General features: G+C 42.2%; 2 protein-coding genes and 1 non-coding gene across 5 annotated transcripts; all 3 read left to right on the forward strand.

Annotated features, from left to right (window-relative positions):
- Positions 1–13,264: 13,264 nt before the first annotated feature.
- On the forward strand, positions 13,265–90,530 carry LOC132829080 (scaffold attachment factor B2-like). Of its 3 annotated transcripts, XM_060846384.1 has the most exons (24): positions 13,265–13,473; positions 17,160–17,247; positions 17,504–17,565; positions 40,493–40,750; positions 42,374–42,451; positions 43,784–43,811; positions 45,307–45,805; positions 46,295–46,344; positions 46,864–46,979; positions 48,231–48,380; positions 49,591–49,715; positions 55,164–55,315; positions 55,576–55,664; positions 57,228–57,370; positions 59,702–59,858; positions 60,137–60,258; positions 60,347–60,502; positions 62,054–62,326; positions 69,523–69,556; positions 71,232–71,383; positions 73,009–73,124; positions 87,670–87,736; positions 89,015–89,078; positions 90,139–90,225. In XM_060846384.1, the coding sequence occupies exons 1-23, from the start codon at positions 13,312–13,314 to the stop codon at positions 89,052–89,054; spliced, it is 3,117 nt and encodes a 1,038-aa protein (XP_060702367.1). In that variant the 5' UTR covers positions 13,265–13,311; the 3' UTR covers positions 89,055–89,078; positions 90,139–90,225. The 3 variants fall into 3 exon arrangements, with proteins under 3 accessions (XP_060702367.1, XP_060702366.1, XP_060702368.1); XM_060846383.1 differs by lacking the exon at positions 89,015–89,078 and having other exon boundaries at positions 90,139–90,530; XM_060846385.1 differs by lacking the exons at positions 40,493–40,750; positions 89,015–89,078 and having other exon boundaries at positions 90,139–90,530.
- Positions 85,266–85,401, forward strand: LOC132829259 (small nucleolar RNA SNORA42/SNORA80 family). The gene has a single exon (XR_009646231.1). It is a non-coding gene; the product is annotated as a small nucleolar RNA SNORA42/SNORA80 family (small nucleolar RNA).
- A 14,403-nt stretch (positions 90,531–104,933) lies between the features above and the next one.
- LOC132829043 (E3 ubiquitin/ISG15 ligase TRIM25-like) lies at positions 104,934–133,399 on the forward strand. Its single transcript, XM_060846330.1, has 6 exons — positions 104,934–105,497; positions 119,217–119,312; positions 124,628–124,858; positions 125,097–125,119; positions 129,530–129,657; positions 132,849–133,399. The coding sequence occupies exons 1-6, from the start codon at positions 104,934–104,936 to the stop codon at positions 133,397–133,399; spliced, it is 1,593 nt and encodes a 530-aa protein (XP_060702313.1).
- The last annotated feature ends 10,780 nt before the right edge of the window (positions 133,400–144,179 follow it).

Below are 144,179 nucleotides of genomic sequence, written 5' to 3' on the forward strand. Positions count from 1 at the left end.
TGGCTAGCTGTGTTCTTCCAGACTCCTGCCTCTCTATCATAAACTGAACTGGACCAACTATATTAATACTTTTGACCAAGAAGAGGTCAAAGGCTAGAAGGTTTATGATGGTTACCTCACCTCCTGACTCCCTAAAGCCTGGCAACTATCTACAAGTCACAAGTCAGCAGTGTGATGGAATATTTCTACTTGTCTGAATGAGTAGCTCTAAGAACATTCAAGAAACTCAACATTCAAGACAATGCAGCTGCTTAATTGGCACTCCATCCACCACCTTTAATGTTCATTCCCTTCATCACAGATGCACAGTGAAATAATATGTACCAACTACAAGATGCTCTGCAGAAATTCACCAATGCTTTTCCAAACCTACAAACTCTACTAATTAGATGGACAAGGGCAGCAGATGCATGCAAACACCACCACCTGCAAGTTCCCCATCTGACTTAAATGTACATTCAAGGATCGGGAAATATGCTTTCATTGTTACTAGATTAAATTCTCCCCTTACATCCGAAACGTCGACTTCTCTATCTCCTGATACTGCCTGACTTGCTGTGTTCTTCAGTCTCCTGTCTGTCTATTTTGGATTCCAGCAGCTGCAGTTTTTTTTGTCTCTAACCAGTTTGGTTTATGGTCAGACATAACCCAGGATGTTGATAATGAGGGATTCAGTGCTGATAATGCCATCGAATGTCAAGAGATAATTATTTCCTGTTGGATATGGTAATTGTTTAGCAAGGGTGGCACGGTGGCTCAGTGGTTAGCACTGCTGCCTCACAGCGCCAGTTCATTTCCAGCCTTGGGCAATTATGTGGAATTTGTACATTTTCCCCGTGCCTGCATGGGTTTCCTCCATGTGCTCCAGTTTACTCCCACAGTCCAAAGATGTGTTAAGTGGATTGACCATGCTAAATTGCACAGTGTCCAGTGATATGCAGACTAGGTGGATTAGCCATGGGAAATGTGGGGTTATGGGGATGGAGTAGGACGATTGGTCTGGGTGAGATGCTATTCAGAGAGTTGGTGTTGACTCAGTTGGCCAAATGGCCTGCTTCCACACTGTAGGTATTCTATGATTCACTTGTGTTGTGAAAGTTACTTTTTAACTTACATTTTATGTGCTGGACATACCTGCGGAATTTTCCACATTATTAGGTAGATGCCTAATAAGTGGCTGAGGATCCTGGGATTGTATTCATTGGAGTTTAGAAGATTAAGGGGAGATCTAATAGAAGCTTACAAGATAATATATGGCTTGGAAAGGGTGGACGCTAGGAAATTGTTTCTGTTAGCGAGGAGACTAGGACCCGTGGACACAGCCTTAGAATTAGAGGGGGTCAATTCAGAACAGAAATGCAGAGACATTTCTTCAGCCAGAGAGTGGTGGGCCTGTGGAATTCATTGCCACAGAGTGCAGTGGAGGCCGGGATGCTAAATGTCTTCAAGGCAGAGATTGATAGATTCTTGTTGTCTCGAGGAATTAAGGGCTACGGGGAGAACGCTGTTAAGTGGAGTTGAAATGCCCATCAGCCTTGATTGAATGGCGGAGTGGACTCGATGGGCCGAATGGCCTTACTTCCACTCCTATGTCTTATGGTCTTATGCCAGTGTTGTTACTGTTGTGGAACAGTTTACACTGGGTTGTGACTAGTCGTGGAGCACAAGCCTTTAGTATTGTTGCTGGAAAATAGTTGGGGCCCAAAGCCTCTGCAGTATCCAACATAGTTATCTGTTTTTTGATATTACTGTACATGAGATAAATTGAATTGATTGAAAACTGGTATTCATGATCTTGGGAAGCTGAGCAGGAGGCTGAGATGGATCATTCACTCAATAGCTCTGGCTGAATATGGATGTAAATACTGTGGCCTTATCTCTTACACCTATGTGCTACCTCCACCATCATTCTGTCTTTTATGACTTGGCTAGCTTGGTTAGTCATGGTGCTACCAAATCAATCTTGGTGATGAACATTGAAGTCCCTGAAGTACCTTCTGTACTCTTGCCACTCATTGCTTCCTTCACGTGGTGTCAAAACAAGTTGGAGTATTGATTCATCAGTGGCCAAACCTATTAGTCAGAGAATTACACTTAATAGAAAATGTCAGGTTATTGTATGACCACATGTTGTAATGAGAAATCTATAGGTTGACAGAGTTGTTTTATTTAATTCACTCATTAAAGTAGGAGTTGTTGACTGGGCCAGCGTTTGTTGTCCATCCCTAGTTGCCCTTGAGAAGGTAATGGTGAGCTATCATTTTAAATTGCTGCAGTCTATTTGGTTTAGTTATATACACAATTCCCTTCAGGTTTGCAGTTCCAGGAGTTTTGACCCATCAAAAGTGAAGAAACAGCATTATACTTCCAAGTCAGCAATTTGGATGGGAACTTGCAGGTGGTGGTGTTCCCATGTACCTGCTGCCCTTGTCCTTATGGATGGTAGTTCATCATGGGTTTGATAGGTCCTGCCTAAAGAGCTTTGATGAAGATCCGCATCTCGTAGATGTTACACACTACTGCTGCTAAGAGGGACTGAATGTTTGTGGATGTGTTGCCATTCAAATGAGGCTGCTTTGTCCTGGATGGGTGTCAAGCTCTTGAGTATTGTTGAAGCTGCATTCATTCAGGAAAATGGAGAGCATTCACTCAGACTTCTGATTTGTGCTATGCAAATGATGGATAGACCTTGGTTAGTCATTGCCAAACTTATAAAACTTTACCACTTCAATTTCTGGTCATTAGTAAACTTCAGGATGTTGATGATGAGGAACTCAATGATGGTGATGCCATTGAATGTCAAAGATGGATTGTTGGATTGTTTTTTGTTGAAGATGGTCATTACTTGGAACGTATGTAGCATGAATATATTTATGACTTGTCAGCCCAAACCAAAGGTCTTGCTGCAATGTACATGGATTGCTTCAGTCTTTGAGGAGTCATGACTGGCTGCTGAATATTGTGCAGTGATCAATGAATACCACCATTTCAGCTGTGATGTCAAGGGCAATCACTCGTGCCTCACCTCTGGAATTCAGCAGTTTGACCATGTCTAAACCAAGGCTGTCAATGAAGTAAGAAGCTGAGTTGCCCTAGCTGGGAAACATTTATTGCCCACCCCTAGCCGCCTTTGCAAAGGTGGTCATGAGCTGCCGTCTTGAACCACTGCAATTCATGTGCAACAAATAAACCCTACAAGTTAGGTAGGGAGTTACATGAGTGTAACTTGGTGACACTGAAGGAATAGCGGTATATTTCCAGGTCAGGCTGGTGAGTGGTTTGAAGGGGAATTTGCTGGTGTTCCCATGCTGTCATTGTTCTTCTAGATGGAAGTGGTTGTGGGTTTGGAAGGTGCTATCTATGGAGCTTTGGTAAATTTCATCTGAATTGTTAAATTCATTGAAAGTATTCTGGAGATGTTGCACTGAAATGATTTTTTATGATTCAAGTTAAAGAACTACTGTTCATTTGAATACCTGTACTTGTAATTTTTCAAAAAGGATCACTTAAAGGATTTTGACACTTTTTTTGGTGAATACTTGAAAGTCAGATAGCTTCAACTAATTGCTTAGACTTGTTTACTGGAAATTATGTGCCAACTTGGATGATGCCTAGACCAATATCTCACCTGTCTTGGGAAACAGGGATGCTGGTAAAATTGTTATCTTTGATGCAGGTTCATCCTGCATTTGTCAGACATCATAGTGCAATGGCCCATAATTGGTCCTAGATATTTATCAATTGATTGCCTAACTCCTTGGGATGGATGGTCTCCCAGCTGTTGGTAAAGTGGCAGGATGACAAGTGTGAGGTGCTGCACTTTGGGAGATCAAATGTTAAGGAAACATATACTGTTAATGACAGGACCCTGAACAGAGTGGGTGTACAGAGCGATCTTGGACTTCAAGTCTATAGCTCCCTGAAAGTGGCCACCCAGTAGGGTGGTAAATAGGGTGCCTTTATTGGTTGGGCATTGAGTACAAGAATCAGGATGTCATGCCACAATTTTATAAGATTTTGATTAGGCCTTACTTACAGTTTATGTTCAGTTCTGGTCACTACATTACAGGAAAGTTGTGGCGGCTTTGGCGAGAGTGCAGAAGAGGTTTAGCAGAATGCTGCCTCAATTGGAGAGTATGAACTATAAGGAGAGGCTAGAAAAAAACAGTTGTTTTCTCTGGAGTGGTGGAGATTGAGGGAATACTTGATAAAAGTCTATAAAGTTATGAGGGTTGACAGAATCTCCCCAGAGGTGAAATGCCTAATACTAAGGGATATGCTTTTGAGGTGGGGTGTAGTTTAAAGGAGATGTAAGGGCCAAGTTTTTACACAGAAAATGGTAGGTGTCTGAAACATGTTGCCAGACAGTGGAGACAGATACGATAGGGGCATTTAAGGGCCTTTCAGATAATCACATGTCTGCAAGGAATGAAGTTATGGACCAAGGGCAGGCAGGAAAGATTAGTTTAATTTGGTGTCATGTTCGGCACAACATCATGGGCTGAAGGGCCTGTTCCTGTGCTGTTCTGTTCTGTTACGTTTACTAAGACCAATCTTTTACTCCAAAAGTTTTTTTTTAAACTGAATTGAAGTTCTTTAACTGCCACAATGGATTTCTGCAGAATCAAAGCTACAGAGTGCAATTCCACAGAGATTGCCAAAATGTTGTTACTGGTGGGAACATTTTTACAACACAGTCAGCTGACCTGAAAATTTATCTACTTTTAAGTCTGCCACAGCACTCAGAACTTCTCTGGCTATGCTAATTTATTTAAGTATATTACAGTCCTCCCTGATTTCTATACCCATATCTCTCTCAGTAGTGAACATTGATACAATGTATTTATTTAGAACCCTACCTATGTCCTCTTGCTCCACACTATTACCTCTGTGGTCTTTAATGGACTCTACTCTTTCCCTTGTTTTCTTTTTGTCATTAAAATATTTATAAAATAACGTAGGATTTTCCTTTATTGTACCTCCATTTCATGCTCTCTTTGTTTGCTCTCCTAGTTTCCTTTTTAAGTTTTTCCTTGCACATTTCTGTACTCCTGTTGGACATTTGCTGTTTTGCACCCTCAGAATCTGCTAGAACATGAAGGGCATGGATAGAGTATGATTTGGAGATGCTGGTGTTGGACTGGGGTGTACAAAATTAAAAATCACACAACACCAGGTTATAGTCCAACATGTTTAATTGGAAGCACACTAGCTTTTGGAGCGCCGCTTCTTCATCAGGTGATAGTGGAGGGCTCAATTCTAAGGCACAATAGACAAGGTCTTTTCCCTGGGGTGTGGGTGTCCAGAACTAGAGAGCATAGGTTTAGGGTGAGAGGGGAAAGACTTAAGAGGGTGGCAACTTATTCACACACAGGATGTCAGAGGGAATGGTGGAGGCTGGTACAACTACAACATTTAAAAAGCACCTGGATGGGTATATGAATAGGAGGGATTGGGATGGATTTGGGCCAAGTGCTGGCAAATGGGATTAGATTAGTTTAGGATATTTGGTCGGCATGGACGAGTTGGACTCAAGAGTCTGTTTCTGTGCTGTACATCTCTATGTCTCTATGACAGCAGAATTCCCTCTCTGAAGGACATTAGTGAACCAAACAGGTTTTTATAGCAATTGATAATAGTTATATCATAACCGTTACTAAGACTACCTGTATATTCTCAATGTATTAATTGAATTTAAATTCCATCAAACGGGATTGAACCTGTGGCCTCAAAGTATTAACCTAGGACTGGATTAGGAGGAGAAAGTGAGGACTGCAGAAGGCCAGTTACATTGACACTATGCTGCTGCTTCCCCATTTGTCTTTCAATATTAATTTTCATATGCAATTAATTTTTTTTTCAGCTTAATAAAGCACAGATTTTTTTTCCCTGAAAACGATAACAAAATCTGTCAGTCACAAAAGCTCACATAGAAGCAAATAAATGTAATTCAATCAACAAAACAAGAGCTGATTTATTTTCTTTTTTCCATGCTAAATATAAGTTGGAACACCACTGGGGTGTTTTCCAATCTCTTGCTATAACTATGTTAGCGATTGTTCAGCCCTGGGTTACGGCTGACTTTTGTCTGTGGTACAGATAGGAGTTTGAGAAAACTCTTAAATCTAGAACATTTGTATTAATCAAGACCTTTGCTTTTCTTTTGTTGGATCAACTAAGTTTAAAGCTCTTGAAATGGTGGTAAGTGGCTAACAGGCAAACAACCGAAAATGTTCAGAGTGTTACAAGGGGACATAAATTTAAGGTGAAGGGTGGAAGGTATAGCGGGGATGTCAGGGGTAGGTTCTTTACCCAGAGAGTGGTGGGGGCATGGAATGTGCTACCTGTGGGAGTGGCAGAGTCAGAATCATTGGTGACCTTTAAGCGGCAATTGGATAGGTACGTGGATAGGTGCTTAAGCTAGGACAAATGTTTGGCACAACATCGTGGGCCGAAGGGCCTGTTCTGTGCTGTATTGTTCTATGTTCTATAAACCTCCCTTTTTCTTTATTCAATCCTGTATATCTCTCTCAAACAGAAACACATCATATGTGGTCTCATAGCATATTGGAGAGAAAGCAGATTTAACATTTTGAGCCCAATGACCCATCTCAAAAAGATCTCGTCCGCAAGGGAGCATCATTGGCACAGAGAACACTGAGTTTCACCACATGCAAGGGATTTCCGCAGGTGCACAGCATCATGACTGCATCTTTCTAGACACCGAGGCACTGAGCTTTGAAGCAGCGAGAATCATCAACGTTCACTCCCTTGACATCTGCGACCACAAAAGCTTCCTTTACCTTGAGTGATCTCTTTCCTGTAGAATCTAACTGCAGTTTGGGTGCCATGATTCCTCTTCAGCAGTTGAGGTAACTGTAGCACCCAAACGCTGCGGTTAGATTCTACAGGATATGGAACGTCTATTGAAGGCATGACTGTGACTCATTCCACTTTAGAAGCACCAGACAGAGCCACAAAGACAATACAAGTGAAGCCATCTTCTCATAAGGATAACCAGATCATTGTGCATCTGAAAATGCAATTCCAGTACCTGAAGGAATCAGGTAGAGCCTGAGAGGTATGCTCATGTGATGGTTTGCTACAATCTCATAAACATAACCCTCCAAAGTTATGGACCCTAAACAGGGTGGTATCCTGGAATGACTTAAATGATCACAGAAAAAGGAGTGGAAGATGAGAGATGAGGTAGCAGAGGAAGATGGAGCACAGCAAGGTGCCTCAGCTGCATTAGGAGGTGACCAGATTCAAGGGTCTCTTCTTTCTGCCATAAACATCGAGAATCATTTGGCTGAACAGTTGTGTTTCCAACTCATGGCCACACACACTGCTTCAGGGATGAATTTACGAGGTCCTCATGCATGAATAACAAAAACTTAGTGTCTAAGTTCAGCCAGTAATTAGGAAGGCAGATGGAATTTTGGCCTTTATTTCAAATCCTGAACAGCTCATGGGGTCCAATACAAAGTGTTCCCAATATCGTGTGATCCCAATTTTAATTCTGGAGGACAGCTAATGTAGTACCATTATTCAAGTAGTGCGGATGTGCTAATTTTTAGATAAATTCCCCCAGATTAGATTTGGTGCTCGGCAACGAGCCAGGCCACTGTCAGATCTCTTGGTGTGACAGCACTTCGGTGACAGTGACCAAAACTGCCTCACTTTTACCATAGCCATGGAGAGGGATAGCAACAGACAGCATGGGAAGATACTTTATTGGGGAGGGGAAATTATACTGCTATTAGACGGGAGCTGTGGAGTATAAATTGAGAACAATTGTTCTATGGGAAATGCGCAACAGAAATGCAGAGGCTGTTCATGAAGCACTTGTTGCAAGTGCTGGATAACTTTGTCCCACTGAGACAGGCAAGGAATGGAAAGATGAAGGAGCCTTGGATGACAAGGAGCTTCTTATCAAGAGAGAGACGGGAGCTTATTTACGGTTGAGGAAGCAAGGATCTGGCACAGCTTTAGAGGATTACAGGGTAGCTAGGAAAGAACTCAAAAATGGACTGAGGAGAGCTAGGAGAGGGCACGAAAAAGCCTTGGAGGGAAGGATTGGGGAGAACGCAAAGGCATTCTATGCTTACATGAGGAATAAGATAATGATCAGTTAAAGGGTAAGGCTGATCAGGGATAGTGAGGGAACTTGTGCCTGAAGTCTGAAGAGGTAGGGGAGAGCCTAAGTGAGTTTTTTCTTTAGTATTCACTGGAGAGAGGGATCTTGTCGATAGCGAGAACACTGTGGACCAGGTTAATAGGTCTGAAAAGATTGACGTTAAGAAAGTGGATGTGCTGGAAACGCTGGGAAACGTCAAGATAGGTAAGTCCCCAGGAACGGACCAGGAATATCCAAGGTTACTACAAAAAGTGAGAAATGAGATTGCTGCACTTCTGGCGATGATCTTTGCATTCTCACTCTTCACAGGGGTAATACCAGAAGACTGGAGGGAGGTGAATGTTGTTCCTCTGTTCAAGAAAGGGAACAGGGAAATCCACAGGAATTACAAACTAGTCAGTCTTACATCTGTGGTAAGCAAGGTACTGAAAAGGATTCTGGGAGATACAATTTATGACTATTTGGAAAAACATAATTTGGTTCAAGATAGTCAGCATGGCTTTGTGAGGGGCAGGTCATGCCTTACAAGCCTTATTGAGGCCTTTGAGGATGTGACAAGACAAAGGTTGAGCAGTGGATATGTGTATGGATTTCAGTAAGGCATTTGATAAGGTTCCCCATGGTAGGTTCATTCAGAAAGCTAGGAGTTATGGTATACAGGGAAGTTGGCCGTCTGCATACAGAATTGGATGGCCGAAAGATGACAGTGAGTGGTAGTGAATGAAAAGTATTCCACCTGGAGGTCAGTGACCAGTGGTGTCCCACAGGGATCTGTTCTTGGGCTCTGCTCTTTGTAGTTTTTACAAATGACTTGGATAATGAAGTGGATTAGTAAGTTTGCCGATGACACAAAGATGAGTGGTGTTGTAGATAGTGACCAGGGCAGTTGCAGGCTACAACATGATGCAGAGCTGGGATGAGAAGCAGCAAATGGAGTTCAACCTGCATAAATGTGAAGTGATTCATTTTGGAAGGTCGAATTTGAATGCTGAATAAAGGATTAAAGACAGGATTCTTTGCAGTGTGGAGGAACAGCATGATCTTAGGGCCCACATACATGGATCCCTCAAAGTTGCCACCCAAGTTGTTAAAAAGGTGTATGGTGTTTTGGCTTTCAACAACAGGGGTATTGAGTTTACAAGCCACGAAGGCAGTCTATAAAACATGCAGCTCCATAAAACTCTGGTTAGACCACATTTGGAATATTGTGTTCAGTTCTGGTCGCCTCATTATAAGAAGGATGTAGATACTTTAGAGAAGGTGCAGAGGAGATTTACCAGGATGCTGCTGCCTGGATTGGAGGGCATGTCTTATGAAGAGAGGTTGAGTAAGCTAGGGCTTTTCACACTGGAGAGAAGAAGGAACAGAGGTGACTTGATAGAGGTGTGGCATGGATAGATTAGATAGCCAGAGACTTTTCCACAGAGCAGAAATGGCTGTAACAAGGGGTCTTAATTTTAAGGTGATTGGAGGAAGGTATAGGGGAGATGTCAGAGGTAGGTTCTTTACACAGAGAGTGGTGGGTGCATGGAATACACTTCCAGTGGTAATAGTAGAGTCAGAGACATTAGGGACACCGAAGGAACTGCTGGACAAGCACATGGATGGCAGTAAATTGAGAGATGTGTAGGTTAGGTTGATCTTAGATTAAGAAGCAGCATCTGTAAAGAGAAAAACGTTTTGGGCCCAGTGACCCTTCAGTGAGTTGGGGGAGGGGCAAATTACTATCTGTGTGGGGAGGAGGAGACAATCTTCAGAGTTTTGTAGAGATCTTAATTGGAGCCGACAAAACATTTTGCGACTACACTTTTGTGTTTAGTCAGGAATGTCAATGTACATGTTTATGGACACAATATGTCATCATGTAGATGAACACGCGATTCTGAACTGGAGTTCAAAGGCAGGGGGAGTGGCCATTGGTCAGGCAGAGGGAAATTCCCCAGAGTGGAAATGATAACAGCCTAAGAGGCCCTCTTCTCCCATCTCCCCTCTTCCACACTCACCTTCCCACCCTTGATTTTCTGTTGGGTCCCAATCACCCCCTACCTCTCTTCACCTTCTCAAGCCCTCCTAATCTCTCCTCCTCCCTGACCCCCTCTCTCCATCCTCTACTCCCTCCCATCCTCTCTCCTCCCCCTCACCTCTTTCCATTTCTTCTCATTCCCTCCACTCAAACCTGCCATAGATTCACCTCCCCATCCCCTTTCCACCTTCCCTCACCCCTGCCCGCAAACCATCCACCTCTCCTCACCCATCCCATCCCCACCCTTCTTCCTTCCCCCCCCCGCCCTCGTCCATACCCTTCTCCCATTCCCTCTCCTTTACCATCCCTCCCCGCCTTCTGTCCCCTCATCTCTAACCCCTTGCCGAAGTATACTCATGTGCAGGTTGGAGTCCATTTCCTTGGCAGACCTAAAATGTTACCGTATCAAACTGTAGCAGGAGAAAACAAATTTCTTGCTAGAAATGTGTTAAGATAGATGCAGCCATTTGGTGTTCCTGCAGAATCACTACTTGTCTGTCATCAAGCAATTCCTTAGTCAGTCTGATTTTTGGGAGTTAATTCATTTTGGTCTTGTCAAAAAACCTGAGGATCTGGGTGAGATGCTCAGTGGAGGGTCATGCATTTGATGGGCCGAATGGCCTCCATCTTGTAAGGATTCTATAATTTTACTGTTGTCTGATTTTTTTTAGATACCTGCCAAATCGATTGAGTCTGACTCACTTGTTTTAGTCAAGGTAATAATTAATTCTCATTTCACGATCACCACACCTGATACCAGAACTCAGCAATCTCACTTGGCTTTTGAAAACAGGAGAAAAGTTGGACAAGAATCATTTAGTTTGGACAGTTATTGAAATTCTAACTACCTTTCAGTGCATCCAGAGAGCTGACCTACATGATTTAAATATTCTTCCCGATTTATAAAATAAAATTCTGGGGTCCAGGTTTCTCACTATTTTGGCACTTTTAACATACTTAACTCTGTGGCTCTCTTTTCTTTCTCTTCCTTTCAGTAAGGTGGTAGAGATGAGGGGACGGAAGGCATGGTAAGGGGGAGGGTACAGATTGGGAAGGGGGGGAAGAGGGGAGGAGGGAAGGAAGAAGGGTGGGGATGGAAGGGTAAAGGGGAAAGGGAGGGGAGGAGGCTGGTTTGAGGGTAGGAGTGGTGCATAGTGCTATGCATTGGTATAAGCAAACACAGCCTATTTTTAAATCAATCTGTTCAGGCATGTTATGACACCTCCAAACAAGGCTTGAATCCAGACTTTTTGACCCAGAGTTAAGGACACTACCACTGTGCCACAAGGCCATGGTGGCTGGAACCTACAAGAGCACACAAAATAATATTTGCTTATAAAACACTTGAAAATCACAGATTTTCAAATCCCCAATTGGCATGACTTCTCATTCCCTCTGTCATCTCCTCCAATCCCACAACCCTCTGAGATACCTTTGTTTGTCTAATTTAGGTCTCTTGTGCATTGCTAATTCTAACTGAAAAGCAGAAATGCAGATGCTGGAAACCAAATTGAAAACAGATACTGCTATAAATAGTCATCAAATTAGGCCGCATCTGTAGAAAGAGAAACAAAGTTAATATTTTAGGTCTAGGAGAAAGTGAGGACTGCTGGTGCTAGAGATCAGAGTTGAAAAGTGTGGCGCTTGGAAAGCACAGAACGTCATGCAGCAACCGAGGAGCAGGAGAATTAACATTTCGGGCATAAGCTCTTCAACAGGAATGTTTCAGGTCTGTTTATTTAATCAAAATCATGATTATAATTTTCCACCAATGACTACCAATGGCTTCAACTGGCAAGCCTCTCAATTCCCTTCTTAAACCTTGCTGCCTCTCTATTTTGCTTTCTTCCTTTTGGATACTCTTTAAAAAAGTGCTGCTTAAATGAGAGGTGATGTCCTCATGATATTATCACTAGACTATTAATCCATAGACCTTGGTAATGGTCTGGGGACCCAGGTTGAAATACGACCGTGGTAGATGGAAATCTGGAATTAAGAGTCTAATGTTTCCATCTGGTTCACTCATGTCTTTGAGGGAAAGATCCTTATCTGTTCCGATGTACATATTGACCCAGACCCACAGCAAAGTGGTTGACTCTTTAACTGTCCTCTGAAATGGGCAATATATGCTGGGTTAGCCAGCGAAGACCTCATCCTGTGAATGATTTCTTTTAACAATCTACCTCTTTAATCAAGATTTTGATCATTTGACCTAATATCTCATAATATGGCATTGTCATTTTTTGTTTCATAATGCTTTGATTATATGCCCCAGGACATTTCATTATATTAAAGCTGTTGTATAAATATATTTTGCAACAGTTCATATCAACAAGGCAGCCTTGGAGTGGGGAGAGAGTTGCCGTGGTAACCTATGGACAAATAAAGCAGCGATCCACCCTAATGCTATGGGGACTGTTCTGAGATCTAAACAGGAGTCACGACAGTCTCGAAACAAAAAAACTGTTTTTCTCTCTCCACAGAAGCTGCCAACGATTTATAACATTTTCTATTTTTGTTAATTTTCTGGGAGCAGGGGTTCAATTACCAACACTGGTGAAATTTCAATTCAATAATCCTGAAGTACGAAGCTGGTCTCAGTGATGTCCATCATGAACTTTTCATTAATTATTAGAGAGGTCCACCTGGTGTCCCTTAGTGAAGACAATCTGCCTCCCTAACCCAGCCTGGTCTACATGTGACCCCAGATCCACAGCAATGCGCTTAAAGCGTGTCCATATTCCGAAATTGCACAGAAAAATTATTCAGCTGAAGGGTTATTGGGATATGTGATTAATGCTGATCTCCGTGTCATTGAGGCGAATATTTGTAAAAGTTAAATTTAAATGTAACTGTGCTGCTTCCATTGGGATTTGCTGAAAACCACCGTGTGTGCACACGCGCAGTATCAGCACCCAGCGCCTGCGCACCCTCCACGATGCCGGCACCCAGCGCCTGCGCACCCTCCGCGATGCCGGCACCCAGCGCCTGCGCACCCCCCGCGATGCCGGCATCCAGCGCCTGCGCGTCCCCGCGCATGCGTTTTCCCGTTGCTGGGTGATGCTTCCCCCCCCCACCCCCGATTCCTGCAGCTCGCGCTGCGCGGCGCCATTTTGTCCAGTTGCTGTGTGGCGGTCAGATCGTAGTTATGGCGGCGGAGAGCGCGGCCGTGGCGCAGGTGGCGTCTGCCGCCGACGAGGAGCTGCGCAAGATCACCGACCTGCGGGTCGTGGATCTGAAAGCCGAGCTCAAGAAGAGAAATCTCGACACGAGCGGCAACAAGAGCGTGCTGGTGGATCGACTCCGGAAGGTGAGGGGGTGGGGGGCATCGATCCCGCCGCCTTTCCAACGGCCAGGGCTTCAGGCTGAGCCCGCCTTGCAGGCCTCATGAGGGCCTACTGATCATCCTCTTATCTAGGCCGCACATCCCCGGCACTCCGTTTGTGGCTGTTCGCGGGCTCGCTTTAACCCGCAAATTCCTGATTAACTTTCTTGTTCGGAGTCCCCTTCTTCTGAAGCTTTTGTTTTTTATCCGTTTGTAAAAGACTGACGATAGGCGCTATCACAGTGCGGTCTCAAACTTGTGGGAATATCCATCCATTCGTTGCTGTCTGCAGTCGTCCTCAGCTGCAGTTCTTCATAACGTTAAAGGCTTGCTCAATTTTGGCCATAAAACCCAGCAGATTTTGTCCCTATTAATGCCATTTTTTTGGGGTCGTAGTTGTACTCCACCTCTTGATCTGAAAGACTGTAGATTCTCTCCTGGAGTTTAATGAAGTATAATTTGGTTGAGAGACCAACAAGCAGGACCTGAATTACATGACATTTGTGATCAATGTATGAATTCGTTGGTGGCTAGTATCAACATGATGCTTAAAGTGATTGCTTACGTTAAGAAAATTGTGAACAACGGTTGTCCGATTATAAACTATTTGGATTAACTAACCAAACTGGATGTTCTTTCTAATTTCCACAGCATGACTTGCAAACTAGAAGGAATAGAGGTGGTAGTGCCGCATACTCGTGCAGAAGTCAAATTGGTGGCTCCAGCAAAGTACCAGGAATACATCAATATTTGGGATTAAAATTAGATCAGGGACTTGTACTGTTAACAGTTCTAGTGCTTCTCACATGATTGAAATTTCACATGTGAAAAATAAGTTTTTGTGAACTAAAAATAATCGATGTAAATGTAAATCAATCCAAGACTGGAATACAAATAAACATCAGTTGTGGTAATGAAAACAATAAATGCTGGGGATCTCAGCAATTCAGACAGAATCCAGGGAGCAAAAGCAAGTAAATGGTAGCTTGCTCTCTTTATGGATGCTTTTTGACTCATTGTGAAGTCCTGCATTTCTTTTCAGTGCAGATTTCAGCATCTGCAGCAATTTGCTCCAACAGTTCTGAAAGCTGCTGTTTAGTCCATTATGTGATTATTGCTATTTTTTTTCGATTGTTGGATTCATAGTCATTCTCCTCATTGGGAATTATTTTCCTTAAGTTGCTGGTTTGGGGACCATGCAAAGGTAATTTTCCATGGTGAAGTTGGGAGGGGGTTGGAGGAAGAGATTTTATCTAACTAATGTGCTAATGTAAAGCAGGTTTTACAAACTAAATGCTAAATTTGCACCTGTGTAGAAATTACACTGTGTAACTCATCTAAAGGTGCCTTACAAAAAGTTTGGTAAATTTCAGCAATGGTAGAATGTTTGGGGAAGTAGTGAGTGCATGGTAATACTTAGATCATAGAGATGTACAGCACAGAAACAGACCCTTTGGTCCAACTTGTCCATGCTGACCAGATATACCAACCCAATCTAGACCCACCTGCCAGCACCTGGCCCATATCCCACCAATCGCTTCGCATTCATATACTCATTCAGATGTCATTTAAGTGTTGTAATTGTACCAGCCTTCACCATTTCCTCTGGCAGCTAATTCCATGCATGTATCACCCTCTGCATGAAAAAAATGCCCCTTAAGTCTCTTTTATATCTTTCCTCTCTCACTCTAAACCTATGTCCTCTAGTCCCGGACTTCCCCACCCCAGCGAAAAGACAACAGCCCTAGCCTATTCAACCTCTCCCTATAGCTCAAATCCTCCGATCCTTGTAAATCTTTTCTGCACCCTTTCATGTTTCACAACATCTTTCCGATAGGAAGGAGACCAGAATTGCACACAATATTCCAACAGTGGCCTAACCAATGTCCTGTACAGCTGCAACATGACCTCCCAACTCCTGTACTCAATACTCTGACCAATAAAGTAAAGCATACCAAATGCCGCCTTCACTATCCTATCTACCTGCAACACCACTTTCAAGGAGCTATGCACCTGCACTCGAAGGTCTCTTTGTTCAGCAACATTCCCTCTGACCTTACCATTAAGTGTATAAATCCTGCTAATATTTGCTTTCCCAAAATGCAGCACCTCGCATTTATCTGAATTAAACTCCATCTGCCACTCCTCAGCCCATTGGTCCATCTGATGAAAATCCCGTTCCTCAGCCCATTGGTCCATCTGATGAAAATCCCGTTGTAATATGAGGTAACTTTCGCTGTCTACCACACCTCCAATTTTGGTGTCATCTGTAAACTTAATAACTGTACCTCTTATGTTCATATCCAAATCATTTATATAAATGACAAAAAGTAGAGCACCCAGCACCAATCCTTGTGGCACTCCACTGGTCACAGGCCTCCAGTCTGAAAACAGTCCTCCACCACCACTCTCTGTCTTCTACCTTTGAACCAGTTCTGTATCCACATGGCTAGTTCTCCCTATATTCCATGAGATCTAACCTTGCTAATCAGTCTCCCATGGGGAACCTTGTCGAATGCCTTACTGAAGTCCATATAGATCATGTCTGCCACCTTGCGCTCATCAATCCTCTTTGGTACTTCTCCAAGAAACTCAATCAGGTTTGTGAGATATGATTTCCCATACACAAAACCATGTTGACACTCCCTAATCAGTCCTTGCCTTTCCAAATACATGTGCATCCTCTCCCTCAGGATTCCCTCCAACAACTTGCCCACCGCTGACATCAGGTTCACTGGACTATAGTTCCATGGCACCACATTAGCCAACCTCCAGTCTTCCGGCACCTCACTTATGACTGTCGCTGATATAATTGGGCTCTATGACTAAATATCCCGGCAAGAAGCCCAGCAATCGCTTCCCACAGAGTTCTAGGGTACACCTGATCAGGTCACGGGGATTTATCCACTTTTATACATGGACATTTTTGAAGATGTCACCATCTATTTCCCTGCATTCTATACCTTCAATGTCCATTTCCACAGGAAATACTGATGCAAAATGCAAAGAATCTTCCCCCATCTGCTGCGGTTCCACACAAAGGCCACCTTGCTGATCCTCGAGGGGCCCTATTCTCTCCCTAGTTACCCTTTGGTCCTTAATGTATTTGTAAATACCCTTTGGATTCACCTTAACTGTATTTGCCAAAGTTATCTCATGTCCTCCTTTTGCCTCCTGATTTTCCTCTTAAGTATACTCCCACTGCCTTTATACTCTTCTAAGGATTCAATCAATCTATTTTGTCTATACCTGACATAAGCTTCCTTCTTTTTCTTAACCAAACTCTTAATTTCTTTAGTCATCCAGCATTCCCTATACCTACCAGTCTTTCCCTACTTAGGGAGTCTTCTGAAGGTGGGGTGATCAATTGGAATGCAGCAAGAAAGTTGATGAGTGTGGTCATTAAAGCTCTGCCACTAATGGAATAGAGATTATGTTAACTTGCAAACAGACTTTCGTAGTCCACATTATCATCCTGTTCCTCCATTTTACCATTTGGTTAATATGTTTAAATAAAATTTCTCTAATTGCAATTTCAGTAAACTCCTTGAACCGTTTAATTATTGAAACTCAACATAGAGATGTTTAATCTTTTTAAGTATCATAGTTATAAAATTATTGTTGTAAATTTTCTTTCCTTTATTTTTAATAATTGCGGTCTTTGCCTTCAGGCAATAGAAGATGAAGGTGGGAATCCTGATGAAATTCCAATTGCAGCTGATACTCCAGGACGGAAAGTACCAAAGCGAACAGGAAAAGGTAGTTTGTGTAGAAAATGCATATAGGGTTTAGCAAGTGGAAAACTCAAAACTCTTCATGAGCATTTCTTTGTCTTACCTACTGACTTGGCCATGAGCCAAAATTAAGCATCTCGGGTTATTTCTGCACATTTTATCATGTTCCTAAACCAATCAACTGGTTCACCATGAGTAATTTTAAAGAAGACCAGTCCTGTGTGTACTATATCTCTTTGTACAATGCATATCTTGAAGCTCATTTATACTCTTTTGGGTAGGTCGAAGAGCAGAGGATGATGGAACTGATGATGGTCTGGAGGAAGATTCTGGAGATGGACAGGTTGGTAACTGGGCAAGATTGACTGCTCTATTTTAAAGCTCCATCCTAAATTCATTCTCTTGAAGATAAAGATACTAATAGTTGAATGCGCAAGCAAAGATATGATTACTCTTACACAATTACAACAAAATTTGGCTGGTCTTCATCATTATGATGTTTTCAGAGCAATCTTGACGAGAGTCCATTATCGTGCATTTGTCCACAAATGCACATTAGGTACAACTAAACTACAGGTCAAAAATTATATAGATTGCATTAATTTCTTTATATGAAGAGGATGTATTGTAATTTGGTACGCTTGTTTTTATGGGCACTTATTCCTTTAAGTCCAGAATTTTTTAAAAAAAAACCTTAATTTAGTTAATATGGCAAAACACATTTTGGAATAATGACACTCCATTGTTTAATCAAAGTCACAATCTGTTTTGTAGTGTGGTTCTCAAAGTTAATTTTTGTATGCAGCAGGTATGAGGAAAATAAGGTTTAAAACAGATATATCTGTGAAATACTGTTGGTCTGGTATATTAGAAGTACACTTTGATCTGTTTTGATAAAAGTTTAACAAATATTTCTTCCAAGTTACATATAAATATTCACCAGGGTCAACAATAGCTGTGGACTTCCTCTCAACTTTGTGCACTTAACGAAGTCATTTTTCTTCTGCCCTGATTCTGTGTATTGCCCCTGATTAAGTCAGTGTTTGTTTTTGAAATGCTCCAAATCAATTACTGTTTTCTTTGTTGCATTTGACCCTCTGGATGACATTGTTGCTTTTCTCCATTACATAATTTCTTGCTGTCAGCTTCTCTTGACTTGACCACAGTGATATTCTTCTGAAATCTTTAAAATCTGAAGAATTTCATGCAAACTTAATGTACATAAATATTCAATTGGCATCCTGACCCATCGAAATCTGAAATGTTTCGGTCTATTAGAAATAACTGAGTTGCTGTAGATGTGTGCCAATAACCCCAATGTTTTTCAGATGAGAATTAGATTTTATTGTCATGTGTACTCAAGTACATAAGTACAGTGAAAATTGTAGAATATCACCTTTCCTAGTGCCACCTTGGGTACAAAGGTACCTTAGTACGAAATTATAGCTACAAAGCAGAAAAATAAGGCAACAAAGTTAAATATTACAGCCCTCCTTCGTATAAAGTAGAATAATAAGGAAATAAAAGTTGTAAGTTCAAAAGTCTTCGAGAACCAAAGTTGCAGAGAGCTCGCAATCTGCAAGGACTTGATCTCCTTTTCTTTGGCCCGCTGTTTGGGAGACCTCTGGGTCAAAGTCCCAATCCAGGCCTCCAGCTGCTACCATGCCATGGAAACAATGAAGCTGCAGATGCCAGGAAACTGGGGCTGCCTTCTCCACTGCAGATACTAGGGAGCCTCTTGTTGCCAAGTTGGGTTCAGTTTCCCACGCAGTGGGCTTGCTCTCCTCCATGCTGCCCAACTTGCTGTCCAAAGAAAATAAGTAGGTTGATGTAAAAGAAAATTGAAAGAAGAGGGGAAAAAGTACTCTATTGCCATCTTGCAATCTTTATTTACACGTCTTAATATTAGCAGCAAACTATTAAATTTTAGTTTAGTTATTGAACATATCTCCCATCATACAGAAAGTACAGATGTAAATCATTTGTGTGGATCAAAAACAAGTGCATTGATTGGCTTTTTGTTCTATCAGGAGTAGTGACTTGTAATCACTTTAGAAATGGAGGGAATCTTGAATCCCATTTGCCATTGGCCAGGATTGTCATAGAATGTAAACACTGTGGAAGTTATTTGACCCATTGAGTCTGCTGCACTATTAGATGAGATCATGGATCAACTTGAATGTACTGATGAACCTCATCTCTACAGACTTCTATTAACAAGAATTATGCAGATTCATTACCCTTTGAGAGAAGAAATGCCTCTTCAGTCTTGACTGGGTGGCCCACTTCACTCAGATCATTCCCTCTAGTTTTAGACTCTTCCACAAAGGAAAAGTACCCCCAGCATCTGCTCTGTCAAATCCGCTGAGAATCTTTGTTTACTAGCCCAACCTACTTGACCTCTCCTCACCAGAAGAAACTTCCTGTAGTCCTGGGATTGATCTCTGTATTATTTCTAGTGTCATGTGCTAGTGAGCCCTGAAATAGAAGATTAAAGCAGATGAATGCATAAGTCTAGTTAGAATAGGAGAGAGGGTTTTAGATTCCTGGATCACTTTAACCATTTCTGGGGAAGGTGGGATCTCTACAAGCAAGATGATCTGCACCTGAACCAGAATGGGACTAACATACTTATGGGAGGGTTTGCTAGTGATTTTGGGAGGTTTAAGCTAGTTCTGCAGGAGCATGGTCACAGTCCATTGGTTCAGTAGTGACTTGGCATAACTTAGAAACGAGTTGAAGTAGAGTGAGTTGAGCTGTGAGCTACTGGAGAGAAAGGCAAATTTGGATGGCTTCTACTTTGATGCTCAGAATATTCTAGATAAGGCAGATTCTGATGTTCCTATCACGAGACATATTTGAGGGAGGGACAGCTGACAACTTTCTAGGGTATAGGATCTTAAAGCAGGGCAGGGAATGTGCAAATGTTAGAGGCGTCACATTATTAGTTCAGGCTGTAAGGAGGGATGTTATCTTGAAGGGTGGTCAAATGAGGCTTTGCAGTTAGAGCTTAGGAAAAGGGGCAGTCACACTGTTGAGAGTGTATTCTTGACTCCCAGGCAGTCAGTGGGCAATTAAGTCAGTTCAGAGGTGCGTAAAAATGGTATTTATATTGGGATAATCATAGTATAGACTGTTTAGAGATTTCTTGAAATGTGTATATAGGAGAACTTTGTAAATGTTCGGTGAAGTGCTGGACCTAATTCTGGAGAATGAAGCTTATCAGGTGTTCGAGGTGATAGAATTTTACAGTACAGAAGGATGCCGTTGAACCCATTGTGCCCATACTGGCTCTCAAAAGAGCTACCTAATTATAGTCCTATTCTACAGCCTTATCTTCATATCCTTATAAATTTATCACTTTCATATGTGTATCTTGCTCTCTTTTGAATCAAATGGAATCCCTCTCCTCTTCTTGCTCCTAGCTCTCTCGCTGACAGTCTTGAAATTGTGAGATCTAATTATGGACATACTAACTAGAAGAAACAGAATATCCTTTATAATGTCAAAATTGTTCACAATTTTGAACATCTCAGTAAGTGACATCTTAATCTTGTCTTCCTCAAGGAGAATAGTCTAACCCTCTAATTTTACCTTGCATCATAAATTCCTCATTCCTGGTAATTCTAGTAAATCTCCATTGCACTCTACAGAGGTTTAATATCCTTCATTAAATAAGGTACGCAGAACTGAACTTCATACTCCAAATGTGGTCTGACCAATGATTCGTAGAGGTGACAGGTCACTTTCTGCTTTTATATTCTGTGCCTGTATTTATAAACACAGGAATTCTATAAGCTGCCCTAACTGTTTCAGCTTTCCTGGCTACCTTCAGAGAATAATGCACTTGGTCCTGTACTCCCCTCAAAGTTGTACCATTGCATCTGTGTTGTCTCTCCATGTTTCTTCTAAAATGCATTATCTCTCTCACTTCTCTGTATTGAAATTTATCTGCAAGATCTGCCCATTTGGCCAACTTGCCAATGTTTTATGTCCTTGGAGAAGGACATGAAGGATAGTGAGATTAGCATGGGTCATGCTAATATGCTACATTTTGAGAGCAAGAAAGTAGTCGTGTTGGGTCTTTTGAAGACCCATGAGGTGGATATCTCTCCACTGCCCAATAACTCCAGGTTATTGAGGAGAGATTACTGGAGCCTTGACCAAGATCTTTTTATCCTCTCTAACCACTAGAGGTTTCTGAGGACTGGCTAATTTTGTTCCTCCTTTCAAAAAGGGAAATAGGAATAAATCCAGGAAATTATAGACTGGGGAGTGTCCCATTAGTGGTTGGAACCTAATGGAGAGGATTCTTAGGGGTATGATTTACATACTTTTGGAATAGTATTGCCTAATTAGGGACAGTCAGCATGGCGTTGAGCCAGGCAGATCATGTCTTACTAGATTTGGAGGGGGAGGATGAGGCTAGGGCAGTGGATGTTGTATGCATGGATTTTAGTAAGATTTTCAACTTTGTTCTTCATGGTAGGCTCATCAAGAAGATGAAGATGCATGAGATCTGCAGGGTCTTAGCATTTTGGATTCAGAATTGGCTTGCCTGTAAGACAGGGCAATAGTAGAAGTGTTTTTCTGGCTGGACGCCTGTGACTGGTGATATTCCGCAGGGACCTGTACTGGGCCCTCTGTGATTTATGTACTTAGATGGGAGGGTCAGTCCTTGTCCATAGCTTCCTGAATATGGCCACTCAGCTTCCTGAGTGGGCGGCACGGTGGCACAGTGGTTAGCACTGCTGCCTCACAGCGCCTGTAGACCCCGGTTCAATTCCCGACTCAGGCGACTGACTGTGTGGAGTTTGCACGTTCTCCCCGTGTCTGCGTGGGTTTCCTCCGGGTGCTCCGGTTTCCTCCCACAGTCACAAAGATGTGCGGGTCAGGTGAATTGGCCATGCTAAATTGCCCATAGTGTTAGGTAAGGGGTAATGTAGGGGTATGGGTGGGTTGCACTTCGGCGGGTCGGTGTGGACTTGTTGGGCCGAAGGGCCTGTTTCCACACTGTAAGTCTAATCTAAAAAAAAGTAGGTGGTGCTGATGGCATATGCATGATTGCCTTCAGGGGAAGGGCATTGGGTCCAAGAGTCAGGAAGTGAGATTGCAGCTTTATATAGCTTCATTTAGGCAGCACTTCCAGTATTGCATTCAATTCTGGTTGCCACATTAAGGATGTAGAGGCTTTGGAGAGAGTGCAGAAGAGGTTTACCAGGATACTGCTGAGATTGCAGTCTTTGAGCTGTACAGTGAAGCTGGTCAAACTAGAGTTGATTTCTCTGGAGTGGCAGAGGCTGAGGGGAGACCTGATGGAAATATGTAAAATTGAGAAGCATAGATATGGTTGGTCGTCAGAATCTTTTTCCCACAGTTAAAATGTCGAATAGTAGAGGGCATGCATTTAAAATGAGGGGGAGATAAGTTAAAAGGAGGTGTGAGGAGCCTCAAGTTTCTTTTTTATATATGTGTTAGGTGCTGAAAACACACTGTAAAGATAGTGGTGAAGGCAAATACAATAGGCGCATTTAAAAGGCTTTTAGATAGGTACAAGAATAAGCATGGAATGGAGGGATTTGGACCAAGAATAAGCAGAAGGGATTCATTTAATTTGGCATTGTGTTCGGTACAACGTCACGGGCTGAAGGGTCTGTTTCTGAGATGTTCTGTGTCCCTCTAAAGTCATTCGGCACCATCCTCGCAGTCCCTAGCTGCTTATAATCAACAGATTGAGATATTGCCCTTAGCATTCATCTCCAAATTATTTATTTGCATCAGAAAAAGCAAGGGTCCCAGCATCAATCCCTGGACAAAACTACTTGCGACTCCAATCTGAAAAATGCCCACCAATACCTACTTTTTGATTTCCTATATTTTAATTCACTTCTAATCCATGCTGCTAAGGTCCCATCAATTCTAAACGTTTCTAATTTGCTTACCAATCTGCCATGTGGCTGTGTTTCAAATGCTTTCTGAAAGTCCAAAAATACAGAATTCACAGTAATGTTTTCATTTACTACCTGTCACCTTGTCAGAGAACTGATATTTGTCAAATGTGATCTGCCTTTGACTAAACCATGTTTAGGGCGGCACGGTGGCACAGTGGTTAGCACTGCTGCCTCACAGCGCCAGGGACCTGGGTTCAATTCCCGCCTCAGGCGACTGACTGTGTGGAGTTTGCCCATTCTCCCCGTGTCTGCGTGGGTTTCCTCCGGGTGCTCCGGTTTCCTCCCACAGTCACAAAGATGTGTGGGTCAGGTGAATTGGCCATGCTAAATTGCCCGTAGTGTTAGGTAAGGGGTAAATGTAGGGGTATGGGTGGGTTGCGCTTCGGCGGGTCGGTGTGGACTTGTTGGGCCGGAGGGCCTGTTTCCATACTGTAAGTAATCTAATATTATGGGCGGCACGGTGGCACAGTGGTTAGCACTGCTGCCTCACAGCGCCTGTAGACCCGGGTTCAATTCCCGACTCAGGCGACTGACTGTGTGGAGTTTGCACGTTCTCCCCGTGTCTGCGTGGGTTTCCTCCGGGTGCTCCGGTTTCCTCCCACAGTCACAAAGATGTGCGGGTCAGGTGAATTGGCCAAGCTAAATTGCCCGTAGTGTTAGGTAAGGGGTAAATGTAGGGGTATGGGTGGGTTGCGCTTCGGCGGGTCGGTGTGGACTTGTTGGGCCGAAGGGCCTGTTTCCACACTGTAAGTCTAGTCTAAAAACTCTCAAGTGTTAAATTCATTTTTCTCTTCAGTGTGTATTTACCTTATTGTAAAATGGCCTCCATCAGATTTCCCATTATCGATGTCAAGCTGACAGGTCTGTAGTTTCCTGAGTTATCCTTTGCTTCTTTCTTGAACATTGGCATCATAATTTCGGTCCTCCCATCTCAAGGTGTTGTGTTCTGAGCCCTGGAAAATTTGTCACTGATTCTACAATTTGCTCCTTTACTCCCGTCAATCTAGGAAGCACTTCACCGGTCCTGGTGACTTCTCTACTTATAGTGCTTTTTAAGCATCTTTTTATCAACCACTTAGTTTGCTCAACACCCACATTTTCAACAGGACCATTGTCACCATTTTCTAATTTAGTAAAGATAGAAGCAGAGTCCTAGTTTAGGATCTCTGCTAATACCATTTGTTTCAGTGAGCAGCTTATCATGCTTGTTCTTTACGGGCATCATTTTATACCTTACTAATCATCTACTATTAATATATTTGAAACACATCTTTTTGCTTTAGCGCAGCCTGCCATTCTTTCCTCGTGCTTCCCCTTACCTTTCCTTAGTCCAGCCTTTACCTCTCTTGCATTTGAGGTACTCTTCCTGATTTCTATTGCTATTTTTATTCTGGGATGCATCATGCACCTCCTTTTTCTTATTTTTCTCATTAATATCCTCAGTCATCTAGGATGCTCTACCTTTGGATACCTGTATTTATTTCTTATGCGTATGTGTCTACCTTGCAGCTTATTCATATTTCAAAACTCCTATTTTTCATTTATTGTTATTCACTGAAATAATCAACCTGCACCATTTCAACTTTATAGTTGACTGATTTTTATCTTTTTCTAAATTAATGTTAAACGTTATTGTAATGATCACTATTTACCAAATGCTGCCCGATTCTGGAATGCTCCACTTGGCTTGCTTCATTTCCTGGGACCGGGTCCAACACAGGTGCCTCCCTGGTAGGACTGGAAATGTATTATTCTAGAAAGTTCTCCCCTTCCACTCTACGTTTCTCAGAGTCTGCTCTGGGGTAATTGAAATAACCATCTGTCGCAGCCCTACCTGTTGTAGATTTCTACCTACAAATGCTCATTCTCCCCAATATTTTCGAGGTCTATAATAAATACCCAACAAGATCACTGCTTCCTCCTGTCGTTCACCTCCAACCATGTAGATTCTAATTCAGTAACTGCATCTTGTTCGAGGCCTATAATATTGTGTTTGACCAAGACTGCTGCACCATCTCATTTTACCCATCCTTTATCTACTAAACATTTTATAACCCTGGATGTTAAGTGTCTAGTCCTCCTTAGCCACATTTCTGTCGTTGCTGCTAGAGAGCAACCTTGATTATCCAAATTTCGGATTATTTGAACAAGATCACAAAGTCCCGATGCTTGGCTAAACTGTTATCTGGCATTCGATTACCAGAACACTCAATTATCCAAACAAAACACTCCCTGCCCATGTCGTTTGGATAATCGAGCACTTCCAGCTTGCAGTTCCCCAGTTTTTTTCAGTGTATTCCTTCCACGTGTGCATGTCCAATATACCCATATCTCTCTCTTGCCCATTGCAAGATGAACATTTCTTTGTTCACTGTCATCATTTAAGCATCCCCTCATTTCCTTTTTCTCGTTTTCACATCATCTCCCTTTTGCCCTAAGTGGTACTTCCAAAATTAGGCCCATCTGTCAAACTACCTCCCCATTTCTAGTTTATAATCAATTACGCTATTTACTCTCCACTATTAAGCCCATTTCTTTTTGAACTAATTTATTTTTTCCGAACACTCCACATATCTAAACCTTCCCTTCTACACCATCCCTCAAGCCGTGCAGTTACCTCCCTGATCTACCTTTGCCTAAATGGTGTAGCTTGTGGCGTAAGTAGTATTACTGAAAGTCCAAAATTCAAGACGATTTTGTGAAAGTAGTGGTTGAGTGGAGGATATGCAGGGCAATGAGGCTATGGGTTATGTTGAGTCTTGAGTTGCTAGATGTATTCAAAACCTGTACCATTTAGCACAGTGACAGTGCCACACAACTATTGAAGATTATTCTCAATGTGAAGTCTGGACAAGGACTGCAGTGGTCTCTCTTACCGATACCACCCTGGACAGATGTATCTATAGCTGACAGGTTGTAAGAGTGAGGTCAACTTTATTTTTTCCTCTTGTTGGTTAATCACTACAGCTCTGTTGTTATGGTTCTATTCGCCGAGCTGGGAATTTGTGTTGCAGACGTTTCGTCCCCTGTCTCGGTGACCTCCTCAGTGCTTGGGAGCCTCCTATGAAGCACTTTTGTGATCTTTCCTCCGGCATTTGTAGTGGTTTGAATCTGCCGCTTCTGGTTGTCAGTTCCAGCTGTCCGCTGCAGTGGTTGGTATATTGGGTCCAGGTCAATTGATTGAATCTGTGGATGAGTGCCACGCCTCTAGGAATTCCCTGGCTGTTCTCTATTTGGCTTGTCCTATAATAGTAGTGTTATCCCAGTCGAATTCATGTTGCTTGTCATCTGCGTGTGTGGCTACTAAGGATAGCTGGTCGTGTCGTTTCGTGGCTAGATGGTGTTCATGGATGCGGGGTGTTAGCTGTCTTCCTGTTTGTCCTATGTAGTGTTTTGTGCAGTCCTTGCATGGGATTTTGTACACTACATTGGTTTGCTCATGGAGCGTATTGGGTCCTTCGTTCTGGTGAGTTGTTGTCTGAGAGTGGCTGTTGGTTTGTGTGCTGTTATGAGTCCTAGTGGTCGCAGTAGTCTGACTGTCAGTTCGGAAATGCTTTGAACACCACAAACTTTGAACACCAAAGCTATGTCCTTTAAGACCTGACCAGCTCGATCAATTGTACTGCTGTCAAGTTTTTTTTGTGGTGAACAGTGAAATTACCCACCCAGAATACATTTGTGCCCTTAGTGTTTCTCCTAGGTGTTGCTCAGCATGGATGGAGAGAGAGGCATAGAAGTTCAATAGTTACATGGGTCCATTTGTAAGGGATGTAGCTCTGTGTGTTTCTGTGGCTGCAAGCAAGAGTCCAGGATGGTGTGGTAGGGTCCCAGATGTCTGAGTGGTTGTAGGATATTCTGGAGGGGGGCGGGTGAATAGGGAGTGGTCATAGTACATGTGGTACGACATGGGATGAGGTTCTAAAAGCAGAAAAGAGAGAACTAGGAAGAAATTGGAATATTGGATTTCAAATGTGGTAATCCCAGGATTACTACCAGTGCCACAAGCTAGTCAGTAGAAATAACAGGGATGAGGGATAAACACTTATCCAGCTTTGCCTGGAGGCCCACTGAAGATGTTACCTAGTAGAGTGATGAAACGTCTGGAAATGAACTTTCCAGCTCAGCAAGCAAACCTACATCCAGAACCTCAACCTGAGCTGCAAATCTTCTCAAGACTCACTATGAACACTTATCTGAAAAGATGGTTTCGGGGGGTTTCAGATTTGTGGGGTATTATGACTGGTTCTGAGGGTGATAGGACCTGTACAGACTGGACGGGTTACACTTGGGCAGGAATGGGATTGGTTCCTTGGCAGGGAGAACCTGGCAGAGTGTTTGGGGAGGGTTTAAATTAGTGGGGTGTGGGAACCAGAGGTGTAGGGTAGTCAATGCAGAAATTGAGGGAAAGGTAGAAACCAAGACAAACAATAAGAACAAGAACAGGCAAGGAAATGCTACTGAAAAGACTGATGGGAGTGGCCTGGAATGCATGTGTTTCAATGCCATATGTATAATAGGCCAAGTAGATGAACTTCAAGCTTTGGTTAGTATCTGGAACTGTGACATTATTGTGATAACAGAGACTTGGCTGAAAGAGGGATAGGATTGGCGGTTGAATATAGATGTTCCAGGTGTGATTGGGACATAAATGGAGTGAGGGAGCTGCATTACTGGTAAAGGAGTATTCACAGCTGTACTGAGGGAGGATACGTTAGAGGACTCGTGCAGTGAGGCAATATAGGTAGAACTCGGGAATAGGAAAGGTGAAGTCAATGCTGGGTGTATACTACTGGCCTCCTCACAGCCAACGGGAGATAGAGGAGACAATATGTAGACAGATTTTGAAATGACTTACAATCAGCAGGGTTGCTGTGGTGGGTGATTTCAACTTTCCCTGTATGGCTGGGACTCCTTACGTGCTAGGGGCTCAGATCGGGCAAAATTTGTAAGCACTATTCAGGAGAGCTTCTTGACACAACATATAAACAGTCAACCAGGGAAAGGGGTTATACTGGACCTGGTTTTGGGAAATGAGTTCAGCCGGGTGAGAGAGAGGTTTCAGTGGGGGGATAACTTCATGAGTAGTGACCATAATACAAGTTTTACGGTACTCATGGATGAGGATAACAGCAGTCCTTGGGTGAGGGTGTTAAATGGGGGAAGATGAGCTCCAACACTGAGGCAGGAACTGGAGAATTTTGATTGGAGGTGGCTGTTTGAGGGAAAATGTACATTGGATTATATGGGAGTATTTCAGATGGTATTAAGAGTTCAGGAGCGGCATGTTCTTGCGAGAGTGAAGCAAAGGTATGGCTAGTTACATGAGCCTTGGCCAACCAGGAATGTTATGGTCTTTGTCAGAAAGAAAAACGATACAAACATTAGGTGTATTAGGATGGGAACTGATGAACCCCTTGAAGTATATAAGGAAAGAACTTAAACAAGAAATTAGGGCTAAAAGGGTAATTAAAAAATTGTTAGCAGGCAGGATTAAAGAGAATCCTAAGGCTATTTGTACACAAAAAAAAAACACAAGTGGTAGCCATTGAGAGGGTTTGCCCGCTAAATGACGAGAAGGAATCTGTGTGTAGAGGCAGAAGAGGTAAGAAAGATCTTAAACGAACTCATGTTGGTATTCACCAAAGCAAAGGACTTGGTGGAGGATGATCTCAGGGAAGGGATTGTTAAGTTTCCAAGCCAAATTGCTATTAAAAAGGAAGAGGTTTTGTGCCTTAAAAATTAAGGTAGATACGTCCCTTGGTCATACTGGGATCTATCCCAGAAAATTGAGGGAGGCAAGAGACCAAATTGTTAGACCATTGACAAACCTCTTTATATCCTGTTTGGCCTGGTGAGGTCCCAGAGGACTGGAGAATATTCAGTGTTCTCCCACTGTTTAAGAAGGCTAACAAGGATAATCCTGGAAATTACAGATCTGAGATTCGCACAGTGGTAGGGAAATTATTAGAAAAGATTGTCAGGGACAAAATCTGTACGCGTTTAGAGGCAAATAGACTTGTTAGCAACAGACAGCATGGTTTGGTGCTGGGGCGATCATGCCTCACTAATTTGGTTGAGTTTGTTTTTTGAGGTGACAAAGTTGATTGAGAGGAAAGCAGTTGATATTGTCTACATGGACTTCAGTAAAGCCTTTGACAAGGTTCCTCACGGCAGATTCATACAAAAGTTTAAGTAGCATGGTTTCAGGGGTGAACTGGCAAGATGAATACAAAACTGGCTAAGTCATAGGCAACGGGTAGCAGTGGAAGGATGCTTTTTTGAATGCAGGGCTGTGACTAGTGGTGTTCTGCAAGGATCAGTGTTGGGACCTTTGCTGTTCATGATGTTTTGGAGGAAAATGTGGTTGTTCTAATTAGTAAGTTGGTGGATGATACAAAGGTTGGTGGAGTTGCAGATAGTGAGGATTGTCAGAGGATACAGCAGAATATCGATCAGTTGGGGGCATGGCCAGTAGAATGGCAGATGAAGTTTAATCCAAACAAATGTGAGGTGATGCAATATGAAAGGTCAAGTACGGATGGAAGTTATGCAGCGACTGGCAGAACTCTCACTGAAAGTGGCAGCTTGGATAATTTTTTTTTAAAAAGGTACATGGCATGTGTGCCTTCTTTGGAAGGGGCATCAAGTATAAGGATATACAAGTTATGCGGTAGTTTTATAGAACTTGTGTTATGCCACGCTTAGAATATTGCTTGCATTTCTGGACACCACACTTCCAGGATTCCTTGCCCATGTTGAACTTGAGATCATGCAACTTCATGAGGTCCAGACTTGATATTGAGGACTCTCAGGGAAAGACTCCTGAGTGCATGCCGTAGGACGGGACATACCCAGGGATAATGATGGTGGTGTCTAGGACATTGTCTGTAAGGTATGATTATTAGGCTGTTGCTTGACTAGTATGTGAGAGTGTTGTCCTGATTTTGGCACTAGCCCCCAGATGTTTGTAAGGAGGCCATTGCAAGTTCATTGTTGTCTTTTCCGATGCCTGGGTCAATGTCAGATGATTTGTCTGGTATGTCATTTCATTGAGACTTCGTTGCAGTTGGTAAAACTAAATGTCTTGCTAGGCCATTTCAAAAGACAGTTGAGAACCAACTATATTGTTGAGTGTCTGGACCCATATGTAGGTCAAACCAGGTGAGGATGGCAGATTTCCTTCTCTGAAAGAAATTAATGAACCAGATGGGTTTTTCTGACAATCGATAATGGTTTTGTGGTCATCGATAAATTCTTAATTGCAGATTATTTTTATTGAATTCAAATTCCACCATCTGCCATGGTAAGATTTAAACCCGAGATCCCAGGACATTAGCTGAGTTTCAGGATTAATATTCCAGCTGTAATACTACTACTTCTACTAATACAATACTACTTCTCAAGGGTAACTAGGCACCAGCAATAAATGCTGGCCAACCAGCAACGCCCACATCCTAGAAATGAATTTTTTTATCGAGTGGGCAGCCATCTTTGGGATAGTGACCACAGTTCAGTTAGATTTGTATTATTATGGAAAAGGGCAAAGATAAATCAAAAGTAAAATGTTTAAACTGGGAGATGGCAAATTTTACAAAACTGAGAAGTGATTTGGCTAATGTGAACTGGACACAACTGCTTAAGGATAAATCATTGGTAAACCAATGGGAGACACTAAACAGTGAGATCCTTAGGTCACAAAGCAGACATGTCCCCTCCAAAAATAAGGGGACATGAGGTAGCTTTGGCATATAGGGATAAGAAGAATCCAAAGGGATTTTACAAATACATTAAGGACAAAAAGGTAACTAGCGAGAGAATGACATAGCAAGGCAACCTATGTGTGACGCCACAGGTCATGGCAGAAGGTACTAAATGAGTATTTTGTATCAATGTTTATTTGGAGAAGGATATGGGAGATAGAGAATGTGGGGAAATAAAAAATGACGTCTTGAAAAATGTCCAAATTATAGTGGTGATGGTGCTGTGGATGTATTACAATGCATAAAGGTGGGTAAATCCCTGGGACCTGATCAGGTGTAACCTGAAACTCTGGGAAGCTAGGGAAGAGATTGTTGTGCTTCTTGCTGAGATATTTGTATCATCAATAGCCATAGGTGAGGTGCAGGAAGGCTGGAGGTTGGCTAATGTGCCACTGTTTAAGAAAGGTGGTAAGAAAAAGCCAGGGAACTATAGACCAATGAGCTTGACACCTATGATGGGCAAGTTGTTGCAGACAGGATTTACATGTGTTTGGAAAGGCCAGTGCTGATTAGCAATAGTCATCATGGCTTTGAGTGTGGGAAATTGTGTCTCAATAACTTGAGTTTTTTAAAGAAATAAAGGATTAATGAGGGCAGAGGGGTGAATATGATCCAAGTGGACTTCAGCAAGGTTCCTCGTGGTAGACTGGTTAGCAAGGTTAGATCACAAAGATTAGAGGGAGAACTAACTAATGAGGATGCCGACTTGGTTCAGAGGTAGAAGGCAGGCTGATTGTGGAGAGTTGCTTTTCAGTCTGAAGGCCGGTATCTCAAACGAATTGGTGCTGGGTCCACTGCTTTTGTTATTTGTATAAATGATTTGAATATGAACGTAGGAGGTATGGTTAATAAATTTGCAGATTACACCAAAACTGGAGGTGTAGTGGGCAGCAAAGAAGATTACCTCAGTGCAATGTGTTCTTGATCAAATGGACCATTGAGTAGAAGAGTGGTAAATCGAGTTCAGATAAATGTGAGGTGCTGCATTTTGGAAAGGCAAATCAGGGCCGAGCTTGTGCACTTTATAGTGAGGTTCTGGGGAGTGTTGTTGGGCAAAGAGACCTTGGAGTGCAGGTTCATAGTTCCTTGAAGATATAATCGCAAGTAGGCAGAATAGTGACGGCAGGATAGGCATTTGATTTGCTTTGAGTATAGGGAGTTGGGAGGTCACATTGCGGCTGTATAGGACATTGGTCAGGCCACTTTTGAAATACTGTGTGCCGTTCTGGTTTCCCTGCCATAGAAACAATGTTGTGAATCTTGAAAGGGTTCAGAAAAGATTTACAAGGTTGTTGCCAGAGTTGTTGGATTTGAGCCAAAGGAAGAGGCCACATAGACTAGGGCTGGAGTGTCTGAGGCTTGAGGGATGACTTTCTGGATGTTTATAGAATCATGAGGGGCATGGGTAGGGTGAATAGACAACGGTAGGGTAGTCCAACACCAGAGGGCATAGGTTTAGGGTGAGAGGGGAAAGATTTGAGAGACCTAAGGGCCAACCATTTCATTGCAGCTAGTGATGCATGTATGGCTGAACTGCCAGAGGAAGTTGGTACAATTAGACTATTTAAAAGGCAACTGGGTGTGTATATGAATAAGAGGGGTTTAGAGGGATATGGGCCAAATGCTGGCAAATGGTACTCGGTTTATTTAGGATATCTGGTCAACGTGAATGAGTTGGGCTAAAGGGTTTATTTCTGTGCTGTATATATCCGTGACTATGCAGAGGATATGGGAGCAAATTTAAAGGAAATTTTTTGTCTCTGTTTGCAAAGTGAAGGAATGATGTAGACATGATTGTTTTCCAATTTTCACTGAACACAGGTGAGGTTCCAGTGGACTGAAGGAATGCAGATATAGTTCAGTTGTTTAAAAAGTATACAAAGGAAATAGAAAATATAGTTTATAGGCTTGTTAAGTCTGTCTTCGCTATTGTAGACCTCTGGAGCAGCTATTACTTGAGCATGGGCCTTCTGGCTCAGGAGTAGGGGTGGTACCACTGCACCACAAGACCACCACCACCAACCCCCCCACAATTCTTCAGGGTAGTAACCTCAGTTGAGCAGTCCTTACCTTCAAGACCTTCCAAGCAACATAAGATCAAAATCACAATGTTTGCTCATTGCACAGCAGTCAGCACCATTCATTGCTCCATAAACTGAAGCAGTCCTTGTCCTTATGCAGCAAGACCTGGGCTGTGTTCTGTTTGGACTGCTAAGTGGCAACTAACAAATTCACTCCTACAAAGCTTGGGTCATAACTTGATTAGGGAGACACAACTCTGAAAACACGTGCACCCCATTGACACTAAGTTTTCACTCTCTACCATTTACCACTGACTGTACACTGGCAGTATTGTGTACCATCGATATGATGCGCTGCTGTGGTGGTTCACTGGTTAGCATTGCTGCTGCGCAGTGCCAGGGACCCAAGTTCAATTCCGACATTGGATGACTCTCTGTGGAGTTTGCATGTTCTCACTGTGTCTGTGTGGGCTTCTTCTGGCTGCTGTGGTTTCCTCTCTCAGTCCAAAGATGTGCATGTTAGGTGAGTTGGCCATGCTAAATTTCCCATAGTGTTCATGAATGTGGAGGTTAAGTGTTCTAGCCATGGGAAATGCTGGGTTGAGGGATGAGTCTGGATGAGATGCTGTTCTGGTGGGTGGGATGTTTTGTTCCCAAACTGTAGGAATTCTAATAAAACCTCATCTACCGTCCTTTGACATTGTCTTCCACCCGCAACATGATTCCGCCCTAAGAGGGCAGGTGAATAGAACACCATGAGCTGCAAGTTTTCCACGAATTTTAGAATTAGAATAGCCTTTGTTGTCAGTAAGGAGAAGGTAAAAGAACGGGTAAGGAAAGGATCTCCAGCTGAAGCATGTTACTCTGCTGCCATCTTTAGTTTCTCTAGATTGCACGCCACCAGACTTGCAATATTGTAACTGTCAAAATCCTGGAACTTCCTCCCTAACACACATGGACTGCAGAAGTTAAAGCAGGCGGCTCAGAACCACCTTGTCTGACAATTGGGGATCTGCAAAAACAATTCTGGCCTCGTCAACTTCGCCAAGCTGTTCTATCATAAAGGATCAATGATCATGGATTCCTAGATTCCATGACAACTAGCACAGTGTCAGTCTTACAAGAGATCAGGGCTGGACGAGGAAAGAAGTCTTGCAGTAGTTGTACAGTGCCTCAAGATCTACATCTGGAATAGTGTATGCCGTTTTGGTCTCTTTGTCCAAAAGAACAATATACTTGCCTTACTGGCTGTTCAGTGAAGATTGAATCTTGGGATGAGAGTGTTGTCCTTTGAGGTAGAGATGAAAACTCATTTTAATATGATTCTGAAACAATGTAATGTAAACAGTGAGAGGTTGTATTCACTCGAGAGTCTACCATAGGGTGCATAGACGTTGATTTGGAGCAGGAAGCTGAGACTGAGATGTTGATCTTTTGGAACTCCATATCTCCAGAAGTTTTGAATGCTGAATCAATGAGTATACTAAATGTTGAGACTTTTTTAGTCTAGGATAATAGAGATTGATTTCAATTTCTCTTTCCCAAAGCCCCTGATTTTTTTTTTTACGGAGCTGTGTAGGCTTCACCTATTTCCTAGCTAGTTATTAATTAAAATCCAGATCTTTACAATTTTTCAATACTTAACCTCTGTGCCACTGAAAATTAAAAACTAATAAGCAAACACTTGAGCACTGTCACGTACGAATTTCACTGCTGGTGCAATACTTAGTACATAAGTTGTATCTCTGAATGATTATCTGATCAGATCAAGCAGTATGTTCCTTCAGTTGTTTGAGAGAGTATAGCTGCTGTTAGGATGTGATTCCACAATTGAGCACCATTTCTTGAGTAAGTCTGTGCGCGCTATTAGTTAAACTTGCAAAGATAATCAGTCAAGTTCATCATCGTTTCTGAGTAGCAACATACATTTATATGCAATATCATGTTCTTTGGTAACAAAATAATATTCAAGCCTTGTGCTTTTTTTTGGATTACCCAGGAGCTTGGGGAGCCTATTGCTTTCTCCATGGTAATGCCTCAACTGATCAGAGTTCCGAACCTGTTGTTACTCTCTTCAATAAATTGTCACGATCTTCTGAATTTTGTCATCCTTGCTTTTGTAATAATGAATGCAAGGTAAAAAGCTTTGCCATTTGAGCAATATTAATTGTAATTAATGTTCATCGTTTCCATGATGAGGCAGATGGTGTAATGCCATTTTTTTGGTGGCAGCAGCAACTTCTAGATAGTTCAGTATTATCATCCATCCACCCCTCTTTGCTGTTGCTGTACTATTTGCTTCATCAGCATCTGTTATTTTCACTACTATCCAGACTACTATTCCTGTGACATACCTCAAACATTGCAATACCTTGCCACACGAGCATGTGTTGAATTAGGATTTGTTAAATATAAACTGAAGGTAGAATTCCCAAAGCTTTGTTACTTTGAGTAGTTCACAGAATAGGCAATGTTTGTGGAACACACTTGTTTTTCTGCTGATGGTTAAAGCAGAGGAGGAAAATTGTTTTTAATTGAAAATCTGATATTTATTAATGAAGTTGAAAACAAATTGTTTTCTATAGCCTTTTGGTTCTTGCTACTGGGTACTCCAGGTTATAGAATCAGATCTGGTATTTCCCATGTATTTCATTGGAAATTATGACAGTAGCCAAGAGATCATTTGTACATGGTCACCAGAGAGCTACCTACTCAATTCCTGCTTCTGCATTAGACACATAGCTCTTCAGGTGATGGAGCTTCATCTGACAATGTGCTTTTTATTGGTAGTGAAAGTTTCTGGCTAGACTATCATTTCAGGCAGATTTTCAAATCCCTATGCTCTGAATGGAAGAATATTCCTCATTTCTCCTCTAATTGTTCTAACAGTGACTTTAAATCTATGGCCCCTGATTTTCCTGCCTTCTCTCTCCCTCTTTTCCCCCCATTTCTGTGGGTTGAATTCAGTTTTTTGTATTTTTGCTCAACTTCTCTAATTCTTTGTCATTAAATATCAACCACATGACCATTTTATGTTTCATTCACAAATTTCTCTGCATTAATGGCTAAGTCAGCATTTATTGTCAATTCCCAGTTACCCTGGCAAGTGTGGTGGTGAACTATCCTGAGCTATTCAGATGATGTAGGGAAGGTGTTCTTAGGTGTGTTCACTATTTTGACCCAGCGTCAGTGAAGGAAGAGCAATATGTTTGCAAAACAGGATGGGGGGGTGTGTGGTTAAAGGGAAACTTGAAGGTTGTGGAGCTCCTGTACACCTCTTATCATCCTCAAGCTGTAGAGATGTGGAGCTGGAAGGTACTGTCTGAGTAGCCATGGTGTTTGGGGAGGGGCAGTGGAATCCGCTTCCTAAAATTAGATATATTCCAAATCGTAGGAGTTATAAAACTAGATACTTGTCAGCAATACAAATTACATGAAGCAGGGTCTGAATACTGAACCATATAGTACAGTCTTCCAGTTGCAAAAGCACTCATCCGTCTTTATTTTGCTTTTTGACTTGGCCACTTTTCGACCCAGTTTGGTACACTCCCAATAGTTTTTACGTTTGTGAGGCTGAGGGGTGACCTTATACAGGTTTACAAAATTATGAGGGGCATGAATAGGATAAATAGACAAAGTCTTTTTCCTGGGGTGGGGAAGTCCAGAACTAGAGACCTAAGGGGCAGTTTTTGCACGCAGGGTGGTACATGTATAGAATGAGCTGCCAGATGAAGTGTTGAAGGCTGGTACAATTGCAACATTTAAAAGGCATTTGGATGGATATATGAATAGGAAGAGTTTGGGAGGATAGGGGCCAGGTGCTGGCAAGTGGGACTAGATTGGGTTGGGATATCTGGTCAGCATGTACGGTTTGGACCGGAGGGTCTGTTTCCATGCTGTACATCTCTATGACTCTGTGGCTAGCCTTGTGGCACCTCGTCAAAGGTGTTGATAACCCTCTCAAACAATGTACTTGTCACACCTATGCCATGTAATAAATGATTTATCTGCTGAAAGGGGTGTTAAATATTTTAGTTTATCTATTAAATTTAACCCCATCCAATATTTCAATACTTTCTCCTTATCATCAGCTGTTCAAGTATTGAATCCAGCTGCAAGTATTCATTAAAATTACCCAGATCCTCTGTCACCACACACTTACTTGATCCTTGACTCCACCCCCACACCTTTCCCTCTAAAAGGTGTGCACTCTTAGATGTACGCTTGCAGTGCCAAGATGTGCAAGGTTGTGGGCCAAGTGCTGGAGAACGGGATGCGAATAGTTGGTCGCTGTTTTTGACTGGCCCACATTCATTGTGACAAATGGTCTTTTTCTGTTCTGTAGACATCTATGAACTGTTAACCTTCTTGCTTCCTATTAGATCTTATTTTCTCAAGTTATCCTGTTGCTGTTTGTGTATTAAATTTTTTAAAACTTTGGATTTTCCTGGTTTGTTACTTTCCAATCTTTTTAAATCACTGTTTGTTTCCCCAGTGTTGTCTTCATTTTAGCCCCATGGTTTGTACTTTTCTGACCTTATTGCATTGTTCAGCTCATAATTTTCTTTGCCTTATGAAGATGGATTGAAGAAGTCAGACTGCTTTCCTTGGAAAAGAGAAGGCTGAAAGCTGATCTGATTGAGGTGTTCAAAATCATCAAGGGGTGCAGACACAAGTTGTTTAGAGAGAGATGGGTGGGAATATGCAAGATTAAATAAACTGTGAGAAAAGTCATTTTTGTGCAGCGAGTGTTTCAGGTCTGGAATACACTGCCTGAAAGTGTGGTGAATGTGGATTCAAATGAGGCATTTGAAAGGCAATTGGGCGGTTATTTGAAAGGGAGTACTGCAGTATTACAGGTTGAAGGCAGGAAATTGACATTAAATTACCTATTCATAAAGCTGTAGCCACAACTGCCTGTTGCAATGCAAAATTATGATCTTAACTCTGCAACTTGTCATCGAAGGATCTCTAGATTTGGCTATTTTACACTCTTTCTTTGTGGGGATCTTGACTCCGTTTAAATGAATTGAGATTACTAAAACACAAGTGTTCGACCACTAATATTCCATCAGTTTGTCCAGCTTCATTCCCTAAACTAAATTGAGAAAAGCTTCCCCCTCTTCGTTTGTTTGGCTAAAAAGGTTACCTATTTGCAATTTAAGGAACTTCGCAACTTCTGTGCTGACTGTATTTTAGTTGTTATTGTAATGCAAACTTGTTTTTGCATTTCTCAGAAATTTTCCTACAACTTTGACCTTGTTTTTGGAGCCCTATCTACTTTTTAGCAATCTCCCTTTATCTCACCTGGAAGCCTAATTATCTAAAGAAAAGTTATATTTCCAGGGAATTCGTATCCTTGATTGCCTTACTATCACCCTTGCATTAGGTACAAATCATTCTGCACAATCAAGCATTTGTTTTGTTTCTGTTTCCTTCCACTTGCTAATTTCTACCTGCCCATTTCCAGCTCTATGTTTAGCTTGTTATCTGGCTAGCTCTGTGAAGCACATTCTAACAGCACTGGCAAACCTGCATGTGAGCAAAGATCTAACTTTCCCTGAACCAGTTTAATACCCTCAAAATTTGAACCATCCCTCTGACCACAGATTCATCTACTTGTCGAGTTTCTGCTTCTTAATCTCTTTTCAAGATCCTTAAATTTGTTTGGTACTCATTGGTACTAATCCAAACCATGGCACACAACAAATCATGTCAGACTTGAGAGGTCTTACATGTTTGGTATTCTTGTTTATCTGGGATTTCATGCAGTTTAGTATCACTCTACTTTCAATCATCAACAAACTCATGGAAGGAGTAATCAACTGTGTTATCAGGTGATACTTGCAATGGACAGAACTCCTCGCTGACGCTCAGCTTGGTTTCCACCCGGAACACTCAACTGCTGAACTCTTCACAGCCTTCATCTCAGCATGAGCGAAAGAGCTTAACTCCACAAGTATGAGTAATTCCTTTGTCATCAAGGCAGCATTTGACCAAGTATGCCATCAAGAATCCCTGGGAAAATTGGAGATAATTCTTCCGTGGTTGGAGTCATGCCCAGAACAGGAAGGTGGTTGTTAGAGGTTAATGATCTCAGTCCCAAGTTATCACTGCAGGAGCTCCTCATGTTAGTGTCTAAGGCCCAGTCACCTTCAGCTGCTTTATCCATGATCTTCCATCCATCATTCAGTACTGTTCAGATATTCAAGCAGTCTTTGTTCATATGCGGTGAGATGTGGGCAACATCCAGCTTGAACTTAAACATTGCTCCCCACTTGTTGGAAATGTGCAACTGAAACAACGTTCAAGAAGTTTGACAGTGCCCTGATCAAAACAACCCATTCACCATGTTCAGCATTCACTCTGTTTACACAGTTGCCACTATCAGTGATGTATGATCGACAAGATGCAGCAGTGTCAGCAAACCATTTGGATCTAATGAACCCATGACCTTCCCCAACTACAGAACAAGGGGAATTAGATACATTGGAGCACCTTCAATTGCGAGTTTCTCCCCAAGTCCTGGCTTGAAAGCGTATTGCCATTTTTTTCATTGTCACTGTCAAAATACTGGAGCTCCCTTTCTAATAGCACTATGGGTGGACCTATACGTAGAGGACTTAAATGGTTCAAGAATGCCCTTCCACCTTATCTCGGGCAGATAGGGTTGGGTGTTAAATAGCAACATAGCTGGATATATCCATATCCCACAAATAAAATCTTTGAAACCATATATGCATTTGACAAGTCTGCCATACTTCCCTGATTTGGTTAGACTAATTCATTTCACAGATATAAAAATATTTTTTGTGAATATACTTGGCAGCTTACTTACTAACTAAACAGATCACTGAAGTGCCCCAGTGTTGATAAGCTACTGCCTTGAATATACTGCATAAATGATAGCAGCTGGTTTTATAAAGTCTTAAGTAATCTAGATTGGTGCTATTAAATTTGTAACAGTCGTCAAGCTAATTCTTTAATGTAAAATCTGTTACAAGTTTAGGTATTTTCTTGAGCACCTGGATGTCTCATTATGGGTCATCCATATATTGTATCATCTAACTATATGAAAATGTAATGACTGCCTCTGATCTGAACAGCAAATTCAGGTTTTGTATACTTCTGCTGCACTTCCATTCTGAATGTGGACTAAGCAAACCTTTGGTATAGCTAAATACAAATTTAGTTAACAAACATTCAAGGGCAATGATTAGGACTTAACTAATCTGGTTAGTGTGTTAGTACACCTTGTCTTCATACAGTAATACAGCACTGTGAACATGACAATGTCCATTTCAGTGGGTTGTCTTGTTAGACATGTCACTACCCTACTGTATGAAGCCTTAGTTAGGAAATTGACCAGCTTCCAGTCCTGAAAGTCAATGTCATGAGTTTTTACTCTTTTTGGGGTGTTGATCAATCTTCAGAATGGTAGCTTGGCACTGTATTATCTAACTGTTTGAGTTACATACAGTGTGATTCCTGGCCTGTTGATTGCCATACCCTAAAGTAATGTGCATATTTCATTACAGGAGGATATTGAAGCCAGTGTTGACCAGTTACAGGACATTTCAGCATTAGATGTTAATTTTGGGCCTGAGACTGACATCGAAGGTGCAATGGCAGGGTGCGCTGATGAAAATGAGATTGAACAAATCACAGCATCTTTAACCGAAAATATTGAACACGTAGGACTACCTGTAGATATCACTATGCAGCTGCCTTTGGAGATGGGTGCAGAAGAACCACTGGAGTCACCTCTGATTCTAAGCACGGATCTACCAGCTGAAGTATGAAGAATTTAAATTAACTCACTTCTCGTGGATGTGTATTTGCATTTACTTGTAGTTGGATATAATCTGAAAAGAGAGCAAAGCTGAAGTTGAAATTAACTTATTATGGAAGACACTGGATAGTACAATAGGTTAGAACACTTTCTTTGGAGATCTGGGTTCTGATACTACCCAGCCTATGGAATTGAAATATTTCCTCTTTGGCTGCAGAAGCTACCCTTGAAATTAACAATTTCCTAATGGTGCAAATAGACCATTAAAAAAGTGAAAGGTGTTTGAGATCTTTAAACGACGATGCAAAATATTGGTGAGGCCAAAATTTGGGCACCCACTAAGAAAGGGGGTCTTTAATCTGTAGTGGCGTGTTGCCTAGATTGACCAGGATGGTGCCTAATATGGGGTTGAACCTGAAGTTGAACAGAGCAACTTTAGATGCAGAACTGTTTCTACTGGAGTGTTCTGAAGATTGATAGAACATTTTTTTAAGATTTTAATGTTCAGTTACAATTATCACTGAATAAGGAAATGCTATTTCTTCTGGTTGTTGGGGGATGTGGAAATTGTCATTGAACAATCATCAATTTAATGAGAATTTCTAAAATCCATCATTTAGGATTCAAAGTAGGAATGAAGTTGGCACATTTAGTGTTTGCTACAGGCAGAGTTTGTTGTATCTTTTAATGAGAGCTTGTCAGTATTTGAAAGTGAGGGTTAATAGAAGTGCAAGGCTTTGTATGAAGTAATGAGCTGCCTAAATCTGTGTGCTTCTGGTTTTTATCTCAATTTAGATTTTGCTGAACATAACATTCATAGCACACACGTTAGCAATCTCAGCCAAAGTGGGTAGTGTAGGAAATGTGCAATGTTAAAAAAATCACAACACCAGGTTATAATCCAACTCCATCCTGATGAAGGAGCAGTGCTGTGAAAGCTAGTGCTTCCAGATAAACCTGTTGGGCTATGACCTGGTGTTGTGTGATTTTTTTAAAAAACAACTTTGTCCACCCCAGTCCGACACCGGCACCTCCACAGCGCAAAACGTGCAATGTCAATGTTGTGTTGGGAAGGTTTGCTGTTCTGAGATTGGATTAAAAACAGTAGAAATTACTACTCATTAACTCCTGCCTAAACTGGAAATTAATTATTAATTTAAAGTGCCAGTATTGGGTGTTAAATTTGTTCTTCAAGTAAGCAGTGATGGCCCTCTTCGCCTTAGTGGATTGTCCTGAAGTTTCATGTCCCACTTGTCCTTGAGGTGTGTCATAACATGTCTGAACAGGTTTATTCTTTCTTGCTCTTAACTTGAGCATTGAAATTGGAAACTTGCATTGATGGAATCTCAACAGTTATGAGACAGTTTATTGACATTCCTAATAACAAACTGACTACTGTCAGAAAGTCACCTTAATTATAAACTACAAGCAACATAAACAATTGAGAATTGTATTTTGGGGAGGGACCTGATGACTTCGTATTCTTGAGTTGCATGGTCACTATGCTGTTGGATTTGAGAAACCGTCTTGTTTACAGTAGCATTTTTGTTGCACACACTCAGTGGCATGTTTACACATTGAATCAGTTTGAACTTTTTTGCCTGAACTTTTTCATGTCATATTTCAGATTGTGGATGAACCAAAGGAGATGATGGACTCTGAGATGCCTTGCAGTGCGGAAGAGGAGTCTATGTCGATTAAAGAAGTAGGATGTCATTTTGTGGTTAATTTTGAAATGCTTCTAAAACAGTTGGTTGAAATATGTCATCTTGAAATAGCTGCATTGTGTTAACTGGGTAGATTGGTTATGATGTTACTCCTGATCATTTATTTTGAGAAACTATGACTACAAATTTGGTTTGTGTTAATTTTATATTGCTTTGCTGGTTGTAATTTGGTGTAGATGTAATCAAGTCTGTTCTTCACTGCTTTTGAACATTGAGGAGAAAGTAAGGACTGCAGATGCTGGAGATCAGAGCTGAAAATGTATTGCTGGAAAAGCGCAGCAGATCAGGCAACATCCAAAAAGCAGGAGAATCGACGTTCCGGACCAACCAACCCAACCATCTTGTGGCTCAACACTTCAACTCCCCCTCCCACTCCACAAAGGATATGCAGGTCCTTGGACTTTTCCATCGCCAGACCATAGCAGCACGACGACTGGAGGAAGAGTGCTTCATCTTCCACCTAGCAACCCTCCAACCACAAGGGATGAACTCGGATTTCTCCAGTTTTCTCATATCCTTCCCTGCCCCCCCCCCCCCCCCCCCCCCCACCCCCCCACCTTGTCTCAGTCCCAACCCTTGAACTCAGCACCACCTTCCTAACTTGCAATCTTTTTCCTGACCTCTCCACCCCCACCCTCACTCCGACCCATCACCCTCACCTTAACCTCCTTCCACCTATCACACTTCCAACGCCCCTCCTCCAAGTCCCTCCTCGCTACCTTTTATCTTAGCCTGCTTGGCACACTCTCCTCATTCCTGAAGAAGGGCTCATGCCCAAAATGTCAATTCCCCTGCTCCTTGGATGATGCCTGACCACCTGTGCTTTTCCAGCAACACATTTTCAGCTATTATTTGGTATGGCATACTTAATTTATAGTCAGCAATGTTAGTAGTTACCAGAATGTTGCTGTAGATTTGTCTTTGCACTGACCCAATTTGAACTTCTTACAATAGTTAATATATTTTTGCACCCTTCACCTGTGGCATAACTAGGAACTCTTCGGCTATGGCTGCTTCATTTTCCAATTTTTGTTTTCCTGTTCAATGTCAGAAATGCCAAGTAGCATCGCACGCGAACATTTAGTTCATTGAAAGACAGTTTCTGCTCAGTTAAAACTTCAGCGTTATACGTTAAAGTGTCTTTCCTGTTCTAATACCTAGTTAATCATGTTGCACTTGGGTCATTCAAAGAAAGTGTGAATTGCAACTTGAATTTTGGAGATAGTAAATGCCAGTGGACCTTAATTATATGTAAGCTTCACGTTGGTTATAGTAGCATTAACTGAATTTCTAATTTCATTTATTTTCAGGATACTGAAGATTTACTTGAAGAAACAGGTATTAAAGAAACCCTCTCTTCATCCATGTCCCCCAGTGCAACTTAAATTTTTCTCAGTTTAGAAAAAAAACATGATCACGTGCAAGTATTCTGGTGTATAATAGCAGTGGTTCAGAGCAGATAGTACAGGGAGATTGGAAAACTTAGGCATGTCCCAGATCTCCTACATTAATTCAATTATGACAAGGCTTTAAATTGCACAACTGACCCAACACAGATGATTAAACTGTCAGCTTTCCTGAATGGGAAGAACCAATAGTAATCTGTTTGAGTAAGGTCTCATTTCTGTTGAAGTCTTAATTGATTAGCTGAACATACGTTTACACTTAGTATGATTATAATGACTTGAAAATCGCTATTAGGGTGCTTTAACAGCTATTAAGGCATTCCATAGCAAATATAAATATGGGGAAAAATACGAAACCCAGCACCTGATTCAAACGTAGCTTCAGCTGCTGTTTGTACATTTTCAGTGAACTGAAACATACATGAGAGACGTAACAGCTTCTGCGTCGTCCACTGAGACGGTTATTTATTTTGGTGAAGTTTATCTGTCATTCTCGGACAATAATAAATGTGCAGGTATTCTTCGCTTTGGTAATTTTGGCCTACGTGTTCTTTTGAGGGAACAAGGAAATGCAGTGACTCAGTTGTGCTATTTTAGGCATCATTTGTATATGTGTATATGTATTAAGGCCAGCATATATTAATGCTGTTATCCCTTTTGCAATCTAATTGGGTCTTAAAACCTGATCTGGTGGCATGTATGAGTACACAAGAGTATTTTTTCATACGTCTAAATTCTACATAATGGGCAATGAGATGGAAGTGCCAATTCTTAGGGAAGTGTTAGACTCTAAACTGAAGTATTATCAAAGTAAAAGAAACTGACCAGTTTATGATATTTGAATAAAAATATACAAAGTCGTGTGAACTCAAGAAATGCTGCAGATTAAAGCAAATAGAAGACCAATCTCCTCAGGAATATTTAAAAAAATCTCGAACAATCTACTCATATGTTTTGTTGGACTCTTGCTTTACTTGGAAGAAATGAAGTTAATCAGAAGACTTAGGACTCTCAAAAGGAAACATTATTGAACACTCGTGGATGCAGTTTGGAAATAGTTTCTGATCATCTTGAACTGCAGAGGAATTTCTGACTTCAGCTGTTTACTTGGAAATACATGGACTTGTCATGGTCTCACTTGAACTGCTTCTGCTTTCTTCCAAAGTTATCGGTTTGCAGCATTGAAGACTCCTGATCTGTGAGGTTAATGAAATAACTATTGGTAAATTAGTGAAGAAATTACAATGAATTTAATTTCTGTAGGTAGTTGTGTGCTCCCTCAGTTTTCCAATCTCTCTGTGATACTAGTGAAAGCTAGGGGCAGTGTCCTGCATAGTTACACAGCAGACACATTAGCTCCGTGTATGTTTTGCTGTATTTCAGTGGTAATTAAACCTTGTGCCATTCTATTCCCATTGATCCCGTAGAGAAGGAGAATGTAGCCGAGAGTTCGGGGGAAGCTTGTAGTTCAGTCCCTATCGAGGAGGAACTCCCTGAAGAGGCTCAGCTATCTGCACAAGAAATGATCGACATAGACTCCTACCAGAAAGAAGAAGAAGATGACAACCTCTCAGTTACAGTACAAGCAGAAGATGCACTGACACTAGAACTCGACAATGACTTGCTTTTGGATGCGCCCAAGAAAGAATCAAAACCACTGGGGACTGACTCCGAGAAACCCTCTGATCAAGCACCCTGTGGCAATAAAAATGAAACTCAAATGAACGCGACAGTAAATTTGAGCGAAACAGAAAGCGACCAACAGAAACAAGAGTTAGAAGTGGCAGGCATTGAGAGTGCAGAGAAAGAACAGCCAGCAACTGAGGAAAGCAAAGATGAAACCATGAAAACAGAAGATGAAGGTGATTCTAATGAAGCAGCTAAGAAAGAAACCTCGATTATAGAGGGCAGTGATCAGAACAAGAGGTTTGTTGTTTCTCAGTTCTAGATCAGAAGCTTTCTTTTTTTCATTCATACTAAGATTCCAGTAAACCTATCTCGTGATTTGGCCTGTGCAGTGGTGACAATTTTTGATTTTTTGCTTTTTTTTTGTTTAAAAAAATCTTAATTTTCTTTTCCTATACTGTTAGAGGCAACTTCCTTTTACACTTTCTGCTCTCCAACCTGCAGAGGTTGTTCACAAACTGGAATATTTTGCTTCTGTGTACTCTTCACCAACAGTACCAAAAACGTAATGAGGCATTTGTTATACAGTTCCATTTCCAATTGGGATCTAAAATGTCATTGATTCCCTTACATCTAATATGTTTGCTTTGTTGTATTCTGTGATCTATACCTGATAGCTGTATACGTTGGTAGGTATTGGACAGTTTCTTGAATTGGAAAAGTATTTTTGGCAAGTATACTTAATTTTCATTTATTCTTTATTTAACAAATCTGATTTTGTACCTTTAGTTCTATCAAGGATGGAAAAGATGCTAAACCAGCTGCAAAGGATGAGAAAGGTATGCCTCAGAGTTTTCACCAGTGACTGTTGTTCAGAGTGCTGCACTTCAGTCATTATTCAATTTAATAAATATAATTTTGTTCCTCATTTTTTGTTATTGAATCTGTACACTCAGGAATTGGCACTGTTAATAAGAACTATTTCCAAGATTTTTGAAAGATTGTTATGCAAGCGATAATTCTGCCCTTCATTCGTTATTGAAAATCATAAAAATGTAATTTGAAAACTAAAATAAGACTTTGTTTATATTAACTATTATTAAATACCTTAACATTTTACTATACTATGTAAATAGTAACCTTGCCTGGCTCCCAGAGAAGGAAGCAAGTTTAGGAATTGGTTATATCAGTCTGAGGCATTATGCTTCATAGAGATTATAATGCAAGGGCACAAGAACCACTTTATTTTCTTTTCTCAAAGCAACAGTTGTTGAGTATGGAATTTCAAGTGCAGTTTCTTTAGAGTAATTTTTGAATTTCTTGATGTGTTTGCTTATTTTGCTTACCTTCTTGTTCAGGCCGATCTGGTAATGCCAGTATTACAGATACTGCAGGGAAGAACCTTTGGGTGAGTGGTTTGTCCTCTGCAACCAGAGCAACTGACTTGAAGAATCTCTTCAGTAAATATGGCAAGGTAATGGTTGAAGATTTGACTGACATATAACATATGAAATGTCTTTAGGGCTTGAAGTGCTTTAATGTAGATTGAATGATTTTTTTTAGGTCGTGAGAATTAGAAGAAACCTGGGATATGGGATAGAATGAGTATTAGGACTGACGAAATTGGTATATGGAAGGTCAGCATGAATGTGATGAGTAGAATGTCACCTGCCATAAATACTTAATGGAATATTTTGGTAGATTACTTGTTAAAGACATCTAACAGAAATGTAGTCTGACAGCTGAGCAATGAGATTTGCAGTTTTAAAACCAGAATAAAATGCATATTTATTAGCAATGAAAAAATGGAATAGACCAAAAGAAATAAAAGGAATAGACCATGAAACCAGTTGCAACTGTTTTGTCATTGTGTTTGTAGCTGATCTTAGACTTCCTTGCCACCAACCCCCACCTCCACCCCACATATCTTTCAATTCCCTAGAAAAATTCTTAGTGAGGTAACTATAAAGTGACAGTCCCAGTTATCAGTGGGCATTCAGATTTTAAATGCCGAAATGGAAAATTGTAAAACTTGACAGCAACTCATAATAAAGTGCCTATTTTTGTAGACAGAAATTGAGTGTTGTTGATGCACTTTTTTGAAAATGTGGATACAGCACCCAAGGCAGAAATTGAAAATCCTAAGCACATTGTTGAAAGGAAATTGCACAGTATTAAATCTTGATTATTGGAAACTTGTCTACAAATGCGATCTGAATGGGCAGTTTGCACAGAAGAGGATTATGTTAGGTTGGGACTGGAATGGAGAGAGAGATCAGGTGTTGAAGTTTGTTTATCAAATGCATTTTGGAAACCACCTGATACATTGTCACGATGCACATTGAGGAAGCATGGATGTTCAACCATGATGTACTTTTAACTAAACGTTGAATTACATAAATAGCTGAATTAGTGGTTGAGTAGTTTTCTCATTAATTGTGGGGTGATTGGTGTTTTGGTTGGTTTTCATCTCATTGATTTTGCAAGAAATAATTTTATATATATTGGCAATAATTGTTGTTTTGTAATGAGTAATGTTTTAGTACATAAAGATTTGACTGCAGGTGAACTGGTTTGTTGCCTGACCAGCAGACTTTGGCAATAATAACGACCAGATGTTGATTGACATAAATGCAATTTGCCTTCTGAAAATTTAATGCAGTTTTACAGTAAAGCAATTAAACTTTGTTGTTTTTCACTTGGATGTGATGCTTCTTCTGTATAGGTAGTGGGTGCAAAGGTAGTGACAAATGCTCGTAGTCCTGGAGCACGTTGCTATGGATTTGTGACCATGTCGACCAGTGAGGAGGCGACAAAATGTATTGGTAATTTGCACAGAACAGAGCTTCATGGACGAATGATCTCTGTAGAAAAGGTGAGTGCAAAGCAGCATGGGATAGATTCAAGTCTGAAAGAAACAAATGCTGAGCGTGCAGTTGAACCTGAGCATTTTGGGGGAAAGAATAGTTAATATTTTCAATGAGCTCATCGCTTGATAGTGTTTGAAAATGCGATCGTTAGGAAGAGTGATTTACTTGGAATTGACCTAGAAGATCATTTGATAAAATATCCATGTATTTTTTCCAAAAGCCCTGGCTAATGATGTTATAAATTTCTAAACGTCATCTTGTAATTGAAAATTAATTTGAATCGCAGTATAAGTCCTTCACACACTTCATATACTAGGATGCTGTTGGTGATCTGAAATGTCTGTACCTCTAATTTTTGTTTTTTTTTTAAAAGCATTAATTGCTAAGAAAGTGTATTTAACTTTCTAGGTTGGTGCTGATTAACCCAGAGGAGTTGGAAGATTTATTATAATTGCTAAAACGTAATGCATCAAAATTCTCAAAAGAATTACCACATTTTGGTAGCTATGGCTGTTTACTAGCTCTGTTCCCCATCACGAGACAAATCTACATTGCACATCGTTCCAGGGTTTTAGTTCCTTCCTTGTCTTGGGTTTACAGTGTGTCTGAATGTAGTGTTGTGTTTTGAGAAGAGGTTTAGCTGGCATGCCCTGGCTCGGGGTCTTTACAAATTATTGGAAAACAAAGCAGGGTAATGCTTCAGTCATGCTTTAATTTTCTTCCTTTGTTGCCATCTCTTGAGAACCGACTGAAGATGTTGTTGACCAAGACATTGCTACCTAGATGCAGTGTGAATCAAAGGCACCTTGTAGCAATTGACAGTCATTTGAAGAACTGAGACATAAGATATTATTCTAACTTGCCACTTACAGAGTAATTCATTAACTGAAAGCTTTATGAACATATCAGAATTATTTTGAGTGGATATATATGTGCACACACATCTAGAAACTAAATTATGCAGCATGCAGCGCATAGGACATTGAAGATGAAAAGCTGAGGTAAAAGGTTGCAAAAAGGGAGAGAGCAAGTGAAAGTCTAAATTTTTTTTAAAAAAATGAAAACAATTGTCCACAGTTGGAAGGCCATTACAATTTGTACTGATGAGCAAAGTTGCAAGAAATCAACTAGCCTATAATGTGACATGTGGAAGCTCATGTGATGGTTTGTGGTTGTTCTGAGCATATGTGAAATTTATAAACTTTATATTTTCAGGCTAAAAATGAGCCTTCAGGTAAAAAGCCAGATAAGAAGGAGGACTCCAAAAAGGATCAAAAGTCAGCTTCAGGTCGAGAACTCAGTGGCGATAGACGCCATTCTGCAGAGTTCAAAACTGACAAGTAAGTTTCGTTTCCTAAATTTCTGATATGTTCTCAAAAAAAAATGCTTTGGTAGCTTTTTCTGAAATTATCAATATATCTTGTTGAATGTTGAGCAACCTATCTGTAAAGAAAGAAAGCTCTGAATATACAAGGATTTCATTTTTTTCCCTGACAGTAAACTGTCTGAAACCATAAAAGTGCCATATGATGTTTTTTTGAATAGGCTTTGTTGCAAAATTGCACAAAACATTGTCACTTGGTTATCAAAATTTGCTTGCATGCCATAAAAGGGAATTGAATTTAATAATAGAATTTGACTGCTGAAGCTGTTCAAAATGGAAGAGCATTCTGCAGTGCCATTACGATGTGTCCTGATCTATACAGGCACTGTATTAAGGGTTCATCTTTTGATCAGTTAGTTATCTAACCTTAATGCTAAGCTTGACATTTTAAGAATATTTACACCACTTCTATTCCAGTCTCTAGTGATTCAAGATATAGGCACACTGCTTTATGGTCAGGAAAATCGCTGCCAAGTCCTGGTCAGGAACAGCCATCTAGGCAAAGTACCAATGAGTACTTTTTACAAGCCTTGGAATCACTGCCTAACTTTGACGGCAAGGGATCTCCATATTCAGAAATGGGCTATTTGCTTCATTTGAGTACCTTGTGAATAATGGGGCTGATGTGGCCACTTTTTAGAAACTAAATGGTCGAAATAATTTTATTTTGAATAAACTTTGAAAGATTTCTCTTGGAAGGTGACACCGTGCTACTATGATGTGTTGCTGCTCTTGAAATTGAGCAAAACCACAGCCTGGAATGATTATTACTTTTTCTTCTTGTAGATAAGAGCAGCAACACATTATAGCATACCTTCACTTTCCAAGACTGGGTATGGGTGGCAAAGCCAGATAAAATCAATTACATTTAAATACCATTCTCAAAACATCCACCTCATGAACTGAAAATTAAATATTATGCAGACTAAATGTTGGGGTAAACAATCTGCTCTCTTGAGTTACCAAACATTATATAGAAAAATTGTGCTTTTGCTCAAAAACACAGCTTTTAAGATACCTGAGAAAATCCATGAACGGGTATATAACCAGTTTCATTCACTAGCAAATTCTCAAAGGTCTATCAATAACAAGTACAGATAAGGTATATGTGACCAGTAAGTCACCACCTGACTCCCTAACCCTGTCCACCATCTACAAGGCACAAGTCAGGAATGTGTTGGAATACTCCCCACTTGCCTGAATGGTTGCATCTCCAACAATACTCTGCACCATCCAGGATAAAGCCTTGATTAATTAGCACTGCATCCACAAACATCCATTTCCCCCCTCCACTGATGTTCAATAGCAACTGTGTGTTCTGTCTACAAAATGCACCGCAGAAATTCACAAAAGATTCTTAGCACCTTCTAACCCTGCGACCACTTCCACCTGGAAGGACAAGGATAGAAGATATGCAGGAACATCACCTGTAAGTTCTCCTCCATGACACACTCTGCCTAATTTCACTGTCGTTGAGCTGAAATCCTGGAACAGCTCCCCCCAAGGCCATTATGGGTTCACACACAATACATGGACTGCAGCAATTCAAGGCGACAGCTCACCACAACCACCTCAAGGACAATTAGAGATGGGCAATAAATGCTGACCAACCAGTGATACCCATGCCTTATGAGTGAGTTAAAAATAAATAGATAACTGGAAGCAGTGAACCTTTCTTAATTCCAGGGTACATTTTGAGGCCGGTGCCCTCCCCCACCACCACTATAATGAAAGCATCTCCCAGTGATTGAGGAGGTGTTATTTTTGTGGGTGGAAATGGAGAGGAGAGAGTGCAGCAGATCAAGGTTCCGAGAAGGAGACTTCAGTCTGGGTGGTGAGTCGAGTAGGAGGCTCTATTGAGGCACTTTGGACAGAGAGGGGAAGGACTCTGCAGTTGGGGTGCAAGAAGAGTGGCGATTCCAATAGGATATGGAGGGTTGCAGCAGGAAAGAGGGGGCTCCAAGATGGGTTGATTGTGACCAGAATGTTTCAAATGAAAGTGAAATGTAAAATTTGTCAACAAAGGAATATTTACCTAATCAGAACCAGGAAGCCTTGAAATTATTAAGGTGATGACTCTCTTGTAAATTAGCATAATGCTGCGTAAATTCAGGAGCGCGTATATAAGCAAGAAATTTAGTGGATGCTATTTCATGAATTGTGCCAACATCTGAGGTGGGAGCAAAAATGATGGAAACTGCAGATGAAAATCTTCTGGCTATGCAATGGAAATGCATTAGTTGTAACCTCACCAGTTTAGGGTGATGACTTTGTGTAGAAGTTTGTTATTTTGCAAAATAGCTTGTTGCAAAAGCTTGTTATCTTATGCCAATTTAGTTACTGTTGTGCCTTATTGAGGTTTTTCATTAAATATTTCACTGAATCCAAATACATGACGTGTCAACGCATCGCCTCAAATGAGTTTGAAGAATCCAGTAGATCCCAAGAAGAGCTGTCTGAAATTAAGACAGAGCAGCAGGTGCAATGACTAACCCAGGCCACTTGATTGTGTATCATTTGATCCTTTTGAAAACTACACTTTTTAATCAGTTTGAAAACTTTGCTGAAACTTATAACTGTTCATGAATTTTAAATTTGGAAATAAAACCCAAATTAGCAGATTTCTATTAAATGCTTTAATTATTTAAATTTTTTTCCACCACATGGATTTGGAAAATGGAGTTTTAGTTGACATCTTGAATTCTGTTCTGTAAGTAATGCGTCATCTGCATTTGCCTTTCTTAGTTGTTTGGCAAACTCTTTAAAAGGTAAACAAGTTTAAGCTGAGCAAGAGTGTTTCATGTTCTGTGAGCTTCTTTAAAGTGTGGTTGTATAAATGGTCTGTTATGTTCTTTAAAAGTAGTAAATTATATAACTAAAGTTAATTGCTGAGTACTTAAATAAAACCTTAAGTTAGAACATTAGTAAGTTTCTTGTCATACTTGGAAACCTTACACTCAGCTGAGCAGGTAGATGTAACTTTGGTTCAGTGTCTCATCAGAAAGTTAGCTTCATAATGGAGTTCTCCTTCCTAATTACGTTGAAGTATCATCTTGTCTATCACTTTCAGGTTTTTAAGGGCTTTAAACCCACAAATAAGGATGTTCTGAGCAATTGTTGCCTCAATTAGTAAATAACTTTTATTCCATGCATTAAAGGCTGGAAAGAAATGTATTAAGTGCATGGTAATGCTCCAAAGCTCTGCATCCCAGAGTACTTAAGAAAGTGGTCCTAGAAATAACTGATGCATTAGCTAATGTAATACAATTCTTTAAAAAAAAAGAGGGAGAGAGAAAATGGGGAGTTATAGGTCAGTTGACCTGACATTGATACAGGGGAAAATGCTGGAGTCAGTAGTTAGATGTAATCACTGAGCATTTGGAAAGTAGTGACAGAATCCATCCTAGTCAGCATAGGCTTGACAATTATGCTTGTCAAATCAGTAGAGTAGATGATGGTGAATCAGTAGATGTTATGTGTTTGAACTTTTGAAAAGGCGTTTGACAAGGTTCCACTTAAAATTAGTAAGGAAAATTTATGCCCTTGGTATCAGACCATGGATAGAGAAATGGTTGGCAGACAGGAAGCAGAAAGTTGGAATAAACAGGTTCTTTTCAGAGTAGCAGGCAGTGACATTTGGGTTGTTGTAGGGCTCAGTGCTGGGACCTCAGCTGTTTTGGACGAAGGAATTGAATGCCATATCTCTAAATTTGCAGATTACACTAAGCTGGGTGACAGTGTGCACTGAGCGGAGGCTGCAGGGTGACTTGGACAGACCAGCTGAGTGGACAAATACTTAACAAATATAATGTAATGTGGATAAATATGAGGCCATCCACTTTGGTCACAAAAACAGGAAACCAGATTATTATCTGGTGGCAGTTTAGAAACAAGTGAGGCGCAACGAGATCTGGGTGCATGGTGGAACAGTTGCTGAAGTTTGGCATGTAGGTTCCACAGACAGTGAGGAAAGCTCACGGTAGGCAGCACGGTGGCACAGTGGTTAGCACTGTTGCCTCACAGCATTAGAGACCCGGGTTCAATTCCCGCCTCAGGCAACTGTCTGTGTGGAGTTTGCGCATTCTCCCCGTGTCTGTGGGGGTTTCCCCTGGGTGTTTCGGTTTCCTCCCACAGTCCAAAAATGTGCAGGTTAGGTAAATTGGCCATGCTAAATTGCTGAATTGCTAAAGCCCTTCTTCAGGCTTATGCCCAAAATGTCGAATCTCCTGTTCCTTGGATGCTGCCCGACCTGTGCTTTTCCAGCAACACATTTTCAGCTCTGATCTCCAGCATCTGCAGACCTCACTTTCTCCATGCTAAATTGCCCCTAGTGTTAGGTGAAGGGGTAAATGCAGAGGAATGGGTCTGAATTTCTTTGGAGGGTCGGTGTGGACTTGCTGGGCCAAAGGGCTCTTTCCTCACTAATCTAATAGCATGCTATCCTTCAGAACGAGAACAATGGATGTCTTGCAGTTATACACTGCTTTAGTGAGGCCACAACTTGAGTATTAAGTGAAGTTTTTTGGTCGTCTCGTCTGAGGAAGGGCATTTTTCCTATTGACGGAGTTCAGCAAAGCTTAACTAGACTGATTCCTGCGGCAACAGAACTGGCATCTGAAGAAAGGCTGTATCGACTGGGCATATATTTCTTGGAATTTATAAGAATGTGTAGGGAATATCACTGAAACGTATAAAATCCTGATGGGACTGGACAGGCGAGATGAGGGAATAATGTTCCCACTGTTCGGGAAATCCAGAACAATGGGTCATGTTCTAAGAATAAGGAGTAAGCCATTCAGAACTGAGATGAGGAAGAATTTCTTTACTCCATTGCGAACCTGTGGAATTCTCTCCCACAGGAAGCTGTTGGGGCCAGTTCATTAGGTATATTTAAAGTGGAGTTGGACGTGGCCATTGTAGCTACAGGGATCAAGGAGTATGGGGAGAGGGTGGGATGGAAGATTGAGATTGCATGATCAGCCATAGTCGTATTGATTGGTGGTGAAGGCTCGAAGGGCCAACTGGCCTATTCTGCCTATTTTCTATGTTTCTATAATCAGACTTTTGATTTAATTATGAAGGTAACCCTAGAATTTACAAAATAAAAACAACAGGTTACTGAGTGACACTAATAGCTCCATGAAACATGAATAATCATAACAACGTGACGTTGTGAGGCTGAATGACTGACCTGATGGTTTAATGCTGGGTGTGGAGTTGATTGGAAAAAGTCCCAATTCTCAAGTCTGATCAGTTCACATCTTGGTATACATGAAAGTAAGCTGACAAGCATCAGCAAACAATGACTTAATGATTCTCTAAAATGTTCCCTTGTTCAGTCTTCTATTAAATCCCACATAGATATCTCTTTAATATGCAATGTCAAATGTAATTTGTGCTTTAGGTCTATCAGTGGGAAAAAAGATGATAAAAGAGAGGATTCTAAGAAATTAGATGATAGGAAGAAAGATTCAAAGGACGAAAAGAGAGATGACAAAAAAGATTCAAAATGTGAAAGGAAGGCTGGATCCTCTCACACTGGTGGAAGCAGATCAGGTAAGGTGTTTTGTAGCTATTGGAAAAGGATACAGTGTTTTGATGAAACAAATGACAATGTTGGTTCCTGTAAGCTTCTAGCATTGTGCTAATCCCACAGGCGCACATTTTGTTGCATCAGTTCGGGTAAACGAGTTTGAACTCAAGCTTTTAAAAAACAGTCTAAGGTTGGCTTTTCACCTTTTTTATTTTGCATACTGTTGTGGGGTTACCTGTTGTTATTATTTGTTAAAACATGTTCGTTATCTTTATGTTTTCAGGAAGTCGGGGTTCAGAGAGAATAGTAGTTATGGATAAATCTAAGGGAGAGCCAGTCATCAGTGTGAAAACAAAATCCAAAGATGAAGTGGTAAGTACCCCAAATTCTTCCATTCAGTAAGACAATCTGTCAGCTCAGTCAAGATGAATTTGTCTTTCCAAATGATTCTAGACAATGAAAAATATCCCATGAAAGAATGGGAACTGTTTTTAAAGAAATCTGTATTTATGGTGAGACATTTGTAATTTGACTGGGTTTCATACTGGCAAGTAATTGAGATGCAGCACAAAACCCTGTTCTGCCCTGCAATGTATTTAAATCAAATATGTAATACACTAGGCACAGTTTTGCTCACTGAATGACAGCTGCCTTGTGACCTCTGAGATTGCCAAGCAGTATTCTTAGTGTCAGGTGTGGAATTGTCATTTCCTTATGTTCCAGGATTATTAACTTTTCATTATTCTAAAACTATCAGTAGTTAATCGATTGCTAATGATATGTCCCGATCAGTAATTCTTCGGAATATAAAATTGCACTGAGCTTTAGACTTGTATAAAGTTGTTTCCATAAACTACAGTGTGTATATACATGAATAAATTCAATAATGTTCAAGCGGTTTATAATTGTGGTCTGAGCCTAGGCGAAGGTTGTATGTGTTAATATATTAGATAATCTACTCTGTTCCATTTGGAGCAGTTGTAAATGCATGGCAGAGAATTTGTAATGAACTAGAGTGTGGTCTCTTTATAGTAATTTCTATGCAAAATAGTTGTTGACGAAACTATTGTCTGGCCTCATGCTTGTAGGTCAGTTTCACTGAGTGCAGCATATTACAATCAATCATAAAGCCAGTGTTAAGCCCTGTATCTGCACTCTGTAATGTACTCATATGCAGATTTAAATCATTTCCTTGGCAGACCTCTGTAATGCTATCTTATCTAACTGTTTTAGTAAGAAATTTGTTTTTTCCCTGTGTTAGGAAAGATGCAGCCATTTGGTGTTCTTGCAGAATCATAACTGTCCTCCACCCTATAGGGATTCTATAATTATACTGTATCTCATTCTTTTTTTATACCTGTCAATTGATTGAGTCCAACTCATCTGTTTTAGTCAAGGTAATTAATTCTCATTCCACTGTCAGCACACCTGATAACAGAACTCACTAATCTCACTTGGCTTTTGCGATCAGGAGAAAGGTTATGCAAGGATCATTGAGTTTGGATAGTTATTGAAATTCTAACTATCTTTCAGTGCATCCAGGGCATTGACCTACATGATATAAATATTCTCCCTGATTTATAAAATCAAATTCTGGGCCCAAGTTCCTCACTATTTTGGCACTTTTAACATACTTAACTCCGCGGCTCTCTTTTGTTTCTCCTCCTATAGCTTCAATTCGTCTTTTTTGATTGTTAAAGTTAACTCTGTAGTGCTGGCATTTACTGAGATGAGAAATTATGTATTTTTAATGTTTTGGTGCTGCAGTTCCAGCTTTTCCACTCTGTCCTGGAGGGAATGCTGTGTGACAGTCTGAGTCTGTCTAAGAAGTGGCTATATCTTGGGTTATTCTTACTATAGTGAAACAGACCCAAGTTGTGTTCCGCAGTTTGAGCTATGTAGTATTAAAATTTAGATTTTCTTTGTTGAAATTAGTCTGCGAAAAGTCAGGACAGCAAATCGGATAGCAAAGAAAAGGATAAGAAAGACATGCTCTCCTTCGATAAGATCAAAGAACAACGGGAACGTGAACGGCAAAGGCAGCGAGAGCGGGAGATTCGTGAGATAGAAAGGCGCAGGTGAGGCCAGTTTTATAACCCGTAACAGGCCCGAGTAGCAATTTGGGAAATTTCATTTCAGTTTTGTTCCTGCACCATTGCAAAATATACATTTGACTTATTTGCGATCTTTCAACTTCTTTTTTTAAATGAGGCCCAAGAATCTTTAACTCTGACTGAAAGCTGAAATGCATGACTTATGGATTCGTTTGGATCTGTTTGGTGATCCTCTCGGTGTAGTCCATGCTATATAAAATTACTGTGCTAAACCATTGACTGGTCTCGATCTACTGTGGGCTTGTTCACTGATGGGTTCAGTACATTATTTGCAATTTACGTATCCTCGTAATAGTTTTGAACATTTTATGTAAATTTTTCCTGAGCAAGTTTGTTTTGCAAGGACGAACATTTGAGTGATCCATGGGAAATAGTCATTCCATATCTGTGAGGATTCTGTTCCTGAGGACCCCTGCGAATGATGAAATTTGAGAGTGCGTAGCTCATTATAAACGGGTTAAAAATTGCAGATAATGCTGGCTGTAAATTTAAGTTCAGAAATTTATTAAGGAGTTGCAAATTTGATGTACAAGTTAAGTAACTTGAGTGGTGACAATTCAAGTGAACAGACCTTAATTGAGTTTTAAAAATGGTCTTTGTGAACATTAGCAGTATATTAATGTAATCTGGCATAGTATAAAAGTTGTATAGTATTAAAATAGCTATAATCAAACTCCATTATTTGACAACCCTTGATCAATGTGTATGAATCTAACTAAACCATGAAAATCAGTTTATCTGGCTCACTGCAATTTGGAACCAAAAGGAAGGCATACCTGGTTTTGTCACAGCAAAAGTGACAGGATGCAAAGTTAATTACTAAACTATTGCAGTTAAGCTTAAATGTATTTTATCCTGAATACATACTGATGAATAACCAAATAGTGAGGGAAAATAATCTCGCGGAGTTCTGTATTACTTGTCCTGACCACACAAGTGGATTGTGATGTTCTCTCAATCCTCTTGCTTTTGCAAACCAGTAGGTAGTCTTAATTCACTGTCACATTGGTTGGACCTGTGGGTCTTTCATTTTCCTTTATTTTTCAGTGTCTCTGATTATAGTTTTCCTGTTGTTTCAATAGAGTGGGAGAAAACATTCAGCAGAAAGGGGGTCAGAGGTGTTCTGCCATGCCTTTAGAGGCTTCTGTTTACATTTCAGTCATAGGATCTGTGTTAAGCTGCAGCTAAACCAATCTAAAAGCTATTGCAAAACTAGGTTCGACTTAATCCACAATAGATGGTGTCAATTTATCTCGACTCAGTGCCCCCAAAAAAGCAACACTGTCTCATGTATGCCACTTGGCTTCCACTAGTCTTTTCCAAACTATAAGTGTACTCTTGTGTTTTCATTTTTTCTTTGGAAGAAATATCTTGAGGTACAAATGGAATGCTTTCGTCCAGAGAACGGCTAAACCTATTGATAACTGATTGAATAATATGTTGATGTAAATGGCAATAAAATATTCCACCTCAACCAGATCTATAGAGCAGATCACCAGAAGACTGCTGGACTTCTGTAAATGGGGATATTTGAATAGTACCTTTTTAATGTCAAAGTCAGAAATAGTGCAGAGGAAAAGCAGATCAAACAGCAAATAATTTGCAAGCAAGCGGACTCGGAGCATTGAGAATCTGGCATTGAGTGTTAAGATAACCAAATCCATATATAACTCAGTGACGGAGGTGAATGTTTTAAATTTTGTGCATCTTGAATTTCGGAATCATTAAGCACAGCAAATGAGCAAGATATCACACAAACGTGATATAAGTTTTGTGTAGGTTTGAATGAATGAGAGCACTTGGTATGGTTATGGGTAATTTTGAATCTAGGTGTGACAGGTGAAGATGATCATTTCAGCAGAGGCACACACTGTTTTGAAGGTAAGCATATAGATGTCTTTGTGCTGTAATATGAGATTTGAAACCCCTCCATATCACGTCATGCTCACATTGGCCATTGGTTTGTGGTGAGTTTCTTGTTAGGGATACAACCTTGAGGAAATTCTGCTGAATTTTTCCTCCAGCTGCAATTGATGAAAGGTAGGAAAGCACAATTTGAGCTTTCTCCTGTTAGATTGTTAGCAGTTTTGATATAATTGAAAAAGGGTCATTTGCACTATTAAAGATGATTGTAGCAATGAATGTGGTCAGCTCCTTCCTGCTTTCTTTGTTTATGAGGAGATTTGCGTTGATTGCACATCTTGAGAAATTATTTTTATGGTAAATGGTGCTTTTATTTCGACAACCGGTGTTGACTTGTTTCTGTAGTTAACTGATAATATTTCCCTCTAACAGAGAGCGTGAGAAATGGGAGAGGGAGCGTATGCGAGAGCGTGAAGAACGTGAGATGCTCCAGCGGGAAAGGGAGCGGCTTGAAATTGAAAGGAAGCGACTTGAGAGGGAGCGGCTAGAACGTGAAAGGCTAGAACGGGAGAGAATCAGAATAGAGCAGGTACGACGGTGGAACAAGAAGAATAAAAATAGTTGAGTTATCAATATAGCTAAAAACTGAAGATGCACTTTAGCTACTTTTAATTCGGAGGTAGAGGAAATCATTTAATTGTATTTTATAGGTATTTTCAAAATAATGTCTAGCACCTGATACTTTAGTGTAAAAATAGTAGGATATATAGGATGCATAAGTTCAAATAGATTGAAGACGCAATGCTTTTTTTAATTATTGATTCAGTGTTGTCCATTGTATTGTCCTAAACACTCCTCTTTACACAGGAGAGGAGGCGAGAGCAAGAGAGAATTAATAGGGAGAAAGAAGAACTCCGACGTCAGCAGGAGCAAATGCGTTATGAGCATGAGCGCCGTGGTGGTATTAAAAGACCTTATGATGCTGATAGGTAAGTATTTAATCTCTAATTCAGTTCACCCCTCAGTGTCTACTAGATATTGTATGTACTCCTAAACATTGTTTTAATTTTCATCTAGACGGGATGATCAGTACTGGCCTGATCAGAAACGTATGGCCCTTGACAGTGACAGCAGGTACAGCAGTCATGGAGCAGACTTTGGTCGTCCAGATAGGTTCAATGATTTTGATCACAGGGATAGAGGTCGGGGATTTCCGGATATGCAGGTGGACAGGTGAGTTACAACCAGGAGTAGACGAGATGATGCATGTTAGAATGATGATACTCGGCTAATTACAATCGAATGTTATTTACACTTGGAAACCTTTGATTTAAGGGCACTTTAAAGCATTGATTGTTATCTATCTTTGCAATCTGAGTGTCCTGTATGCGCTGCAATGGTATTAAATTAGTAATTTTACTAATACGACACTTGATGGAACAAAAACTAACCATAAGGTTGGAGCCAATGTAAATAAAACTCTGTCTATTTCATAATGCAGATTTTGGTTTCATATATTTCCAGTTCATGATTAAAAATTTAAAAATTCAAGTTGTTTTGCTCCCAATGTTTTTAAACAGTTTCATTTAAAATGGTCCTTCAGCTAAAAATATATTTTCAGTAGAAGTCTGCCTTTTGATTGTGACTTTCTGGAAGTTACTAGTCCCAAGTACAGAGGAACCTAGATTATCCAAACGAGATGGATGGGCTTTATTTCGTTCGGTTAAACAATTAAATGCCTTTCCTTTGGGCTTGGAATTTTTTGAAGTCCGCTCTCTGTTCGGGAGACAAGGTACCTGCGCACATCATGCGAGCCCCGTCAGGTCGCACCCATCCCCGTCCAACATTGCGCGCCCCCTCCCCCTCTCCGGGGCAGCTGGACTGGACACCAACAGCAAGGCTGCTGCTGCTGCCTTTTGGGGGATGAGTCTCCAAGTAGTGCGTGCACACAGACACAGCCACACACACAACTTGTTACTGCAACTTTTTGACAGGGGGATTTAGGGTACAAACCTGTGTAGAACTCCAGGGGAAGTGTGGGGAGAGAGAGGGGGCAGAAAATCAGCCATTTGGAGAAAGTGCCTGCTTAATCACTGTAATAAAGACGCAATCAGTGTTGGAAACACGTCCTTGATGTAGCATTTCTATCGGGACCTCAAGGTCTCCTTCAGATAATCTGATATGCGGGTAATTGATATTTGGATAATCGCAGTTCCTCTGTGTTATTTGTGGGAAACTCCATTTGCAGTTTATAATAACGTTGTTACAATTGCCTAGGATATCGAAAGTCTATCATTCTGTTTCTACAAATGGCCACCTGACATTAATTTATAAATTGCTTGATGACACTTCAAATTTAAGGGTTGAGAGAAGTAATATTTTACTTTTCATTTCCTATTTTATGTCAGACTCTAAAGATCTGATATGGGGCAAGCTAAAAAGCTTTATTGTTCTGCTCTATATCTCCTAGAATTGGGAATTACCAGTGGCTGTTCTTCGTTTTCTTCTTTAGCCAGCTTTGCTCAATTCATCAGTTGGTTAAACTGAGATGAAGTGATTGCCAGCCATTCTGTTTACTTCCAGTTTTTTTTTAATGCAACCAGCACAATTTGGAGACAATTATCTTGTCTTACTGGAATACCTTATGGTCTGGGTATTCCATGGACTGTCTTAAGAACAAATCTGAATTAGTTTTTTATTACATTGTGTTTTTACTGGCTGTCATTAATTTTTTTCATAAGTGAAAGTGATTTTGGCCATATTGTTAACTTATCTCTTAACTAGGCGAATGGATCGGTTTGACCGCAGAGATAGTGGTCCACCACGTCGGGATGAAGGTCCATTTGGAGGAAGGTTTGACAAAAGGCTTGAAGGATTCCATGACAGGCGAGGTGGTAGTCGGGGCCGTGATATGGTCATGAAATCTGGTAGAGACCACGATAGACACCTTGATCACGGTTCCCATCGCAACCACAGTCCTCGACGTGAATCTCCACGAAGAGGGCCACCTCGTGGCAACTGGAAGCCTGATCGGATGCCGGACAGGCGTGATTCTGGGTAAGATTTGAATAGTTAAATGTCATATTCCTACAGACGTAGGGATTAATTGTCTGAGAGGAAGCATTGAGTATATAGAGATGTGATTTGGGTCTGAGAGTTTATTTTGATTGTGACTGTACAGTTTTAGGTAGTAATTTGTCAATGATCCCATTTTTAGTGCATTTCTTTGCCTTGTAGGGCGTTAGTAATTGTTACAGTGAATCATTAGGTTGACTGGTCTACGGCAGATCTAGTGACAAATGCTAGTGCCTAAAGGCCAATAAGTCTCCTCACAGGGTGCATCCATAGGCGTTAAAACAAGCCACTATGAAGATAGAAATATACAATCCGTCTACTGCCATTGAGCCTGTACTGACCGTGCAAAGAGCTGCACACCCAGATCCTCACCCTATCCCTGTAACCACGCATTTACCACAGCTCATTCCTGGACACTATGGGACAACTTGGCATAACTTGGACTGAAGGAAGAAAATAGAGCATCCAGCAGAAACCTATGCAGGCACAGGGTGAACATGCAAACTCCATACTTAAGAGTCACCCAATGCAAGAATTCCAGAAGGATTAGAAAACTACCAGTGTTATACCTTTATTTAGAAAGAAAAGGAGGCATAACAATGATAACTATAGGCCAGTTTAACGCTTGTTGGAAAATATTAGCATCTGTTGTAAATGTAATAGGAAAGCTTTTGGAAATGAGTCTAATCAAGCAGAGTGAGCATAGTTTCACGAAGGGGAATTTTTTGAAGTGGTGTTGAGAAGGATAGATTAATAGGAAGCAGTGGATGGTAATGTATTTGGGTTTTGAGAATGCAGTGATAAGTCTTCACACAATTTTGCAGAAGTTAAAACCCATGGTGTTGGAGGAATGAAATTAGCATGGATAGAGGATCAACTAAGAGAAATGGGGTAGGTGGAGCAGATTTAAGGTGGCAACATGTAGCTAGATTAGATTCCCTACAATATGGAAACAGCCCTTCGACACATCAAGTCCACACTGACCCTCCGAAGAGTAACCCACCCAGACCCCTACCCTATATTTACCCTGACTAAGCCACCTAACACAATGGGCAATTTGGCACAGCCAATTCACCTGACCTGCCCATCTTTGGGAGGAAATCGGAGCACCCAGAGGAAACCCACGCAGACACTGGGAGAACGTGCAAACTTCAAACAGACAGTTGTCACTAGTGGAGTGCCACAGTACTGGGGCCACAGATATTTACAATATATGGGGTGGCTCATTGGTTAGCACTGCTGTCTCACAGGGCCAGGGACCCAGGTTTGATTCCAGCCTCAGGTGACTGTTTGGAGTTTGCATGTTGTCTCCCGTGTCTGTGTGGGTTTCCTCTGGGTGCTCCAGTTTCCTCCCACAGTCCAATGATGTGCAAGTTAAATGAATTGACCATGCTAAATTGTCCATGGTGATCAGGGATGTGTAGGTTAGGTGCATTAGTCAGGGGAAATGTAGAGTAGTAGGGGAATGGGTCTGAGTGGGATACTCTTAGGCCTATCGGTATGGTCTTGTTGAGCCAAATAGCCTGTTTCCACACTGTAGGGATTGTGTAGAATATATGGTAAGACTTGCTGTGAAGTGCTGTACTGAAGTTTGTGGAAGGCATAGACGTAGATGGGAAGGCAAGTGGTGAGACTGACAAGACAGCCAGCAGAGGATATAGACAGGTGAGGCTAGTGACCAGAACTTGGCAGACGGAATATAATATGGGAAGGTGTGAGGACTAGAGGAGCAGAAAACGATCTAAATGGAGAAGAGCTCCAGAAAGCTACCGGTCAGGGGATTTGGGAGTCCATGTGTGTAAATCTCAGCAAGCTAGCATGCAAGCCCTGGGCAATAGTTGCCCTTTATTTCAAAGGAAATGGAGTATAAAAGTGGGAATCAACGCTGTTGAAGGTTTCGGATTTGTAATTTGTACTAGGCATCTTTTTCGGATACACACCAATCTTAGCGTAAATCGCATCATCTGCCAATATTTCCGCCACCTACAAGAGGACTCCACCACCAGGGATATATTTCTCTCTCCACCACTTTTTTCCTCAAAGACCGTTCCCTCCGCGACTACTTGGTCAGGTCACCTTCCCCTGCCACTGCAGGAATTGGAAAACCTGCACCCACACCCCTCCCTCCTCACCTCCTTCCAAGGCCCCAAAGGACCCTTCCACATCTATCAAAGTTTCACCTGCACTTCCACATGTGTCATTTATTATATCTATTGCTCCCGATGTGGTCTCCTTTACATTGGGGAGATAGATGCCTTCTTGCAGCGTGATTTAGAGAACATTGCCGGGACACCAGCACCATCAACCCCACCGCCCTGTGGCCGAACGTTTTAGCTCCCCCATCCATTCTGCTGAGGACATGCAGGACTTGGGCGGCCTCCATCGCCACTCCCTCACCAACCGACGCCTGGAGGAAGAACACCTTATTTTCCGCCTCAAGACTCTTCAACCCCATAGCATCAATGTGGACTTCACCAATTTCCGCATTCCACCACCCCACCCCCCCACCCCCACCCCCACCCCCAACCTTACCCCATGTCCAACCTTCTAGCTCAGCACCACCTTCATGACCTGTCCCACCTGTCAGTCTTGCTTCCCACCCATCGCCCCAAGTTTGTCTCCGACCTATCACCTTTATCCCACCTCCATCCACCTATTGCATTCTTAGCTACCTTATCCCTAGCCCCATCCCCCTCCCATTTATCTCTTCACCCCCGAGGCTCCCAGACTAATTTCTTATTAAGGGCTCCGGCCCGAAATGTCGATTTTCCTGCTCCTCGGATGTTGTCTGACCTGTGCTTTTTCAGCACAATCTTAACTATGTGTGTTGAATGGCCTACTTTTGTGTCTTGTGGAATTAATTTCTGAGCATAGTTCAGATTTGCTTTTTTAGCTGGAATATGTTTTCCTACACTGAATTGCTTCTATATCATTTGCAAGTTCTAAAGTAATCCCTTCATCCGTGAGCATTGCAGGAATCTATACCTGATTGATCTAGATGCTTCAAATGGCACTGAAAATGAATGAATTGAAGAATGTGTTGCAAGCCGAACCTAATTTTGATGATATGTTAAACAGTGTGCAAGGAGAGTGAGGTATATGGTATCAAAACATTATCACAGTTAACTGTCAGAATGAACATAGAACAATACAGCACAGAACAGGCCCTTCGGCCCACGATGTTGTGCCGAGCATTTGTCCTAGCTTAAGCACCTATCCAGGTACCTATCCAATTGCCGCTTAAAGGTCACCAATGATTCTGACTCTGCCACTCCCACAGGTAGCACATTCCATGCTCCCACCACACTCTGGGTAAAGAACCTACCCCTGACATCCCCCCCGATACCTTCCACCCTTCACCTTAAATTTATGTCCCCATGTGTCCCTTTGTAACACTCTGTTGTACCCGGGGAAAAGTCTCTGACTGTCTACTCTATCTATTCCCCATATCATCTTATAAACCTCTATCAAGTCACCCCTCATGCTTTACCGTTCCAATGAGAAACGGCCTAGCACTCTCAACCTATCCTCGTGCGACCTATTCTCCATTCCAGGCAACAGCCTCTCCAAAGCTTCCACATCTTTTCTAAAGTGAAGCCACCAGAACTGCACACAGTACCCCAAATGTGTCCTTACCAAGGTCTTGTATAGCTGCAACATCACCTCACGACTCTTGAATTCAATCCCTCTGCTAATGAACGCTAATACACCACAGGCTTACAAGCTCTATCCACCTGAGTGGCAACTTTCAAAGAGCTATGAACATAGACCCCAAGATCCCTCTGCTCCTCCACCTTACTAAGAACCCTACCATTAACCCTGTATTCCGCATTCTTATTTGTCCTTCCAAAATGGACAACCTCACACTTGACAGGGTTGAATTCCATCTGCCACTCCTCAGTCCAGCTCTGCATCATATCTAAGTCCCTTTGTAGCTGACAACAGCCCTCCTCACTATCCACCACTCCACCAATCTTCATATCATCTGCAAATTTACTGACCCACCCTTTGCCTCCCTCTTCCAAGTCATTAATAAAAATTACAAACAGCAGAGGACCCAGAACTGATCCCTGCGGAACTCCACTCGTAACTGGGCTCCAGGCTGAATATTTACCATCAACCACCACTCTCTGACTTCGACTGGTTAACCAGTTCTCTATCTAACTGGCCAAATTTCCCACTATCCCATGCCTCCTGACTTTCCGCATAAGCCTACCATGGGGAACCTTATCAAATGCCTTACTAAAATCCATGTATTCTACATCCACTGCTCTACCCTCATCTACATGCTTGGTCACCTCTTCAAAGAATTCAATAAGACTTGTAAGGCAAGATCTACTCCTCCCACATCTGTGCTGGCTGTCCCTAATCAAGCAGTGTCTTTCCTGATACTCATAAATTCTATCTCTCAGTACCCTTTCCATTACTTTGCCTACCACCAAAGTAAGACTAACTGGCCTATAATTCCCGGGGTTATCCCTATTCCCTTTTTTTGAACAGGAGCACAACATTTGCCACTCTCTAGTCCCCTGGTACCACCCTTGTTGACAGTGAAGACGAAAAGATCATTGCCAACGGCTCTGCAATTTCCTCTCTTGCTTCCCACATAATCCTAGGATATATCCCGTCAGGCCCGGGGGACTTGTCTATCCTCAAGTTTTTCAAAATGCCCAACACATCTTCCTTCCTAACAAGTATCTCCTCTAACTTACCAGTCGGTTTCATACTCACCTCTTCAACAATATGGTTCCTCTCATTTGTAAATACTGAAGAAAAGTACTCATTCAAGACCTCTCCTATCTCTTCCGACTCGATACACAGTCTCCCACTACGGCCCTCGATCTCGTCATTCTCATGTTTCTCACATACGCATAAAAGGCCTTGGGGTTATCATTGATCCTACCCGCCAAAGATTTTTCATGCCCTCTCTTAGCTCTCCTAATCTCTTTCTTCAGCTCCCTCCTGGCTATCCTGTATCCCTCCAACGCTCTGTGTGAACCTTGTTTCCTCAACCTTATGTAAGCCTCCTTCTTCCTCTTTACAAGACATTCAACCTCCCTCATCGACCAAGGTTCCCTCACACGACCATTTCTTTCCTGCCTGTCAGGTACATACATATCAAGGACACGTTGTATCTGTTCCTTGAAAAAGTTCCGCATTTCAACGGCATCCTTCCCTGACAGCCTATGCTCCCAACTTATGCTCCTCAAATCCTGTCTTGCAGCATCGTATTTACCCTTCCCCCAATTGTAAAACCTACCCTGCTGCATGCACCTATCTCTATCCATAACCAAGTGAAAGTCACAGAATTGTGGTCACCATCACCAAAATGCTCACCCACCAACAAGCCCATCACTTGCCCGGTTCATTACCGTGCACCAAATCCAATATGGCCTCCCCTCTGGTCGGACAATCTACATACTGAGTTAGAAAAGCTTCCTGGACACACTGCACAAACACCGCCCCATCCAATCTACTTGATCTAAAGAGCTTCCAATCAATATTTGGGAAGTTGAAATCGCCCATGACGACTACCCTGTGGCTTCTGCACCTTTCCAAAATCTGTTTCCCAATCTGTTTCTCCACATCTCTGCTGCTATTGGGGGGCCTATAGTAAACACCCAACAAGGTGACAGTTCCTTTCCTATTTCTGACTTCAGCCCGTACTACCTCCAAAGGCAGATCCCCCTCGAACTGCCTTTCTGCAGCCGTTATACCATTTCTAATTGGCAACACCACACCCCCTCCTTTTTTACCACCCTCCCTAATCTTATTGAAACATCTGTAACAGGAACCTCCAACAACCATTCCTGTCCCTCTTCTATCCACTTTTCCGTGATGGCCACAACATCATAGTCCCAAGTACCAATCCACGCCTTAAGTTCACCCACCTTATTTCTGATACATTTTCAACTGCACTCTCTCCCTATTCCTTGCCTCACTGTCATGTGGCACTGGCAACAACCCAGAGATGACGATTCTGTCCGTCCTAGCTTTTAGCTTCCAGCCTAACTCCCTGAGCTCCTGAATGACCTCCCCACCCCTCTTCCTACCTATGTCGTTGGTGCCAATGTGCATCGCGACTTCTGGCTGCACACCCTCCCCCTTCAGGATTCTGAAGTGAAATATTGAAATTATTTTGGGATTTAAAGTGTCAAGGAGGTATAGAGCTATACACAGAAACAGACCTTTCGGTCCAACTCATCCATGTGGACCAGGTATACTAAATAATTCTAGTCCGATTTGCCCTATATCCCTGTAAACCCTTCCTATTCATATACCCATCCAGATGCCTTTTTAAATGGTTGTAATTGTACCAGCTTTCTCAACTTGCTTTGGCGCCTCATTCCATACGCATACTGCCCTCTGCATGAAAATGTTGCTCCTTAAGTCCCTTTTAAGTCTTTGCACTCTGTCCTTAAACTTTTGTGGAATAATCACCTGGGGAAATGATTTTGTTTATTCACTCTATGCATGCCACTCATGGTTTTATAAACCTCTGTAGGTTGCCCCTGATGCTGCAAAGCAAATAGCCCCAGCCTATTCACTCTCTCCTCATAGGTCAAACCCTCCAACCTTGACACCATTCTTGTAAATCTTTTCTGAACCCTTTCAAATTTAACAATGTATTTCCAATAGAAGGGAGACCAAAACTGCATACGGTATTCCAAAAGTGGCCTAACTGGTGTCCTGCAGAGAGACCATCTGACCTTCCAGCTCCCGTGCTCCATGCACTGACCAGTAAAGGCAAGCATACCACCTTTCAGGGAACTCTGGACCTGCATTCCAAGGTCTCTTTGTTCAGCAACTCTCCCCAGGACATTACCATTATGTGCATGTCTGATTTGTCTTCTCAAAGTGCAGCGCCCCACATATATCGAAATTGCACTCTTATCTGCTGCTCTTGGGCCCATCTGATCAAGATCCTGTTGTACTCCTGCAATAACCTTCTTTGCTGTTCACGACACCTCCAATTTTGATGTCATCTGTAAAATTACTAACTATACCTCTTATGTTCACATCCAAGTCATTGTTATAAATGATGAAAAGCAATGAACCCAGATCTAATCCTTGTGGCACACTGCTGGTCATAGGCCTCTAGTCTGTCAGTGTGTACAGTTGTTCCTAGCTGTGGCAGTTTGAATACCTACATTAATTTGGTTGTTTTTCTTTTTCAGTTCTCGTGGCGCAGTCGGTGATAGAGATGGCCAGGTAACAGATTTCACTTTAACAAATTTATTAATTCTATCTCGCTTTTGGAAGCTATCATATTAATACTTCTACATCTCAAATCAGATTGTCTTCTTTGCAATGTGGATTTGGGTGAAAGCAACTTTAATTCCTTAATTTTTGATCATAAATTGGGAATATATGAAACCAAACTCTACTTAATGGGAAAAGTGGGGTTTCACTTCCATTGGAAGTCAGCTACAAAGAAGACAGTCTGTTACTGAATAACATGGGAGGGTGGAATGATCAGATTTGTGTACTTTTGTTGAAACCACTGTAACCAATAGGCGTACGACATTGAGACTGGGTAGCTTGAATGTTGCAACCCTGCCCTGTGTCGGTCGTTAACAACTCCTGAAGGCTGATGTCAAAGGTAATGAAAGACATCAGACTTGGAGCAGAGCTAATGAGAGGAAGACTTAAAGGTCAGTTTTGGAAATGTTATGGAGGCACATAAAACAACTCTCCAGAACAAACTGTTGACTGTGGTATGGCGTTTATTTTGCAATAGCAATGAGGGTAGTGACCACACATTGCACATGTATGATGATTTGGAGGTACCAGTGTTGGACTGGGGTGTACAAAGTTAAAAGTCACACAAGCTTTCTGAGCTGATGAAGGAGCAGCACTCCAAAAACTAGCTTGCTTACCTGTTGGACTATAATCTGTTATTGTGATTTTAAACACATTTATGATGTTCGTGATAAGCTAGTTCCTGAAACTTTTGAGCTTTCAGTTGTTTTAACTATCTAATGATTATTCTCAATGGGGAAATAGGAGTTTAGGGATGATAAGCAGAGTTTTTTCTGCCTAGATGGTACTGAGTAGTGTTGTGATTCTTTTTATGTTGTATTAAGTTGTATGCAAGGTCCAGATTGAGCACTAACCATTCTGATAGTGGTGAAAAGGGAAATCAGCATCACATTATTGCGAAGCTACCAGTGTTACTTGTCCAAGTCTCATGACCAAGCTGTAACATGCTTCATTACTCCAATATGGGAACATGATATTAATTTGAAAAGGTGTTCAAATATTAAAACATTCGAGTAAAAAATGAGGTCTGCAGATGCTGGAGATCACAGCTGCAAATGTGTTGCTGGTCAAAGCACAGCAGGTTAGGCAGCATCTCAGGAATAGAGAATTCGACGTTTCGAGCATAAGCCCTTCATCAGGAATAAGAGAGAGAGAGCCAAGCCGGCTGAGATAAAAGGTCGGGTGGAGGGACTAGGGGGTGGGGCGATGGAGGTGGGATCGGTGGAAGGAGGTCAAGGTGAGGGTGATAGGCCGGAGTGGGGTGGGGGCGGAGAGGTCAGGAAGAGGATTGCAGGTTAGGAGGGCTACCTGCAATCCTCTTCCTGACCTCTCCGCCCCCACCCCACTCCGGCCTATCACCCTCACCTTGACCTCCTTCCACCTATCCCACCTCCATCGCCCCTCCCCCTAGTCCCTCCTCCCTACCTTTTATCTCAGCCGGCTTGGCTCTCTCTCTCTTATTCCTGATGAAGGGCTTATGCTCGAAACGTCGAATTCTCTATTCCTGAGATGCTGCCTAACCTGCTGTGCTTTGACCAGCAACACATTTGCAAATATTAAAACATGTTAAACTTACATTGTTTCTTTGAACAAACTTTGAAATATTTGTATTATGTGTATTCAGCATTATCCTGATGGAAGGCATGGAGGACCAGAACGCCACAACCGTGATTCAGGATCACAGCGTGAGGGTTGGGGCGGATCTGCTGGTGGCTACGGGCCAGACATGAAACGTGTAGGAGATAACAGAGGAGGAATTATGCCTCGCCAATCAAGGTAAGTATTCAAAATGAGGGAATGAGATGAATATGAGTTGGAAGAAAGATGGGATGAAATAAGATAAGGGTAGTGAAAATTCTGAGGGTATGAAGATGGGGCAGTTTGCCAAGGACAGTAGTATTTTTGGATGTATGGAGCTAAGATAGGCAGAGAGGTTAGTGGATATGGAGTTTTCATACTGAACTTTGGAGCAATTGGGAATTTGTGGAGTGGCTTATTTGTTTGGAGGTGACCATATTGTATTGATGAGGATTTCAGCTGAAGTAGATAAAAGAAACGTAGGAGCAGCTGTTCTGTTAAAACAGCTCTACTAGTATTTTAAGTTGACAAGTTTATATCATCTCCATTCACCAACTATTTTTAATACCCATACTCCTCAGAAACAGGTGATGGCTTGATATTATCTCTAAACTATTAATTCGGACTCCCAGGTAATCCTATGGAGATAGTGGGTTCCAATCTTGCCAAGGCAGGTGGTGGAATTTGAATTTAATAATGTTCTTAAAAATAAGAGTTTAATATTAACCATGAAACCATTGCGGCTGAGGAGAAAACCCCTCTGGTTCGTTCATGCCCTTTCAGAAGGAAACTGGCATCCTTAACTCATCTGGACTACACGTGACTCTAGATCCACAGCAATGTGGTTGACAAACTGCCCTCTGGGCAATTAGGGATGAGCAATAAATGCTGTTCCAACCAATGACAGTCGCATCCAGTGAATGAATTACTTTTTTAAAAATCATCAAATTTTTGAAAGCTGAGATGTCGTGGAGGAAGTTGAAACATATTGTAACAGTATAGGACGTTTGGCAGGACCCAAACTCTTGTCTTGTCTCTTCAGTAGTCACTTCAAGGCAATTTCTGTTGTAGATTTGAATAGAGACTGTAGCACTGAATATTATGCACATTGGAACCAGTCTTGTAAATAGCTGATGGGCAATGTAAGTAATGAAGTAACTAACTGAAAATAATGAAGTTTAGGGAGGGCTCACAAAACCATGGCTGAGGATGTTTGGCCATGATGGCAGGAATTCACATTAGTGCTGTTTCATTGGCTTACTGAGTCAGATGAAACTGTAACCATGTGACCGCATGTCCCACAGAATGATTAGTAAGTAGAGGGATAGCACTGTAAATGAGGCAGGTAATAATGTTTCACAGGAGATACCAATAATACTTGTTTTAGGGATTGGTGAAAACTCATAGAGAGTTGGAAGAGAGGTAAATGGCCAGTCATGTTTAAGACACTTGAAGAGCATGAAGTTTGGAAATGGGGCCATTGAAGAACTAAGACTGTGGATAGACCTCTTTGCCTTTGTGATACTGGTGATGTCCTTCTGTAATATTAGAAAGCACCTCCCCACAGCTACTGGAGAGGGCAGTGCGGTGCATATAGCTGAGGAGAGATGGTTTGCAGAAACCGTTGGGATTGGGAAGCTCCGTTTCAAACCCAAATTCCAGTACCACCTTCCCCTCACTGCTAACTTGCTGATATGCTGCAGACCAATCCAGCACTTGCGCAGGGCCAATTTGGTATAATGTATAATCTTCCCATAACTTCTTTTGATGTATCTTTACGTGTTGGGCAATTGCACTACAAGGTATTATTTGTTCTTATGCAGAGATGGCAGAGATTGGAGCAGTGACCATGGACGGAAGATGGAAGGTCATCCAGAGCGTTCTTGGCAGGGTAACCTTGAAGGAGGAATGATGGGAAGAGATCATGATCGTTGGCAAGGTAATCTGTTAGTACAGAAAAGTTTGTAATGAAAAGAAGTCGGTGTTGTTTAAAATTCCACTTGTGATTGATTCATCCAATCAGCCTTGAGCTGTGATAAGAATGAGCAAATTACCTTTATAAATGCATTTAGAATAAATTAAATATTTCATCCATAATTAAATATTGACCGCCAAATAACTGCAAGGTGCTGGCTTATAATGTAACATTTGAGCCAATTAATTCAGGTCACATGGACCAAACATGGTTTATTTTATGAAATAATATTGCAACAGGGCCAGTTCTGTACAGAGTTATGTATTTTAATGGGAATGTTTTTCAGCTTTGGTCAGAATTTAAATTCATTCAACCAATGTTTTAGGTTTCTGCAAGATATTCATGTTTCAGTTAACTGAAACAGCTTGTTTCTTTTGAATTATTTTCATCTAAAATTAATCATATTTGTTTCAGAATATTTTGCATTTGGTAGATACTAAACGAGTTTTCTGCATCAGTGTTTATTGTGGAAAAGCACATGGAGACATAGAACGTGGGGAAGTAGTTGGTGGCATCTTGAAAAATGTCCATATTGTAGAGGAAGAGATGCTTTGTGCTTTAAAATGCATTAAAGGGAATAAATCCCCAGGAACTAATCAAGGTTTAGATTACTTAGTGTGGAAACAGGCCCATCGACCCAACAAGTCCACACCGGCCCGCCGAAGCGCAACCCACCCATACCCCTTCATCTAACACTACAGGCAATTTAGCATGGCCAGTTCACCTAACCTGCGCATCCTTGGACTGTGGGAGGAAACCGGAGCACCTGGAGGAAACCCACACAGACACGGGGAGAATGTGCAAACTCCACCCAACCTGAGGCGGGAATTGAACCCGGGTCTCTGGCGCTGTGAGGCAGCAGTGTGAACCACTGTGCCAGTGTGCTGCCCACAAAAGTGTACTCTAGAGCTCTTCAGGATGCTAAGGAAGTGATTGCTGGACCTCTTGCTGTGATATTTCTTTCATCAATAGTCAGGGTGAGATGCTGGAAGACTGGAGATTGGCAAACTTAGCATTACTATTTAAGAAAGGTGGTACGGAAAAACCAGGAACTGTACACCAGGTGAGCCTGACATTGGTGGTGGTTAAGTTGTTGGAGGGAATCCTGAGGGATAGAATTTATGTGAATTTGGAAAAGCAAGAACTGATTAGGGATAGTCAACATGGCTTTGTGCATAGGAAATCATGTCTCATGAACTTGATTGAGGTTTTTGAAGTATTGAAGAGGATTGATGAGGGTAGAGCAGTGGATGTGATCTACATGGACTTTAGTAAGAAGTTCCTCATGGTAGGCTAGTTAACAAGGTTAGATTTCATGAAATGCAAGGAGAACTAGCCATTTGGGTACAGAACTGGCTCAAAAGTAGAAGGCAGAGGCTGGTGGTGGAGGGTTGCTTTTCCTGTGACCAGCGGCGTGCCATAAGGATTGGTGCTAGGTCCACTACGTTTTGTCATTTATATAAATGATTTGCATATAAACATAAGAGATATAGTTAGTAAGTTTGCAGATGACACCAAAATTGGAAGTTTACCTCAGCGAAGATAATTATCTCAGATTACAATGGGATCTTGAACAGATGGGCCGATGGGCTGAGGCATGGCAAATGGAGTTTAATTTAGATAAATGTGAAGTGCTACATTTTGGAAAAGCTAATCAGGGCAGAACTTGTATACCTTAATGGTAAGGTCCTAGGGAGTGTTGATGAACAAAGATCTTGTTGTGCAAGCTCATAATTCCTTGAAAGTAGAATCAGGCGACTGACTGTGTGGAGTTTGCACGTTCTCCCCGTGTCTGCGTGGGTTTCCTCCGGGTGCTCCGGTTTCCTCCCACAGTCCAAAGGTGTGCGGGTAAGGTGAATTGACCGTGCTAAATTGCCCGTAGTGTTAGGTAAGGGATAAATGTAGAAGTATGGGTGGGTTGCGCTTCGGCGGGTCGGTGTGGACTTGTTGGGCCGAAGGGCCTGTTTCCACACTGTGTAAGTAATCTAGTAATCTAATCTAATCTAGAGTCATAGGTAAGGTAGGATAGTGAAGAAAACATTTGGTATGCTTTCCTTGGTCAGAGCATTTGAGTATAGGATTTGGGAGGTCATGTGATGGCTGTATATGACATTGGTTAGACCACATTCGAGATAATGTGCAATTCTGTCTCCATCCTGTCGCAGTGATATTGTGAAACTTGAATGTTTATTTACAAGAATGTTGCCAGGGTTGGAGCATTTGAACTATATGGAGAGGCCGAATAGGCTTGGGCATGTTTTTCCCTGGAGCGTGATCGTATTGAGGTTTATAAAATCATGAGGGGCATGGATAGGATAAATAGACAAAATCTTTTCCCTGGGATGGGGGAGTTCACAACTAGAGGGCATAGGTTTATGGTGAGTGAGAAAAATGTAAAAGGGGCATAAGGAGCAAGGTTGAAAATGTGTTGCTGGTTAAAGCACAGCAGGTTAGGCAGCATCCAAGGAATAGGAAATTCGACGTTTCAGGCATAAGCCCTTCATCTTTTACCCGAAATCTCCAGCATCTGCAGACCTCATTATTTACCATAAGGAGTAAGGTTTTCAAGCACAGAGTGGTACATGTACGGAATGAACTTCCAGAGTCAGTGGTGAAAGCTGGTACAATTAAAGCATTTAAAAGGCATCTGGGACTCGGCAAGACTGCGTTTAAGGGTCTCTAAAAGGAGATATGGCTAAGTGTCTTGTTAAACGGTGCACCTGAAACATCAAGGGAAGTAATTTGCTTGTTAAAAAGAAAGAAGTGCTTTCTAGCCTTAAGAGGGAAAGGGTTGATAGCGCCCTGGTGCAGAAAACCCATCTTGATGGGGAACAACTGAAGCTGCAACGGTGGGGGGTTTGGGGGGGTTATGATTGGGTATTCTTTTCATCTTTACTACTAAAAGTAGGGGAGTGGCTATACATATACAGAAAAATATTCCTTCGCTTTATTAGAACAGGTGAATGATGGTTTGTGATACTTAAGGCCTTGATACGTGGGGAGGTTTCGACAGTGGACAGGATGCCTAGTGGGCCCCCAACTGTTTCTTGGCAGGCCAAGCAGGTGACTGACTTGAGGTGTTGGTGCTGGTGAACATTTGGAGATGTCTTCACCCTACTGGCAGGGACTTCACCTTTACTTCAAACCTGCATAAGTGTCATAGGAGAATTGATCTTTCTCTGGCGCCCTTGATCCTTCTGGGTTTGATTGAGTTGTAAAATTGGGAACATAGCTATTTCTGATCACACAGTGATATATTTGGAGTTGAAGGTCAAGAGTGAGGGGCTAGGTTCACTGGTGTTTGGATCCTTTTCTCCTTAAGGATTCCAAATTTGTGGGAAATTTTTCGAGTGAGTTTCAGGAGTTATTGACTATCCACTCAGGCACAGCCAGTAGTACATTTATGTTATGGGAGACTGCTAAGGCCTTGGCTAGGGGATTAGGTATTTCCCAATCGGCTAGCCGGAAATGGCAGAAAGGGGAGCGGCACCGTCTACTTGAACGCAACTGAAAGCTGCTGAGGCAGCACATTTATTGAGGCCTTTGGTGACCAAGCTACAGTGGATCACGACCCTCCAGGCTGCTCTGAATTCAATACTTATACAGACTGCTAGGAGCAGACTTGCCATTCGTGGACAAAGGCTGTTTGAGTATGGGGATAGGCCAGGGAAGTATTTAGCATATCTGACTGAAAAAGTGTGCTCCCCAATCCATTAGCACAATCAGACACAGCACTGGGGTCCTTACATACGATGCCAGAAGGATTAATGAGGCTTTTCAAAGTTTTTACTCTGAATTGTATCAGTCTGAAAGTTGTGAGGGTAGGGGGGGGTCAAGATGGAAATCTTTTTTCACAGCTTGGACCTCTATGGGGTAACCTTGGAACAGGCCTCTCCTCTTAATGCCCCCTTGACAGTTCAGGAAATACAGGAGGCAGCTAGACAACTTCAGAATGGAGTTGAGAAGTGTGGTGCTGGAAAAACACAGCTGGCCAGGCAGCATCCGAGGAGCAGGAGAATTGACGTTTCGGGCATAAGCCCTTCAGGAATGAGGCTGATGTGCCAAGTGGGCTGAGATAAAAGATAGAGGGAAGGGAATTTGAGGGAGGTGTGCTGGGAATACGATAGGTGGAAGGAGGTGAGGGTGATAGGCCGGAGAGGGGTTGGGGTCGGAGAGGTCGGAAAGAAGATTTGCAGGTCAAGAGGGCGGTGCTGAATCCGGGGTTGGGACTGAGATAAGGTGGGGGGAGGGGAAAGGAGGAAGCTGGAGAAATCTACATTCATCCTGTGTGGTTGGAGGGTTCCTAGGCGGAAAATGAGGCGCTCTTCCTCCAGGCATCGTGTGGCCAAGCACCTGCATGTCCTTGGCGGAGTGGGAGGGGGAGTTAGTGTTCAGCCACGGGGCAGTTGGGTTGGTTGGTGCGGGTGTCCCAGAGGTGTTCCCTGAAACGTTCTGCAAGTAGGTGGCCTGTCTCCCCAATGTAGAGGAGACCACCTTGGGTGCATCGGATACTGTAAATGATGTGTGTGGAGGTGCAAGTGAATTTGCGACGGATATGGAAGGATCCATTGGGGCTTTGGAGGGAGGTGAGGGGGAGGTGTGGGCGCAAGTTTTGCACTTCTTGCGGTTGCAGGGGAAGCTGCTGGGAAAGCACCTGGCCCTGAAAGCCTCCTGAGTGAGTTTTAGAAGGAGTTTATAGGGATTCTGTCAGGGCCATTATTGGAGATGTACAATCAGTACCATATGCATGAATGCCTACCACCTATCTTTGAGAGAAGCTAATATTTCCCTCATTCTTAAGAAGGGGAAGGTTCATGAGATTGTGCCTCATACAGGCTTAGCTCTCTATTAAATACAGTTTCTGTCTAAGATCTTGATGCTGAGATTGGAGAAGGTGTTGCTCAGCATTGTCAAGAGGACCAGGCAGGTTTTGTAAGGGGCCGTAGGTCCTCTTATTAATAGTAGAAGGTTGCTGAATATGGTCCAAGTGTGCCAGCAATGATCGATCCAGGGGGTTGGTGATTTCCTTAGATGCAGAGGAAAGCATTTGACTGGGTGGAATGGCCGTATCTCTTTTATGGCTTAAGAGTGGTTTAGGCTAGGTGGGTGGAGGCTTTATATTGCCACCCTCTGGCTACTGTCATCACCAATGGGGTGCAGTCTGGGAACTTGAAGATTGGTAGGCGTAGTCGTCAAGGCTGCCCCCTCACACCATTGTCATTTACATTGATGGTAGAGCTGAATTCATAAGAATGTCTAATAACCGCTCTGGAAGTGGGAATGAGCGTACACAAGGTTACATTGTATGCGGATGACATCCTTCTGTTTTTATCGGACCTGATGATTTCTGTACCTTATCTGACACAATGTATTCATTCATTTGGGGCTATTTCAGGATAAGATCAAAGTCGAAGGCTATGCCTTTGAGGACCTCAAGGAAGTGCCAGAGGTTGAAGGTGGCCCTAGGTTCCCCTTTAAGTGGTCACGAGCGGGTTTTTGATATTTAGGTATTTTTATTTCTCCCATGTTAGATCGATTATTTCGGACTAACTTTGTTTACCTGCTTGACAATATTAGGCAGGGTCTCCAGAGATGAGAGATTCTTCCAATTTCGTGGTTAACTTTTAAGATGAATGTTCTTCCTCGTTTGCTTTATCCCATGCGCATGCTCCTTATAATATTTCCCAGGTCAACGTTGCAGAGACTTATGGATTGGTTTAGTTCTTTCATCAAACTTACTAAATTACAGTTACCTCAAGGATGGGAAGGAGTTGATTTCCCAGACATCAGGAGATATGAACTGAATTTCCTGCTGTCCTTTTTGTGTGATCGGGCAAGTAAAGATCCAGGCTCAATATAGCTCAGTGTTAAGAACTCTCAGGCAAAGTGCCCTCTTATTAATGTCGCTCATGGATAAGATGAGAACAGTTATGGACTACTATCGGAGCCCTATTACTAGTATGGTCAAGGCATGGAGGACAATGTGTCAGAGTGAGGGTTGCTTATCCAAGACTTCGCCACTCACCCCCATAGTTGCTATGTCAGGGTTCTGATAAGGGATGATAGACTCAAGGTTCAAACTGTGGGCAATGAGAGGAATGTCTAGTTTGGGAAACTTTTTTGAGGGGAGATTATGATGTCCTTCAAGCAATTGAGCCACAAATACAGGCTGCCTGGTAGAAATCTTCTTTGTTTTTTCAGGTTAGGAATTTTATCCAGAACATGACTGCGCTGCTTCTTACTAAGCCCTATAAGTCTGATACAGAGGGGTTGTTGCTACGTTCCGCAAGCACCCTTTTGCTTAGTGTCCTCTATAGCCTAATGGGTGGTAGGGCCTGGCAAGATATGAACTAGCTATGTGAAGTCTGAGCACAAGGGCTATGAGTGGATATCTCTTCTGAAACATGAGAGGGCATATGGGAGAACACATGAAAGATCTCAATCTGTAATAGGACATACGCTATGCAGTTAAAAGTTCGGCACAGGGTTCATCTGGCAACGTTTAAAAAGGGGGCATCGCCAGTGTGCCCCAAATGTAAAATAAATGTGGGTACTCTTGCCCATTGCTTCTGGACATGCCATTGGCTCTGCGCCTATTGGAGCACTGACTGTAGAGATAGGGAGGGTATTGAGGACTGAAGTTAAAGTAGACCCGTTATCTTTCCTCTTACGTCCATCAAAGTTACCACCTTTAGACAGGTCTGGGAAGAAACTATTCAATATTCTTATGCACTGTTCACGGAAAAATACTCTGAATTGGGTGTCTGAGAACCCACTGGGCTTGCTGGGATGGCGAAAATCAATCAGGCGCACATTCCCTTGGAAATTTTCACAAATATGGTGCACCACACAACAGACTTTTTTTATGAGACATGGCAGCCCTTTTTGAGTTATTTGAATACAGATTTTTCTGCTATCTTAACTAGAGCATTCGTTTAACCAGGATGGTTAGGTTTGCTGGGCCCTGGAACAGGGGACCCCTGAGTGAATATGGCTATATGTACAACGCTCACATTTTTGGGTTGGGAGCTTTGCACTGAGCATTTTTGTTTTTAAGTCCTTAGTTATTTATTGGTGGTGTTTTGCACAGTGTTTAGTTTTGTTTTATAGTATAGGTTACTAGTTGTTGGATTGTAGTTGTTTTGTAATTGCACAATTTGTTATATTTTCAAGAACTTTATTTTTGTAAAGTCAAAAGAAGTTTTTTTGCTAATAAATATGTTTACAAAGAAAGTCATCTGGATGGGTATATAGATCGAAAGGTTTTACAAGGAGATGGGCCAAGTACTTGCAAATGGGACTAGATTAGGTTAGGATATCTGGTAGGCTTTGGACTGAAGGGTTTGTTTCCATGCTGTACATCTCTATGACTCTAAGGTCAAACTTCACAGGTGCCCTAAATGATATTTTCAAAATGTAATTTGTTCACAGGCATGAGTGGTTTTGAACTTGCTGATTTTACTATCACACCATCTCTCCACCAACTTGAGAGCGCCTTTTTTGTTTTGCAAAGAAGCATGAAACAAGTCACGTGATTTTATCAGGCAGGCAAAAGTGAGGACTGCAGATGCTGGAAACCTATTCCTGATGAAGGGCTTTTGCCCAAAACGTCGATTTTCCTGCTTCTCGGATGCTGCCTGACCTGCTGACGGCTGAGCAAGATGCAATTTTGTCAATTGTGGCACAGTCCTGAATCACGGTTCTGATTTCTACTTCCCCTCAAGGATCTGAGCACACAAATCAAAGCTGACATTCCAGTTCAGTACTGAAAGGGTGCTGGACTATCAGTGGTGTTTTGGATAATAAACTAAACCAAGGCCCTGTCTGCCTTCTAAAAGGTTCCTTGGCACTGTTGTATTTTAAAGAAGAACAGGGATGATCTCCCAGGTGTCCTTACAACAGGTTATCTGATCATAATCTGTTTTTCTGGGAGTTCACTGAGCACAAATTAGTTGTTCTTACCTTCATTACAGCGATGACTGCCTGAAACTATATTTACTTTAAGACTTATTCTTATGCTAACATTATTGTCTAGCCCTGATTTACCCTCAAGATTTAGGTGGTGAACTGTTACAGTCCTTGGAGTGGAGGTTTGTCCATGGTGCTGTTCAGAAAGAAGTTCCAGGAATTTACCCTCTGATAGTGGAGGAGTGATAATATATTTCCAAGTTAAGATAGTATACATATCAGAGGAATTTGCAGGTAGTGGTGTTATAGAGTCATAGAGATGTACAGCATGGAAACAGACCCTTCGGTCCAATTCCCAACCCAATCTAATCCCATCTGCCAGCACCCGGCCCATATCCCTCCAAACCCTTCCTATTCATGTACCCATCCAAATGCCTCTTAAATGCTGTAATTGTACCAGCCTCCGCCACTTCCTCTGCGTGAAAAAGTTGCCCCGTAGGTCTCTTTTATATCTTTCCCCTCTCACCCTAAACCTCTAGTTCTGGACTCCCCAACCCCAGGGAAAAGACTTTGCCTATTAACCCTATCCATGCCCCTCATAATTTTGTAAACCTCTATAAGGTCACCCCTCAACCTCAGACGCTCCAGGGAAAACAGCCCCAGCCTGTACCCATCCAAATGCCTCTCCCTGTAGCTCAGATCCTCCAACCCTGGCAACATCCTTGTAAATCTTTTCTGAAGCCGTTCAAAAGTTACACAACATCTTTCCGATAGGAAGGAGACCAGGATTGCTCGCAATATTCCAACAGTGGTCTAACCAATGTTCTGTACAGCCGCAACATGACCTCCCAACTCCTGTACACAATACTCTGACCAATAAAGGAAAGCATACCAAACGCCTCCTTCACTATCCTATTTACCCGCGACTCCACTTTCAAGGAGCTATGAATCTGCACTCCAAAGTCTTTGTTCAGCAAGACTCCCTAGGATCTTACCATTAAGTGTATAAGTCTTGAGTTCCCATGCGTCTGTTCTACTCCAAAGAAGTGAATGTCACAGGTTTGAAAAGTGCTGTCTGTGGAGCCTAGGTCAGTTGCTGCAGTGCATTTTGTGATGGTGCACAGTGTATCAGTGATATAGAGTGTGAATATTTGTGGATGTGCCAAGTAAGCAAGCTGCTTTGTTTTCGGTGGTGTAAGACTTTGGAGCGGCACTTCTCCAGGCAAGAAGAGTATTATATCTCACTCCTGACTTGTGCCTTGTAGATTGTATTCAAGGCATTGGGGAGGCAGGTGAATTGTTTGCTGCAAAGTTGCTAGCCTCTGTTATGCTCATGAGTAGCCATATAAATAATATGGCTAGTGGTTCAGTTTCTGGTCAATGGTAATCTCTAGAATATTGATAGAAGAGAATTCAGCAATGATGGCGTCCTTGAATGTGAAGGTGAGGCAGCTAGATCCTCTCTGAGAGGATGGTCATTGCCCGGTGCGCTGTGTGGGAGCGGTCATTGCCTGGTGCGCTGTGTGGGAGCGGTCATTGCCCGGTGCGCTCATGTGAATGTAAGAATGCTGTTAATGTAAGAAACCTGAATGTTGCCCGTGTTAATGAATACACTTGTGAAGTTGCAAATGTTGTTGAGCCTTGTGGAATCATCAGTGATTCATCCCACTTCTACTTCTGGAGATGAAGTAGCTGAAAATGGTTGACCCCCAAAGCCCTCCCATGAATAATTCCTACAAATATATTATTTGGACCGAGATGGACTGATCTCTGGCACCATAACTTCCTTTTTGCTAAGTATGATTCCAAAATAGTAGAGAATTTTCTCACTGATTTCACTTGACCAGTTTCCCTAGACCTGTTTGCATGCTTGTATAAAAACTATGTTGATGAAGTAATTTTCTTCTATATGAACACCCAAGATTCTTGAGAGACCTCAGCTGCAAGTCAGTGCATTGGGATGCTAATTAGCAGTCCAGCTTAGAGAGCATTGATCATGGTCCCCACATCTGTGGTGTTTTAGCTCTGTTATCCATGTTTGGACCAAGGCTGTGAAGAAGTCAGGAGTTGAGTGGTCCTAGTGGAACCTGAGCTGATGGTCATTGAGCCTGTTATTTCTGAGTTATGTTGCTTGATAGCTCTGGGCCCTTTCTTTGGTTTGATGCTCAAGAGTAGACCGATAAGGTGGCACTATCACGTCACATCTCATTTCAGTTCTCCTGCCATTTCATTAGACTCCCCATTGTTTGTTCATATTATGTAACTCATACCTGGGCAATCCTCCACATTGTTTAGTGGATGCTAGTGTTGCAACTATGCTAGAAGAGTCAGTACCATTGCCAGAATGTGGTTGGGCCAAAATAATTGACAAGGTTTAAGACCATCCCACCATATCCCAGTAATCTCAGATTTACCACAGCTAACTTCCTAGCCTGCACAGTAGAGGGAATTTAGCATAACCAATCCACCTAACATGCACTTGGACTGTGAGGGAAGCCAGACTACCCAAAAGGGCCCAGACACCCCACACACAGCTTGTCATGGAGCCCACAAGGGAGCAGGCTATTCTGGACCTAGTGCTTTGTAATGAACCAGTCGTTATAAAAGATCTTAAAGTAAGGGAACCCTTAGGAAGCAGCGATCATAATATGGTAGAGTTCAGTCTGCAGTTTGAAAGAGAGATGGCAAAATCTGATGTAATGGTGTTACAGTTAAATAAGGGTAATTATGAGGGCATGAGAGAGGAGCGGACAAAATTAGACTGGAAGCAGAGCCTAGCGGGGAAGACAGTAGAGCAAAAATGGCAGGAGTTTGTGGGTAGAATTGAGGACACTGTACAGCGGTTCATCCCAGATAAAAGAAAGATTATCCAGGGAGGGATTAGACAGCCATGGCTGACAAAGGAAGTCAGGAAATGTATTAACGAAAAAGAGAGATCCTATAAAGTGGCCAAGAGCAGTGGGAAATCAGAAGATTGGGAAGGCTATAAAAACAGAGGATAACAAAGAGAGAAATAAGGAAGGAGAGGATCAAATATGAAGGTAGGCTAGTCAATAATATTAGAAATGATAGTAAAAGTTTCTTTCAATACATAAGAAACAAATGACAGGCAAAAGTAGACACTGGGCCACTTCAAACTGATGCTGGAAGCCTAGTGATGGGAGATAAGTAAATAGCAGGAGAACTTAAGTACTTTGTGTCAGTCTTCACAGTGGAAGACATGAGTAATATCCCAACAATTAAAGGAAGTCAGGGGGCTGAGTTGTGTATGGTTGCCATTACAAAAGAGAAAGTGCTAGAAAAGCTAAAAGGTCTTAAAATTGATAAATCTCCTGGCCCCTAGGAAGGGTGGACGCTAGGAAATTGTTTCTGTTAGGCGAGGAGACTAGGACCCGTGGACACAGCCTTAGAATTAGAGGGGGTCAATTCAGAACAGAAATGCGGAGACATTTCTTCAGCCAGAGTGTGGTGGGCCTGTGGAATTCATTGCCGCCGAGTGCAGTGGAGGCCGGGACACTAAATGTCTTCAAGGCAGAGATTGATAAATTCTTGATGTCACAAGGAATTAAGGGCTACGGGGAGAATGCTGGTAAGTGGAGTTGAAATGCCCATCAGCCACGATTGAATAGCGGAGTGGACTTGATGGGCCGAATGGCCTTACTTCCACTCCTATGGCTTATGGTCTTAAATGTGCAGACTCCGTGCAGACAATCGCTCAAGGCTGGAATCAAACCCAGATCCCTGGTGTTGTAAGGCAGGAGTGCTACCCCTGTTCCCAAGATCACCAGATGTCTGGTTGTTGTGAAAAGTGCCATATGGATGGAAATTTTTTTTAATACTGCTTGCTTCTAGTTTGAAAGTGTGGTGCTAAAAAAGAACTTTCTTATGCTTGAAATATCGATTCTCCTGCTCCTCTGATGCTGCCTGACCGGCTGTGCATTTCCAGCACCACACCTTTTGACTCTGATCTCCAGTATTTGCAGCCTTCACTTTCTCCTTGCTTCTAGTTTGCCAAAGCATGGCAATTGGTTTGAGATGCAAGCATCTTTACACTAAATGTTGAAATGCAGAAATTGGACGGACAAAATGATGCCTGAGAGGATTGATTTTGTTGAGTGTTGGTGGGGTCAGATGAAACATTGGAATTCATGAGCAACTGTGTAATTGTATCTCTGAGATTACTCTTTGCCTTCATTAGCATGGCTATGGATTTATGGCGGGATCTATCCCATGATCTCTTCATAGTGTACTCCATGCAAAATCAAAATCTGCTTCGAACCATTGACTGGCTTAAAACTAATAGGCCTGCTTCACTGATGTAGGCAGTACAATTAACTCAGTAAAGTTTTGTTTTAACCTGCACTTCATTTGTTGGAATCTCAATAAACCAACAAAAATTATATTCCTGGAATTCTGAAAATATAGTGGTCACACTATGTTCGGTAGTCAGTTGAGGGTGCAAGTGAAAAGGCCTGTGCTAGTAAGTTTTATATTTAAGGCAAAGTTGCATTATTATTTGTGATTTGTACTGTAAATGAAGTAAAACAGTGATATGTACATCCCCTGCATTAGCATAGTTGCAACACATTACTTTGTGTATGTTTTTATATTGGTTATGTGGACCCTTTGATCAACCAGGATATCAGCCCATATACAGTCGGTCCCATAGGTAGCAATTAATAAAAAGTTTGCTGTAGTTGGTAATTCTAGGTTTACAAGAGTATCCTGTATCCTCAGTATGTTGCTAACTAAGCAACTAAAAGTTAATTGAGTGGAATGTGACAGTGTTAAAATTTCTCAAGCTTAATTTTGAATCCCCACCAGGTTTATTTTTTGTGGGAAGCGAATTTTAAATGCACCTTGAATGCAAGTACAGCTTGTGTATCACGTATATAAAGCATTGATGTTATTGGTGCATATAGGTAGGGGTGGAGGTCAGGTAGCTTCATTGACTAGATGGCTGGTTTTCACTACAGGATGCTGGGAAAGCACGGATTCCTTTCTCAGACCAGTTGAGGTTACCATAAAGGGCCTGTCTTCTTGACCTTGCCCCTCACCAGGGGCATGGGGGCCATTGGATTAAATTCACCACTAGTTTTTTTATCTTTTTTAGCCTTGACCTACAGGATTTAGAGATGCTGGTGTTAGACTGGAGTAGACCAAATTTAAAATCTCACAACACCAGGTTATAGTCTTAACAGGTTTATTTGAAAGTGCTAGCTTTCAGAGTGCTGCTCCTTCATCAGGTGGTGGGAGCATTGCTCCGAAAGCTTCCACATAAACCTGTTGGGCTATAACCTGATGTGTGATATTGACTTTCAGTAATTAGAGGTGTTTTTGTTTAACTGAAGACTATTGGTGTGCAATTCAACATGCATAAATAATACCTCAGTGCACACTTAATTTTTAAACAGGCACTAATTAGGGGCATAGAATAATAACAATAGTGACTTTGCTTGTTATAATCAGTAATCTAATTCCTTCATTTGTCATGCAGTACTTTGCAAGAAGAACCATACCTATTCAAATTGTCATTCTGCAAATTACCAGCATCCATAGATTCCAGCTCAACATTAAAAAGTTTTAATTTCTATGTTATTTTCCAAGGACACTACAACATTTTATATTGAAGGATTTAACTTTAAAGTGCAATCACCAGTAGGCAAATGTAGCCAATTTCACACAGCAAGTTTGGCAGAAGAGTGTTAACCAAGACATTTTTTTGAGACTTTACTCTTTGTATGGCATCAGATTTCTTCTCTTAAACACTGAACTGAGCACATGGTAGGGTATTAGAATATCTCTCCGATGTTGCTACTCAGATTGGAGCGTTTGAGCTATAGGTTGAGGCTGAATAGGCTGGGACTTGTTCCCTGGAGCATTAAGAGGCTGAGGGCTGACCTTATAGATGGTTTATAAATCATGAGGGCCATAGAGTGAATAACCAAAGTCTTTCCTGGGATGCGACCTGGGGGCAACATTTTTATGCAGAAGGTGGTGTGTATGGAACAAGCTGCCAGAAGGAGTGGTGGAGGTGTATTCTATTACAATGTTTAAAAGGAATCTGGATTGGAACAAGAATAGGAACGATTTAAAGGTATACGGTCCAAATTCTGGCAAGTCAGATTAGATCAGTTTAGGATATATGGTCGGCAGGGATGAATTGGACCAAAGGGTCTGTTTCTGTACTGTATAACACTATTACTCTGTTCTGTCCAAGTACGGTAGTTCTCTATTGCTTGAGTACATCTGTATTTGAATGTAGCTACTTGATTCCAAAGTTGCTGCTGAGCTGACATTACTGAGAGATTGGAACTGCTTTGACTTTTCCATTTTAATGATTTTGCATACATTTTAAGTTCTGGTACACTGAATTTTACTCCCCTGGGGTGGAATGTTTTGAGATAACGCTTTGGTTATAATTTACTACTTCATTCTGCTGTTGAAAGAGTTTTTCCTAGAAATGTGATAGGAAAGGACACTAAATGTAATAAGGAATAAATTTTAAGCTTTGTTGAGTTAACTTTATTTTTCTTTCTTAAAATAATCTTACCTATGAAAATTCATTTTGAGGAGAATAACCTGTTATTTCTTATCATAGGAGGGGATAGGGGTGTACCTGCCCAGTCTGGACAAGGCCACATAATGCAACGAGGAGGAATGCCTGGGTAAGAGGAATGCCTTGGTCTTAAGTGAAAAGCTTATTGGCTCTGTGACTATTGGCTGCTGCTGAATCCTGCTGAGCACAAATATACTTAAACAATATTTGATCAGGAGTTCTGAGTGCCCTTCCTGATATTGTTGGCAATTTGATTTATAGGCTGGGATCTTGGTTTGAAAATAGCCCAGTTTAATGGGATAGAAGCTGTCTTTCTTTACTGACCCTTATAAATCATGAATAAAGTTTTGACTGTTCCTCATGGGGGTCCACTTGCTTGAAGCTGTTCATGATTTGTCACTAAATTGGCAGGTCTACCTGTGCTAAAAAGATTGATTGATGAGACCATATTCTGCATTCAAGTATTTTGTACTTGTGGTGGAAGCAAGAAGTTCCATTCCCCAGCATGGACATTTAGTTGCAAAAAAAAACCTTACAAGTTGTAAAGCTGGGATTTGTGCTGCTGTTCTACCTTTCAGAATTTAACTGGACTTATGCACATCTGAATATCCGATTATCTCAAAGTAACCTGGTGGACATTATCTGTAAACAAATCTCTAAATTGGTTGTATTTTGTAATAACTTAGTAGAAATCAGGCACTTTTTTATTCATTCTCTATAAAGCATGTCCCTCTGTTTAAATTGGACTTTGTTGAACTCCTTAATCAGACATTGTGTTCACGTGTATGTACAACTATTAATATAAGCTGGTTTTTTTGTCATTTCTTGGACCTTGTTCACGAAATGAAAACTGCACATTTTTTTTGTTTCCAAAAACTAAGTACCCTCTTGGTTTAGATATTAAGTGCATATTTTCATTATTGTTAACACACCCGTGAAGCATGATTAGCTTTGTCCTGCTGTGATTATTCTAGAATATTGGGTAGATCATGTTTGCAAATACATTTTATGGAGGGCATCCTGCTTTCTACAAGTGTCATTTTTCTGAAAAAATGTTTATGAACGAGGTGTAATTATTTACAATTAATTATATACCTTTTACTTGACTGCTTAGCCAGTTTTCTCTCAACACAGTTTCCAAGCAGGGGACAACACGAGTTAATTTTCCATTTTTGACCTTTCATGCGTACCCTACGGTTGCATTTCACTTCTGCTTGAATGGTTTCAGCAGCTGTCTGTGAATGAATGGATAAAAACCTACATCCTGCAACTGAACATGAGGTTTCTGCTTTATAAATTAGGGTTGCTTGATAAGTACATTAAAATTGAATTATTTGATCATGAACTAATGTGAAAAGGTTGATCCCAATCCTTCTCATTTTACCAGAGCAACTGAGTTCATTTGGCATTCTCGGAACAACTTATGACTGATGTAAAAATGCAGAATGGAGGTCAGTATAGTCTTCATTGCTGCTGGCATAAGTGAATGAAGTCAATGCCATTATCCATTCTGTTTTGTTCCACTTACTGAGAAGCAAGTGACCCACTGCTCAAATATACCTTCTGGAAAAATGCCTCAATGGACAAAAGAATGAAGGAGTTGTAGTACATGGTCAAGCATAATTGTATTTGTGCTCGCCAGGATTCGGCAACTTGGCTTTTAAACCTCCTACAAAAAGGAGGAAGTGTAGATAAGGAATTTGAGGGTGAATGAGTTCCAGTGCTGCAGAGTTGTTTCCTGAGGCCACTATTGTACACAGTCATATCAGTGATTGGATATAAGGCTAAAAGAATCCTTTTCTATATCTGAAGGTGTTGTTGAACTTGTGTAAGATACAGATCAGTCTCAGCTGGAGTACTGCATTCTGTTCTGTGCATTGTATTCTAGAAAGGATGTGGAGGTATTTCAAAGAGTACAGAAGATGTTTTACAATAATGGTTCCAGGGATGAGGGATTTCAGTTATAAAGATAATTTGGAGAAGTTGAGGCTATTGTTCCTTGGCGGAGCGAAGAGTTGTTGGAAGTATTTAAGCATGAGGGATCTGGGCTGAATAAATATATAGTAAGTCTTCCACTTGTGAAATGATTAAGACAGAGGATACAGATTTAAAGTAACAATTAAAAGAAACATAAGTGATAGAAGGAAAGTTTTATCATGCAGGAACTAGGGTCTGGAATGCACAATCTGAGAGTGAAGTTGTATTCAGAAGGCAATAATTTGAAAAGGAATAATGTCCAGAGAGAATTGCAGGACAAGTGCGATGCTCATTCGGAGAACTGGCCCATGCATGATGGGCTAAACAGCCATTTTGTCTCTGTGATGTCATGCTTGTATGGACCATTAGTAATGAATATTATTAATGCTACAAAACGTATTGATTTGTCTTGTCAACAAATGCTCTGGCCATAGAGGTCTTATATTTTTGGTACTATTTTTATGGGCTATTTCTTATTCAGCTTTTGATATATCCATCAGTACCACTGAATTGACAGATACCCTTTTTCCACAGGCAAGGAGGATTTGTGCAAGGTGGGATCCAGCAGGGGGGTGGTCAACCTATGAGCCGCACTGTCCAAATGATGGCAGGTGGTGGCATGCAAGGACCGGGCAGCTTTGGTGACCAAGACAGAGTGCAGAGAATGTCCAGCGATCCTCGCTTCCAGCATCGCTACTAGCTCTTATTTCTATTAATTGATTTTAATGTAAAGGAAATCTTTAATAGTGGTGCGTAGTGCTAATCACAGTACCATGTTCTTGTGTATTTTTGTTTACTGCCTCTGAAACCAGAATTGTTTTGGAATTAATGATCATTTCATGGTTACTTTATTGTTAAAGTACTTGTATTGAGCCTAGACTCTGAAAGAGTCACTTCAATTTTCCATAAATAAAAGTGAAAATATACTTTGCGTGTCTGAACTTAATTTTAGGATTAGATGCACATTTAGAGATGCACCTTTTCTGATGTCTAATGCTTTCTAATATGATGTTAGCATTTGAGTTTGGATATAGTAGTGCATTATTAAAAGGAATGACTTTTTAAGGCACTTCCTAGTCGTTTCCTTCTCTTCCATCTGATTCTCAAGTAACAACCTCTTACTCTCATTACTCTCAATCCAGAAATTGTATGAAGGTGTTAGGACAATAGTTCTGCATAAGACTATGTTTAATTGTCTCTTGCGCTGTCTTCCTGATTTTGAATTTGCATCCCTTGAAAGGTGCTTAGCACTGCTGCCTCACAGCACTAGGGACCCAGGTTCAATTTCCGCCTCTGGTGACTTTTGTATGGAGTTTGCACATTCTCCCCGTGTCTGCGTGGGTTTTCTCCAGGTGCTCTGGTTTTTTCCTACAATCCAAAGCTGTGCAGGTTAGGTGAATTGACCATCCTAAATTGCCCATAGTGTTCAGGGATGTGAAAATTAGTCGGGTAAATGTAGAATCATAGGGTAGGGGAGTGGATCTGGGTGGGGTACTCTTCTGATGGTCGGTGTGGACTTGTTGGGCCTAAAGCCTGTTTCCACACTGTAGGGATTTGATGAAAAAAGGAGTTGCTGGTTCATTTTAATTCCCCAATTCCTTCCTTCCACTAGATTCCTTTGGATGGAAGATCTATTGTAAAGAGCATTCCCTTAAACTGCCCTCGCTGCACAAATGATAGAATCTTTGCTGTTTTAAGTGACCTGGATAGCACACATTATACTAGATGAAGATTCAGCAAATTCTTTGTAACATACAGCGCAAACTTTTGATATCATCTTGTGATCAAAGATAAATGATTGGTGGGTAGAAATGGGAAAATAAATGCATGCAATGTGTCGCAAAGCAAAAGGAATGCATACATAGTAATATTTTAAGAATGGAGAAAAGCAGAGAGATTTAGTGTCTTAGATTCACAGAACCCTGAAGGTGGGGCAGGTAGATCAGGTGGTCATGAAGACCCACAGGATAATTGATTGGCTGAGGCCTCAAATGTAAGAACAGCAATGTTAAAAGTCATTAGATCATAGCTACAAAATTGTATAGTACAAGTTATTGCATTATAAGAAATGTGTTCACAATAAAGGGATAGTCAGGACTGAAGTATTTTAGCTGTAATACAAGTTTGCATTGGCCAATGTTGGTTTCTTTGGAGCTGAGAGGTTTAAATGAATTGTATGAAATTGAGATTCCAAGATACACTGGATTGGAAGGACCGATTTCTGTTAGGTGAGAGATCATTAAACAGGGTAAGAAGATTTTAGTGATTCGGCAAGATGGCAGCGATTCTGTATAACTGCAGTGGATGGCTCTGCCTAACAGCAAAGGCATACTGGTGTTTTTTGCCATCCCTGGCCAAGTTACGTGGAGGAATTATTAGTTTAAAACATAACAGAATGCACATTCATTAATATTTGGGAGTGGGAGGGATGCCAAAAGCAAAAAGTAAGCAAATAGCAGCATGGAGGACACTCCAGCAGCGGGCACACCAGAGGCAACAGCAGCAGCCTCACCCGAACCCCCAGGGGACCTGACAGGCTCAAAGGAATTGGCGGCTTACCTCGAAGGTTGGGGCTGCGATTGAGATCTGTGACCAGGTCCAACCCATCCATGCTGCAGAAGCATGAACAGGAGCTCCAGGGCCTCAGGGAGTGGCTGGAGGCCATGGACAGTCAAACCAAGGCCTCTGAAGTGGCAATCAAGTCCTCATCCAGTTAGATCCAGGTACTGAAGCAGGAGGTGCAGACCTTAAGAGACCAGGTCAACGACCTCAGAAATGGAGGTCGGAGGATGAATCTTTGGATTGTTGGGCTCCTGGAGGGCAAAGGAGGTGGCAGCCAGTCCGCTGCTTTGAAAACTGGGTGCGACAGTTCCTGGGCCTTCAAATGGAGTCCAGCTGGCTGCACATTGAAAGGGCCAAGTGCACAGCTCTGGGCGGGTACAACGCCCGCACCTGGTCCTAGTGCGTATGCAAGGGCAAGCAAAGAGCGATAGAAGCCTCCAGATCACTGGCAAAAGACCCACAGGCACTGCTGCACAAGAGGTCAAAAATCATGTTTTTCCAGGATTTTTCAGCAGCTGTAATCCAATAGAGGAAGTCCTTCAATGAAGTTTAAAGGAGGCTGAGAAATCTCAGCATCCAGTACTCCATAAGGTACCCCACAGTGCTCCGCTTCAGTCACGAGGATTCAGGTTATATGTCAGACTTGGTGGATAAAGCTAAGAACTCTGTAGACACTTCAAAATGACGACTGATATGAAGAATATGATTAATTGTTCGTCCTCTTTTCCTACTTTCCCTGTGTTTTCCCTTTCCCCTATCTTTTTTTTCTCTCTTTCTCTTTCCTTAATAATTTTGTTTTAAATTTTGGGATATGTTGTTCCTATAATATGTTTATAACCCCATTTTATGATGGGAAATTTTGTGGGTGTCCTCTGTTGTCTGCCTGTTTTTTAGACCATAAGACATGGGAGTGGAAGTAAGGCCATTCGGCCCATCGAGTCCACTCCGTAATTCAATCATGGCTGATGGGCATTTCAACTCCACTTACCAGCATTCTCCCTGTAGCCCTTAATTCCTCATGACATCAAGGATTTATCAATCTCTGCCTTGAAGACATTTAGCGTCCCGGCCTCCACTGCACTCTGCGGCAATGAATTCCACAGGCCCACCACTCTCTGGCTGAAGAAATGTCTCCGCATTTCTGTTCCGAATTGACCCCCTCTAATTCTAAGGCTGCGTCCACGGGTCCTAGTCTCCTCCCCTAATGGAAACAATTTCCTAGCATCCACCCTTTCCAAGCCATGTATTATCTTGTATGTTTCTATTAAATCTCCCCTTAATCTTCTAAGCTCTAATGAGTACAATCCCAGGATCCTCAGCCGTTCCTCGTATGTTAGACCAACCATTCCAGGGATCATCCGTGTGAATCTCCACTGGACACGCTCCAGTGCCAGTATGTCTTTCCTGAGGTGTGGGGACCAAAACTGGACACAGTACACCAAATGGGGCCTAACCAGAGATTTATAGTCTGAGTAGCACAACGGTGCTTTTATATTCCGACGTTCTTGAGGTAAGTGACAACATTGCATTCGCTTTCTTAATCACTGACTCAACCTGCATGTTTACCTTTAGAGAATCCTCGACTAGCACTCCCAGATCCCTTTGTACTTTGGCTTTATGCATTTTCTCACCGTTTAGAAAGTAGTCTACGCTTTTATTCTTTTTTCCAAAGTGCAATACCTCACATTAGCTCACATTGAATTCCATCAGCCATTTCCTGGACCACTCTCCCAAACTGTCTAGATCCTTCTGCAGCCTCCCCACTTCCTCAGTACTACCTGCCTGTCCACCTAACTTCGTATCGTTGGCAAACTTCGCTAGAATGCCCCCAGACCCTTCACCCAGATCATTAATATATATAAAATGTGAATAGCTGCGGCCCCAACACTGGACCCTGCGGGACACCGCTTGTCACTGGCTGCCATTCCAAAAAAGAACCTTTTATCCCAACTGTCTGCCTTCTGTCAGACAGCCAATCTTCAATCCATACCAGTAGCTCACCTCGAACACCATGGGCCCTCACCTTGCTCAGCAGCCTCCCGTGTGGCACCTTATCAAAGGCCTTTTGGCAGTCTAGATGGACCACATCCCACTGGGTTTCCCTGGTCTAACCTACCTGTCACCTCTTCAAAGAATTCCAACAAGTTCGTCAGACATGACCTCCCCTTACTAAATCCATGTTGACTTGTTCTAATCAGACTCTGCTCTTCAAAAAATTTAGAAACCTCAACCTTAATGATGGATTCTAGAATTTTACCAACAACCGAGGTTAAGCTAATTGGCCTATAATTTTCCATCTTTTGTCTTGATCCTTTCTTGAACAAGGGGGTTACAACAGCAATCTTCCAATCATCCGGGACTTTCCCTGACTCCAGTGACTTTTGAAAGATCTCAACCAATGCCTCCGATATTTCCTCAGCCACCTCTCTCAGAACCCTAGGATGTATCCCATCGGGGCCAGGAGATTTATCAATTTTAAGACCTTTTAGCTTTTCTAGCACTTTCTCTTTTGTAATGGCAACCATACTCAACTCAGCCCCCTGACTCCCTTTAATTGTTGGGATATTACTCATGTAACACTGTGAAGACTGATGCAAAGTACTTGTTAAGTTCTCCTGCTATTTACTTATCTCCCATCACAAGGCTTCCAGCGTCATTTGAAGTGGCCCAATGTCTACTTTTGCCTGTCGTTTGTTTCTTATGTATTGAAAGAAACTTTTACTATCATTTCTAATGTTACTGACTAGCCTACCTTCATATTTGATCCTCTCCTTCCTTATTTCTCTCTTTGTTATCCTCTGTTTGTTTTTGTAGCCTTCCCAATCTTCTGATTTCCCACTGCTCTTGACCACTTTATAGGATCTCTCTTTTTCTTTAATACATTTCCTGACTTCCTTTGTCATCCATGGCTGTCTAATCCCTCCCCGGAATAATCTTTCTTTTCTTGGGGATGAACCTCTGTACAGTGTCCTCAATTATACCCACAAACTCCTGCCATTTTTGCTCTACTGTCTTCCCCGCTAGGCTCTGCTTCCAGTCTATTTTTTGCTAGTTCCTCTCTCATGCCCTCATAATTTCCTTTATTTAACTGTAATACCATTACATCAGATTTTGCCATCTCTCTTTCAAACTGCAGACTGAACTCTACCATATTATGATCGCTGCTTCCTAAGGGTTCCCTTACTTTAAGATCTTTTGTAAAGTCTGGTTCATTACAAAGCACCAGGTCCAGAATAGCCTGCTTCCTTGTGGGCTCCATGACAAGCTACTCCAAAAAGCCATCCTGTGAGCATTCCATGAATTCCCTTTCTTTGGATCCACTGGCAACATTATTTACCCAGTCCACCTGCATATTGAAGTCTCCCATGATCACCGTGACCTTGCCTTTCTGACATGCCTTCTCTATTTCCCGGTACATGTTGCGTCCCTGGTCCTGACCACTGTTAGGATTTCTGTACAGAACTCCCATTATGGTTTTTTTGCCTTTGTGGTTCCTCAATTCCACCCACACAGACTCCACATCATCCGACGCTATGTCATTCAGTGCCATAGATTTAATTTTGTTCTTAACTTACAAGGCAACCCCACCCCCTCTGCCCGCCTCCCTGTCTTTTCAATAAGTTGAAAATCCTTGGAGGTTTAACTGCCAGTCCTGACCCCCCTGTAACCACGTCTCTGTGATACCTGCCACATCATAATCATTCACTATGATCTGTGCCATTAGTTCATCTGCTTTGTTACGAATGCTACGAGCATTCAGGTAAAGTGCCTTAATGCTAACTTTATCATTTGAGATATTGGAAGTCATAAGATGTCCTAAGTTATCCTTCCTTTTTGCTGCATTCCCAGTCTGCCTCAGTTTAAGTCCGCCTGCACATATGCTATCCTGTGGCTTATCTTTCCATTTAACTCCATACTCCCTGTCGCTTTCACGTTCCCTTCCCCCACCCTCAACTCAGAAGTTTAAAGTCCTACTGACAACCCTACTTATCCTCTTCGCTAGAACATTGGTACCTGATCAGTTCAGGTGGAGACCGTCCCAACTGCACAGATCCCCCCAGTTCCAAAACTGATGCCAATGCCCCATGAAGTGGAATCCCTCTTTCCCACACCAATCCCTTAGCTACGTGTTTACTTCCCTAATTTTCTTATCCCTATGCCAATTGGCACGTGGCTCGGGCAGTAATCCGGAGATTATGACCCTTGACCTGTACTTCAATTTCCTTCCAAGTGCTTCGTAATCCCCAAACAGGTCCTTCACCCTAGCTTTGCCTATGTTGTTAGCACCAGCATGAACCACAACAACTGGATCCTCCCCCTCCCGCTCCAATATCCTTTCAAGCCAGTCGGACCCTGGCACCGGGCAGGCAACACACCATGCGAGACTCCCGATCCGGCTTGCAAAGGATACTATCTGTCCCCCTAATTATAGAATCCCCTATAACAACTACTTGTCTATTAGCTCCCTCCTCTTGAATGGCCTTCTGTACCATGGTGCCATGGTCAGCTGGCTCATCCTGTCCAGAGCCCTTTTCCTCATCCATACAGGGAGCAAGAATCCTCATACCTGTTGGACAAGGTCAAGGGCTGAGGCTCCTGAACTCCGGTTCCCCCTGCCTGCCTCACTTAGTCACATTTTGATGTCCCTGATCACTAACAATGTGAATTACTTAATCTCCCAGGTGTGACTGCCTCCTGAAACAGAGCGTCCAGGTAACTCTCCCCCTCCCGGATGTGCCGCAGTGTTTGAAGTTCAGATTCCAGATCATCAACTCTGAGCCAGAGTTCTTCCAGCAACCAACACTTGCTGCAGATGTGGTCACTACCGTTCACAATGGGATCAGCCAGCTCCCACATCATACAGCTACAGCACATCACCTGCCCAGCCATCTCTGCTTAGTTAATTACTTTGTTACTTTGTACAGTTTTGAGTTAAAATATTTTCTGATACCTCTCTGCTACAGTCTTCTTAAAAAAGAATTAATAGATAAACAAAAAAAAGCTAATTTTTAACCAGTCACTGGTAAAGAAATAAAAAAATCCTTACCTTAAAAAAAACCAGTGTACTTAAGGCGGTTAGAGGAGGAGGGTGGGTGGGAGATACTACAGTTGTAGAATCTCGGGTTTAGCCGCCTTCCTGATTTATATACTCACTGCTTTCATTCCCGGCTGCCCCTCTGGTCGTCGTCACTTCCCCCTACTGCTCCCGCTCTTTCTGTGAAGAGAGAGAGAAAAAAAAGCCACCGCTGCCCGCTACCGGTAAGTAATTTTAAAACAAACTGTCTTACCTTAGCTGTAGTCTTCCAGGTTCGTTTGTACTCAGCCGCTGTTCCCACTCAAAATGACCGTTTTGTTCTCTTTTAGTCACAAGTAGGGGTGACATCGAGCCGGGGATGGGCGGGGTACTTATCCTGTTCTTTTTTTTGTTGACTTAAGATCATTTTGTTTTGTTTTTCTTGCCTGAGGCTGGGGCACAGTTTGGGCTTGAAGGAGTTGTGAAGGGGGCAATGAGTAGGGTGAGTGCCCCCTATGGGCTTGGGGAGAGTCTCCCGTTCAAGGTTTTACAGTTGGTTTGCATTACAAGCAGGGTTCTCCCTCATGGGGATTCAAGGGTCTCTAAAAGGGGATATGGCTAAGTGTCATGTTAAATGGTGCACCTGGAACATCAAGGGAAGTCATTTGCCTGTTAAAAAGAAAAAAGTGCTTTCTGGCCTTAAGAGGGAAAAAGGATTGATATCGCTCTGTTGTAGGAAACCCATCTCGATGATGGGGAACACCTGAAGCTACAACAATTGGGGATGTATGACTGGATACTCTTTTCATCCTTTTACTACTAAAAGTAGGGGAGTGACTATACTTATGCAGAAAATCTTCCATTCACTTTATTACAGCAAGTGAAAGATGAGCAAGGGCCTTAAGGCTCTGATACACGGGGAGGAATATGGCATCTTAAATGTCTACTTGCTCCCCCTGCACTTGCCCTCAAATTTTTGATTGGTTTCGACAGTGGACAGGATGCCTTCTGGGCCCCCAACTGTTTCTTGGCAGGCCAAGCAGGTGACTGAGTTATATGAGGAGTTGGTGCTGGTGAATGGGATGTCTTCAAAGGCAGGGACTTCGCCTTTGTTTCAAACCTGCATAAATGTCATACGAGGATTGATCTTTTTCTGACGTCCTTGCCCTTTATGGATTTGATTGAATTGTAAAATTGGGAACATAGCTATTTCTGATCACACGGTGGTATATTTGGAGATAAAGGGGCTAGGTTCACTGGTGTTTGGATCCTTTTCTCCTCAAGGATTCCAAATTTGTGGGATATTTTTCGAGGGAGTTTCAGGAGTTATTGACTATCAACTCAGGCACAGGCCTTTGCTAGGGCATTAGGTATTTCCCATTCGGCTAGCTGGAAACGACAGCATGGGGAGACAAGGTTGAAAGCCACTAAGGCAGCACGTTTTGTGAGGCCTTTGGTGACCAAGCTACAGTGAATCACAGCCCTCCAGGCTGCCCGGAATTCAGTACTTACACAGACCGCAAGGAGAAGACTTGCCTTTGGTAGACTAAGGCTGTTTGAGTATGGGGGTAAGCCAGGGAAGTATTTAGTGTATCTAACTCAGAAAAAGTGTGCTCCCCAATCCATTACTACAATTAAAGACAGCACCGGGGTCCTTACTTGCAATGCCAGAAGGATTAATGAGGCTTTTCAAAGTTTTACTCTGAATTGTATCAGTCTGAAAGTTGTGAGGGTAGGTGGCCAAGATGGAAACCTTTTTCACAGCTTGGACCTTCACGGGGTAACCTTGGAACAGGCCTCTCCTCTTAATGTCCCCTTGACAGTTCAGGAAATACAGGAGGCAGCTAGACAACTTCAGAATGGGAAAGTACCTGGCCTTCATAGCCTCCTGAGTGAGTTTTATAAAGAGTTTATAGGGATTCTGTCAGGGCCATTATTGGAGATATACAATCACTCCTATATTCATGAATTCCTACCACCATCTTTGAGAGAAGCTAATATTTCCCTCATTCTTAAGGAGTGGAGGGTTCCTGAGGATTGTGCCTCATACAGGCCTATCTCTCTATTAAATACAGATTTCAAGTTTCTGTCTAAGATCTTGATGCTGAGATTGGAGAAGGTGTTGCCCCACATTGTCAAGAGGACCAGACAGGTTTTATAAGGGACTGTAGGCCTTCTAATTAATAGAAGGTTGCTGAATGTGATCCAAGTGTGCCAGTAATGATCGATCCAGGGGGTTGGTGCTTTCCTTAGATGCAGAGAAAGGATTTGGCTGGTTGGAATGGCTGTATCTCTTTTATGTCTTAGTGGTTTGGGCTGGGTGAGGTGTTTGCTAGATGGGTGTAGGTTATATATTGCCACCCTCTGGCCACTGTCATCACCAATGGGGTGCAGTCTGGGAACTTGAAGATTGGTAGGCGTAGTCGTCAAGGCTGCCCCCTCACACCATTGTCATTTACATTGATGGTAGAGCTGCTGGTAGAGGCCATTCATAAGAATGTCTAATAACCGCTCTGGAAGTGGGAATGAGCGTACACAAGGTTACATTGTATGCGGATGACATCCTTCTGTTTTTATCGGACCTGATGACTTCTGTACCTTATCTGACACAATGTATTCATTCATTTGGGGCTATTTCAGGATAAGATCAAAGTCGAAGGCTATGCCTTTGGGGACCTCAAGGAAGTGCCAGAGGTTGAAGGTGGTCCTAGGTTCACCTTTAAGTGGTCGCGGGTGGGGTTCCGATAACTAGGCATTTGTATTAGCTTCATGTTAGATCGATTATTTCAAACTAACTTTGCTAACTTGCTCAACAATATTCGGTGGGATCTCCAAAGATGAGAGGTTCTTCCAATTTCATGGTTGGGCTGAATAGTCCTTAAGATGAATGTCCTTCTTCGTTTGCTTTATCCCATGCATTTGCTCCCTATGTTTCCCAGGTCAATGTTGCAGAGACTTATGGATTGATTTAGTTCCTTCGCTTGGCGTTGTGGACAGTGCCTCATCAAACTTACCAAATTACAGTTAGCTCAAGGATGGGGAGGGGTTGATTTCCCCAGACATCAGGAGGTATGAACTGAATTCCCTGCTGTCCTTCTTGTGCAGGTAATGATCCAGGCTCAATATGGCTCAGTGTTAAGAACTCTCAGGCAAAGTGCCCTCTTATTAATGTCGCTCATGGATAAGATGAGAAAAGTTACGGATTACTGTCGGAGCCCTATTACTAGTACAATCAAGGCATGAAGGGCAATGTGTCAGAGTGAGGGTTGCTTATCCAAGACTTCGCCACTCACCCCCATAGTTGGTATGTCAGGGTTCCAATAAGGGATGATAGACTCATGGTTCAAACTGTGGGCAACGAGAGGAATGTCTAGTTTGGGAGACTTGTTTGAGGGGAGATTATGATGTCCTTCAAGCAATTGAGCCACAAATATGGGTTACCTAGTAGAGATTTTTTCCATTTTTTTCACGTTAGGGATTTCATCCAGAAGAAGACTGCGCTTCTCACTAAGCCCTATTAGCCCGATACAGAGAGAGTGTTGCTACGTTTCACAAACACCCTCTCAGTTAGTGCCCTCTGAAGCCTACTGGTTGGTAGGACCTGGTAACTGGTGATGTGATGTCTGGGTGCAAGAACTAGGAGTGGAGATCTCTTCTGAAACATGGGACAACATATGGGAGAACATGCAAAAGATCTCAATCTGTAATAGGACATACGCTATGCAGTTAAAAGTTCTACATGGGGTTCATTTGGCACTAGACTGTCTGGCGATGTTTAGAAAAGGGGCATCTTCAATCTGCCCCAAATATAAGTGTAGGTACTCTTACCCATTGCTTCTAGACATGCCACAGGCTCCGTTTTTTTTGGAGCACTGTGGCAGGAGAGACAGGGAGGGTATTGAGGGTATCAACTGGTTGGAATGGCCATATCTCTTTTATGTCTTAGAATGGTTTGGGCTGGGTGAGGTCTTTGCTAGATGGGTGGAGGTTATATATCGCCACCCTCTGGCCACTGTCATCACCAACGGGGTGAAGTTAAGTTAAAGTAGACACAATATCTCTCCTCTAAGGTCTACCGAATTTATCATCTTTAGACGGGCATGGGAAGAAACTGTTCAATATTCTTAATTACTGTGCACAGAAGAATATTCTGATGAATTGGGTGTCTGAGAACCCACTGGGCTTGCTGAGGTGGTGAAAATTAATTATGGAGCATGTTCCCTTGGGTTTTCTCATGAATATGGTGCACCACACAACAGACTTTTTTTATAAAACATGGCAGCCCTTTTTTTGAGGTATTTGGATACAGATTTGTCTGCTATCTTAACTAGAGCGTTTGTTTAACCAGGCTGGTTAGGTTTGCTGAGCCCTAGGTCCTGGAAGGGGTGACTCCTGAATTAATGTGAGTACATATATGTCTCTGTTCTTTTGTTTGGGAGCATCGTGCCAAGCATTGTTATTCTATGTTTTTGTGTCTTGTTTTATTAGTCACTTATTTATTTATTGGTTTTGTATTATAGAGTAGGTTAGTAGTTAGTTGACAGGAGTTGTAATTTGTGTTTTTCTTTATTATACTGTTATTTTTTATATTTTCAATAATTTTATATTTTTGAAAAGTCCTATTTTTTCTTGCTGGTAAATATATTTACAAAAAATGTTTTTAGTAGAAAGGGTAGAGAGAATTTGAATTTTTTCATGTCCTTGCATGAGAACAGGCAATGATTTAGGATATATCTAGCTGTGACTTTACAGAGAAACAGTATTCTAAAATCTGAATGAAAATGTAAACACAATACTGGATTTATAAGCAACATTGCAGAGAGACAAACCGTTAATAAGACCTTTCATTGATAGTAGGTAAAGCTAAAATATTAAGTATTATGCAAGGATGGGCAGGTGGGGCAGGAAGAGTAAAAATCAAAAGGGCACATCTCCATAGGGTGAAAGGCAGGAGTGATTAAACACAACTCGATCTTGTCAGAATAAACAAAATTCAGCTGTGATTCACCAAAGGATGGAATAAAGACTATCAAATGAGAAGATACTGGAGACAAAGTTAATTTAAACGTAGCAGTTGGAATCAAAAATTGATGGTTTGGTGATACCATCACTACAACTACTTTCCTTGTACCAATGTCATTGGACTCCAATCTAGAGGCCCAGATTAACATTCTGGAAATACTGATTGAATTCTTTACCACTGCAGCTGTTGGACTTTAAATTAAATTAATAGAATCTGGAATTGTGTATAGTTGTACAGTTATACAGCTCAGAAACAGACCCTTTATCCAACTTGTTCATGCTGACAAAGTTCCCCAGATTAAACTCGTGCCATTTGGCTTATATCCCTCTAAACATTTCTCGTTTATGTCTTTTAATTATTGTAACTGTATCTGCATCTACCATTTCCTCTGGCAGTTCATTCCAAATATGATCCACCCTTGGTGCCCTTCAGATCCCTTCTAAACTTTCCTCCTTAAAATGATGCCTTCTAGTTTTGAACTTGTCTACACTAGGGAAAAGATGTTTGCTGGGTGAAACTGAGGACTGCAGATGCTGATGAAGGGCTTATGCCTGAAACATCCATTCTCCTGCTCCTCAAATGCTGCCTGACCTGTGCTTTTCCAGTACTTACACTCTTTGACAAAAGGTCTTTGTTATTCTGTCATGGTTATAACTCCAGGAAAACGTTACTTTCTGCAGACTAACGTATAAACCACAAAACAGCATTAGTGTTATTGCATGATACTTCCCCTGAGGCTTGTAACCACTTATAGCAGTTCACAGTTTCTATTCACTTTGGGTCTCAAATGACTATATTGATATTTTAGTTCTCTTCCAGATGTTCAAATATTACTCAAATTTTCACTGATACTGGAAGATCTTGGTCTATTTCAGACTCAGTGCCAATTTACTTACGTTAAGCCTATTGTGGCATCTATTTTGTCAAGATCTCTGACAGGAAAGGGGAACGGTAACATTGTCTATATTCCGAGCAAAACTATTTCTTTCTGCTAGATATGACTCAAACCAGTGGAGACCTCAGGCATCAATCTGGTGCTATAAGTAAACTAGTGCAGGTGATAATGGCAAGTTGACTTAAATGTTAATATTTCTAAATTGATTCCTCCATCAGATCAGAAATGAGGGCATTTGCTGATGATTACACCACTCATGGCTCTTCAGATACTGAAGCAGTCCCTGTCTAAATACAGCAAGTCCTGGACAATATTTTGGTTTGGGTTAACAAGTGGCAAGTGAGATCTGTGCTACACATGACAGATAATGACCATCTGCAGTAAGAAAGAAGTTAACCACTGGTCCTTGACAGTCAACAGCCTCACTATCAGAAACCTGTGATTTACCATTGACTTATAACTGATCTAGCCACGTAGATACTGAGATGACAAGAACATCTTGTCATCTAGAAATACTTCAGTGGTAACTCATCTCCTGACGACTCCAAGCCAAAAAGGCATGAATCCAAAGCATGATAGAATACTCACCCAAATGCTTGGATGGGTGCAGCTCTAACAACACTAGAAGCTTGGCACCATCCTGGGCAAAGCAGTACACTTGATTGGCACCACATCTTCTAGCAAATATTACACTCACTGTGCTGTGGTCAGGGGGAAGGGTCACAGATTCAGGGTCACTGTTGCTCGGGTCAGGAGAAGGTGTTAACTATTGAGGGGAGAGTCACTTTACTGGGGTCAGGGATTGGGATCACTGTGCTGGGGTCATGGGGAGGGGGTCACTTTGTAGGCTTCAGGGGAGAGAGTTGCTTTACTGGAGTGAGGGATTCAGGGTTAATGTGTTGAGGTCAGGGGGAGGAGGTCACTGTGCAGGGGCTAGGGGAGGAGGTCATTGCGCTGGGGATGGAGGGAGTTGGGGTCACTGCTGGGGTCAGGGGTCAGAGTCACTGTTAGGTTCAAGGGGATTGGAGTGCTGGAGTCATGGGGAAGGGGGTCACTACTGTGCTGGCGTCGGGTCAAGGCCACTGTTAGGTTCAGGGGGTTTGGGGTGACTGTGCTGGAGTTGTGGGAAGGGGGGTCACTGTGCTAGGTTCAAGGGGATTGTGATCATGGATGGGACATGTGCTTGGGTCAGAAGGATTGGGGTCTCTGTGCTGGGAACATGGGGAGGGGATAACTGTGCTGGAGTCAGAGGGATTGGGGTGACTGCTGGGATCATGGGGACAGGGGTCAGTGTGTTAGGCTCAGGGGAGGAGATCGCTGTGTTGGGGTCATGGGGGATTAGGGTGCCTGTGCTAGGGTCAAGGAGAGGAGGTCATAGGGCTGGAGTCAGGGAGGTGGAGTCACTATGCTGGGGTCAGAGGGAGGGTGTCATGGGGTTGGGGTCACTGCTCTGATTCTGAACAGTCCTGAAGCAGCACCTAATTTCTGACCCTGGCCTTGTCCAAAGTTAAAGGAGCTTATCCCAAGCTCAAAATCCTCATCAAAATGTTCTGTTAACCATTAATACATTGAAGTCATCTTGAGGTCGTGCCAAGTGAGCAATAAATGCAATTTCTGTCCCCTTCTAAAATTTGATCCCTGTCAGGTAACTAACAGAAGCGCATGAGGTCCTCTATTTATTAGTTTAAGTTCTATTTCTCAAGTCCAGATCATTACAGTTGTATCTGGTTGGTGTAGGTATTTCCCTTGAAAAATAATGTGGTTAATATCTTTGAACCAATCGCAATGCTGTAAGTTTCCTGCAAGTCACTTTCAGTTTCTATTCCCCTTAACAAATGGCGACTGCTTCACCTCAAGCATGGTTAGAGGAGGAATTGATTTGTTCCATCTGTCTACAAATGTATACTGATCCTGTGATTCTCAATTGTAAGCACAGTTTCTGTAAAGTCTGTATTGAGAAAACCTGGAAAGAGGCCATGTTTGATACTTATCCCTGCCCTGAATGTAGGGCAGAGTACAAGAAGTGGCCACATCTGCAGAGGAATTTCAAACTTGCAAGCATTATTGAGAAATATAATGTTCAAAATACTTCAACCCATTCACTTCTGTGTAACTACTGTCCCAGCCACCCACGGCCGGCAGTGAAGACCTGCCTGAAATGTGAAGCTTCCATGTGCCTGGAACACCTCAGACATCACACCGAGAGCACTGTGTTTAAAAGCCATCTCCTTGTAGATCCCACTGCAGATGTGTCCCAGTGGAAATGTACAGAGCACCAGGAGCTGCTGAAGATTTACTGTAAGGAGGATAAGGTGTGTGTCTGCACTCTCTGCACTGTATTTGGGAAACACAAGGGCCACAATTGTGGGAGCATCAGCGAAGGTGAGAAGGAGCTCAGGGTAAGTACAAAATATTAATAATTTGTCCCCTAGAGTCTCATTCTTCCTCAATCTATATGCATTGCCAATTGATGGGGTGCTTGTTGATTTTTCTTCTCTCCTATCACTGGGGACTGAACTGGTCCTAAGTGAAGCAGAAACTACACAGTAAACTGATTTGAAAATAACATTAGATCCACAAGATCCCCTGGAGCAGATTTGACTTCTGAGGGGAGCAAAGGAGAATTTATTTTGTGTTTCTTAATCGTTTGTGGGATGTGAATATCGCTGGCTAGATCAGCATTTATTAGGCAAAAGTGAGCACTGCAGATGCTGGAGATCAGAGTCTAGATTAGAGTGGTGCTGGAAGACTGGATGCGTTCTCACAGAGCATTTTAGAGAACATCTCCGGGACACCCACATCAATTAACCCCACCGCCCCATGACCCAACATTTCAACTCCCCCTCCTACTCTGCCAAGGACATGCAGGTCCTGGTCCTCCTACACCACCGTTCTCTCACTGCCCAACGCCTGGAGGAAGAACGCCTCATCCTCTGCCTCGGGACCCTTCAACCCCAGGGCATCAATGTGGACTTCACTAGTTTCCTTATTTCCCCTCCCCCCACCTTACCCCAGTTCCAACCTTCCAGCCCAGCACCATCCTCATGACCTGTCCTACCTGCCAATCTTCCTTCTGACCTATCTGCTCCACCCTCCGCTCTGACCTATCACCTCCATCCCCTCCCCCATCCACCTATTGTACTCTTGGCTACCTTCTTCCCAGCCCCACACCCCCTCCCATTTATCTCCCCACCAATAGGCTCCCTGTCTTCATTCCTGATGAAGGGCTTCTGCCCGAAACATCGAATTTCCTGCTTCTCGGATGTTGCCTGACCTGTTGTGCTTTTCCAGCACCACTCTAATCTAGGTCAGCATTTATTGCCCATCCCTAGTTGCTCCTTGAGAAGGCGGAGGTGAGCTTCCTGCTTGAATCACTGCAGTCCATGCACTGCAGGTTGACCCACAATGCCCTTGGATAGGGAATTTCAGGATTTTAATCCAGCAACAGTGAAAGAACGGTGACATATTTCCAAATCGGGTTGGTGAGTGGCTTGGAGAGGAACTTAAAGGTGGTGGTGTTGTTATATACCTCGAGTGTTGTTGGAGCTGCACCCATCCAGGCAATTGCAGATTATTCCATCACCTTCCTGACTTGTGACTTGTGGACAGGGTTTGGGGAGTCAGGAGATGAGTTATTCACCTCAGTATTCCTAGCCTCTTACCTGCTCTGGTAGCCATAATATTTGTGTTGTAACACACCTCTAGAGCAGGAGGGACTTGAACACAGGCCCCTTGCTCAGAGGTAGGGCCACTACCAATATACCACAAAGGCTCTACCACCGTATTTGTACAGATGGTCCCAGTACAGTTTGAAACTTCCCCAGGATTTGATAGTGGGGTTTCAGTAATGACAAAGCTACTGAATGTCAAGGGTTGATGGTTATATTCTTTCATGTTGAAGATGTACATTTTCTGACATTTATGCTTTGCCCTTTCCGGTTATTTATATCCAGGTCCCACACGTCAATCTCCTCTGCACACTGTCCAGTGGCTCGATATCCTGAGGCTTACCAAACGTCTCTATTTTTAATTATATCCCTTTAGCAGCAAGCCTATTACTGTAACCTCACTTTCCTTACCAAATAATAATACCTTATTTTTGTCCATGTTGAAATTTATTTACCAAATATAAATGTATTCCACCCGTTTAATAAATAGCCACCTACCCATCAGTTCACTGTCTCTTTTCATTCCAAATTGGGTATTGACTGCAAATTTAGAAATTGCAGTTTTTATTCCAAAAATTCAAGGGAACATAATTTAACACAAACTGTCATCAGTGATCCTTATGGATCTTCACTTTCCATCTTCAGTCACTCTGAATAGCTGTCATTAACCCTAACTTCTGCTTTCTGACTTGGAGCCAGCTATCGTTCTGCTACCTGTCCCCATGCTTTCATCTTATTCATTAGTATATTATGTGCAGACGTTTGGGAAGAAAACACTATTAAATAATTCAATAAGGAAGTTCACACAATGACTTTAGCATGAAAGGAGGCTATTGAAAGGTACAGCACAGTGGCTAGCACTGCTGCCTCACAACGCCAGGGACTCGGGTTCGATTCCACCCTCGGGCAACTGTCAGTGTGAAGTTTGCACATTCCCTCCACGTCTGCGTAGGTTTTCTCCGGCTGCTTCAGTTTTCTCCCACAGTCCGAAGATACACAGGTTAGGGTGGAATTGGTCATGGGAAATATAGGGCTACAGGGATCGAATAAGGGGTATGTTTGAGTGGGATGCTCTTTGGCAGGCTAATGTGGACCCAGTGGGCTGAATGGCCTGTGCCCACACTCTTGGATTGCTGTGAGATTGAACCTATCAAGGCCATGTCATCACTTTGTAGACCAGTCTGTGCATTCCAATTAAAATAAAACAAATAACTCTGGCTGCTGAAGAGATTGGACACAAAAAGTTTCTGGAAAATTCTGCAGGTCTAGCAGCATCTGTAGAGAAGAGGCGTTAACATTTCAAATCCATTGACTCTTCTTCAGCTCATTTCCATTTATCCATGTAGCCCAGTTTCCATTTTAAATCATTGATCATCCTTTAGCCCAGAGGCAGCATGTTCCAGATCATTACTTTCTTTGTCAGCGCTCTCCTTCAGTTTTAGGGAAATGTAAGCCTATGGTCATGAGGGTGATGCTCTTTAATGGACATTTAGGTTCCAAATACCTCCCAGGAATTAACATCAATGCTGCCGTGCTTCAGGACAGCTTCTGAGTAATTTTGGTCGTGTTTTTCTGTCTTCCCTTGGGACGTTGGCCATTTGAAAGCTGAGAAAGAAAACAGGACGCCATTGGGGAATGCTAATGGGACGCAGTGTCTGATCTTTGGTAGATACTTTTGCAGTAGTTTTGCCTAAATTCTCAGGAGAACACTAGCGTTTGTTTAATGGTCCTCCTGTTGAATCCAGAGAATGTGATAGAGGCCTTTCTGGAGGGTTATCTTTGCATGTGTTGCCGGTCTCCCTGCTGTACAGAATGTGATAACTTCAACTGCTGTGTACCCCAAGACTTCAGTTGACTCGTGTATTTCTTTGTTGTTCAACCCTTGCTGCTGTAGTTTGTAGGAGGCGAAGCTGGCAGTGCTGGATTGCTTTACCAATGGTATCTTTATGGTGCCAAGGTCTAGACAATGTTCAACATATTCCAGAGTCTGTCCTTCACTAGACAGATTGTTCAATTAACCAGCTCTGGGTGAATACAAGATTTTTTTTGGCAGTATTCAAAGAGAACAAAGAGCAAAGAATAAAGAAAATTTACAGCCCAGGAACAGGCCCTTCGGCCTTCCTTGCCTGAGCCAATCCCAAATCCACAGTCTAAGCCTGTTGCCCAATTCCTAAGCATTCTTCTGCTTCCCACCTACTCATGCATCTGTCAGACGCATCTTAAATGAATCTACCGTGCCAGCATCTACCACCTCTGCTGGCAACACGTTCCAGGCACCTACCACCCTCTGGAAAGTACTTGCCATGTGTATCCCCCTTAAACTTTTTATCTCTCATCTTGAAAGCGTGACATCTTGTTATTGAATCCTTCACCCTAGGAAAAAGCTTATCTCTATCTACCCTATCTATACTCTTCAGGATTTTGCAGACCTCAATCAGGTCCCCCCTTAATCTCCTTTTCCTAATGAAAACAATCCTAACCTACTCAATAATCCCTCTCTATAGCTAGCACCTTCCATACCAGGCAATATCCTTGTAAACCTTCTCTGCATCCTCTCCAAACCATCCACATTCTTTTGGTAATGAGGCAACCAGAACTGTACACAGTATTCTAAGTGCAGCCGACCAAAGTCTTGTACTATTTTAACATGACCTGCCAGCTCTTATACTCAATACCCCATCCGTTGACGGCAAGTATACTATATGCCTTCTTGACCACTCTATCCACCTGTGCAGCCACCTTCAGGGTACAATGGACCTGAACTCCCAGATCTCTCTACTCATCAACATTTCCCAAGGTTCTTCCATTTACAGTATAGTTCGCTCTAGAATTAGACTTCCCAAAACGCATCACCTCACATTTGCCCAGATTGAACTCCATCTGCCACTTCTCCACCCAACTCTCCAGTCTATCTATATTCTCCTGTATTCTCTGACAGTCCCCTAAGCTTTCTGCTACTCCACCATTCTTCGTGTCATCTGCAAACTTGCTGATCATACCAACAGTGTCCTCTTCCAGGTCATTTATGTATATTACAAACAACAGTGGCCCCAACACTGACCCCTGTGGACCACCACTGGTCACCTTTCTCCATTTCAAAAACTTCCTTCAACTACTACTCTCTGTCTCCTGTTGCTCAACCAGTTCTTTATCCACCGAGCTAGAACACCCTTCACACCATGTGACTTAACTTTCTCTATTAGTTTACCATGGGGAACCTTATCAAACGCCTTACTAAAGTCTATGTATATGACATCTGCAGCCCCTCCTTCATCTATCAACTTGGTCACTTCCTCAAAGACCTCTAATAAGTTGGTAAGGCACGATCTCCCCACACAAAACCATGTTGCCAATCACTGATAAACTCATTTTTTTTTCCAAATATAAATAGATTTTATCCCTCAGTACCTTCTCCAGCAATTTTCCCAACACTGACAACAGACTCACTGGTCTGTAGTTACCTGGAATATCCCTACCACCCTTCTTGTACAGGGGAACAACATGAGCAACCCTCCAGTCCTCCGGCACCTCACCTATCCTGTGTTTAGGGATACTACAAAGATATCTGTCAGGCCCCAGCTATTTCCTCTCTCGCCTTCCTCAGCAACCTGGGTAGATCCCATCTGGTCCTGGGGATCTGGCCACCTTGAAAAAACCTCGAGCCTACCCAACACATCTTCCCTACTTATGTCAACGTGATTGAGGGTAATCAAACTTCTATCCATAATCTCAACATTCATCATGCCCCTCTCCACAGTGAACACTGATGCAAAGTAATCAATCAGAATCTCACCCACTTCCTCAGGTTTGACACATGGCCTTCCTTCCTTATCCTTTAGTGGACCATTCAAGGATAGGCTGAGTTTCCTGTAAAGAGACCAAGAGTGGGGGCTTGCACGTCTGAAGCAGACACCACTGAGGTTTAAGAGTTTTCTATCTAGTACTTGCATCAGAGGGCAGCTGATCTTTGATGAGGTCACCCATCAGGTAGATTGAAAATAATGTGGAGCTATCATACAGATTTGCTTGACACCAATCCAGATTGTGAAGGTGTCATTATTGTGGACTCGACCAAACTCCCTCAAAATATGCCAAGGAGACAGCCTCGACCCTAACTCTCTATTTGATTTAAGGGCAGTGGAAGGCGCTGTGTTCCAGATATGTTTCGATTGGCCCACTACTTGGCTTTAAGCAAAATGCACTTTATTTTTACAATTCAATTAAAATACAACCAAAAAAAATAAGAATTGACATAACTTTAACTCAATTGAAATACTGAATAAAATTATATATTATTTCAATACTAATCATAAGCAGTTCCAATATAGCAGCATCCCATTAACACACCCCTGGCAAAGGCAAATTCAGCAAAGCAGATTTTCCCTACATGCTCGCTCCCTTCCAGTCCAGGAGAGAGGAACACCGAAAGGAAAAATCGAGCAGCAGACAGAGAGAGAGAGAGAAAAAACATAAGCTTGTTGCTGCAGCAGAGAGAGAGCTGTATCTATCAGTTCCAAACCCCAAATGCTACTTGCAACATATATGCTGAGATTTTGCAACCCCAACACCAAACCCAAAGTCTCTTTCCCAATGATGGAATATTTCTTTTGATGAATATTTAACCTTTGGAAGAAATACCCATTAAGGTATTTCTAGCATATCATCATCTTCTTGTAAGAGTACAGTACTAACACCCACATCACTTGCATCAGTAGCCATCTTGAATGGCTTTGTGTACATAGGTGTTGCTAACACTGTAGCAGTGGTCAACATGACTTTCATGCTGCCAAATGTCTTCTGACATTCCTCAGTCCACTGAAAATCCATGTACCACTTCAACAGGTCAGCCAGTGGAACAACTCCAGGCTTAAATTTGGTATGAATTTCCAATAAAACCCACTCAATCCCAGGCATCATAATACTTCCCTCTTCATCGATGTTATGGGAAATTCCTGTGGGACCATCTATCTATGTCCAATACCAGGCCTAGGAACATGAATTGGGATTTTGGAAACTCATTTTTAGCCATGTTTATCATCAAGCCCAACTCCCGAAGTCAATGGAACAATTCCAATAGATGCTCCAAATGTTCCTTCCCTGTGTGACTAAAACCTCCAGATCATCTATGTACACCACACAATTGGGTAATCCTGAAATGGCCTTATTAGTTGGTCTTCAAAATGTTGCTGACACATTCTTCATACCAAATGGCATGACTTTAAATTGATACACAGAGGAACCTCGATTATCCAAATATCGAATTATCCAAATATCGAATTATCTGAAGGGGATCTCACATCCCGATAGAAACATTACTTCAAAGAGCTATTTCAACCCTGATCGTGTCTTTTGTTTACAGATACAATGATTAAAAATGAACTTGGCTCATAAAACACTGCCGAGAATAGTCCTGGACAGTCCAGGCACTGTCTCCGAATGACTGCCTACCTGCCCTCTCTGTTCCACCACCCCCACCCAACAATCAATTATTCGAATGAAATAGTGCCCACCCATCTTGTTCGGATAATCGATGTTCCTCTATAGTTCATTCGGTGTCCCAAAGCCAAAATTTCCCTTGCTATCTTGAATAAAGATACCTGCTTGCATCTTCTGAGTAAGCCCAGTTTAGAAATATAAGTTGCTTGTCCTGCCTTCTCAATACAGGCTTCGAGATGCAGAACAGGATACAACTCTGATTTTGTAACAGCATTGGCTTTGTGATAATCCACACATAACCATTGGGTCCCATCTGGTTTTAGCACCATCACTACGAATGAGCTCCATTCACTGCAACTCACTTTAATTCTGATGTCTTTGACCATGCTTTCAATTTGTTTTTGAACCTGATCCAGTTTTCGAATTGTAAAAAAATAACTTGGTCTCATTTTGTTTTCCTTCCCAATCAAAATACCTTTTGACCATATTCACAGGATACACTGAGATTTCTTTCTCTCTGATGTCCTTATCAAATAATTCAACTTACTCAACCTCCTTTGGGGCAGCACAGTGATTAGCACTGCTGCCTCACACCGCCAGAGAGCTGGGTTCAATTCCCACCTCAGGCAACTGCCTGTGTGGAGTTTACACATTCTCCCTGTGTGTGCATCGGTTTCCTCCCATAGTCCAAAAAATGTGCAGGTTATGTGAAGTGGCCATGCTAAATTGCCTGTAGTGTTAGGTGAAGGGGTAAATGTAGGGGAGTGGGTTGCTCTTCAGAGGGTTGGTATGGACTTGTTGGACTGAGGGCCTGTTTCCTCACTGTAAGTAATCCAATCCTTTTGACTTGATAAGACCCACAAAGCCTTGCTTTTAAATGTTCCTCTACCACTTGTGGTAATGGTAACACTTTTTCCATACCAACAAAATTATGAATGTTTGATTCCTGTTTCACTCACCCGCTCCATTTCATCTCTCCCCAATCTTTGACACATAGTCCACCAATGTAGTGGTTGAATTCTGAATCACCAATTTCTTCTTAATTAAATTTAATGGTCCTTTCATTTCCTGCCCTAAAACTAATTCAAGTAAGCTGACTTTAGTCACTTCATTAGGTGGATCCCTAATTGCAAAAAGTACACATTGAATCCCTTTATTTCAGTCCTTTCCTCAACATTGACTTTAAAGTTTATTGCCACGGTTCTAATGCTCCCTGTGATTCTGGATGGTATGCAGTTGATTTAAATTGATTTATTCCTAAGATGTCCATAATTTCCTTAAATAACTTTGATGTAAAATTTGATCCTTACTCTGACTTGTCTCTCTGTGGGAAGTAACTCTTCTACAATCGTTTTAGCCATGAGACTGCGTAACAAAATGGCCTCTGGAAATCAAGTAGACACATCCATTATGGTCAACAAATATTGATTCACACTTTTTGTTTTAGGGAGGGATCCTAAGCAATCAATGAAGACTCTTATAAAACGTTCCTGAAATGTTGGATAGGTATTAAAGGTGCTTGTTTTATCACTGCCTTAGCTTTTTCCATTACCTGATATATGACATGTCTGGCAATATTCAGCCACATCTTTATGCAGTCCAGGCCAATAAAAATGTTTCTGTAGATTGGCCCGAGTTTACCTTACTCCCAAATGACCTCATACCGGTACCTCGTGTGCTACCTGCAATACTTCCTTTCTATAACTCACCAGTAATACAACTTGATAAACTTTTATCAATTTTTCATCCACCTGGCTATGTCCATTTCCTCATCAAAACCTCATTTTTAAGATAGTAACATTTCGGATGCAATCAGATTCTTCTTCTGTGTTTTGTCTTTTTGATGCAGCTGCTTGATGTTTTCAAGTTTCTGTTTTAATTCAGTTAACTTCCCTGAACTAAAAATATCCACTTCACCCTCCACATGTTCTTCCTTTTTCTCAGCCCTTTGATCAGACATAGTTTCTGATCATTGAACTTCAACCTCCTTATATGTATTCTTTTATTTCTCCTCCTGTTCCAACCTGTGCTTTTGTGACCTTGTTACCACACAGTCAGGAAAAATCTCAGGATATACTTCCTGTAACACCTCAGTTGTTTGATTTTCTACTGGCTTCTCAACCACAGTCCCAGCTGTGATCCAGCTATATTGTTACTGAGGACAAGCTGTATTTCTGGAACAAAGGATATCTCCATTACTCCTTCCGCCTCCTCACCGGGCTCTCCAACCTCACCTTATATAATGGAACACTGCTCCTCTCATCGTGAATTCCACATACTACAATTTTTCTGGCATTACTCCTTCTGAATTACATATCTCCTCATCTTCCACCAAAGATTGACTTGCTCCTATATCCCTTAAAATCTTAATTTCTTTACCTGCTCCTACTGGCACACAAGAGTAAACCTTATCCATGGAAGTGAATTCTTTAAAGAGATCTGGAACTTTCGTCTCAATCAACCCCTGACCAGGCTGTATATTTTTTAACTTCCACTGTGATCTCCTTTAATACTTTAACAAAACCCACTGGCTTATCCTGTTTTCTCACATCTATCTTCCCAGCACTTTCACTTCATCATACTGCTCAGATGCCTCTTCTAATAAGTGACATAAATACCTCACTAGTTCTACCTACCAATTTTGTTTGAATCAACAATACCCACATGGCTGTTGGCCATTTCATTCGTTTAGGCACCTTCTCAAATGAAATAGAAAAAACTTCTATGTCCTTCTTGTCAAACCTAGGTGATGCTTGGACATATTTAAATAGACCCCCATCAGGCCTTTGGCTACGATCACTGCCCACATCACTAATCCCATCTTTTACCTTCACCTCTGCCATTTTAAGTCAAATTTTACTTTTCATTGTTGAAAATGTGTTGCTGGTTAAAGCACAGCAGGTTAGGCAGCATCCAAGGAATAGGAAATTCGACGTTTCGGGCATAAGCCCTTCATGAGGCTTATGCCTGAAACGTCGAATTTCCTGTTCCTTGGATGCTGCCTGACCTGCTGTGCTTTAACCAGCAACACATTTTCAACTGTGATCTCCAGCATCTGCAGACCTCATTTTTTTTACCTTTTACTTTTCATTGCCAGCTTCTGAAGTTCAAAAACTTTCTCTTTATCACTTTCCTCTGCCTTTAATCGTAATTCAAACTGTTTCTTTTTTTCACGTTCAAGCTATTTTAATTCTTTTCTCTTTGTTCTGCTGCAATTATCTTGCTCTCTTTTGCTTTTGACTCTCTTTGTCTTTTTTTTGTCCTGCCAGGGCTATTCATTCTTTTTCTTTTGCCTCTAGTTCAAGTTATTTCATTTACTATTAATTGTTTTGATATTTCCAATGATTCCACTTACATTTCTGGCAGTTGTAAGTGATGTGCCATCGCTGCAATTATCTCCCCTCTCCTCTCAGACACACACCACCTCATCTTCAGCTTGACTGCCAATTCCAGAAGCTTTGCCTTACTCACCTTCTGTAAATCTCCCCAAGTGACTTTTTCCACCCAGAAAACTCTTAGTCACTAAGAGCCATTGTTACACAAGGCACACCCTATTTAAACCAACCGAATGCATTACTGAAAAGAGAACACCAACACACACGCCTTTGAGTAAAATAATCCTAAACCCAACCTGGAATTAGAGCTTTTAATCCCACACCAGACCAAACCTCTTCCAAATATATCAAGGAGATAGCCTAGATCCTAACTTTTATCTTATTGAAAGGCTAGTGTAAGGTGCAGTGTTCTAGATGTGATACAACTTGTCAAACTACTAGGCTTTAAGCAAAGCTTTATAAATATTACACTATAATTTTAATACAAACAAAAAGAGAAGAATTTGCATAACTTAATTCTATTGAAATACTTAATAAAATTATATGCTATTTAACTAATAATCATCAACACTTCTAATATAGCAGAATCCCATACACACAGCGTTGGCAAAGGCAAATTCAGCAAAACAAATTATCCTCACTTGCCATCTCCCTTCCAGTCCAGGAGAAAGGAACAACACAGGAAACAATCTAGCAGCAGACAGAGAGAGAGAGAGAGCTTGTTGCTGCAAGCCCATATCCCTCTAACCCCTTCCTATTCATATACCCATCCAGATGCCTTTTAAATGTAATTGTACCAGCTTCCACCACTTCCTCTGGCAGCTCATTCCATACACACAACACCCTCTACATGAAAAGTTGCCCCTTAGGTCTCTCTTAAATTTTTTCCCTCTCACCCTAAACCTATGCCCTCTAGTTCTGGACTCCCCTACCCCAGGGAAAGGACCTCGTCTATTTACCCTGTCCATGCCTCTCATGATTTTATAAACCTCTATAAGGTCGCCGCACAGCCTCCAATGTTTCAGAGAAAACAGCCCAAGCCGATTCAGCCTCTCCCTGTAGCTTTAAAACTCCAACTCTGGCAACATCTTTGTAAATGTTTTCTGAACCCTTTCAAGTTTCACAACATCCTTTCAATAGGAAGGATACCAGAATTGCACGCAATATTCCAACAGTGGCCTAATCAATGTCCTGTTGGGACTCTGTTTTATTTCACTACCACTAGTTAGTTTTACTGGAGATCCTTTAACATTCTCTATTCCCATTGCTAAATACAGGCATAATGATAGTTATCATTATTAGTCATATGCAAAATTAATAGCCAATTCTTGATTCTGTGTGAAGGAGCCTGTCATTAAAATTGGCAGGACAGGTTCACAGAGCAGTTAAAAAAAACAGACAGTATTCTGGGTTTTATTAATCCGGGAGTAGAGTACAACAGCAAGGAGGTGAGGTTGAGCTTTTTTAAGGAAATAGTTTAGACTCAGCCGGCAAATTCCACTTTGGGCACCACATTAAGAAGGAAGCGAATGCAAAAGCAGTTTATGACCACGTTCCAGGGATGAGGAACTTCAGATGATAGACTGGAGAAGTTAGGACTGTTTTACTTCGAGAAGCGATGGCAGACAGTGGGTCTGATTGAAGTATTTGAAATTATGAAATTCCAGATAGAGCAGATAGAAATGTTTCCCACTCATGAAAAGATTGAGATTTTCTAGAATAATAACCAGGGATGAGGGATTTGAGATACAAGGAAGGATTAGAGAATTTGGACTTATTTTCCTTGAGGCACTGAAGATTAAGAGGTGGCCTTATTGAGGTGAGAGGGTAAAGAAGGACATTCTGTTTCACTAGTTACTATTTCAGTAACTGGGGGTCACAATGTTAAGATTGTCAGCAAGAGAGCTAGGAGTGAGAAGAGAAGAAACGTCTTTACTCAGAGAGTTGTTAGGATTTGAAATGCACTGCCTGGGAGAGTGGTGGAGGTGGATTCCATGGGAGGTTTTGAAAGAGAGCTGGTTACATATTTGAAAGGAATGAATGTAGAGGGCTGTGGAGATAGGGCTAGAGAGTGAGACTACTGGAGTAGCTCTTTCAGGAGTCAGTACAGACATGATAGGCCAAATAGCCTCATTCTATATTGCAAAATTCAATGATTCTAATTAGTAAAAGAAGTAAAAGTGATAGGAGGAGAAACTTTCTTCCTACAGCAAGCTTGAAATCCATTGCCTAAGAGTCTGGTGGAGGCAAATTCAATCAAGTTTTCAAAAGGCAGTTTTCTGAAAGTCAGCAATGTGCAGGATTATGGGGAAAAGGCAGAAAATGGCACTAAGATGCTCAATGGAAGAGTCAGCCAATCACGATAAACTGAATGGCATCCTACCACATTCTAGATGTGTGTCTGAAGAGAAGATTCCTGAGCCTGGTGCTGGGAATGACCACCTTCAAGGCCAAGGAGAGATTGGGGAACTTTGGACTATTTTCCTTGGGGAAGAACAGGGCAGGAGGGGATTTATCGAGGGGTTCAAAATGATGAGGAGTCTGATCACAGTCAAGAGGGAGAAACTGTTCCCATGGGCAGATACATCAGTGCGTAGATTAAGGTAAATGCAGCAATGGTTACAGGAGGGAAGATGTTCTCATGCGGTGGGTAACCATAGTCTGGAAAATACTGCCTGAGAGTGTGACAATAGACAATGGGTGCAGGAATAGGCCATTCTGCGCTTCAAGCCAGCACCACCATTCATTATGATCATGGCTGATCATCTTCAATCAGTATCCTGTTCCTGCCTTATTCCCGTAACCCTTGATTCCACTATCCTTAAGAGCTCTATCCGACTCTTTCTTGAAAGTATCCAGAGACTTGGCCTCCACAGCTCCTGGGGCAGAGCATTCCACACACCCACCACTCTCTGGGTGAAGAAGTTTCTCCTCAACTCTGTTCTAAATGGCCTACCCCTTTTTTTAAAAAACTATGTCCTCTGGTTTGGGACTCACCCATCAGCAGAAACATGCTTCCTGCCTCCAGTGTCCAATCCTTTAATAATTTTATATGTCTCAATCAGATCCCCTCTCAACCTTCTAAACTCAAGCATATACAAGCCCAGTCGCTCCAATCTTTCAGCGTAAGATAGTCCCGTCATTCTGGGAATTGACCTAGTGAACCTATGCTGCACTCCATCAATAGCCAGAATGTCTTTCCTTAAATTTGGAGACCCAAACTGCGTGCAATATTCCAGGTGCGGTCTCTCCAGGGCCCTGTACAGCTGCAGAAGGACCTCTTTGCTTCTATACTCAATTCCTCTTGTTATGAAGGCCAATATGCTATTAGCTTTCTTCGCTGCCTGCTGTACCTGCATGCTTGCTTTCATTGACAGTGGTGGAAGAAGGGTCAACCAAGGCTCTCAAAAGGGAACTAGGCTGTTAACTGAAAAGGAAGAATGTGCAGGACAACAGTGGGAAGGCAGGAGGATGACACCAAGTAACATGCTCCTATGAGAAGCCAATGTGTGATCAGCCGAATGATAATAACAATATCGTGATGTGTAATGGTGACTCTGCTAACTCTTTTCCCTCAGGTTCCCTTCAAGCTGAAAGTTTCCCATTAGCTTTCAGATTTATAATTCCATCATATTGAAAATGAAGGCGTGATTGAAGTAATAAAGTGACTCTGTTACAGGCTTACTTCAATGATCAAACAGAAACGATCAGGAGCAACATTCAATCGGTACAAGCTTCCCTTAGAGATCTTCAGGAAGAAAAGCTAAAAGCAAAGGTAGGTGGCTTCCAGTTTGTTGTTTTGTAAAAAAATGCACCAGCCAATTTATTCATAGGAAGCTCCTCCTGGTGCCATTATTTGTTTTTTTTTAGCCATGTTGATGAAGGATCATGTCAATGATTTTTTTTCCCTCTCTCTTTCTCTCTTAGACATGTCACTTGCAAAGTTTGAATTATAGAGTCATAGAGTTATATGGCATGAAAACAGACCCTTCGGTCCAACTAATCCCCACCAAACATATTCCCAAACTATACTGCTCCCACTTGCCTGTGTTTAGCCCATATCCCTTCAAATCTTTCCTATTCATGTACTTATCCAAATGTCTTTTAAATGTTGTAACTTTACCTGCATCCATTACTTCCTCTGGCAGTTCATTCCACACATGAATCACTGTGTAAAAATGTTGCCTCTCATGTCCTTTATAAATCTTTCTCCTTTTACCTTAAAAATATGCCCCTTAGTTTTAAACTTCCCATCCTGGGGAAGAGCTTCAGTGGCAATGCATTGCTTTAACTGTCTGGACTTGTTGGATGGTTGATAGTCGATACTGAAAATCTCTTTCCATTCTGTGGCAAGGGAGACACTGAGAGGTTGATTCTCATGGAACAAGGGGACAAGATTTCAGTAGAAGGGACCGATCATTTCAAACTGAGATGAGGAGAAATGTTGTCACTAAAAAAGTTGTGAATCTTTGGAATTCTTTCCTCTGGGAAGTTGTGGTCACTCCGTCATTTAAGGTTGAGATCGACAAGTCAAGAGATATAAGACAGGAGTGGAGGTGAAACTGAAGATCATCCATGAAAGTGCTGAACAGTCTCCTCCTGCTCCAATTTCTCATCATCTTATTTCTTGCTATTTCTCAAAAGTTAGAACAGACAGTTGAAGAGAAGAGTGTGACCCTCAGTTATGCAGGGGAGAGCTACCAAGCAGGATATGAAACAGGAGTCCACTGGTCTTACCCAACAAGTGCAGTGGGCTTGATATCTGAGAGGATAAAGAGAAACATTGCATAGTGGGTCACTGCTGATCCACCTCATCACAGAGCAGAGGACTGTCCAAAAGCTGGAGAGGATGAACAGGAATGGAAGAGATTCAATAAATAGCAGACCACCTGTCATTTTTATGAGAATCATAGAATCCCTACTACCATTCAGCCCATCAAGTCCACACTGTCCCTCCAAAGAGCATCCCACCCAGTCCGCCCCTACCTTATCCCTGTAATTCTGCATTTCCCATGGCCAATCCACCCAGCTTGCACATCTTTGGACTGTAGGAGAAAACTGGTGCGCCCAGAGCAAACCTATGCCAACACAGTGACTCAGTATGCTTGACACTGCTGCCTCATAATGCTAGGGACCCGGGTTCAATTCCAGCCTCGAGTGACTGTCTGTGTGGAGTTTGCATGTTCGCCCTGTGTTTGTGTGGGTTTCCTCCGGGTGCTCCAGTTTCCTCTTACAATCCAAAGATGTGCAGATTAGGTGTGGCCATGCTAAATTGCCCATGGTGATCAGAAATGTGTAGGTTAGGTGCATTAGGGTAAATGTAGAGTAATAGGGGAATGGGTCTGAGTGGGATACTCTTTGGAGAGTGGGTGTGGACATGTTGGGACAAATGGCCTGTTTCCACACTGTAGGGGATTTGATGAACACGAGGAAAACATGGAAACTCCACACAAACAGTTCACCTGAAGGCGGTATCAAGCCCGGGTCTCTGGCTGTGAGAGGCAGCACTGAGTCACTGTGCCACCCCTAAATCCAAGGGCAACTTTAAAAACATTTCAACAAATACAAAATAAAATTACTCTTCTTGGAACAGAGAAAGCTCAGATGAAATTTGATAGATGTGTTTAAAATTATGAAAGAATTGGATAGCATGAATAAGGATCAACCATTTCTACTGGCTAAAGAGCTGATAAGCAGATGGCACATATTTAAAGAGCTTAGCAGGAGAAATGTTTATCCACAGAGTGGGGAAGATCTGTCTTTCATAGGTGGAAAAAGCTCCAAACGTAGCCTTTGAAGGGAATTGGAAAACTACGTAAAGAGAAAAAGACTGCAGGGGGAGAAAAACCAACTGGGAAATAGAATGCTCTTTGCGAGAAGCTAAATGGTCTCTTTCGGTGCCACATTGCTCGATGATTAGCTTCTGTCTTAATCCAGTTTGTTCTGTATAAATATTTATGCAAATCACCTCTCAGTATCATTCAAAACATTTTATTCCAGTGCTGAGGTTAAAAATGGAAGGTTCAGTCTTCGGAATCAAAACAGCTCAGGAGGAGGTTAATCTGACTCACCAAGCCATGCTGACTATCTGATGAGTCGCATTCTCTTATCATCCTGCAATCCCTGAAATGCTCATCCAGTTTCATTGAGAAAACACACTTAACCGATAGGTTTCTTGTTACTGGCTGGAATTCCTAACCTCATGGACAAAACTTGAATAACCTTTATCATTTTTAGTCTTTTGTTTACCACATTTGCTCATCCAACATTCATTTTGAACAATCAGTATAGCAATATAAATAATCTGTTGTTTGAGTAATGAACCCCATCCAATTGGAACAGAATGTAGCATTCTACACTGCAGTTTGCAAGATTGGTGGTGATTAGAATGGAATCCCTACAGTGTGGAAACAGGCCCTTCAGCCCAACAAGTCCACACCAACCCTCCAAAGAGTAACCCACCCAGACCCATTCCCCTACCCTGACTAATGCACCTAGCCTACACATCCCTGAATTTAGTAAAGTCAATTTACCTAACCTTTGGATTGTGGGAGGAAACCGGAGCACCCGGAGAAAACCCATGTAGACACAGAGAGAATGTGCACCCTCTACACAGGCAGTCACCCAAGGCTGGAATTGAACCCAGTTCCCTGGTGCTGTGAGCCAACATGCCACCCCAAATAATGATTGCTATATCTTGGTAGGAGTTCGCAAGGGCTGATTCTCAGTCCTTGTTCAATTGGATATATTTACACTTACAAACTAATACCAACTAAATTCCTGACGAAGGGCTTATGCTTGAAACATCAACTCTCCTGCTCCTCAGATGCTGTTTGACTGGCTGTGCTTTTCCAGCACCACAATCTTTGACTCCACTTAAATTCAAATTCATATTAAAATATAAAATACATTTTGATAATTTTGCTTTCCAGAATGTGTGCAGACAATGAGGAGAAAGTGAGGACTGCAGATGCTAGAGATCAGAGCTGAAAATGTGTTGCTGGAAAAGCGCAGCAGGTCAGGCAGCTTCAAAGGAGCAGGAGAATCGACGATTCGGTTGCAGGGGAAGGTGCCAGGAGTGGAGGTTGGGTTGGTGGGGGGTGTGGTCCTGACGAGGGAGTCATGGAGGGAGTGGTCTTTTCGGAACGCTGAAACCCTCCAACCACAAGGGATGAACTCAGATCTCTCCAGTTCCCTCATTTCTCCTTCCCCCCCACCTTATCTCAGTCAAATCCCTTGAACTCAGCACCACCTTCCTAACCTGCAATCTTCTTCCTGACCTCTCCGCCCCCACCCCCACTCCGACCTATCACCCTCACCTTGACCTCCTTCCATCTATCGTGTTTCCAACACCCCTCCCCCAAGTCCCTCCTCCCTACCTTTTATCTTAGCCTGCTGGACACACTTTCCTCATTCCTGAAGAAGGGCTTATGCCCGAAACGTCAACTCTCCTGCTCCTTGGATGCTGCCTGGCCTGCTGCACTTTTACAGCAACACATTTTCAGCTGTGTGCAGACAAACTAAATGTCTAAAATTCCATGTTAGTGTCAGTTCTACTCATGTAGTACTATCCACAGGAGCTTTTGCCTACCTGAGGACAGAATAAGAAATGAGGCTGCAAAGGATTTTGGGAAAGGAGGAGGTCAATACATGATCTATATTGGGGTCAGTGAGATAGGCAACAATAGGGAGGAAATCATACAGGGGGATTATCAGCTGGTAGGGATTCACTTACAAAGACACAACCTTTGGTGGCTCAGAATTATTCCTGAGTGATATTCTCAATGGCATTGGCACAGATCCAGAAGGGAAATAGGAAGGGGTCAGTGAGAAGGGGTCACCCATCAGGGACAAGAAGGTTTGCACCAGTTAGGTGAAGTTCTGTTTGGACAACATGTAGAGCATTGTATATAGTTCTGGAAACCACACCTTAGATAGGATATCCTGGGCTAGGAGAGTGTACAGCATTGTGTAATCAGCAGATCCAAGGTGCAGGAGGGGAGGGGGAGGTTATGTAAAACTAGACTTGTATTATCATTATTAACATAAGTGCTTTGGTTGAGGTGTTGGGGAGTGTGTTTCCACTAATCAGGAATCCAGGAGAAGGGGATTAAATCAGAGCCCTCAAGGCAAGTGTGGAATGCTTTCCCACAAAGACCAGTAGATGCTGGTCCAGTAAACAATCTAGAGACAGATAAAACAGAGTTAAGGTATAACCATGATCAGATTCAGTGGCAGAATAGCCCACAGGGATTAGTGCTTTTGCCCAAAACGTTGATTTTCCTCGATGCTGCCTGACCTGCTGTGCTTTTCCAACACCACTCTAATCTAGACACTGGGATTAATGCTCTCCTCCTGATCCTAGCTTCCCCCATAAGAGGAAACCTTCTAGTTCTAACTTATTTGGAAATCCTAAAACCCTCTGTAGCATTTTCCCACACACCCACTCCTGCTCCCAGGTGATATTTGTTGGCTGTACCATAACGTAGTTCTGGGTAGGGCTGTGTGCTTCCTCTTTATTTGAGGAAGAATGTTCTAGCAATGCAGGGAGTGCAGCAAAAACTTACCAGAATGATTCCTGGGATGACAGGGTTGACATCTGAAGAGAAACTGAATTGGTTAGGATTATATTCGCTGGAGTTTAGAATAATGAGGAGAGATCTCATAGAATCCTATTAAATTCCAACAGGACAAGGTAGGGTAAACCCAGGAAAGATGTTCCTGAACTCTGGGGAGTCCAGAACCAGTAAGTCACAGTGTAAGGATATGAGATTGGCCATTTTATGAGAAATTGATATGAGGAGAAGTTTCTTCATCCAAAGAGTGGTGAGCCTGTAGAATACTCTGCCACAGAAAGTGGTTGAGAAGGAGTCAAACACAGTTCTTCAGGCTAAAAAGATCTAAGGTTATCCATTAACCCTCAATGGAATCATCCTCCAGACATAATTAAATTCTTGAGAGGGGGGCTTGAACCAATGACCACTCCGGGACGTGAGTACAAATACAACTGCCACTTCAAGATCAGAATGAGAAATTCTAACAAAACCTGCCATGCTTTGTTTACACTTTCACACATTCCTTCTTCCAAAGGATGAAATAAAACAAAAGAAAATGAAAATAATGGAGAAGAATGATGCACTGAGAAAGAGGATTGAAAGGGAAGAAAGAGAGATGTTTGAATATTTGGACAGAGAGGAGAAACGCGTAATTGTGGAGATTGATGCTCAGATCAGAGAACTCAGTGACAGAGAGAGTAACACTCGGGAATACCTCAGCAAATTGAGTTACATCTCAAAGGAAAAGGGAGCTATCTTCATACAGGTAACAATTTCTGCTTCTGTCGTGGGAAACTAATGATTGTCTTTCTGAAGATTGACAGATCAGCCATTTAGAGCTTGCTACTTTAAACATTAACCCCCGGGTTATATCTCTGTTTGCAGCTTGTATTTTCAATCCTGCAATTAAGTTTGATCCCAATAAAAATGCAAGTAATGTACTAATGCTGTTCTTTGTTGGCACAAACATGTTAATACTGCTCTTCACTTCTATATCTTTGCAGATGCTTAATTCGAAAGCTGACAAGTAAGTCACACATTACCTTTCGTAAAAGAAAATTGAACAAATTAGAGATAATGTCAAAAAGCATGCACTCAACTACATTCTCTTTACCCAATAGTACTTCTGGTCAGTTCCATTTCCTTACTTTCTCAAACACGGCTGTTCTGTAGAACCCTTACTTAAAGGATATGATCTAGTGTTGTGCAGGTAAGGATCAGGTAAAGAAGTGTAGAAAGAAACCCGGAATTTGATATAAGGATGACCAAGTAAGATTTTGGATCAATGCAGAGACTGACTAAACTCAGAGAATGGAGAGGTTCACTGCATGAAATGTGACATTATCGGTTTCAGACTGAGTTGAGATTTGAGTTTTAAATCCAGCATAGTTGCTTCAGTAAATTTCACCTCATGTTGTATTTATGTAAGTTATTGCCTTGGGCCAATAGTTGAGCATTGGGTACAGTTCTGGAGTAGCCCATTAAAAAAAGATACAGAAGTTAGGAAGTAGTACAATCGAGGCTTACTTGGATGGGATCAGGAATGAGAAGCTACAGATATGGCTGCAACAAAAATGTTATGAAGAGGATCAAACAGAGGGATTCAAAATGACTGAAGATTTTACCAAAGAAAGAATGCATTAACTGAGGATTATTACGAGTAGAATAGGAAAAGCTGGAGGATTTATTTTCTATCGAAACAAAAGACTGATAGATATAGGGAAATCTGGATGACTAAGGAAATTGAGGGTTTGATTAAGAAAAAGAAGGAAGCATATGTCAGGTATAGATAGGATAGATCAACTGAATCCTTTGAAGTAGGTGTATACTTAAGAGGGAAATCAGGAGGGCAAAAAGGGGACATGAGATAGCTTTGGCAAATAGATTTAAGGAGAATCCAAGGATTTTATAAATACATTAAGGACAAAAGGGTAACTAGGGAGAGAATAGGGCCTCTCAAAGATCAGTAAGGCAGCAGTTGTGTGGAGCCACAGGAGATGGGAGAGATATTAAATGAATATTTTGCATCAGTATTTACTGTGGAAAAGGACACAGAAGATAAAGACTGTCGGGAAATAGATGGTGGCATCTTGAAAAAGTCCATATTACAGAGGAGGAAGTGCCGGAAGTCTTCAAACACATAAAAGTGGATAACTCCCCAGAACCTGATCAGATGTACCCTAGAACTCTGTGTGAAGCTAGGGAAGTGATTGCTGAGCCTTTTGCTGAGATATTTGTATCATTGGTAGTCACAGGTGAGGTGCCGGAAGACTGGAGGTTGGCTAATGTGGTGTCACTGTTTAAGAAGGGTGGTAAGGACAAAATAGGGAACTACAGACCAGTGAGCCTGACATCAGTGGTAGGCAAGTTGTTGGAGGAAATCCTGAGGGACAGGGTGTACATGTATTTGGAAAGGCAAGGACTGATTAGGGACAGACAACATGGCTTTGTGCGTGGGAAGTCATGTCTCACAAATTTAATTGAGTTTTTTGAAGAAGTAACAAAGAGGATTGATGAGGGCAGAGCGGTGCACGGGATCTATATGGACTTCAGTCAGGCATTTGACAAGGTTCACCATGGGAGACTGGTTAGCAAGATTAGATCTCATGGAATACAGGGAGAACTAGCCGTTTCGATACAGAACTGGCTCAAAGTTAGAAGACAGAGGGTAGTGGTGAAGGGTTGTTTTTCAGACTGGAGGCCTGTGACCAGTGGAGTGCCACAAGAATCAGAGCTGGATCCACTACTTTTCATCATTTATATAAATGATTTGATGTGAACATAGGATGTATAGTTGTAAATTTGCAGATGACACCAAAATTGGAGATGTACTGGACAGCGAAGGTTGCCTCAGATTGCAATGGGATCTTGATCAGATGGGCCAAGAAGTGGCAGATGGAGTTTGGATAAATGCGAACTGCTGCATTTCGGATAAACAAATCTTAGCAGGACTTATACACTTAGGGAATGTTGTTAAACAAAGAGACCTCAGAGTGCATATTCATAGCTCTTTGAAAATGGAGTCGTAGGTAGATAGGATAACGAAGACGACGTTTGGTATGCTTTCCTTTATTGGTTAGAGTACGGAGTACATGAGATGGAAGGTCATGTTGGGGCTGTACAGGATATTGGTTAGGCCACTGTTGGAATATTGCATGCAATTCTGGTCTCCTTCCTATCAAAAAGATGTGAAAGTTGAAAGGGTTCAGAAAAGATTTACAAGGATGTTGCCAAGATTGGAGGATTTGAGCTATAGGGAGAGGCTGAACAGGCTGGGGCTGTTTTCCCTGCAGCGTTGGAGGCTGAGGGGTAACCTTATAGAGGTTTACAAAACTATGAGGGGCATGGATAGGATAAATAGACAAAGTCTTTCATAGATTTAGGGTGAGAGTGGAAAGATATAAAAGAGACCTAAGGGGCAACTTTTTCACGCAGAGCTGCCAGAGGAAGTGGTGGAGGCTGGTACAATTGCAACATTTAGAAGGCATTTGGATGGGTATATAAATAGGAAGGGTTTGGTGGGATGTGGGCCAGATGCTGGCAAGTGGGACTAGATTGAGTTGGGATATCTGGTTGGCATGGACGAGTTGGACCGAAGGGTCTGTTTCCATGCTGTACATCTCTATGACTCTAAAAGTTTCTGAAGCAAAGAATGTTGCACCATAGTGGCTCATCAGAAAAAGACATCATTTTAAAAATATTTGGTTAATTATTTGATGAACAAGAACATAAAGTAATGTGGGAGAATGGTAGGGCATCAAATTGAAATAAATAATTGAGGATGGTGGCAGGGTATATAACTGGACTGCGTTGATTGAGTTGATAACAAATAAAGAGCTGTAGACTCATACAACACGGAAACAGACTCTTCAGTCCAACTCATCCATGCCACTCATTCCAATCTGACCTAGTTCCACTTGCCAGCGTTTGGGCCATATCCCTTGAAACCCTTCCTATTCTTTTACCCATCCAAATACCTTTTAAGTGTTATAATTGTACCAGCCTCCACTGCTTCCTCTCGTAGCTTGTTCCAGACATGCACTACCCTCTGCATGAAGAAATTACCCTCAGGTTCTTTTTAAATCTTTACCCTCTCACCTTAAACCTTTGCCATCTAGTTTTGTACTCCCCCACTCTTGGAAAAACACCTTGACAATTCACTCTAGCTATGCCCCTCATGATTTTACAAACCTCTATAAGGTCACCCCTCAGTCTGCAACGTTCCAGGTAAAAAAAAGTATGTATTTCAATAAAACATTTTATGTTTTCAAAGTGCTTCACACCAATACATGTTTGAAACATGTCATACAGAAACATAGAATAACAAGACATCCAGTCTTCACACAGCAAGATCCCACGGTCTATAAATGAGGAAAGTGACCGGTTAATAAAAGCAGTTAGTATTCAGAAGGTCAGGCAGCAGGATTTATGTTGAAGCATGTAAAGAAGTGATCAGTTCATCTAGTTCAGTGAAGCAAGATCAACAGTGTATGGGCATTTGAGGAGAATTACCCTACTCCTTAAGTAAGACTGTAGAATCTTTTCTGTTCATCTTCAGGTGATAAAGGTGGTTTTGCTGGTGACCTCTGCCAACCACACAATGACATTTATGTTGGTTCCTGAGGCAGAATTTTGAATGAGATGTAGGTCACATAGTCCTGCAGATTTGGATGAATTTTTACGACAGAGTTTTGGGGGGAGGTCAGGAGGTGAGTTACTCAATGCAGGGTTCTGAGTCTCTGACCCATGCCTAGCACAAGTCAATGCTAGCACAACCTACAGCCTTCTCTCAGTGAGAACATCCTTACCTCAGAGGCACAAGAGTCATTCCAGAGACCAGAGCACAACATCTGAGCAAACTTCTACTGCCCTCAGGGAGTGATCTGCTGAGCTGGGGGTGATTGGCTGACTTTTGGATGGTCGGCTGACCTTGGGGTGATCTGCTGGCTGGGGGTGATCTACCTCTCAGATGAAACGTTAAACAGTGCTCTGCCAATCCTTACCTGATGGTATATTTGGAATCCTATATGGTGTTTTGAAGAACAGAAGGGATTTCTCCCTCAATCTTTGGCCAATATACAACCCCGGCACCATCACCACCAGATCAGGTGATGTGTTATTGTCACTGATCTATGAGGAGTACTTTTCCATCTGACAGCAGTGATAATATTTCAGAAGAACTTAATTAGTTGTAAAGAACAGTATATTCTGAGGTTGTAAAAGGGTTGTAAAAATGCAAGGTTTTTATTGCTTGTACTTTGAGGGGCATTTCGCAAGGAAAATATTGCAGGATATTGAAAAGAAGCCTGCATTCCAAATTGAAGGACCATGACAAAAAAGTCACAATTAAACACTTTTTGCTTCCTGACTCTGAAAGACTAATCTCTGTTGTCTTTTGCAAAGCTCACAGCTTTTAAATGTACTTATGATTTATCAGATTGCGAAGTTTATCAAAGCCATTTCCAATGCTCCCCACTCCGAGCTTAGATACAGCAAAACTGCAGGCGTTGGTGCAGTGGTTGGAGGAACGAGTGGAGAGGAACAGGGATGTCACAATCTTACTGTGTAAGTAATGAAGCGACTGGGTTTTCAATCCATCAGGCTTAATGTCAGGAGCTGCCTGTGTGGGGCAATTGGGCGCTGGCTATTTATCATTTCCATTAAGCCATTTATAATTGGAGCATCAGTTAATCTGCATGCAAATATCAAATAACTTGCTGAAGCCTAGTTTGAATTATGAATTTGAATTTTACTCACATGTACATATCCATGTTCAGTTCCAAACATTAATAAATCCTAGCAATCAAGACACAAGTTCATTTTTGTAGAAAAGCAAAAAAGTGATCATTTTTTAAAGATGCTATTAAATCAGACAATCTCACAGTATAGAAGAGGCCCTTTGGCTCATCGAGTCTGTATTGCCAAAACTACACTAGGCCACTTTCCTACACTAGGCCCAAATGCTTTGGCATTTCAGGTGCTCATCCAAGGACTTTTGAAAGGTTGTGATGTTTCCTGCTTCTCCCACCCTCCCAGGCAGTGAATTGTGGACCCCCAACACCTGCTGGTTTTCTTCACAACCCTCTAAACTTCCTGCCTTTCACTTCAAAAGTATACCCCCTTTAAAAGTATATTGACTCCTCAATTAAATTGCTTTCTATTTGCACCATCCATGTCCCCCATAATCTTACAGACCTCATCAAGTACCCCACAATCTTCTCAGCTCCAAAGAAAAAAACTGAGCTTATCTAGCCTCCCTGCATAAAAGCTCCATTCCAGGCAACATCGTCACAAATCTCCTCTGTACCCCCTCCAGTGCAATCACATCCTTCCTGCAGTATGCTGACCAGAACTGCACACTTTACTCCAGGTGTGGCCTAACCAAAGTTCTGAACAGCTCCAACATGGTCTCTCTGTTTCTATAATCTGTGCCTTTCTAACTACCCTATTGACCTGTCCTGTCTTGTTCAGTGATCTGTGGACAAGCACCCCAAGTTTCCTCCATTCCCCTGAGGTTCCTGCTGTTCATTTGTTCATGGCTATGTCAGCACTTATTGTGAATGGTGCTGAACATTGTGTGGTCATCAGTGAGCATCCCTATAATGACCTGATGATGCATTGACCAAGCAGTTGGGTTGAGGACGTTACCCTAAGGACCTGGCAGATTAGAGGCCCTTCTCATGGGTCTGCTCTTGGGTTTGGCCAGGCTGGCTATAAGACAGGTCCTGACAGTGAGCTGTGAATGGGATCATCTCTGCTGACTCTGTACCACTCTTCCACGATTATGTTCAAGTCCAGGTGTCACTGGAGAGGGAACATGTGGTGTCCATTACTGCTCTTGAAGCCTTTATAGAGAGGTGGGCACTGTGGGGGATATAGTGCTTTATTTCCCCTTCCAACTTCATTTTGATTTAGTCTCCTCCCTCTCTGCACCACACCAACTCCAACTCTTTTTCTTTTTAGCACTGCCCTCAGAAGCTTTGCTTGTAAATATATTCAATTGGCCGTATGAGTATTTTTCTAGTTCAAAATAAATAAAATCCCTGAGGACCTGAAGCTTTGTGGTGCAGAAGTAATGTCTCTGCCTCTGAGCCAGGAGCCCTGGGTTCAAGTCCCACCTGCTCCAGAGGTATGTAATAACATTTCTGAACAGGTTGTTTAGAAAATATTTACCCTGAGGAATTCTTGCAGGGAATTCTTGGTGTTGAAACTGCTGAGTTCCAATTACCACAACCATCTTCCTTTAGTACAAAGAACAACACGAGGGTCTTTGGCCCACCAAGACTGGAGCAATGCTTGACATCTTTGTAAACTAAAAACCTTTCACCTCTCTGCTGTTCATATTCATCTATTCCCTGCCTATTCATATCTATTAAGATGCCTCCTTAACGTTGCTATTCTACAACTTCCTCTGACAGTGCATTCCAAGCACTTATCACTCTGTGTAAAAATAATGTCTCTCACACCTTCTTTAAACTTTCTCCCTTTTACCTTAAACCTATGCCCCCTACTAACTGACATTTCTACCCTGGGAAAAAAAGATTCCTACTATCCATTCCTCACACAATTTTGTAAACTTCTATCCAGGTCACCCTTCATTCCTTGACGTTCAAGTGAAAACAAACCAAATTTCTCTTTAAAGCTAATAACCTCCAAAATAAGCAACATGTTGATAAACTAACATGTTGATAAACTATTTCTGTATCCTCTCTGAAGCCTCCACATCTTCTGGTAGTGTGGCACCAGAACAAATGCGGCCTAACTAAAGCTCTATAAAGCTCCAACATGACTTGCCAATTTTTATGCTCTTTGTCCTGACGGATGCAGGCTATATGACCGTATTTTACCAAATGTGAGTAAATCCTATCTCTAAGAACTTTCTCCAATAATTTCTCTACCACAGACATAAGGCTCACCAGCCTGTAATTTTCCACGTTATCCCTTCTTAAACAAAGAAACAACGTTGGCTATTCTCCAGTTCTCTGGGACCTCTCCCGTGACTAGAGGACACAAAGATTTTGTACAAAGCCTCAACAATTTCCTCACCAGCCTCCCTCAGCATTCTGGGATAGATCCCATCAGGCCCTGGGGACTTGACTGCTTTAATGCTTATCAAAACAACCAACACCTCTTTTTCTTTAATATATTGCTATGTCCTAGAATATTAATATACTCCTCCTGAGACTCACCATGTCCTTCTCTTTTGTGAATACCAATGCAAAGTCTTCATTAAGATCCACTGTCTCCAGCATAAATTCCTTCCTTTGTCCTTGAGTGGACCTATCCTCTTGCTCCTTACACCAGTATAAAACACCTTGAGATTTTCCTTAAATCTGTTTGCCAAAGACAATTCATGGCCCTTTTCAGCGTACCTAATTCCTTGTTCGAGTTCTTTCCTACTTCCTTTATATTTGAGGGCCTTGTCTGTCTTCAGTTTTATTAAACCTTACTCCTTTTCTCTTTTTTGTCGAAGCTCTCAATTTCTCTTGTCATCCAAGGTTCCTGAATCTTGCTTGTCTTATCTTTCATTTTCATGGAAACATGTATGGCACAAACAGGTGTGGTATAGCATGTCAGCACGCACACTGACAAAGAACAAATCAGTGACACACTACGTGGTTAGGGTTTGGAATACACTGCCCTTCCCTCACCAACTTACACTCTGAGCCCCAACAGTGCCTCTGAACTCGTGCCCTTCAGCAGCTCCCCACAGCCAGGGCTGAGAATTTCCACTGATTCTCTGCTTTTATTCACAGACGGCCAGACGCCGCTTCTGGATCGACTCACGGCCCACCCTCAGCTGGTTGTGTCCAACAGTAGGAGGAATGTGACACTCACTCGACAGAAACCAAAATGTGCTGAGAACCCAGGACGATTTGACTGTTTCCCACAGGTCATTTGTGCTGATGGTGTGAACCGTGGCCTCTCTTACTGGGAGGTGGAGGTTCCTGGGGCATGTTGGAGGGTTGGCGTGTGTTACAGAAGTCTGAGACGGAAGGGCCCAGGGTCTGAGTGTTCACTGGGAATGAACAATAAGTCATGGAGTGTGTGCTCTCTGCTGGGCTCCTGCACTGCACTGCATAATGGGAACAAAACAAAACTGGCTGCTGGAAACCCAGCCAGAATTGGAGTGCTGGTGGAATTCGAAGCTGGAATCATTTCGTTTTACAGCGTGTCTGACAAGAAGCTATTCCTATTGTACACTTTCCAGCAGCAAACCTTCACTGAAGCCCTTTACCCAGCTTTGACGGTGAATGGCTGTGATGAGTGCATCACTATGTGTGACTTGAGTTTCCCATCTTCTTGACTTCTGATTTTATTATTGTTTTTGAGCCTTTTGAGAAAGGAGTTTTACCCTTTTGCTCTATTGATGGAACCAAGTTACATTTTAATGCTGACATTTCCTGTTTGAGAAAGGCCATTGTTTAATCATTTAAAAAGCTAAATTCTAAGGATATGCTTCTAGTTTGTTGGAAAATTAGTTTCTTAAATGTTTTCCTGACATTTAACATACCTAAAGATTTTTTTAAAAATATGATGTCTATATATGACTCCTTGTCTACATAATCTTGTTTCTTGATGTCATATCTAGTCAATTGTTAATCATAGGCATTTTCCATAATGTGGATCAAGAAATTCCTTATGTAAACACATCACACTGTAATTGCACTGTCTTACCAGAGGTGGTGCTTCAATCTACCTTGCAGAAATTCCACGTCGTCTTCTTGGTAGTCCCTTTGAAATCCCTCACTGACATTTCAGATTCTGCAACAACCTAGATTTCCCTAATGTATTTTTTTTTAAACACAAGTTCACACACTGGAGTAATAAGTGAAGCCCACTGATTTCATCCCCACCATAGAAACCCAGTCTGAAACCTTTGCTATCTCTGATTCATCCTCAGATTTTCTGGGCAGGACAAGTTCAGCAACTTAGAGGTCCTGTTGAACTCAAATTTTACATCGAGGATTCATACCTTGCTCCCAGAGCATTTTCCTGTGCCTCTGAGTTACTTGTCCAGTAACATTACCACAAAACCAGCCTGTCCACTGTCGTGTGTGGCACAGAGCGAGAAATGTCTTACCTTTAGCAGCCATGAAAGAGGAAGTCAAGTTATCTTTATTGTTATCTGACAATTTTGAGTAAACAGTCAAGAATCTTTATGTTTTGCCCTCACTAAGACAAATTGCAAGAAAACCTAAACTAAAGGGAAAACAACACTGTCAGTCAGAGAGAACTCACTGCCAACTGTATCCCACCTCTCTCTCACTGCCAACGGAAGAAGAAGGAACATTCACCAATTAAATAAAAAATATTTGGAGTTAAGAACCTACTGATGACCCTGATACTGGTGGATTACTGGAAAATCCAGCTCACTTAGGGAAGGAAATCTGTCATCCTTACTTGGTCTGGCCAATATGTGACTCCAAACCCACAGCAAATGGTTGACTCATAATTGCCCTCTGGGTAATTCAGCATGGGCACAAGATGTTTGTCTAGCCAGTGACGCCCTCAACCTGTGAATAAATGAAAAAAAAATCCACAATGTTGATGATAGAAGCTTCAGGCTGATTAGCCCCTGGATATCATGCGGCATTGACCCTGTCTGACTCTCTCTAATGCTGGAGAGCTACCAGGCAGCGGACAGTGGGCAATGTTGAAGGGCGAGCTCCTGGGGTGATAGAGGGAATCAATGTCATGTGCCTGTTCCACATGATGCTACTGGAGTTCATTTATACCCTGACATCAGACATCCTGACACTGAGGAGAGATACTGCAAGGTACAATGAAGCATTTACACTCTACACAGAGAGAGGCCAACTACATGAACAGTGACAAACAAAGCTTTATCACAACTCAAAGTGTTAGTCTGCACAAAACCTTTCCCCTCCTCCTGATCTCACTGAGCTTCACTGAAAAGCCTGCTCTGAAATGGCGGTCCTTCCCATTTGGAGGGGTGATCCTGCATGAAGAAGATCACTAACTTCTTTTTGGCACTGTTGCCAAGTCCTGGAGAGAGCACTGGTCTGGGTGGTGAACTCTGCTCAGACAGAGAGTGGGCTGACACAGCCTCCTATGTCTGTTCTATGGGAATAAAACAATCCTTCTCGGTGCCAACACCATGTCCCTGTCATAGACCTTCAATGCGAACCTTTCCTCTGTCCAGTCACCAGTGAGGAGCAGGCCAGAGGCCAGCTTCCTGCAGGTAAATTGCAAATCATTGAAGATGATATGGTCACAAGGGATACTGGTCTAATTGTGGGGATGCACCTCTGTAAATAGTGTGTGGTAAAATGTGACATAAATACCATGTGATCTTTGTCACTGGGTTGCTACTGGTAGAAATAAAGCACAAGATTCCTTTTGATGAAGTGGATTAATTTGTTACAAAGGATGATTCAGGTCTTTGGCTGGCTGAAATCTTTTTCAAAGACTTGGAAGTTAAGAATACCTAATGGTAAGGTCTTGGGGAGTGTTGCTGAACAGAGATCTTGAAGGTACTTGGTATGCTTTCCTTTACTGGTCAGAGCATAGAGTATGGGAAATGGGAGGTCATGTTGCAGCTGTACAGGATATTGGTTAGGCAACTTTTGGAATATTGTGTGCAATGCTGGTCTCCCTCTTATCAGAAGGATGTTAGAACATAGAACAGTACAGCACAGAACAGGCCCTTTGACCCACGATGTTGTGCCAAGTTTAATCCTAATGTAAAATATAGTAATTTAACCTACGCACCCCTCAACTCACTGCTATCCATGTCATGTCCAGCAGTCACTTAAATGTCCCCAATGACTCTGCTTCCACCACCACCGCTGGCACCACATTCCATGCATTCACAACTCTCTGCGTAAAGAACCTACTTCTGACATCTCCTTTCTACCTTCCTCCTAATATCTTCAAACTATGACTCCTCATACCAGTCAATCCTGCCCTGGGGAAAAGTCTCTGGCTATTGACTCTATCTATTCCTCTCATTATCTTGTATACCTCGATCAGGTCTCCTCTTCCTCCTTCTCTCCAGAGAGAAAAGTCCGAACTCATTCAACCTTTCTTCACAAGGCAAGCCCTCCAGTCCAGGCAGCATCTTGGCAAATCTTCTTTGCACCCTCTCCAAAGCCTCTGTATCTTTCCTATAGTAGCGCGACCAGAACTGGACACAATATTCCAAGTGTGGTCTCACCAGGGACTTGTAGAGCTGCAGCAAAACCTCATGGCTCTTAAACTCAACCCCCCTGTTAATGAAAGCCAAAACCCCATCTGCTTTCTTAACAACCCTATCCACTTGGTGGCAACTTTGGGGGATCTATGTACTTTCACAAACAGATTCCTCTGTTCCTCCACACTGCCAAGAATCCTGTCTTTAATTCTATATTCAGCATGAGTTTGACCTTCCAAAATGCCTCACTCCACATTTATTCAGGTTGACTTCCATCTACCAGTTCTCAGCCCAGCTCTGCATCCTGTCTGTGTTGCGCTGCAGCCTGCAGTAGCCCTCTATACTATCGACGACACCTCCAACCTTTGTGTCATCTGCAAATTTACCAAACTACCCCTCAACTTCCTCATCCAAGTCATTTAGAAAAACTACCAAGAGCAGAGACCCAAGAACAGAGCCCTGTGGGACCCCACTCAACACTGACCTCCAGGCAAAATATTTTCCATCTACAACCACTCTCTGCCTTCTGTCAGCCAACCAATTCTGAATCCAGATAGCCAAATCTTCCTTGATCCCATACTTCCTGACTTTATGAATGAGCCTACCATAGGGAACCTTATCAAATGCCTTCCTGAAGTCAATATACACCACATCCACTGCTCGACCTTTGTTGACCTATCTTGTCACATCCTCAAAGAACTCAATAAGATTTGTGAGGCATAACCTGCCCCTCACAAAGCCATACTGACTGCCTTTAATCACACTGTGTTTTACCAAATAGTCATAAATCCTATCCCTCAGAATTCTTTCCAAAACTTTGCTGACCACAGCACAAGACTGAATGGTCTGTAATTGCCAGGGATTTCCCTAATACCCTTCTTGAAAAGAGGAACAACATTTGTCTCCTTCGAATCCTCCAGTACGACTCCCGTGGAGAGTGAGAAGGCAACTATTCTCGCCAGCGTCTTAGTAACCTCCTTTCTCGCTTTCTGGAGCAGCCTAGGATAAATCTGGTCTGGCCCTAGGGACTTATCAATCTTAATGTTTTCCAAACTTTCCAGCACATCAACTTCATCAATCTTGATCTGGTCAAGCCTGTATCCCAGCTCCTCAAAGTTCTCATTCACAACAAGTTCCCTTTCCTTGGTGAAAACCGAAGCAAAAAACTCATTTAGGACTTTCCCTATCTGCTCAGACTCCATGCACAAGTTCCCTCTGCTATCCCTGATCGGCCCTACCTTCTCCCTGATAATTCTCTTATTCCTCACGTATAAGTAAAATGCCTTGGGGTTTTCCCTAATCCTTCTTGCCAAGCCTTTTTTGTGCCCCCCCCCCGGCTCTCCTCAGTTCATTTCTGAGCTCCTTTCTAGCAAGCCTGTAATCCTCTAAAGCTGTGCTAGATCCTTGCTTCCTCCACCTTCCGTAAGCTGCCTCCTTCCTTTTGACGAGAAGTTCCTCTGTTCTCATCATCCAAGGTTTCTTAATCTTACCCCTTCTTACCTGTCTCAGAGGAACAAATTCATGCATCACTCGCAACAACTGCTCCTTAAATACTCTCCACATGTCTGCTGTACCCTTTTTGTGGAATAATTGCTCCCAGTCTGTACTTCCCAAGTCCTGTCTGATAGCGTCATAATTTCCTTTCCTCCAATTAAATATCTTCCCTTGGTAACTGCTCCTTTCACTCTCCAAGGCTATGGTAAATGTGAGGTAGTTGTGATCACTTTCAAAATGTCCTCCCACCACGAGATCTGACACCTGTCCTGGCTCATTGCCAAGCACCAAATCCAAAATGGCCTCTCCCCTTGTCTGTCTGTCTACATACTGAATAAGGAAACCCTCCTGAATACACCTGACAAAAACGGCTACATCCAAACCATCTGCACTTAGGAGGATCCAGTCGATATTGGGAAAGTTGAAATCACCCAAAACAACAACCCTGCTACTTCTGCATTTTTCCAGAATCTGCCCGCCTATGAGATCTTCAATCTCTCCACTGCTATTAGTTGGTCTGTAGAAAACCCCCAATGCAGTGGCTGTTCCCTTGCTGTTCCTAACTTCAACTCATACTGACTCAGGAGACAAACCTTCCTCAACAGCTTTCGTTTCTGTAGCTGTGATGCACTCTGATTAGCAATGCTACACCCCCTCCTCTTTTTCCACCTCCCTGTTCTTTTTAAACGTTCTAAACCCTGGAATATCAAGCAACCATTCCTGTCCCTGTGAAACCCACGTCTCTGTTATGGCCACAACATTGTAGCCCCAAGTACTAATCCATGCTCTAAGTTCGTCACTCTTATTTCGGATACTTCTTGCATTAAAGCAGACACACTCTAACCAATCCCTTTGTTTCATTGCGTGAGAAACCTTCCTGATAGATTCAATACATCCTGTAACTGCCCCATCTGCAACTGACCCCCTCTCAGATATGTAGCTCTGATTCCCACCTCCCTACCAAACTAGTTTAACCCTCCTGAATCACACAAGCAATCTCCCACCCAGGACATTTGTGCCCTTCCAGTTCAGATGCAACCATCCTTCATGTACAGGTCCCACCTTCCCCAAAAGGTATCCCAATGGTCTAGGTATCTGAAGCCCTCCCTCCTGCACCAGCCTCGCAGCCACGTGTTAAGCTGCATTCACTGACTGTTCCTCATTTCACTATCTCGTGGCACCAGTAGCAAACCTGAGATCATTACTCTACTCATCCTGTTCTTCAGCTTCCAACCTAACTCTCTGGAGTCACTTTTCAGATCCTCAATCTCTTTCCTGGCTCTAACATTGATGCAAATATGTACCATGATGTCTGGCTGCTCACCCTACCCCTTCAGAATCCTGTAAACCCGATCGGCAACATCCCAGACCCTGGCACCAGGGAGGCAACACCTTCTGGGAATGCTGTTCCTGACCACAAAATCTCCTGTCAATCTGTCTAACTATTGAGTCCCCTACCACTAGCACTTTTCCATTATCCTCCCTTCCTTTCTGAGCCACAGAGTCAGGCTTAGTGCCAGAGACCTGACAACTATAGCTTTCCCTTGGAAGGCCATCCCCACCAGCATTATCCAAAACGGGACACTTATTGCTGAGGGGGACCGGCCACAGGGGATCCCTGCTCTGACCGTCGGTTCCCTTTCCTCCCCCTGACAGTAACTCAGCTGTCCTTATCCTGTGCCTGGGGAGTGACCACCTCCCTGTACATCCTCACAATTTCCCCCTCAGCCTTTCAGATGATCCGTAGTTCATCCAGCTCCAGCTCCAGTTCCGTAACTCAGTTTTTGAGGAGCTGAAGTTGGGTGCACTTCCCGCCAATGTAGTCGGCAGAGACAGGTGAAGTTGTGAAACTTCAAAGAGTTCAGAAAAGATTTACAAGGATGTTGTCAGGTTGGAGGGTTTGAGCTACAGAGAAAGGCTGAATCGGCTGGTGCTGTTTTCCCTGGAATGTCAGAGGCTGAGGGGTGACCTGAGGGGCATGGGAAGGGTAAATAGACAAGGTCTTTTCCCTGGGGTGGGGAAGTCCAAAACTAGAGGTGAGGTTTAGGGAGAGGGGGCAAAAATTTTGAAGAGTCCCAAGGGCAATGTTTTCATGCAAAGGGTGGTATATGTATGGAATGAGCAGTTGAAGAAGTGGTGGAGGCTGATACAATTGCAATGTTTCAAAAGCATCTGCATAGGGACAGTAATAGGAAGGGATTAAGAGGGGATATGGGCCAAATGCTGGCAAATGGGACTAAGATTAGTTTAGGATATCTGGTTGGCATGGATGAGTTGGACCAAAGGGTCTGCTTCTATGCTGTGCAACTGTTGAAAGAACCAAAGGTTGTTTCAATGGAATATGATGTTGCTGCCATTCAGACTGATTTGTTGCCATCTGGATCAAGCTCATTTAGGACAGCTCAATCAATAGTTTAAAAAAGAAAGGAATACCATGATATTTTAAAGCCTGCATGGATCAGCTTTTATCAGATTATCAAATGTGCTGCATATTTATAATGAAGCTTCTCCTGATGTTGTAAACTAAAAATCTATTAATCCTTAAAATTTCATTGACTAACTTTAAAGCCTCGAGCTCTGTAATTGAGAGAAAAATATTTGAAATGAAATGGGCACTCTGAGTTGCCAAAATCAACTTACCTGAAAGTGGCCAACCCCACAGCAATATACAAAGGAGTGTCTAATTTTGGGACTGTTAAGCACCCCTGAGACAATTCTGTTATCTGGAATGTGTAGCTGAGACTCGGACCTTAGACCAGGTATTGTCAAAAGCAAAACAGAAACCCTAAACCTGGTAAGAAAAGGGCTGATTGAAACCTTTTCACAGCATTGATATGAGCTGGGAATGGTGTTTCAAAAAGAGACATCCAGAGACATAGAACATAGAACATAGAAGGATACAGCGCAGTACAGGCCCTTCGGCCCTCGATGTTGCGCCGACCGAATCCTACCTAACCTATACTAGCCCAATAGCTTCCAAATGCCTATCCAATGCCCGCTTAAATGACCATAAAGAAGGAGAGTTCACCACTGATACGGGCAGGGCATTCCATGAACTCACAACCCGCTGTGTGAAGAATCTACCCCTAACATCTGTCCTATACCTACCACCCCTTAATTTAAAGCTATGTCCCCTAGTAATACCTGACTCCATTAGCGGTAAAAGGTTCTTAGTATCTACCCTATCTAAACCCCTAATCATCATATACACTTCTATCAGATCTCCCCTAAACCTTCTCTTCTCCAATGAGAACAGCCCCAAGTGCCTCAGCCTTTCCTCATAAGATTTTCCTACCATTCCAGGCAACATCCTGGTAAACCTCCTCTGCACTCGTTCTAAAGCTTCCACATCCTTCCTATAGTATGGCGACCAAAACTGCACACAATACTCCAGATGAGGCCTCACCAGAGTCTTATACAACTGCAACATGACCTCAGGACTCCGGAACTCAATTCCTCTGCCAATAAAGCCCAGTACACCATATGCCTTCCTCACAGAAGGCATTGAGTAACATCCAGGAACCTGCAGAACATCAAGAATAAGATCTCGCATTCTTGCTCGCTTTTGTTCTTTCGAAGTAGTAGAAAAAAGTGAGGACTGCAGATGCTGGAGATCAGAGTTGAGAGTGTGGTGCTGGAAAAGCACAGCAGGTCAGGCGGCATTTGAGGAGCAGGAGAATCGACGTTTTGGGATCGGTGATGAAGGGCTTATGCTCCTTGGATGCTGCCTGATCTGCTGTGCTTTTCCAAGCACCACAATCTTTGGAGGTGGTGCCTGAATGTACAAGAAGTGATTAATTAACAGAAAATGAGCTGTAAATTATTGTCTTTTATGAACATGTAAATCTAATGTACAACTATTGCTTATCATCAGTTGAACCATCAATTCAAAATATAAATCTTTATTAAAGAACTATATTTGATTATGCAATTTTACCTCCCAACACATTTCATTCTAGTTACATGCTTGTTCATGTGTGCGCACATGCGTGTACACATAAGTGGGAGTGTGAGAGCTTGTATATAAGTATGTGAGAGAGAATGTGTGCACATGTATATGTGAATGTGTATATATGTGAGCGTGTGCATGAGTGTAAATGTGTGAGAGAGTGTGAAAGTGTTTGTGAATGTTTGTATGAGAGTATTTTGTGTGTGTGTGTGTCTGTGTTGCAGAATTAGGTAAGCTTTTAAAGTCTGGCTGAAGATTTGTAGCTCGGGTGTCCGTTGTTGTGGTTCTGTTCGCCGAGCTGGAAGTTTTTGCTGCAAACGTTTCATTCCCTGGCTAGGGAACATCATCAGTGCTATTGGAGCCTCCTGAGAAGCGCTGCTTTGATGTTTCTTCCGGTATTTATAGTGGTTTGTTCTTGCCGCTTCCGGGTGTCAGTTTCAGCTGTAGTAGTTTGTATGTGGGGTCCAGGTTGATGTGTCTGTTGATGGATCCATCAACAGACACATCAACCTGGACCCCACATACAAACTACTACAGCTGAAACTGACACCCAGAAGCAGCAAGAACAAACCACTATAAATACCGGAAGAAACATCAAAGCAGCGCTTCTCAGGAGGCTCCAATAGCACTGATGATGTTCCCTAGCCAGGGAACGAAACGTTTGCAGCAAAAACTTCCAGCTCGGCGAACAGAACCACAACATTAGGTAAGCTGTTCACCTTTCAGGAAGATTTTATACTTGTCTTGACTGAGTTTCAGTGAACTAACTTCTGTAATTGTGCCGAAGTCAGGAAAGTCTTACTGACATCATCTTCTTAGCCTTAATGCATAGTTAATGCACACTGAATTGGGGAAAAGTAGAATTTGTAGTGGTTCTGTTCGCCGAGCTGGAAGTTTTTGTTGCAAACGTTTCGTCCCCTGGCTAGGAGACATCATCAGTGCTGTGGAGCCTCCTGCGAAGCGCTTCTTTGATGTTTCCACAGGAGGCTCCACAGCACTGATGATGTCTCCTAGCCAGGGGACGAAACGTTTGCAACAAAAACTTCCAGCTCAGCAAACAGAACCACTACAACAAGCACCCGAGCTACAAATCTTCGCAGGAAACATCAAAGAAGCGCTTCGCAGGAGGCTCCACAGCACTGATGATGTCTCCTAGCCAGGGGACGAAGCGTTTGCAACAAAAACTTCCAGCTCGGCGAACAGAACCACTACAACAAGCACCCGAGCTACAAATCTTCGCACAAAAGTAGAATTTTCTCTCACTGATCACTTTTTGCTCAACTGGGTAACACTTCCAACCTCAAGGGTGAGAAATAAATAATTTTCTCCCCTCACCAAATTTGATCATAATAAGCCTGACATGTAAAATATGATTTATCATTGGTGTTACACACATAATTAAGATACTTAATATTTTTATGATGTTATAAGCTTTCTACATTTTGAACACAGCTGTAAAGAAAACTTTACAGGGGCAGAGGTTTCTTTCTCCCCCCAAGGAGATCCCTTGACCCGGAAGCAGTATAATAAGGAAAATGCATAATTTCCTTAAATGTCTGCAGATTCTATAATTATTTTTAAGAGATTTGAACAGGATGTTAATGAGTTTACATCAATGATAATGAGTATTATGGACCAGACCAGACCCCCTCAAAACATTTCAAGGTAGTCCCTAACTTTCCTAGTTGTTTTAAGCAGATGTTTTTTAGATTAGATTAGATTAGACTTACAGTGTGGAAACAGGCCCTTCGGCCCAACAAGTCCACACCAACCCGCCGAAGCGCAACCCACCCATACCCCTACATTTACCCCTTACCTAACACTACGGGCAAATTTAGCATGGCCAATTCACCTGACCCGCACATCTTTGGACAGTGGGAGGAAACCGGAGCACCCGGAGGAAACCCACGCAGACACGGGGAGAACGTGCAAACTCCACACAGTCAGTCGCCTGAGTCGGGAATTGAACCCGGGTCTCTGGTGCTGTGAGACAGCAGTGCTAACCACTGTGCCACCGTGCCGCCCTTAAAGTGGAAATTCCACGAGTGATTCAGAAAGCCCAAACACTTAGCTGTAAGCAAAACAGAATTAATTCACATACTGCTGAATGAAACACAAACAAAACAGAACCAAATTTAGAATATCTTAACTTATCTGAAAACCCAATCAACTCTATGGCAAGTTAATGATGCTGTTCCAAATACTTGCAACATCTCCATAAACACCCCCTTGGCAAAAAGAAAGGTAAAATTAAAAACACAGGTTCCTACAGGAGAGATGTCAGCGAGAGAGAAGATCAGCATGCAGCTAATTCTTTGGGTCCCCAGCTAAAAGCTTGACCAGCAACTTTTAACAGACTGTTGCTAAAACCTGAGCTGGGAGAACTGGCCGCTCCTCTTTCACTCCAAGTGTTTAAAAAAAACTTAAAATCCTTTTCAAGTAGAAATTTCCAGACATATTAAAACCTCTGCCTTTACGGCTCCTCTT

Source organism: Hemiscyllium ocellatum, chromosome 28 (assembly GCF_020745735.1).
Source record: "Hemiscyllium ocellatum isolate sHemOce1 chromosome 28, sHemOce1.pat.X.cur, whole genome shotgun sequence".
Taxonomy (NCBI): domain Eukaryota; kingdom Metazoa; phylum Chordata; class Chondrichthyes; order Orectolobiformes; family Hemiscylliidae; genus Hemiscyllium; species Hemiscyllium ocellatum.

What these genes read in the sequence shown, in the direction of transcription:
- LOC132829043 (XM_060846330.1), top strand. Translation starts at nt 104,934, where the DNA reads ATGGCGACTGCTTCACCTCAAGCATGGTTAGAGGAGGAATTGATTTGT. An exon ending in AGGGAGCTATCTTCATACAG is followed by an intron (nt 124,859 to 125,096) that starts GTAACAATTTCT and finishes ATATCTTTGCAG; the next exon opens with ATGCTTAATTCGAAAGCTGA. An exon ending in CTTAATTCGAAAGCTGACAA is followed by an intron (nt 125,120 to 129,529) that starts GTAAGTCACACA and finishes ATGATTTATCAG; the next exon opens with ATTGCGAAGTTTATCAAAGC.
- LOC132829080 (XM_060846383.1), top strand. Translation starts at nt 13,312, where the DNA reads ATGGCGGCGGAGAGCGCGGCCGTGGCGCAGGTGGCGTCTGCCGCCGAC. An exon ending in TGGTGGATCGACTCCGGAAG is followed by an intron (nt 13,474 to 17,159) that starts GTGAGGGGGTGG and finishes CTTTGCCTTCAG; the next exon opens with GCAATAGAAGATGAAGGTGG. An exon ending in AGACCTTATGATGCTGATAG is followed by an intron (nt 60,259 to 60,346) that starts GTAAGTATTTAA and finishes ATTTTCATCTAG; the next exon opens with ACGGGATGATCAGTACTGGC.